The following is a 144,179-nucleotide window of genomic DNA, read 5'->3' as shown; positions in this document are numbered from 1 at the left end:
TACCTAATATTTATACAAATGAGTCAATATTAAATCAAATCACAATTGAATTGAATTGAAATAATAAAAAAGCGTAGCTTACCAGAAATTATAAACATTGTAACATGTCACTAAACCTAATAAAATTCAGTTTAATTACAAAAATGTTAGTGACAATCACAATACACTTATTGTGATGCAATTTTTGTTTTTACAGCTAAAGGTACATGCAGTGGGAGATAAACGATAACACAAGTAGCCTACAGTGCAGGCTACACAGTCCCTCCAGTTTTCCGCGATTCCGTGATCGCTGAATTCAACGCATAATCAAAAAAAAAAAAAAAAAAACTTTTACTTTTACTTCAATTACTTAAGTACATTAAATATCAGAAAATTACTTTTGATACTTAAGTACAGTATATATCAGATACTTTAAGACTTTTACTTAAGTAATATTCTAAAAGGTAACTTTCACTTCTACCAAAGTCTTTTTCTAGTACAATACTTGTACTTTTACTCAAGTATTGCTTTCTAGTACTTTATACAACACTGGTTTGGTGTACATAGGCTGAGATGTTTGTACTGGAGAATGACAAAAAACTCATTTTGAGAAAACGGCAGTTAAAGAGTTAAATAGCTCTAAATGAGAAATCGTCGTTAGCTTTAAATCCCCCTTTGGACATTCACAACTGGTTACTGATAGAAAGGAAATGCCCATATTTGGGTTACATAGCGTTGTGCAGGAGACTCAGAGCTTTACAACGATACCGGTCATGACAGACTTCAGTGAACAGACGGATCTCGGCGTGTCGCGTTGGAATGCAAACTTCTTGGTAAATTCGGGAGAAACTTACTGCCGCAAGTAAACAAAATGTAATAAAATAAACATCTTAATGTATATTTTCAACGTTTTCTTTATAGCAGCTTGAAAGAACACATATTGAAGGAGTAAACTAGCCCAAAATCTCAAAACTGACCAATGCATGAAAAATCAATGTTTTTGCCTGCCGTGTCTCGCCTTAAATGGAAATTGCAATAGTCTTTTCTTCCCTGCTGAGACATATATCTGAGTGAAATGGCTTCTGGAAGAAGAGAAAACATGGGCGGGCAGTTAATTTCTGTGACTGTTTGTTTGGGACTGTTTTACAGCTTTTATCTTGGCTTCACTGAATCCTGCAAAGGGTCCTCCTTTTTGTTGCTATAGTAATGGCCACCCTAGTCACACTAAGTGACCCAAAACTGGAAAAACTCCCCACAGTGTGTATTCAGCTTTATGCTGTGTGTTTGCTTGGTTTAAATTCCATTTCACCAGTTTTTTTTGTGTGGATTAGATCTGTTTATTTTAATTTATTACATCGACACCCCAAAGCCACATTCACTTTACCTCCGCCCCTAAGATGATTTATAATGTGCATGATTGTAAACATTTTCTTTGAGGATAATGACCATTTAATCTCCAGATACTGTGCAAATATTCTGTTAAAGTGGGCTAAGTTTATGTGGTGTGTTAAGCATAAATGTGGTTAGCCAGTCATAATAAATCTAGCGCCCAGAGCAGAAAGTAAGGCCCGTCACCAGGATCTCCAGCTTGGCCTTTGTGCTTCCATTCAGAGAGAGTCTCAAACACACCCAGAACTTCACGCTTCTGCATTCCAGCCCACAGACACACAGCAACACTGTGTTCCAGGAGTCCGTCTGTTTCACTTTACAGTGCTCAGCATGGACGGTCACATGGCTCTAGGTATCAAAGGAGTCCTGAAGATTTTGAAAAACATTTTGAGGTTGTTGAGGGGAAACCGCACTGAAAGTATTTAATAGTAGCCTTCTGGAAATCATCTACTGCTGAGCTCCAGTAAAATGTTTTGCTTTTTAAAGGCCTGTTGACACTAAGAATGGAATGAATCACAAATTAAAGATCTATTTACCAAGAGATACTAGAACAACTGGAAAGTACAAATTTCACTTACTTCAATGGCTCCTGTCATGTTTTTTATTTTATTTTACCTTTCCTTTAATGTGTAATAAAGCTGTTTGTGCATGTAATCAATCTGTTACAAAGCCAAAGGGAGTGAATTACTCCAACAGAAAACCCTTGCCTGAAACGCCTCATTTGTAGTCCCGCTGTTATTTCCATGCCACGTCATTTAAGTCCCCATGAAATCAAAATTGACCCTATTTACTTTGTTAGCGCATATTACTAGTCTTGTGGTGAACAATTAATCCATGCAAGTAAATATATAAAAAACAAATTTTTTACCATGGTAATCTTTAATCAAAGTCTGAAAAGTTACTTCCGGGTCTGGAATGGCGTCCACTCCCCTCAAACCGTTAGTCTGCTATGAGCGAGAGATGGAGAGGAGGAGCGCTAGAGTAAAACCCTGCCCTCTGTTCAATATTCCGTTTCACTTGGAAATACGTCATAACACTGGAGAAAAGTCGTTTGCAACTTCCGGTTCACGGGGACTTTAAGATTAGGTTTTGCTTGAACTTTAGTCATTCTGATTCCAATTCTGATTCTCATCGATTCCCAGTTTTGATTCCAATATGGTGGTAAAAAAAGTCAAACATTTAGATATCAAATACATTTATTTTGTCATTTTGCGAAGCATTCTGTTGCAGCTGAATACCATGAACAAAAATCAGCAGCATAAAGAACAATCAGCTAATAAACTAGACTAGCTAATATAAATTCAAACATTATTAAAGACAAGTTAACATTCAATAATACAATAAGAACAAATTAGCAATAGCAAAAATAAATGGAACTGAGCAAAGTTCAGAAATTGAAATCAAATGTAAAATAACACTATTTCACAGTTTTCTTTTTATAAATAAAATATAGATTAATCGTTATTAAAGTTTCAAAAGATTTTCAGTCAAGATCAATAAGTGATTTTTCTTTGTCTTTTGTGGTTTGATTAACAGTAAGGATACAGATGGTAGCAGGTATATACAGGTGAGACTTGAAGAATTAGAATATTGTGCAAAAATAATTGTAATTTTGATGATTATGGCTTACAGCTTATGAAAACCCCAAATTCAAAATCTCAGAAAATTTGAATATTACATGAAATCAATAAAAAAAAGGATTTTAAATACAGAAATGTCGGCCCCCTGAAAAGTATAATCATGCATATGTATATAGTTATATACAAAATATATTAGTTTCACCTTTTAAGTTGAATTACTGAAATACACAAACTTTTGCACGATATTAAAATTTTGAGTTTCACCTGTATTAGGCTGCCGTCCCTTTAAGAGCTAATGCACAGATCCAATATACTGATACACATGCATTTTCTTTCTGAATTGTTTGTTCACATAAGACATAACTGACTGTTAACGAGGATACAGTTAACTCGACAATACAGGCGTTTCAAGCGCAAGAAGACGTGAAAGAGTTCAATTTCGTGCGCTGTCTGAGACGCGGACTAAACGCTACTACAGTTAGCCATCTCATTCCAAGATCTTTTTGTGTGAAGTGAACAAATTCCTCACACTCAATTTTTCATAACTCGCCTGTTTGTACTTAATAAACCAATAAAAACATTTGGCGCGAGGTCACAGCGTTTGGGTTCGCGCGCTCACAAGGTTTGCGAAAAGTAAATGCTACAGGCTAAAACACTCGAGGTTAGAGCCAGGGCAGATGACAGGAATCATCATCTTTATTATTGTTAGAACTACCTCAAACTAAAGCGCCGTCTCTTCGGAGCTGTCATTTTCTTAAATGAGCCGCGGCAATGTTTCAAATGAGCTTCTAACGCTAAGCAAACGCCTTTATTTTCGCGGTCACCTTGTACACAAACCATTTTGAAACTAAGGAGCCATTTGTCCTCCGATTTGTCCGCCGCGTTTGCGTGACTCATGTTTAAAAAAAGTGACGTGAGTGGAAGGGCGACGCCGCGGCAGTGTGTGAGCGGGAGGCAGAGCGGCAGAGACATGCGACAGAGTTGCGAAATTGCAGGCGCGGCTCAAAATGGCTGTTATTTCAAATAGCGTAGCATATTTTAAACTAATCGGTTAACCGGTTTCAACCAGCTAATGAGGCTCGGTGGTCGGTCCAAATTTTTTTTAGTTTTCACCATCCCTAGTACTCCATAGTAAACAGAGGCGTGTTGTCTGTCGGATTTTTTCCGGGAGTTCTGTTGGAATTTTCCCGCACGTTAATTCTGACCAATCGAATTGCAGTTATGGAAGTGCGTTCAAGACAAATCTGGCCAGCGAGTGATGTGGATGTTGTCACGTGACTGCATTTTGGGTCGTTTTATCAACCATAAACTGATCGGACCAGAGCGATCAGTGTGGTGTGAAAAGGAACCAAAACGCCTGAAAAATGCTACAAAGTATAATTTTTCGCCCTTGGTCCGGACTAAATGAACCGAACTACAGATGTGAAAGCACCCTTAAACTTTCGCTTTCGTGGCGATGCAGCAGTAGCCCGTCAACTGTCCCAAGCGTTGTTCACGTTCATGTTCTAGCAACCATGCATAAAAATATTATCGCTAACTGGCAATTGACTTGTTTCATATAATCGTCAACACTGATTTTTACTTTTGTGTGTGTGTGTGTGTATGTATGTGTGTGTATGTATGTATGTATATGAATAAAGATATATACATATACAGTAATATATTTATGTATATGTATGATGTATGTATCTGATTCCGTTCCTCATGAGCAATGGCCTCCAGTTCAGTAATATTCTAGGGTTTGTGTAATGCAGCCGCCACTTTCAAATCCCTCCAGAGATTTTCTATGGGTTTCAAATCAGGGGACTGTGATGGTCACTGTAGACTCTTTCAGGTTTCTTCTGAAACCAAGCCTTGCTGGAATTTGAGGTATGCTAGGGATCATTGTCCTGTTTGAAGGTCCGATGACACCCAAACTTCAGCTTTCTCACTGACGGCATGTTATATGCTTCACTCTTCTTCCTCCAGACATACCGCTGATCTATAGGGCTGAAAAGTTCCAGTTTTTTTATTTCATCACTGTATAGAACAGAATCCCAAAATTTCTGTGGCGTATTTATATGATTTTGAGCAAATTGGAGCCAAATTTTATTGTGCTTCTGGTTCAGTAGTTGTGTAGTCTTGTAGTTCTGGCATGGAAACCGCACGCGTTTAGTGCACGCCGTACTGTGCAGCTGAAACCTTAGTGCCTGTTGCCACTAAGTCTTGCTGCAGGTCTTTTGCAGTCTGTCGAGGGTTTTTCTGGTTTTTCTCAGAAATCTGGTTGCAGCCGCTGATATCTTCCTTTTTCTGCCCCGTCCAGGTAGAGTAACCACTGTTCCTTTAACTTTGAACTTGCAAACTGTGCTTCCAACAGTGTCTCTAGGAACATTTAGTGCCTTCGCTATCTTTTTGTATCCTGTTCCTTGTTTGTGAATGGCGATGATATCTTCTCGTAACTAGGGATCAACCGATATGCATTTTTTAGGGCCGATACCGATTATTACAGATAAAGTGGACCGATAACCGATATTTTGAACCGATATGTGTCTTGTGTAAAAATGAAAATTAATGTCAAAATTAAGAATAAAAAGGCCTCTGACAAAGACTCTCTTTAAATTATTTTAACATATCTTTAATTCTGAGAACTGTTCATAATAACTACATTAATATTAATAATAACAACAAACATAAAAAGTGCTGGGAGCATCCAAATAATAGAGGTGACTATTCAATTAATAGTCTAATGCACATCAATAGATTAACTAAAAAAGCACACACACATATGTATACATACACAGACACACATATACAGTACATATATATGTATGTATGTGTATGTATGTATATGTATATATATATATATATATATATATATATATATATATATATATATATATATATATATATATATATATATATATATATATATATAGTGCTATGCATAAGTTTAGACACCCATGCTAAAGTTGACTAAAAAGAGGAATAAAAAATCATATTTTGGAAATTGAACTTAATGCCTTAATTTAAAAAATTAGGAAAAATCCAACCTTTAAGGACACCAATTTTCTTTGTGAATGAATAATGTATCGTAAATAAATAAATGTTCTTCCTTAAAATACAGGGTGCATAAGTTTGGACACCCCTATGATAAATTCCCATAGAGGCAGGCAGATTTTTATTTTTAAGTATGTGTGTGTGTATATATATATATATATATATATATATATGTATGTGTATATTTAGCATTTTATTTGCAGCTAATCGCTACACCTGCTTTTGCATGCACAATGTGAACATTATTCATATGAATATACCCAGAATTGCATTTAAAATCACGCACAAACCATATTGTAATAGTGTGGGGGTTTTTTTCTTTATTTTTGATGTGTGAAATGTTTGTTTGACTGTTTATCACGGCGATACAAACTAGGAAGTATACAGGACAGCGTCATCCAGAAACGTGCAATGTGAGATGATTGACAACTAACGTTATTCGTCAAATGAGAGAGCGCGGAGTCGGAGATAATCAGGAATAGGGAGCTTGCGTCAGGGCGTCAGAGCTCGTGCTTGATGCCCTTTCAGCTCTTCAAAATTGCATAATGGTAATTCTGAATCTGTGACAAATTATTTTGCTATCATGTGAGAATAAAGCAATATTTATCCAAATATGCGCATTTTTTTTGACTAAGAGCCCTAATGGAACGGACACTGCTGTTCAGTGAAGCGATGTGAACAACACAAAAACCGCAGCAGACGTGAGTGAATTCATTCGTGCTGATAATCTATTCACAATATAACGTTAAGTTGGCCGAATGGTGAGAGAAGTAGGTTTTAGTTTCACTAGCACTGATGTGAAGCTCCGTTAAAGCATATCACTGCAATGACGGACACTGACCGGGAATTCACAGTATAATAACTGTGAACGGGGCTTGTCATCATAAATTGATTATATTTAGGTGTTTTGCAACTTCAGTGTAGTGATTTAATGCAACTTCAGGAATGTTTACTGCTTTCTTACCTTCGAGAGATAACTGATGTGTGATGATCACTGAAGCAGCTCCTGTTAGCAAGTGCTTTCGGTGTGAGAGCGGAACATTTTCCAGCCGCGCCAGCCGTATTGACTGGCCGGACTAGTGACTCAAACAAATCAGATGGTCGATGGGCAGGGCTTAGTCAAGGCCACAGAGCGGTGCGCTCTGACTGAGGTGGCTGGATCAGTGCCAGATCGTGCATTTCAAAATAAAATTGTTTTATCGGCAAATCGGTTTTGAAAATGGCCGATACCGATGATAACACGTCGATAAACGGTCGACCCCTACTCGTAACTTTTTGGACCATTCTTTTGACCATATTTCTAACATGCAGTCAAATGTGACACTCAACAAACTTACCCAGTTCAGTTTATCATGTGTTCTAGCTCAAGCACACCTGGTTCAACTAATGAAGCCCTTGATTAGTTACATCAGGTGTGCTTGAGACAACACCTGTTTTGCAGATTTGTGCTGTTGTGAGGGATTCTATTCAGGGGGGTGAATAATTTTGAGAATGCAGAAGTCATTAAAAGATGCATTTTCAGTTGAATTTGGGGAAACATTTGTTGTGTTGAGCTATTTCAATTACTTTTGTTTGATTTGTTCATTGCAAACAGCTGAACGTCTATAATTGTTGCCAATAACCCTGATTTGCAATGGGGGTTGAATAATTTTGATATATATATTGGTAACACTTTTTATTTTGATAGTCCCCTTTGAAGTAACATTACACCTGTAACGTTACTTACAATAAGTAACGTTGCAAGGTATAGAGTTTGTGTAGATTTACTCAGAAAATAAATTTAGTTGATGATGTGCATGGCTCTTTTAAAATGTTAGGTTACTAAACATTATTGCACAATAGATTTGTCAAGATATTGAGTGTTGAGATGGCTGAGGAATATTCCTACAGACACACACCCCTGAGCTACTGTGCAGTGTTCAGTTTCATGAAGAAGAGTCTGGAGTCTCCTAGGACTGCACAAATGTTGGAGTTGATAGCTGGGCCGATGGATCAGAGATGACCCTGACATGAGTAGCCTTGCACTGATGGAGGGAATGAGAGGGAGGAAAAGGGAGTGTTGTACACAGAGGCCTGAACAAACAGTTGAGGATCAGAAATTCCTCAAACAGTACGCCTTGGGCCGGATGTTCTCGCTCCAGCAGAACCGGGTGTGGTGGGATCTGTAAACACTGCTCTTTGATATGGAAAAGAGTGCTAGAGAGCCAGCTAATTTTTCCACAAATTGTGTTTCTCCGTATTATATGTAATTCAGATCTCTTAGTACTGTTTGTTTCTGTATTATGTCAAAAAATCTGAATGTACTGTGTGTATGCTTCCAATTAAAAGTTTGTGTGAAAAGATTTTGGTTTTGGTTTTTGAAAGTCTCTTCTGCTTGTGTGATCAAAGCTGAATGTTCAGCATCATTACTCCAGTCTTCAGTGTCACATGATCCTTCAGGATTATTCTATTATGCTCATTTGCTGCTCAGTTATTATTAATTATTATTGGTGCTCAATTGTTGATAATGGTTCTTATTATCAGTGTTTATTTTTCTGCATAATATTTTCTGTGCTACATATTTTCAGGATACTTTAATGAATAGATATTTCAAAAGAACAGCATTTATTTGACATAGAAATCTTTTGTAACATAAATATATTTACTGTCACTTTCCATTAATTTAATGCATCCTTTCTGAATTACAATATTTATTATTATGATTATTATTATTATTATCTACCACCATTCAACATTGATAATAATAAAATGTTTCTTGGGCATCAAATCATCATATTAGAGTGATTTCTGAAGGATCATGTGACACTGAAGACTGGAGTAAGGATGCTGAAAATTCAGCATCAATTTTTTTTCCAAATTTTAATCACAGGAATAAATTACATTTTATATTTACATTACACACAATACATTTTAAATATTCAAATAATATTAATAGAGTTTTTACTCTATTCTTGATCAAATAATATTGCCTTGGTGAGCTGAAGAGACTTCTTTTATAATTATTATTCCAAACTATTGACCAGCAGTGTGTGTTCATTTTCGTTTCAGTTACCAATAAGAAACCAGCACAAGTTTTCCTCACAAAAGTGAAGCAGTTTGAGGGCTCTTCATCTTTTGTTAGGAGAACACAGTGGACCATCAGTCAGCTGCGGCAGGTGAACTGCGTCGACCCCATGCGAGTGAGTAGATCGGCCTCTTTCTCCATTTCCATCTTTCTGAGATGGCTGTTGGGTGTTTTGATGGTAATGATCTTTGACTGCTTCTCTTCATCCAAAAATGTTTAGGATTGCGCTGAGTTTGACCTGATTTTTGAGAATGGATCTGACCAGTGGATAGCGGGTTCAGCTGGAGAGAAGAGCATGTTTGTCCAGATCCTCCATCACACATGTCAGCGGTTCATCCCCGAAAGAAAACCTGATTTTATCAACTGCCACTCCAAACTGGTGGGAGGTGAGACGCCCCATTCAAACATACTGTACACCAGGGCTATTCAATTAGTTTCATTCGAGGGCCGCATTATCAAATCGAAAAGTTGAGGTGGGCCGGTGGGTTGGTTTGGGGGTTTATCTTATTTATTGAAACATAACAGTTTCAATAAATAAGCTAAAGTAACCCTAAAGAAGTGTGGTATTTACTTGGAAATGTGGTACCCAACAGTATGCAAATATATAAAACCATAATAAATAAAAACTTGATAATTTACAGCTGTGTACAACTATTTTCCTTGGAACAAATAAATTATTTATACAAACGTATAGCTGTTGGGGAGAAATAATAATTATTTTATTAATAATAGTTATGCTTAAATGAAAATATTCTGACAGTGAGACTTGTTAACAGGCTCCCACTGTATAAAAAAATGCCTAAACACAAGTTAAAAACTATACGCACCTTTACAAAGAAACTGACATAATTTCATAACAAGCATTAAATATATATTCCTCTGCCCACCTAATAAAACTAATGCAATTTAAATCACTATATTTACTATTAAACTATATAATATTATAGTATATATTTACTATATTTATTTATTACTACATAGTATTCAATATAAATATTGCACATTTCTGCCCAACCATGGTAAATTACTACAGTAAATGTGGTAAATGTTTGTAAGGGTGATTAGGGGATTTAAAGTCTTCTAATTTCGTTCATGCCACAATGTTTCTCCTGCTTTCCTCATCAGTCTTGTTGGGAATGTTGAGGCTGTTTCATCCGATTTAATACTAATTAAATCATCGAGTGATTTGTGGTTTGTAACAGAAATGTTTCTGTCGAACTGAAACGCTTCCACTGGTTGTCGCAACGCTGTTTAATATTAGTGTGTCCGGAACCGGGAGTAAACGCAACTCCGTGCTGGGCCGTGTTTAAACAACTAGTGAAACAACTGAAAACATCGCTATTTGTTGTAACTGTACTGAACGAGAAACCGCTTCAGATGATTCAGTGACGGAGCGGTCCGAGTGAATCCGAATAGTTTTAGACCGTTATGCAAGCGCGTTTAGAAAGAATCGAACCAAAAGAATGATTCATTCACGAAGGATTGGTAGCCTATCGCTGGTTCAGTCGACATAAATTCGGGACACATATAATAACTGCTGAAATATTCACACGTAAAACGTTTCTCAGGTCGATCGGAGCGAAAAGAGGAGGAGGGAGGTTGGTGCCGTCGGGCCGCATGGAGATGATTGGCGGGCCGCATGTGGCCCGCGGGCCGCCAATTGAATAGCCCTGCTGTACACTCTCTCCTTCTGCTGTGTTTGTGTGTTTTTTGCTTTGTTTTCTGCTGCTGTAGTCCATCTTCTTCCCGTTTCAGCATTGTGTGCGTTCAGATATGCTCTTCTGCAGACCTCGGTTGTAACAATTTGAGTTACTGTTGCCTTTCTATCAGCTGGAGCAATTCTCCTCTGACCTCTGGCATCAACAAGGCATTTTCGCCCACAGAACTGCCACTTACTGGATATTTTCTCTTTTTCGGGCCGTTCTCGGTAAACCCTAGAGATGGTTGTGTGTGAAAATCCCAGTAGATCAGCAGTTTCTGAAATACTCAGATCAGCCCAACAACCATGCCACGTTCAAGGCCACATAAATCACGTTTCGTCTTCATTCTGATGCTCAGACTGAACGTCAGCAGATCATCTTGACCATGTCTACATTAGTGTTGTTAAAAGTACTGACTTCTGTACCAAGTCAGTAGTGAAATTAAAAAAATTTGACTATACCAGCATTTCCCTGGTATAACATTTTGAGCGCTGTTGAACGGATTCTTAAACACCTCTGGTTGTCCATTGTGTTCATGGCCATAAATGTTTTTAATATTTTTTGTTAATTATAATAACTTGTTTATTTATTTATTTATTTATTTATTTATTTATTTATTTATTTATTTATTTATTTATTTATTTATTTATTTATTTATTTATGTGTTTGATTTATTGACTGTTGCGCACGTTCCTTTACGCCAATGGGTGGCGACAAACTACCATCTTTATGAGCGAGTCATTAAATCATTCATTCAACAGAATTGTTCACAAACATTTTGGAACTAAGTGTCCTTATGAGTGACTCAATGAGTCATTCATTCAACCGATTTGTTCAAAAACACTTGATTCGGCGACACGCAACGGCCCTGTTCCTGTTTGGCTGGATTCATTTGGAAGTAGTTTTGTTGGCGAAGCAGATATAGACAAACTAACTTGAACTATATGTGTCTAAAATGTAAGTTACTCAATATGAACTTCTTGTTTACTGAGTTGTTAGCCTGTTGGCCCACTTGTACCTCATTAACTTGCTGAATTTGAGGTATCAACAGTTGTCGTTTGTTTTATTTTGCGTGTGGAAGCGTGCCATCCCAACAAGAGACTAATAATGAACTTACATGTTTTATTAATGATGTTTTAACACGATAACCTGTCTGTAATATGAGTAAGTTACATGGCTGTTGCCATGACGCACAGCAACGTTCAGGTACAGAGACATTTCACAGCAACATCTTTAATAATGTACGGAGTCAGTTATTGTACACATCATAGACCGTTTAGTTCATATTATAGGCTGGATTGGGAGCACTCCCTTTTGTAAATGACAAGGCTATTCTGCATAGACCAGATAGAGGAGACTGAGCTGGTTGTTACACAGTCTATTAAATGTTTTAATTTGGTATTCAAACAGCTTCTCAACATGGACAATACGAACCAAACTCTTCCAATCTCAGCTACATCTACAGTGTTTGAGGGCGGGGCAAAGTAAATATTGTTTGCGGACAGCCAATGAAAACCATAGCCTGGTATTATGCAAATTAGTTACAAACCTACGCAGGTTCGAGCGGAAAATAAGATTGGAATTACTGACGACTCGTTTCAGGAAGTTCGGAATCGATTCTTTCATTTGGGAGGCAATAATGCCATTCATCTACAATTTGATGTTTGAAACTTTGCAGACCTTTAACTTTCACGGACAGTTATATCACACAGTACCAAAACTAAAGCTCAGACAGTTTACATTTGTATGCTACAATTAAAGTGTTCTTCTGTCGAGGAGGGTGCTGATGCTATTTTAACTGTGTCTCGGGGAAGCACTCTTCCTTCTCTTCCCTGCCAGTTATTCCTCCCACTTAATAAATAGCAGCTTTTAGTGTCGCTTCTTGTCTTTATTCTTTTAGTCGCGGTCTGACTCACGGAGAGGATGGACTGTGTTATTGTGGGAAAGAGTCGCGGTGGCTGTGGGTTCAGAGGCCTGTATTCTGTTGCCTGGCAGGGTTCACTGATCCATTTAAAGCTGAGCAAACATCAACACACCTGATTGTGAGCTGAAAGTCACATTTATAATTCCTGTTAATGTTTATTTATGATAACTCGAGCTGAAATGTCATTTTAAAGTTCAAGTTATTTGTCACATGATACTACAACACATTATATGGAAGCTTGTTTCCGCCACAGAATAAAAAATAAAAAAGGTAATTGCGACTTTCTATCTCACAATTCTGACTTTTTATCTCAGAATTGCATGATATAAAGTTGCAGTTGCGTGTTATAGTCAGAATTGAGTGATATAAACTCACAATTGCTTGTTTTTAAGTCAGAATTGCAAGATTTTTTCTCACAATTGTGACTATAACACGCAATTGCGACTTTATATCAAAGTTGTAGTCAGAATTGCGAGATATAAACTAATTTCTGACTACAACTTTGATATAAAGTCGCAATTGCGTGTTATTAGTCAGAATTGCGAGATATAAACACAATTGAGAGAAATAAACTTGCAATTCTGATTTAAAAACACCCAATTATGACTTTATATCTCAAAATTCTGACTTTTTATCTCAGAATTGCATTATATAAAGTCGCAATTGCGTGTTATAGTCAGAATTGAGTGATATAAACTCACAATTGCGTGTTTTTAAGTAAGAATTGCAAGTCTATTTCTTGCAATTGTGAGTTTATATTTTGCAATTCTGACTATAACACGAAATTGCAACTTTATATCAAAGTTGTAGTCAGAAATGAGTTTATTTCTCGCAATTGTGAGTTTATATCTTGCAATTCTGACTACAACTTTGATATAAAGTCGCAATTGCGAGTTATAGTCTTGCAAATAAACTTGCAATTCTGACTTAAAAACATGCAATTGTGAGTTTATATCACTCAATTCTGACTATAACACGCAATTGCGACTATATCACGCAATTCTGACTTTATATCTCGCAATTCTGAGAAATAAAGTCAGAATTGCGAGATGTAAACCGTTTTATTCTGTGGCGGAAACAAGCTACCATACTTTAATACATGGCATATAGCAGCAGTTTACATATAGTGTTGAAAGCAACATTGTCAGTCTGTACTGGCTAATGATTTCAAGTCAAGTCATCTTCATTTATATAGCGCTTTTAACAATGTAGATTGTTTCAAAGCAGCTTTACAGAGATAAACATATCGTTTAAGGTAACAGAGATTGTTTTGGTTTTATAGCGGTTCTTTAATAAAGTTATTTTCCAGCTAAAGTTAGTTTTGACTGATTCGCTTCCTTCACAAAGATCATTTGTTATTAAATTTGGGGCCGCTAAGACGACACAATTCTCTCTACACAGACTTTAAACGCGAACCTGTGAGAAACGCTGATGGTGTTCACATGCGCATTAAGAATGGGTTCTATAGTTATGTGCGTTTGAATATATGTGCGCAGGTTTGTAATTCCCTACAAACCAAGCCTAAACAAAGTACTGGTCTTTCCTTAAAAATTTTGATACAGAATTTAATTTTGTCACTTCGGGGTAGGAACGCGAAACGAATTTTCCCGACAGTGCTTTATCTGTAGAGTTGTAAACGGATCCTCCATAGGGAGAGTCTAGTTGGCACTTCAGCACTGCGTTGGATTGGGTCCAGGCGCAGGTCCTTCGTCAGATCTGGATACGGCCTGGATCCGGCAGGCTGCGGGAAAACCTCGGGATAAACAAAGACACTAAAATTAGCGTAGATACCATTCTTCTTATGATGTAACGAGAACATCAGGATTTATGGGAAGTGGTTAATAAGGTTAATGATACAATCATGCGAGCTGAGAGATCAGTCATGCGAGCTGAAGACGACCGAGCCCTCCTGGCCCCTCCGGTCTAAGTCTCACACCAGTGCAAAACGAATACGGTGAAGCTGCTCAGGTGTGGGACGAAAACCGTGGGGATGTCAGATGTCACTACAGGACCAGTTTAATCCTCAACTCCATGGATAGATACTGGAATAAATGACATGTTGTGGTCAAACTGGCTTTTATAATGCTGGAAACATTTCATGAACATGATGTTACTTATGCACATCTTATTATGGACACTTACATCATTATGTTTTAATAATCTTTTATGCCTATAAGTACACTTATCTTGATGTGTTAACATGCTAAAGTAAATGTAAAGTACTTGATTATGAACTGTAGTGTTATAAGTATTTTAAAGTTTGACTTCCCTGAGTTTCAACCCACTTTGTATTCTTACAGTGTTGGTAGGATATGTAAATGAACAATGTTTGCTCGTTCTCCGTATTACCTGGAATTATCCTGATTTGCACAGGCAGTCGGATTGACAGAAGGTTATTAACAGAACAGCTGTTGTAAGAGTAGGTTTATCTCTGGTCATTGTATCACAATTTATCTACTCTTTAAACAGCATTATGATGATAAATACTATGGCAACAGCTTTCTCTCCTGTATGCGATAGGGTTTTGCTTGGGGCAGAACTGATTTCAGTTTTTCCCTCCATTTGCCCTGAAACACTGTGTTCATTGTCATCCACTTTGAAATGTTGACCACAATCACTGAGGGTTTTCAGATTTTCCGTTGCAACGTTAATCTCTTGGATCCTTCACTGGAAGACCAAAGTAACTCACTCCCGCCAAACTCGATGAAATCTTGCAACAATACAAGTTGACACCATTATGACTAAAAGTTTGCTAAGACGTTTTTCCTACTAAAGCAAGGTAACATTTGACTCTGGCAGTCTTGCCAGATTGGGTCGGCAATTTCCAGCCATAATGATGACAAAATAAAATTATAAAAATGAATCTGCCAGGAGAACAATACATCAGGAAAGCGGATCAAACAAAGCAAACAATAAAAGAAAATGAGCAAATATGTCAAAAATATTTCTACCCAAACAGGTATAAACTATTAAAGTATATCAAATATTTGTAAATTACAGTAAAAAAAAATTAACAGACTTTAACCCAGCATAAAAGCAAAAATGTGTCATTCGTGTTTAAAAAATGAACGACAATAATAATGCACTTAATTTTGTGATTAAACTTCAAACAGAACTACAGTACGTCTTTCTTGAAGTACACATTGTAGAACATAACGCAGAGCTTAGCACAGTCAAAACTGCTTTCAGCGGCTGTCGGGGACGAGTAGAGTGCAGATCCAGGCGGTTTAAAAGTTGAATATACAGCTACAATTTCAAAATCTTATCGTGCTAAAAGCCCATCACTCATGAATCATCATGTCTGCCTGATATCACTCTTGATTGGCTAAAAAATGCTGCTCGTCGGCGACACCAGCTCCAGCCGACTCCGCATTGGGCGTGTGTTTTGTACACCTGCCCAAACTGGGCAATTTTGAATTTGATTGTGTGGGTAAAAATATTTACCCAAAATAAACAAGCTACCATACTTTAATACATGGCATATAGCAGCAGTTTCAGAATCAAAAGGATTCAGTGATGGAAACAGAGTTGGATTGGGCTGTCCAGCTGCTCTAAAAGAAAACAGTGTCATTGTTCGGCTGAAGTCAGCTCAGTGTTGATTCAGTCCCGTTGTAAAGATCATCAATTATTAAACTAGTTCATTTCGTCTATAAAGCAGTTCTGCAGAAAACGTCCTGCTCAGTTCAGTCCTCATACAACAGCATCAGTACTCATCAAACTTCAGATTAATAACATTGTTGAATATTAAGTGTCCCCAACTAAGCAAGCCAGAGGCGACAGTGGAAATTAACCCAAACTCCATCAGGTGACAGAGTGGAGAAAAAACAACGAACGAACACCGTGTCATTATGATTCATCACACCAGTATGGAGCCGAAGCTGGTCAAAGGGTCTGTGTGGAGGACCAGTCTGGTTCTTTTGGTCTTTGTTGAGGATCAGTGCCGATGGCAGTCATGTCGACGAGGTCTTCACAGGGAGAGTCTAGTTGAGGGTCTGTTGGCACTTCAGGGCTGCGTTGTAGTCGTGTCTAGGCACAAGTCCACATCTGATCTTGATACGGCCCAGATCCGGCTGACTACATCATGCATTGTGGTCGTGTCTAGGCGCAGATCCACATCTGATCTGGATATGGCCCGGATCCGGCTGACTACATCATGTGTTGTGGTCGTGTCTAAGCACAGGTCCTCCATCTGATCTGGATACGGCCCAGATCCGGCTGACTACATCATGCATTGTGGTCGTGTCTAGGCGCAGATCCACATCTGATCTGGATACGGTCCGGATCCGGCTGACTACATCATGCGTTGTGGTCGTGTCTAGGCACAAGTCCACATCTGATCTGGATCCGGCTGACTACATCGTGTGTTGTAGTCGTGTCTAGGCGCAGGTCCACATCTGATCTGGATATGGCCCGGATCCGGCTGACTACATTGTGTGTTGTAGTCGTGTCTAGGCGCAGGTCCACATCTGATCTCGATACGGTCTGGATCCGGCTGACTACATCGTATGTTGTGGTCGTGTCTAGGCACAGGTCCACATCTGATCTGGATATGGCCCGAATCCGGCTGACTACATTGTGTGTTGTAGTCGTGTCTAAGCACAGGTCCACATCTGATCTCGATACGGTCCGGATCCGGCTGACTACATCGTGTGTTGTGGTCGTGTCTAGGCGCAGGTCCACATCTGATCTGGATATGGCTCGAATCCGGCTGACTACATTGTGTGTTGTAGTCGTGTCAAGGCACAAGTCCACATCTGATCTGGATACGGTCCGGATCCGGCTGACTACATCGTGTGTTGTGGTCGTGTCTAGGCGCAGGTCCACATCTGATCTGGATACGGTCCGGATCCGGCTGACTACATCGTGTGTTGTGGTCATGTCTAGGCACAAGTCCACATCTGATCTCGATACGGTCTGGATCCGGCTGACTACATCGTGTGTTGTGGTCGTGTCAAGGCACAGGTCCACATCTGATCTCGATACGGTCCGGATCCGGCTGACTACATTGTGTGTTGTGGTCATGTCTAGGCACAAGTCCACATCTGATCTGGATACGGTCCGGATCCGGCTGACTACATCGTGTGTTGTGGTCATGTCTAGGCACAAGTCCACATCTGATCTGGATACGGTCCGGATCCGGCTGACTACATCATGTGTTGTGGTCATGTCTAGGCACAAGTCCACATCTGATCTCGATACGGTCTGGATCCGGCTGACTACATCATGTGTTGTGGTCGTGTCTAGGCACAAGTCCACATCTGATCTGGATACGGTCCGGATCCGGCTGACTACATCATGTGTTGTGGTCATGTCTAGGCACAAGTCCACATCTGATCTCGATACGGTCTGGATCCGGCTGACTACATCATGTGTTGTGGTCGTGTCTAGGCACAAGTCCACATCTGATCTGGATACGGTCCGGATCCGGCTGACTACATCATGTGTTGTGGTCATGTCTAGGCACAAGTCCACATCTGATCTCGATACGGTCCGGATCCGGCTGACTACATCATGTGTTGTGGTCATGTCTAGGCACAAGTCCACATCTGATCTGGATACGGTCCGGATCCGGCTGACTACATCATGTGTTGTGGTCGTGTCTAGGCACAAGTCCACATCTGATCTGGATACGGCCCGGATCCGGCTGACTACATCGTGTGTTGTAGTCGTTAACTTTAGTAATTCCAAATGGATCTGTGTACTGTATTAGGCATATAATGCAGTCAGGTCAAGGCGGTTAGTTTTTTTTTTTTTTTTTTTCTTCATCTCAGTGTGGTAAAGATGATTGCTGTGACGTACAAGAGTCGTACAGTTAACAAAAGGGTGTGATTTAATTGTGAACAAAGTTTTTTATCTATTGACTGCCCTAAATTAAATATCTGACATTTGCATAAATGCATTCAGCAGAACATTTTAAGCTGAATGTACAGTACTTCAAATTTCAAAGAAAATAGAAGTAATTATTAAATTGCTTATAAATATGCACTTAAGTCTTACTTAACAGAGTCAAAAATCCATTTTCATTTAATTGTATGTAACATGCAATTAAATGTCTGAAAATATTACATTTAATCATCACACTTAAAGGGTCATGAAATCCCCCTCTTTCAGCTCAAGTCTAGCTCACAATCTTTTTGAAAAATGCAACTTAAATGGGCGTGGTGGCTGTGAGAAGAAGGGAGGGGGAGTGGGTGTGGTATGGCACGGCAGGGGGGAGTGGGGGACTGTCATCGCCAGTGGCCCATGCATATCGACTGTCACTAAAAATCAGTGGTAAAATGTGAGGAAATGCTAGATTTTTTTTATAGCTGGCAAAGTTAAAGTCTAATGAAATACACGGACACCTTATTTTTGTCTTTCAAAAGTAACTGAATGCTCTGCTACATATATTAGCCTACAGTAATCATAATTGTGTTTAAAACATATAAATGTACATGCATATGTATAATTATGTCATTATAAAATATATATTTGTTTTATATACACACTATAAATGCATATATGTGACCCTGGACCACAAAACCAGTCTTATGGGTAATTTTTTTTAAATTGAGATTTATACATCATCTGAAAGCTGATCTTTAATTATATAATTAATAAACATAATCTTTCCATTGATGTATGGTTTGTTAGGATTGGACAATATTTGGCCGAGATAAAACTATTGAAAATCTGGAATGTGAGGGTACAGAAAAATCGAAATATTGAGAAAATCGCCTTTAAAGTTGTCCATTTCTATTGGCGATAGTGCTGCATCCATTCACAAAAATAAATGTTTTATATATTTAAGGTGGGAAATTTACAAAATATCTTCATGGAACATGATCTTTACTTAATATCCTAATGATTTTTGGCATAAAAGAAAAATCTATAATTTTGACCCATACAATGTTTTGCTGGCTATTGCCACAAATATACCCGTGCAACATAAGACTGGTTTTGTGATCCAGGGTCACATATTAGAAAATAATAAATGTTCCACTTAAAAAAAAAAAAGTTCAGTAAGTTACTTAGCCTAGATCTACACGCCCCCTGAACCCCATAATAAAGATGGACAGTGACATAGAAATTTGCACAAATTAAGCATACGTTCCATACAATTGAGGTATTATCGAAATAGCTAAATTTTAATAAAGAGTGATTATTTAACAAAAGGCAAGTAAAACGGTCAGGGTTACGTTTTAGACACACACACACACACACACACACACACACACACACAGACACACACACACACACACACACACACACCTCTGAAGCGATAGAAAAAAAAGTCCTCGGGACCGCATCACTCGCAAGACGAAACCTGCATTGGTGTACAAGGCCGAAGTCCACCATTCTCCAGTTGAGTGGTTGCTACACACACATAGTTTAGATGTGTCCGTGGTTGATGGCCGGAGTCAAGCCCGGGCAGCATCACAGGGAAGGATCCACAGGAACTTTTGCACCACAAAAACAAACACGCATCCCATCATTGCCTCTCTCATCTACTACGCGATATCACAGTTTGACATGTCTGTTATTGGAAAGTTCCACATGGTGTCATGAATAATTAAGAGAAAGTGTCTTCTCATTGGATAAGAAAACTCAGTCTCATGAATAATTATGAGACACCGATGAGTCATCAAAGTACTATAGTGCTCTGCCACGTCACAGCCTGTGATGTGGACACGATGAAGATTTAGAAACCCGGAAGATGAAAATAGCGCAAAAAAACTAAAATTTAACCATTTTCCCCTTACTATTAAATGTAACAGATGCTAACATTGTCTTCAATGGTCTTCAACACACATACCTCTGTTAAAATCTCAGAAAATGTATGACCCTTTAAGTTCAATTTCATGTTTATTTGTATAGCGCTTTTCACAATACACATAGTTTCAAAGCAGCTTGTCCACATTACAATTTGAGTGATCTGCTATCAGAGGGAACAGTCTAAGTTATGTACCTCAGAAATGTACATATACAAATCACAGTTAGCTAAAAATGTTTTAATTTAATCAATGTAATAATTAAGGCAGAAACAATGAGCTCATTGAAGTAATGAATGCATGTTTGATAACAAGTAAGTATGTTCTTTTAAAGTAAATTATTATTTTAGAGTGATTTATTTGTATTGTTTAGAAGTGTGCTGAAGTGTACTTCTTTTTCTCAAGGATTATGGTGTCACTACGACCGTAAGTTGTCACTGTCTTTTCTCTCAGCTGGTTTCTCTTGATCTGTGCAGGGACCAGCATCCTCCACGAGGCAGCAGACAGCGTCACCAGTGCAGTGCAGAAGGCCAGTCAGGCTCTGAACGAGCGCGGCGAGAGGCTGGGACGAGTCGAGGAGAAGACCAGCGACATGAAGAACAGCGCACAGCATTTCGCTGACACTGCACACAAGGTAATGCGCCACGTGTTTGTTTACTCGTAGACATTTTGCCCAGTTCAAGGAGGTTTTCCAAAACTTAATCAAGTGAAAAACTATGTTGCTTTGCTGCCTTCATGTGGCGACTGCTGTCATACACACACACACACACATGCTACTGTTCAAATGTTTGGGGTCGGGAAGATTTGTTCATGTTTTTGAAAGTTCGCTAAGCAGAAAATACAGCAATATTGTAAAATATTATTACAATTTGCAATAACTGCTTTCTATTGGAATATATTGTAAAGTGTAATTTATTCCTGAGATCAAATCTGAATTTTCAGCATCATAACTCCAGTCATCAGTGTCACATGATCCTTCAGAATCACTCTAATATGAGGATTTGATGCTCAAGAAACATTTATGATTATTAATGTTGAAAACAGCTTTTCTGGATTCTTTGATGAATAGAACAGCATTTATTTGAAATCAAAACCTTTTGTAACATTATCAATGTCTTTACTTGTCACTTTTGATCAAATTAATGCATATTTGCTGTATCAAAATAATAATTCTTATTTAAAAAACAACAACTTTTGAACAGTAGTGTATGGAAATGCATTTTACTCTTAATGTATTATCAAATTAACCAACATATTTATTAAAGCATGCAAGGGATTTTGGACCATTATGAATGAGCTCACTGACATCAATTAGACATTTTGTACTGTAACTCTACAGTAAATTTACTATCTCTCTCTCTCTCTCTCTCTCTCTCTCTCTCTCTCTCTAGCTTGCCATGAAGCACAAGTGTTAATCCTTTTGCCGTATTTTTGGAGAATCTGGTACAAATTCCTCACCCCTGCGATCAGAGACTGTTGTGGGATGCGCATGAAGTATCATATGACGACATCAACATCATGGCTGTAGCCTTAAGCATCGTGCATCCTCTAACCATAGATGGGATTTCCAGTCCTTGCAAGCTTAATCAAAGCCTTATTCCCGTGTTCCCGCTGTATGACAGATCCTTATTATCATTTTAAAAGATTCCCACAGAAAGGTTCAGATTCCTGCTGATATATGATATCCTTTTGATATTGTTTGATAAGTGCCATCATGAAAGAATTTTAGTGTGTGAAAGTATTAGAAATATATATTTTTGTAAAAATCCTTCTAAGGATTTTGTAAAAAAAGAAAAAAAAATCTGAACTTCATCATTTTGTTTCTTCAATTGTCACATGCCATAAAACATATTTTACTGATTTATTTTAATATTAAAATAAAGTTCTCAGAGACAAATTTTAATGGTGTAGTCGGCCCACATTTTAATAATATAGTGCGTCTGAAGTGTTGAAATATCTACAGACGTGGATGTTAACTTCACACACAGTGAGAACGAGAGATGATGCAGATGATCAGTTCAGCAGTGTGCCAGTGAAAGATATGATTATACTTTTAGTTTAGTTATAGTTTAATTTTATTCTATTCCACAAATGTCTGTGTAACTTCAGACATGTGACTTCTGAGGATCTTAACGCTTTTCAGATTCCCCTCACCATACAGATCTGGGATCAGCGAGAGCGACTGCATAAACACATGCACTCAGGCTACAAATATGTATAACACAAACTCTCAGTGTTTAGTCTACTAGGGAATACTGAGCTCTCTGAGGAGCATGGCTCTACCTTTTTACTTTCTGCCTTGAATTGGTTTGCATTTTACGTTGCCTTTTGGCTTTTTATAAGAATATTTGGTGTAACATGAATTGTTTACACATAACTAACATAATGTATTGAAGTATTAGAATTGATCACAGCCTGAATGACCTGCGTGAGGCATTTTAAACAGGTTTTCTCTTGAGGAACCTCTGACATAAAAGCAAATGGCTTATACTTCTTTGTTGTACTTTACAATGTTATTTTCCCATTTGATTGTTTGCTAATGGATTACAAAAAGTGACCAAAGTCTGTAGTGCTCAGTTTTATGTGTTGCATTTAATGCAGTCAGTTGAAATAAAACAAAATAAAAAGATAAATATACAATTATTTCTGTGCTACAAACCCTGCCTTAACATTGCAGACAGCGTTCAGAACACTGTTTAACGTCTGTCATGTGTAACGTAATGGTCACGTCGAGTGCCATCAGCCGTCATGTGGTTTGCTTTAAGGATGCTGAGAACATCTCTGATGCACTGATGTCTGTTTCTTGCTGTCTGCCTTCAAGGCCTGGAGACACTGCCAGACAATGTCATCATCACTAGAGAAAAACATGTGAATTATGAAACTCTCATGTGCATCCCAGGCCTAAACGTTCATGTTTTTAATGTCACATGCTTTCATGATGTTTAGAGTGATCTAACCACATTTTTGAGTGTGTAGAGTAGCGATATGCTTGCAAGTCAAAATCTTTTTTGTTTAAAGGGAACATTAAGATATTGTTGAACCTTTTTTAAATGTGCCTGTGCTACTGTGTGGTCAATGGAATAATGACTGGTAATAAATGACGATGATACATCTCTTTGCTCTCATAAGTACATTTGAAACACTCGTTCTAGAGCAAGAAGGCATATTCAGAATCATAGTAAAATCAGCTTTCGATGCTATAATATGTGGTCTTTTCCCCAGAAGCTCCTTTATTTCTTTCATTTTTATTACTTTCATTTATAATTATCCCTCAATAGACAGACAAATGGGGATTGGGGATGGGGATGAGGATGGGATGATGGGGATTGGGGATGATGGGGGATGGGGATGGGGGGGATGGGGATTGGGGATGAGGATGGGATGATGGGGATTGGGGATGGGGATGGGGATGATGGGGATTGGGGATGGGGGGGATGGGGATGATGGGGTTTGGGGATTGGGGATGGGGGGGATGGGGATGATGGGGATTGGGGATGGGGATTGGGGATGAGGATGGGATGATGGGGATGATGGGGATTGGGGATGAGGATGGGGATGAGGATGGGATGATGGGGATTGGGGATGGGGATGGGGGGGATGGGGATGATGGGGTTTGGGGATTGGGGATGGGGGGGATGGGGATGATGGGGATTGGGGATGGGGATTGGGGATGAGGATGGGATGATGGGGATGATGGGGATTGGGGATGGGGATGGGGATGAGGATGGGATGATGGGGATTGGGGATGGGGATGATGGGGATTGGGGATGGGGATGATGGGGATTGGGGATGAGGATGAGGATGAGGATGATGGGGATTGGGGATGGGGATGATGGGGATTGGGGATGGGGATGATGGGGATTGGGGATGAGGATGGGGATGAGGATGGGATGATGGGGATTGGGGATGAGGATGAGGATGGGGATGAGGATGGGATGATGGGGATTGGGGATGAGGATGGGATGATGGGGGTTGGGGATTGGAATGATGGGAGGGATGGGGATTGGGGATGGGGATGAGGATGGGATGATGGGGGTTGGGGATGGGGATGATGGGGATGAGGATGGGATGGTGGGGGGATGGGGATTGGGGATGAGGATGGGATGATGGGGATTGGGGATGATGGGGTTTGGGGATTGGGGATGGGGGGGATGGGGATGATGGGGATTGGGGATGGGGATTGGGGATGGGGGGGATGGGGATGATGGGGTTTGGGGATTGGGGATGGGGGGGATGGGGATGATGGGGATTGGGGATGGGGATTGGGGATGAGGATGGGATGATGGGGATGATGGGGATGATGGGGATTGGGGATGAGGATGGGGATGAGGATGGGATGATGGGGATTGGGGATGGGGATGATGGGGATTGGGGATGAGGATGGGGATGAGGATGGGATGATGGGGATTGGGGATGAGGATGAGGATGGGGATGAGGATGGGATGATGGGGATTGGGGATGGGGATGAGGATGGGATGATGGGGGTTGGGGATTGGAATGATGGGAGGGATGGGGATTGGGGATGGGGATGAGGATGGGATGATGGGGGTTGGGGATGGGGATGATGGGGATGAGGATGGGATGGTGGGGGGTGGGGATGGGGATTGGGGATGGGGATGAGGATGGGATGATGGGGATTGGGGATGGGGATGAGGATGGGATGATGGGGGTTGGGGATTGGAATGATGGGAGGGATGGGGATTGGGGATGAGGAGGGGATGAGGATGGGATGATGGGGGTTGGGGATGGGGATGATGGGGATGAGGATGGGATGGTGGGGGGTGGGGATGGGGGGTATTATATTGTAATGCTTTGCATTCTCTTGCAAAACTCGTGTTTCCCAGATAAACCATGCATTTGCTAGTAAAACTTTTGTGATGGAAATAATATGAGTGGATATGGGATGAAAAACTTGCATAAAGAAACCAGAGCGGCTGGGAAAAGATGTGCAACTGTGAGCTTTATTTGTTCATTTGTTTATGAGCTAACAATATAAAACGTATTTACTTTATAAAAATCAGTGCAGATTTCACAGCAAAAAGACCGGTAATCCACGAGCTGAAGGAGGACGTTTTTACAATAGTACTAAAAGGCCTTTTACTTTCTAAAAAAGTATAAATGATCAGTCAGACGACAAAAGGCATATAGTAGATTGTGCAACAGACAACAGAGTTTTGATCTTGTTAATAATTTACAGGCTTGCATGTCAAATATGTTACAGTAGGCTTTATAGGGTAGGGTTAGTCGTGTGTTGTCAGCACTTGTTCACGTGTGCATTGAGGACGGGCCTCTGCTGGTCTTTGAGCTCTACCCTGACGGATTTGGCAGATGTGAGATGAGACGCAGCCGAGAGCATCTGCCGTCTCTATATCTGGATCAGATCCGCTCGTGCCTTAGGGATCCTGTCGAGAGCAATGGCAGCCATGCTGGAGTAATCATTAATCCAGTGTACACAACACACACCACTGCTGTCTGTCCAGTGCAAACATGCTCCCTCTGTGTGTGTGTGTGCGTGTGTGTGTGAGAGAGAGATACAAGCAAGCATCCCTGCTGGAAGAACAAACAGTTTAGATGTGGCCTGTTACATGAAGTTTGTAGAACAAACCAAAATCTTTTTTAAAGTTTCTATTTTGCTGCTGTGTACGTCCTGCTTTACACATCTGAGCAATGGCATCAATCAGTCCCACATGCTTCTTGCTTTATAAAAAGACTCGGCAGTCTTTTTTTATCTGCAGATTGAAAAAAAACATTTCAGCTCTCTAAACAAAACCAAATAAGTGGTTTTTAGTGATGTTTCAGGCATTATGGGACGGCATTTTGATGACTGTAACCCAACATACCAATCCTTAGCTTATAAACTCTGTTTGTCCTTTATATTAGAGCACTGTAAAAAAAAAAAGTTGGGTCAACTTAAAAAAATTAGGCAACATATCGCAAGCTCTTTTTTGAGTAAACTCCAGGAACAGGGACTGAAGTCCACGCAACTCAAAAGATTAAGTTAAAATCATAAGTTGCCACAACATAAACAGTCATGTTTAGCTAATGAATAACAGAACAAAGTATTTTTAGTCGGCTGAACACAAATGGGCCTTTTATCTATAGGCCTATTGATTTGTTATATATTATTTAAATAGTTTAAGACCATAACACGAGTCAGATAACTTTTTTATTTTTATTTAAACACTTTGTGTCCGATGCACAACAATGACATTATAGTTGCAAGTCCTGAATGTAACTTACCAATGCACGTTAAAGAACATTAGCCTGAAGGTTTAGTTCACCCAAAAATGAAAAGGGACAACAGATGCAAATTAGCTGTTAGCTAACTCTGGTGCAATTGTTTAAATTGTGCGTTGTCCCTGTCAAATAAACAGTAAAAAAAAAAAAAAAGTCAGTCATCATTGATTTACCCTTAGATTGAAATTGAAATTAAAAAGAAGATATTCTGAAGAATGCTGGTAACTAAACCTTACAATACTGCAGCTATGTCAAATGTTTGATAGTAACATTCTTCACAATATCATCTTTTGTGTTCAGCAGAAGAGAGAAACTCATACAGGTTTCGAACAACATGAGGGTGAGTAAATGCTGACAGAATTTTCATCTTTGGATGAACTATCCCTTTAAAGCTAAGGTTGAAACCAATTAATACTTAACAACATTAATCAATACATTGACTGTGGAAGCTTGTTTCTGCCACAGAGTGAAAAATAAAAAAGGTATTGCTACTTTTTAATCTCACAATTCTGACTTTTTTTCTCAGAATTACGTGATATAAAGTCGGAATTATGAGATATAAACTCGCAATTGTGAGAAAAATATTTGAAATACTGTCTTAATTTTTTTTTTTTAGAATTGCATGTTTATATCTCACAATTCTGACTTTATAATATGCAATTGCGAGATATAAAGTCAGAATTGCATGATATAAAGTCCAACTGCGAGAGAAAAAGTCAGAATTCTGACTTAAGATGCAATTGCGACTTCATTTCACGTAATTCTGACTTTATATCTCGCAATTCTGAGAAATAAAGTCAGAATTGCGAGATGTAAACTCGCAATTGTGAGATAAAAATTCTCAATCATCTTTTACAAAGTTTTATTCTGTGGCGGAAGCAAGCTTAGAGTATTTTTTTTTTTTTTTTTTTTTTTTTTGTCATTAACTATTAAATATAAAAGAAACAGTGTCCAGTGGAGGAATGGCACTCAAATGTTGCCATGACATTTACAAAATGGATTTTTCCATTTAGCTCAATTTAAACTTCAGTGACTGCACTCTTGCAGAGAAGGTTTCTCCAAGATCCATGAAAATCTTCTGAATTACTTTGAAAGTCTACTTCAGTTCTTTTGGATACTCCATATTCAGTGCATTCATGAGTCTGAAACAAGTAAGCGCATGCTGCTGGTAGATCTGTGATGTCCTCAAGAACAATGGCCTCTTCCAGTGTTAGTTGGTCAGAGTTGGAAGTGATGTAACAGCGGCATCTTCGGCCACAGTAAGGACTCCGATCTCTACATCTCTGGTGCCGTGGTCTGGATCAGTATCCTGGGAGAATAATGCATGGGATAGGGGTATTAATGGAAGTGTAAATTAAAAAATAATAACAACAACATTATTACTATTGATGTTGTTGTGTAAATATCCTGAACACATGTCAAACATACATAGCTTAAAAAATGACCAAGAAATGAAAATGGTAATTTACCAGACGCATCCTGAGTAAACTTGTAGAGTTTTCATGCTGGAAAAGTGGCAGTCCCTCAAGATCTGTTGTTTTCTGACGTGTGGTAATGTCACTCCCCTAAAAAGAAAAGGAAAATATATATATATATAATTTTTTTTTTTTTTAAATCTGCAGATGCACTATGACCTTAACTCTTAATAATTTAATATAGGGATCTCGACTGCTTTGGGAGTTAAAGGTACAGCACATCCAAAAATGATAATTCTGTCATATTTTACTCTTCCTCGTGTAATTCCACATCCATATGACTTGGTCCATAACAAAGAGTTTTTTAAAGAACATATTTTTACATACAGTGGCATCAAAAAATATTTAAAAAATATTTTAATAACCTGTTTGGTTTACCTGTTTACACGTTCATAACGTTAGCCAGGCTACTACTGCTGTCATTTTTTTTTGATAATTAGTCTTCAAATATGAATAATAGAGTCTGAAAGCTTTTAAATTATATGTAGTTTTTCAAGATTACTTTAGGTTTAGACTAAGATATTATTGTTATAAATGTAGAATGGCAAGTGTCCCACGGGTGTCAGGGAGGAGCAGTCTTAAAAATAACATTTTTATTAATCATAAAATAGCAGAGCATTTAAATAGCAGATCACACGTTTCCATGGCCACAAAGCGCACATTAAAGGAGAACTCCGGTCAATTTTAACATTGAGCTCATTTTTTTGTAAATTTGGAGTGCTGTCAGTACAGAGAACAACGACATAAATCGGTGTTGCCTACACCATGTTATCCTCTTTTTAAAATTTACACCCTGTTGACTTCAATGGGGCAATATTTAAACCTGCTTTTAGTCTCTTAACATCCTTGATGTGTCATTACAAGTGCACAGAAAATGTGAGTGATTCCTTCGGAGTGATCACGGGTGAATCTGACTGCAGTAGATGTGAAAGATATGAATAAAAATGATGTTATTTAAGCCAGCGCACATACCTGTGTTTACATCCTGTTTTCGGTCGAAGTCCAAAGTAGTCGATTGTCGAGTTCACGCGCGTGATCATAGGTAACTAAACCTATGCGTTTTAAGCCTGCAAAACTCTGTTTTCAGAGTTTCAAAACTTTTTTTCACACATTCGCACACCAGTTTTCAGATCACCATTTACAAGGTTTCAACCCTGGAAAACAAACTAATACAGTGGGAGAACACTGACAAATTTGAAACTCTGAAAAATTGTTTGCGCAACATCGTAATTTTTTTTTTGCAGTTCTGAAGAAGGAAATCTCAAAAACAACATAATGTTTGCAGAGATATTTAAAAATTTTTTTACATTTTGCAAGCTTGTAAATCTTATTTTTCGATCTTGCAAAACTGTTTTTAGTAAGGTTTTGAGTTTTCGAACACATAGTTTCAACCTTTCAGAACTTTATTTTCAGTTTTGAATCATGGCAGGATATTAATCCCATACAATTTTAGCATCGTATTTATATTACAGATAAATTAGGAATGCTTAGCACTGACAAGTATGTTAAACTTAATATTGTTTGTGTTTTATGTTTTATTGTACAGCACTTGTAGTGCAAATCTGTTGCTTTTAAATGTGTTATAGAAATACATTTTGACTTGACTTTGACTTTTTTTTGTGTAATTAATTAATTTTAGATGCCCACGAACAGAGAGAGTCGAAAGGCACTGTAAAAAGTAAATAATTACAATATTGCTTTACTCCCTTAAAAAGTAACTAATTGCGTTACTTAGTTACTTTTTTAGAAAAATACTGTGTTACATTACTTTTGCATTGCTTTTTTTTCACCTGGGCTGGGCTTGATTTTTAATAACAAAAAGTTATATTTTAGGGCAAATATAAAGACCCTTTCACATCAAAAGTGAAATAATAATCCTCATGCAGAAGGAAATGCAGATTCTGTACAGTAGAGTCTCAAACCCTTCAGCTGTTATTCTGGAGAACAGAAGAATAGATGCAGGAGAAGAGAGTTTAACACTATCTTTACCAATAAAAACTAAAAAATCTATGGTCGTTTTTGCTAATGGTTTAACTGAATCATCAGAAGCAAGTGAGATTAAATGCATAAAAACGTATGTTTTATTTAACATATTTAGTTATTGGAGGTTTGCATATTCTGATTCTGCACTTCACTGATTTTATTCATTTTGAGGAATATTGAATTTGTGCAAGTGAGATGAGTAAATGCACGCTCACATTTAGTCTAGAACTACAATAACCATCATGTTCACACACAACGCCTCTGCACTTCGATTTATCTCAACACGGGGACAGGAGAGCTGTCAGTCAATACATGGGAGAACAAAGTAACTTGCGTCTCTTATTTGAAAAAGTAACTCAGATATTTTGTTATAAATTTAAAAAGTAATGATTTACTAGTTACTTGAAAAAGTAATCTGATACGTAACTCAAGTTACTTGAAATGAGTTACCCCCAATACTGCTGACTACCATACACTATACTTATTTTAACGAAAATACGCGATGTTGCGTGAAACATTTACAGTGACCCACATTTATTTAGGCGGCCATTCACAAAATGCTTCAGAAGTTTACAATTTTTTTAAAGTCACCTTTATTTATTTAGCACTTTATACAGATTGTTTCAAAGCAGCTTTACAGTGATCAACAGGAAAATAATGAAAACAATTCAAAGAAAATAGGCTATTTATCTGTATAATCCTAAAACATGAGTTTTTAAAAAACAAACAAACAAACAAACAAACAAACAAACAAACAAACAAACAAACAAACGTATAGCCTATGTGTGTAGTTTTTTTAGGCATTGTGATTCTGTTGACAATTACCTGTCTGTATTATGTTTCTGCTCAGCTGTTTTTGGACTGGTAATTCCCAAGACAAATTAATGCTGTACAGTTTCATTATCCAAGCCATGTAGTTCCTGTGTGGATAAACAACCATGCATTTCAGGTTGTGTCTTACAGAGTTGAATCTTTGCCGGACACTTGCTTGGCATTTCTCCTACTCTATTCTTTGCTAAAATCACTCATCATGAAATGAAAGCTGAAAAGGCCTGACTATTTCAGCGATATTGTCACAGGTCTATTCTTTTTTATTTTCTATATTATATTTGCTACTAAGTTCACAAATAAAACAATGATTTATTAATCCTCCACCGAACATTGTTCTTTTCTGCATAAATACATAAGTCTCCTGACAATTCTCTGGTTCCATTGTTGTAATACTGGTTCAACATTCTCATAATTGGTTGATCAAAAATCGCCTATAACTTGCACATTTTATGTGTTCTATATGCACCAAAAGTACTGGAACCCTTTTGTATGTTTCACCAATTATTCTTTTTCTGCCCAAAAGTGTCAGGAGACCGTAAATCACAGAGGCTGGCTGATGGTCCCAAACATGCACAACTGCTCAATGAAATGCTTATAGATCATTAAATGTTAATTTAACTTTACAAATCCCAATATTGAAAACGTATTTGTCAAGTTGCCAGTCATGATTAAATTTATATCACTGTCCATTTAAAAGGACAGAGGAACTTAATAGTATAATTGATAATAGTATAATATAATAGTAAATATATAATAAATAGTATTATATATAAGACACACTTATTTAGTGTTGTTGTATGAATGATAAAACAAACCCGTTTGTTAAAACAGGACATCAGTAATCACCGACAGCAGATTCTCATATAACCGACACCCGCCTGAAATTTAATTATATTGATTTTAATTATTTTAATAACTTATTTTAATGTGCCTATATTGATAATCCCTTTTTCTGAAAAAAAGAAAGAAAAAAGAAAAAGAAAAAATATAGAGCTGAGAACGGCTGATATAATAAGACTTTTATTTTGGAAGGAAACTCCAAAAAGCGGAAGTTGTCATTAGCCGCGACTTTCATACTTTCACATGTTAGCATACGGCTAAAGCTAGTAACGTATTCATGACGTCTCTGTTATAAACAAAGTTTGCATTGATTATCAGTATTGGTTAAGTTCACATTCCAGCGCATATTTTATCTCGTAGGTGTTCAGCAGTGAATGCTGAAAGAAGTGAATGAACCTTTCAGCCGTTACACTGATATACAGTAACGTTAGCCTGAACTAATCAGGAAGACAGATGATTATTTGATTCGATTTCTCATCATTATTAACGATCAGTGATCGAAACATGCAGAAGGACTCGAGACTGATAAAGACCTCCGCGCCTTCAGTGGCTCAGATTAACGCGGAATATGTCACTCAGGTGAGTTATGATTACTTTATGAAGTCAAACACACTCGGTTTATTTGTGTACATCTGCTTACATTTGCCGTGTTGTGTTTTTGTTCTCTCAAGCTTTCGAACAAATACTGGGCGCCTCATGTCAAGAATAAATTACCATTTGATTCTCAGGTAAGATGACAAACTTTGTGCTTTAATTCTCCTCTTTAACTTCAGTCTGTAGGAGTTTACAGAATATAGTATATTCATTTGCATACTATAAATAACTAACGTTACTTTATACTAACACATCCGTTTTTTTTAAATCAGTGTCAGTGAGTTATCAACAAACCTAAAGTCTGGCTTTAAAGAGGATGTGACTTATGAATATTTTCTATTTTCAGGTCATTGAAGACATTTATCAGAATGAGATTCTTAAATCAAAGTAAGAATATTCATGTACAGTTCTTGGGATGTAAAGTGCACTTATACAAAATTCACAAATGATATGCTATTATTATAACTATTATTGTTGTTATTATTATTATGCTAACCCCCAGTTTCACAGACAAGATTTAAACCTAGTCTCAGACTAAAATGCATATTTGAGCTGTTTTAACCGTAAGCAACTTGCACTGACAAATCATAAGTGCCATTGTTTTTTTCTCAAGAATCACACCAGTAATGTTTTTTTAATGCACGCTTATAAAAGCTAATTGAACTAAGACCTAATCCTGACTTAATCTAAGTTCTGTCTGTGAAACCAGGCCTGTGTTTAGCTTTAACTACAGAAATACCAGCTGTTTTTGTAATGTGTGTGTACTGTCCATTGAACACAAAATAAAGAATTGTGACTTTTTATCTTTCAATTCTGACTTTTTTTCATCTTAAAATTCTTAATTGCAAGATAGTATAGCAAAATAGTCACCATTACCTTTTATTTATTTTTTAATACATTGTGGAAACAAGCTTCCATTGTATTCAGTTATTTAAGTTCCATATAAAGCGCTATAAATGATCAATTTGACCGGTTTGGTGTGTGTATTGACTTTGGTCTTCTCTTTTCAGATTTGCCGTCAGAAAGATTATGTTGTTGGAGTTCAGGTTGGTGTTTTGTGTCAGCAGTGTGTGTGTGTGTGTGTGTGTGTGTGTTACACATAGTTGTCTGATGTGCTTGTCTGTTCTTCAGCCAGTATCTGGAGAGTTACCTGTGGGTGAACTACACACCTGAAGTCTCCACCAACAGCTACCTGATGTCCATCTGCTGCATCGTCAACGAGAAGTTTCGGGAAAACGTTCCTGCCTGGGAGGTTTGTCTTCAACTCTGACTTTAAACACTCAGATGAAAAGTCAAATAAATGATACTAATGTAGATGAACGACATTTACAAGATACTTCGGTCACACTTTATATTAGGTGTTTTAACCACTATGTACCGTAAAACTTCAAATAATAGCCCGGGCTTTTATTTTCCCAAATCGCCGAACTGCACCGGCTTGTATTTGAGACAGGCGTCTATAAGAGACAGGCCTTTAATTCAGTGTTGATGTTGTTCATTGAGTGTAGCACATCCATAGAATTTAGGCTGACAGACAGAAAGCATGACAGTAAGAGTTTACCACATTATATTACGTTTTATTTATAATTCAAATGTGTTTAACAAATCAGTTAATGAAAGAATTACATTATATTGCGTCGTGTCACGTCTAGGACAACTCGAGGTAACGATATCACACACCGGTCGCGCACTTGCTCAGTTTATGGCCAGCAATATTTTTATGTTTAAGGACATTATAGAGTTAATATAATGTCTGTACTGTACTATGTTATGATTGTACTGTACAATTAAATACAATCGTTGCTAAGTCTGCAGTCTGAACACTTTACCTCAGAGCGTCCGTTAACTGAATGAATAGATAATATCATAATACCTCGAGTTGTCATTGACGCAGCGTGGCGCTTCTCGTCTTGTGTGCGAGATTATTGGCAGCATAAAAAAAACATTCATTACTATCAGCTTCACCGCGATACACCTCAACTACAAGTTCATTGGCGAATTCCTCCTCGTCGCTCCCGTCCACTTCTCCCTCTCCGCCTTGCTTGCACTAACAGCTCCCGCCCAGATGCGCACGGCTCTCTTGCGTGTGCAATCTGCACCATAGAACTGGTTTAAAAAGATGATCTGTTTATTTGTTAACTGTGAAGCGGTCAAAGGCGATTCTAAACGAGTCAAAAAGTCGAGACAGGACCCATCGTCAACATTTACGTGTCCACCACTCTAGTTCATCCAAAACAAACCAGAAAAGAGACTCAAAGTGCTAAATACCGGAATTATCCTTTAATGAAATCTGCAGTTTTACAGTAAATTTAAGGTCAGTCTGTAAAACTTAAAATGTTTTTTGTATTGTGAAGATCTGGCAACCACAGCTGCTGATTTTACTGTAAATGTCCAGGATGTGTGTTTCCAGACCCATCTGATCAGATATGATGTATGATGTCACACATGTTGTTTCTCTCTCTGGTCAGGTGTTCAAGCGCGCGCCCACACACTTCCCTCACTTCTTCAGGTGTGTGATGGAGTCGTGTCTGTCGGGCGAGCAGCTCGGCCTGTCGCTGAAGGAGCAGACGGTGCTCCTCCTCTTCCTCGATCACTGCTTCAACAGTCTGGTTCGTTCACATGCTTCTCATTTACTGAATCATGTTGTTTTCCTCATCACTTGGTGGCACTGTTGCTTTGGGTTTAACCGCTCTCTAAACTCAGGGCTTCGTGTGAAAAACGACAGCTTCAGTTCAAGGCTGTTCATCTATTTTTGGCTCGCTGCTAATTTAAGGCATGGTGTCCCGTCCCTTCAGATGGCCCATTTGCATTGTTGATGTGATTTCATTGTCTAGTGTTCGTATTAACATGCTAATAATGTAAGACTATAGGCTTGGGTGGCGATTAAAAATGTCTATGGTGAGCCTGAGTAAATGCACATCTGTAATGTGTGTGATGTACAGATGCTGTACGGAGAGGTGTCAGCGCAGAACATTGCACCTAAAGTAAAAGTTTCACACACTCTATTTTCAGTCTGTTAGCTGATATGTGTGAAGTAGCACGAGTAAGTGGCAGGAGCGCAGGGACTGTGTTTGTTTTTAACTGTATCTTGCTTTAATCTTGGAGTCCTTGAAAGTGCTTGAATTTAATTTGTGCAAGAAGTTTTCTGGAAAAAAAATCCATATTATTCCCTCCGGTCCGCTAATGTGTTATTTCGCCTACACTTCGTGGCCTATGCGCACTAGCTTGCTTGATTTACGTTAGTTACGCGCATTTACGCGTTACGTTAAAGGTGTAGTTCATTTTAAAATGAAAGTTAGCCCATGATTTACTCCCCTCAAGCCGTCCTAGTCTTTATATAGGGAGCTATACAGTGGGTTACAGGACATTACACAAGTAAAAAAAATTAACACCTCCAGATGGCACTTTTCTCACTTACATTTTTTTTATTTTAAAGGCCTCCACTCTATTTTAATGTGAAATATTGCATTTATATTTTATTTCTAATGGAAATAAATAGCTCATAAAATTTGTATAAATATTTCATAGTATCATTAAATCCCTTCAAAATTCATAATAATCTTACAAAAATATTATTGACCAAATATATTACATTGGTTTTCCTGGAAAAAAAAAAAGAAGTTACATTTCAAGGCTTCAGACCGCGACGGAGCCAAGTGTGACCCCTAAATGAAGAGGACCAGAGGGTTAGGCCCTTGAATCTGAGGGTATTGGACCTGGAAAGTCCTTGAAAGGTCCTTGAATTTGAGGTTAACCGAGCTGTGGGAACCCTGTTTATTTGTGATGTTGTTCACTGCAGGAAGTGGACTTGATCCGTGAGCAGGTGCAGAAGCTGGTCTCTCTGCCCATGTGGATGTGTCTGCTGCCGGTGAGTACTACTGCATCACACACACACACACGTTTCATGCTCCATATGAACTCTACTAGTGATGTTCCTGAAGCCTAAAGGTCAGAGTCCGACATTTTTGTATGCGTTTTTTCGTATTCATCATTTGGTGGCTCTGAATATTCAAAACACCTCGCAAAATACTTGCTGTGTATGTGAAAAACAGATTTTTTTATGACGGACGAAAGTCGTGATTGACACAACGTGAGGTCGTATTTATTTTTTAACGTGCAAAAATTTCGGACGAGAATTTCGGACTCGGTGTGCAAGGACCTTTAGTTCGAATTTGGAAAGGCACAGAAAAAGAATAACGCATTCTATGGAGTCCCTAAAGGGACATGGTTAGGTTATTACAGTACATCAGATGTCTCTGATCATGTGAAGATGATGGAGAGATGACTGACGGGAGGATTTGGTCTGCAACAGATCCTGAGCATCACTGACAAAAAATGTGTGGTCAGTACCGCCGCTCCCTATACACAGGGAAGCCGTGATCGTGAATTGGAAAGTGAAAATGAAAAGCGCACATTCAGAAGCAATTTCAATACCCCGTATATTGATAGCTTCTCCCTGATGCCCGAAAATTAGGTCCAGTATCATTGCGAGAGAACTCAAAAGGATTGAAATATGTTTTCCAATCACCGTGTCCCTCACACTGTGTCCTAACCAGACGCAATGCGATAAGATTTTAGCGACAAATAATTTGCGCTGCAAAACACGCGACTGCGAGATCAAAATCAATCAAAACCCACAGCCAATCTGCGGAGTCTGCCAATCAGAACAGTGTGTGGGCGGAGTCTGCCAATCAGAACAGTGTGTGGGCGGAGTCTGCCAATCAGAACAGTGTGTGGGCGGAGTCTGCCAATCAGAACAGTGTGTGGGCGGAGTCTGCCAATCAGAACAGTGTGTGGGCGGAGTCAGTCCATCAGAACAGCGTGTGGGCGGAGTCCACAGCACCATCTTGACGGCACTCGCAAGAAAATGGATAAGCACATAATCAAATTCGCAAATATTACACCATTTAAACATTATTAAAAATACATAGGCTACTGAGTTACTAAAACCATCTTTGTCAAAGAATACACTTGTTTGTTCAAAGTTTGAACTTTCTTGTTTCCTTTTGTTTAATTTCAAGATCTGAGTTGCCTTTACAGCTACAAAGCTGGAGCACTAAATGATATTCAGAGTCACATGACACGCTTTTAACATTAAATAAAGCACATAAACAGTTCCTGAGATTATCATCGCCACACTTTGTGTTTGTTGTTCCAGCGCGACGTCGCAGAAAAATAGAAACCGTTTCTAAACTAGAATCTTCGCGTGTCGCCGTCGCGGCTGGTTAGGACAAACACTCTGATCAACATGGAAAAGACCTTTTATCGCGCGTCACGCCGTGTGTAGTTAGGACACGGTGTCAGGGCCTCCGTAGAATTAGGCATTTCCTTCCCGAACATCGTATCCGGCTTCAGGCACATCCCTAATCTCTACATCATGCTGTATGTGCACGTGTGTCTCACAGCATTTGGGATTCCATTCGATTTTTTCCCAAATTATGTATTTTCCATTTCCATTTTACTGAATTGAATTTTAATAATCAAAAATGATGTCTAATTAATTGAATTTATAAAACATGAATACATTTAATGCTTTATTAAAATGTTAACAATTATAGTGATGAATGTCGCATATACTATATATCATGCATTGACAAGACTCCAGTCTGTTGTGTCCACTGTTTCAGATGTTGGAAACTGACCCCAGGTTCTGTAATTATTTAGATGCGACTGCAGCAGGAATTGAAGAAGGTCCCAAAACTGCAGAAATTCTGGAACCTCATTAAAAAGAACTATGAGAAGATGGACTCTCAGGATATGGAGCAGTAAGACCCCCTCTCACCCCTCAAACCTGAAACACGTCGAAACAACGTCCCGTGTGTCTCATGAACTGTGTTTCCACAGAGCCAAGAAGGAGCGCACCTTCCTCGCTGCGCTCATAAAGAAGTTCCTGCTGGTTCTCATGTCCATCCCTGCGTCAGGTAAAGCTTTTCATTCAGTTGAACACCTCTATATCCACACTCAGAGGTGTAAAGTCCAGGGGTCAGAAAGGAAAACTTTATTCCACCCATGAACCCATTTCACTAATTAGTTAATCTCCTGGCCGAAGAACTGCTAATTAGCAAATCAGGTGATTCTGAACCTGGACTTTACACCTCTGCATACACTAATGTACACTCGTGTTGGGCTGGTTTGGGCTCGGTACGATTTTTTTCGAAGTAAAAATGTTTAGAAGAAGTCTCGTGCTCATTAAGGCTGCATTTATTTGATGAAAAAACACATTGAGAACACTCATATTGTGAAATATTGTTACAATTTACAATAATTGTTTTCTATTTTCACACTGTAAAACCTGACAAAATAATCCTCAAATAATTGAACGGTTTATCAAACCTTTAGACAGAATGTAAGAAATCTAAAAAAAAAAGTTTACATATTTGTGTTTTTGTTGAATATCATATTTGATACATCAGGATTTTATGGCTCATATCGAACAGTGAGAATATGAAGCTCATACTTGAAAAGGAATAAAAACACCTCAGTTTTATTCAGAGCCCCGAACTGAGCAAAAATATGCAATTTGGTGCAGTTGCTGATATTTATATGGTCAAAAAGATTAACTTCTGATGCTTGTAATGTAAATCAATGAGATCTTTATAACGGTATAAAATATACTTGCATAAAATGATATAAATGTCTGTCGTCACTCTATGTCTATATCTTAGTTAGATGGTATTTAAATGCTTGATGATCAAAGCTCTGTAGTTTTAAAACACAATGCATGCAATACAATGATGATTGAGAGACGAACAAATAAACCTTCCTCGAAAGCCTGATGGTCATATTTGAGATTCACATCTGCACATGATTTTTATAAAAAATGATCTATGGATAATCAAGTAAACCTAAAATGCTTCAGGCATGAACCACGATCTGAAGGGAGACGTTTTTACAATTATATTAAAAGGCCTTTTAATTGCTAAATGCTTGTCACTGACACCGAAAAACCCATTTTGCAGGATGTATGTAGTGCTATTTCTATTACCCATGAGGCCTCAGTGTTCCTGCCGCCCTTCAGGCTGTGACTTTATTTCTGCTTTGAGTATCTCTCTGTGTTTTCACCATCGTGTGCCGTGACCCAGCTTCGCTCCCTCCTCCCATCATCCACCTGTTCGGGTCACACAAGAGGCCAGCGCGCCCTGTTTATGAGACGCCACGCTCTCTCTTCACGGAAGAACGCCCTGTCTGTGTGAAATGAGGTGTGTCGTCAGTGGTCTAATGTGTGTGTTCTGGTTCGTGTTGCTCTAGGCTCCGTCTCCATGGAGAAGGTTCACTACTGTGAGAGATTCATCGAGTTCATGATTGACCTGGAGGTACGTTTTCATGCCAGCATTTGTTGTGCTGCTTATTTCTATTTCTTAAAAGATATCAAAGTTGGCATGAAATGAAAATTCACTGTTCATCATTTTCTAAATGTAGTTTACTTGTGGATATGTATCATTTTTAAAAATTGTTTTGACCTTGTAAAAATGTTTTGCAAGTTTTTTTAGTGAAAAGTGAAAGACAACTTTTGGAACATGGATAGATAGATAGATAGATAGATAGACAGACAGACAGACAGACAGACAGACAGACAGACAGATAGATAGATAGATAGATAGATAGATAGATAGATAGATACAGATAGATAGATACAGATAGATAGATACAGATAGATACAGATAGATAAATACAGATAGATAGATACAGATAGATAGATACAGATAGATACAGATAGATACAGATAGATAGATAGATACAGATAGATACAGATAGATAGATAGATATAGAGATAGATAGATAGATAGATATAGAGATAGATAGATAGATAGATAGATAGATAGATAGATAGATAGATAGATAGATAGATAGATAGATACAGATACAGATGGATGGATGGATGGATGATGAATGGTTGGAGATAGATACAGATAGATAGATAGAGATGGATGGATGGATGGATGGATGGATACAGATGGATGGATAGATACGGATGGATGGATGGATGGATGGATGGCTAGATACGGATGGATGGATGGATAGATACGGATGGATGGATGGGTGGATAGATAAGGATGGATGGATGGATGGATAGATAGATACGGATGGATGGATGGATGGATAGATACGGATGGATGGATGGATGGATGGATGGATAGATACGGATGGATGGATGGATAGATACGGATGGATGGATGGATGGATGGATGGATGGATGGATAGATACGGATGGATGGATGGATGGATGGATAGATACGGATGGATGGATGGATAGATAGATACGGATGGATGGATGGATAGATAGATAGATACGGATGGATGGATGGATAGATACGGATGGATGGATGGATGGATAGATACGGATGGATGGATGGATAGATACGGATGGATGGATGGATAGATACGGATGGATGGATGGATAGATACGGATGGATAGATACGGATGGATGGATGGATGGATAGATGGATGGATGGATGGATGGATGGATGGATGGATGGATGGATGGATGGATACGGATGGATGGATGGATAGATACGGATGGATGGATGGATAGATACGGATGGATGGATGGATAGATAGATACGGTGGATAGATAGATACGGATGGATGGATGGATGGATACGGATGGATGGATAGATACGGATGGATGGATGGATGATAGATGGATGGATGGATAGATACGGATGGATAGATGGATGGATAGATACGGATGGATGGATGGATACGGATGGATGGATAGATACGGATGGATGGATGGATGATAGATGGATGGATGGATAGATACGGATGGATAGATGGATGGATAGATACGGATGGATGGATGGATACGGATGGATGGATAGATACGGATGGATGGATGGATGATAGATAGATGGATGGATAGATACGGATGGATTGATGGATGGATAGATAGATATGGATGGATAGATGGATAGATGGATGGATAGATATGGATGGATGGATGGATGAATGGACTACATTTTTTCTTTTTCATTAAACCTTTACACACGGGTGCGTCACAATCCGAAAGAATAGATCTGTCACTCCTTCCGTTGATGAGGACTGAACTGTGACTTCAGATGTGTGTGTGTGTGTGTGTTTCTGTCAGGCTCTCCTCCCGACCCGGCGCTGGTTCAACACACTCCTGGACGACGCTCATCTGGTGGTGAACTGCCAGCTGTCGCACCTCACGGACCGGGAGCAGGAGGGACACCTCTTCTGCCAGGTACAGCTCAGGGCAACGACACGATTCATCCAGATAACACCACACTCGTCAGACGGCCAGCGCTCATTTCATCATAGAAATATGTGTTTACAGGGTCACATGAACATCTGATTCTGCTCTGAGTTTCAGTCGCTTTAACAAACATTCAACAAACATCTTCACATACTTGAGAAACGCTTATCTTTTTGCGTCAAAACAAACATTGCTAATTTTGAAGAAATTAAGACAGCCATAGGTATCAGTTTTGTAATTTTACATTTGTAATGTATCATAAATTGTTATATTATTTTTCTTATTTTTTTTACAGTGAAATATTACAATATGATTATTTGTCTTATTTTATTTATTATTATTATTATTATTATTATTACTTTATAGTCATATTGATATATAATCAAACAAGCACAGCAAACCTGAAGGATTAATGTAGTAATAATAATGTAATAATTTGCAGTGATATTGAAATCGTAGCCAATATGGATAACCAATAATAATGTAGTGGAAAATGTTTTAGTCTATAAAAAAAAACAACTGCAGAAAACAATCTTTTCTGTCCCACAATCATTTAACAAATGAGCCAAAAATGAAACAAAAGAATAAAAAAATTATACATGCCAATGTGCAACAAAAATTAATATAACAAAGAATAAAGAAACAACATGCCTGAGCTGTAGACTAAAACAAATCTTACGTACTCGAGAGTAAACGTTTCTTTTACTTTAGTGTGTTTAAATATAGGTATGCTGACTGGAAATAATGATCATGTGGCTGTAATGTGTCCGCTTACACTGATCAGGCTGGTTTGATGATGTTAAAAAGTCATAGTTGTCCGCTGATGTATTGATATGACTGTTTCTGTTCTACGTAAATAACCTTTTTAAACACAAACAACGTTTGTGAGGCTTTTTGAACGGTTTATTCTACTTGACGATTATAACTGTTGTGTTGTTGTGTGAAGCTGCTGGACATGCTGAAGTTCTACGCTGGCTTTGAGATCAGTGATCAGACGGGAAACGCCCTCACACAGAAAGAGATGACCACACTGCACTACGACAGGATCACCTCTCTCCAGGTAAACGTCGCTTTACTCATGGAAAACCTGCCAATATGAGGGGATTTTAACATGGCAAGTCCCAGGCCTGGAAAAGTCATGGGAATTTATACAACCTTGGAAAAATCCAAGGAAAAACATGCTTTTTTTTTACGGCTTTCCCTTTAATAGTCGACTAAACATTGGACAAAATTTTAGTCAGTTAGTCACGGAAAAAAAACTGGCCCAGATAAACACCGGAATTGGTGAAGTCACAGTGCCAGATCGTTAACACGGCTGATCCATGTGGAAACGTTGTGCAGAAAATCCAAAGTCTGGGAACATTTCGAGAGGGTCAAGAATGACCACAAAACAGGCAACCTCAAACATGATTTCTCATTTAAAGCATGAGAGTCGTAGCCTGAAGGCCCTTTCTCACTGAAAGCGACGCAATAAAGCGAGGCTAATCGCTGACAAATGCGAAATGATAGATGTCCTTCTGCTAATTCAGGCCTGCACGCTAGGTGGCGCTGACTGACAGTGCATTTTTCCTCATGAATGTATCTCGTAGGTTTTTCTTTTTGCCTTTAACGTCGTCTGTGGCACAACATGCAGCATTAAATTAGTATGAAGTTTGGTACTACACCAGAAACACAAAATATGTATAATGCTTACGAGAATACATCATAAAAAAAATAACAGTGCTCTTCAGAACGCATAAATCAGTGGAAAATGAAGAGAAGTGGTGTTCTGTATGTAGAAATATTCAAGTAAACGTGAGAATAAATCTCTTCTCAGACACCAATGATAACAAGAACTCAACATCCATTCTCTTCTCTCTTCCGGAATAGTTTCCTTCGGTGTTTACACAGGTTTTCTAAACAGCGCCACCTTCCTCACACTTTTGTGCAACAGTAGCGGTTCGGGTAAGCTTAAATCTTAATTGGACGGCTCGTTTCATCGCGGGGCAACAGGGACAAAAAAGCAACACACTGGTTGTAAACAAAAAAATCTCACCACGATTGATGGGGGGCGATCAATGATTTTTTTTTTTCAGGGCAACCGTAAAAAAAACAAAAACATGTTTTTCCTTGAATTTTTCGAAGATTGTATAAATTCCCATGACTTTTCCCAGGTGTGAATTTCTGCAATTATCGTAGCAACTTTTTAAAAACAAATTGCAGTGCATATTTATGGCAAAAAAAAAAAACGAAAAACACAAGTCAACACTACTGAGGGTTGGATGTTTTCATGTGAGCTATATTTAAACAAATGTGACTTTTAAAAAAGTGTGTTCCTATCACACTGTGATTTCTGTGCCATTTTCATAATAAAACGTTAAATGCTAGGCCATGGGAAAGAGTGGAACCCTGATTTGTACTATTATTATAATGTTCGTTGTATTTGACCTGTAAAAAATATGTAGTATTCTCCTTTCCCTCGTTTTTTTGATGCATTGAAACAACATTTAATGCATTGTTTGTGCCATTTTTAAATGCATCGAACCCATGAAACCCATCAAGTCCAGCGGTCTGCTGTTGGCTGCAGTGCTCAGTTTCAGTAAGGAAAGTTAGAAATGCAGTTCAAACGGTTCCCATATCAGCGTTGGTGGGGTATCGGCCGTCACCAGAGAGGCTGGTGTCTGTTCTGTAACACTCATCTGGTCCGTGACGATTCATTGGTTGGTTATGATGAAATCTGTCAGATGCTTCTGAAACTTGAAGGTGTCTGTTTGTATTTCAGAGAGCAGCGTTTGCTCATTTCCCTGAGCTCAATGATTTTGCCCTGTCTAATGTGGCCGCCGTGGACACGCGAGAGTCCCTCACCAAACACTTCGGCCACCTCAGGTAAGAGACACGAGGAGGCTGCAAGTCCCCCTGTAGTCAATCATTTTATCACTTAAAACTCATCTTTGATTACTAAAATAACATTTAAACATTTTTACTTGAAAAATGTCTTGTCTTAAAGGAGTAGTTCACTTAAAAAGGAAAATTAGCCCATGATTTACTCACCCTCAAGTCATCCTAGGTGTATATGACTTTCTTTTTTCAGACGAATACAGTCGGAGTTATATTAATAAATATCCTGGCTCTTCCGAGCTTTATAATGCAGTGGATTGCAACCAGCAGATTGAAGCTCAAAAAAGTGCATCCATCCATGATAAAAGTGTTCCAGACCTTTAATAAAAGCCTTCTGAAGCAAAGCCATGAGTTTGTGTAAGAAAAATATTCATGTTTAACATGTAATGAAGTAAAATTCTACATACGCAGTCCACTTACGCCTAAAGCACAACTTGCGCAACTAGTGACGTCAGAAGTAGCGTAGTGCGTCATGGCCTAGCGTAAATATCAGCAGTACGTCACATTACTTGCAGAAGTTGTGCTTTACACTTAAGTCAGATCCGTATGTTCGTTTGGCCGGAAGCTAGTTATTTTACTTTATAAAGTTTTAAATGTTAATATTTTTCTTATACAAACTCATCGCTTTGCTTCAGAAGGCCTATATTAACCCCCTGGAGACGCGTAGAGTTCTTATATCATGGATGGATGCAATTTTTTGAGCTTCAATCTGATGGTTGCAATCCACTGCCATTATAAAGCTTGGAAGAGCCGGGACATTTATTAGTATAACTCCAAGTCATAAACACTTAGGATGGCTTGAGGGTGAGTAAATCATGGGGTAATTGTAATTTTAATTTTAAAGTGAACTACTCCTTTAAAATATCTTGAATGTAACTCTACACCCTTGCCTCATTTAGTATACGCGGTATGAATATGCAAATGAGCCCCGCCTCCACTCACTCCCTCAGCTCAGAGATCCACTGGTTGACGATCACACGTTGATCTGATTGGTTACAAGGTAGTTTGTGACGTCAGAAACACCAGCGATTTCAAAGCGTGTTTTTGAGACTGTCTTTGGTTAACTGCAGTTTTAAGGAGGAAATACTCAGCAATGCTGTCGACTTATGAATTTACACATGGTTTGTAAAAACTGCACAGACATATAAACAACATTAAAAGCTTGATTTTCACCACAGGGGGACTTTAAATGTGATATTATCTTTATGGAGAGAGTGAGATACGGCCCATTACATTAATGGCTTTTGTCATTGATGGTAAAGTGTCTTTAACTGCTGACACGGTTCCTGCCATCATGGAGAACACAGAAATGTATGGGAGTTTTAGAACTGCATTTGTCAATTATTTTTTTGATTAAATAAAAACATATTAATTATTAAAAAACAGTGTTAATTAAAAAAAAAAAAATCATGTAAAATGCATTATATATTATGTAATACATTTTAGACCATTATTTATAAAGAAATTACATATCCTGCCCAATGTTGTCCTCCAAACTTGTAGTGAATATATCTATGTCTATGTTGGCTATGCTGAAGAGCTGCACGATTAATCACTTGAGTGAGTGGAGGCGGGGCTAATTTGCATATTCATAGAACCGCGTATACTAAATGACTACGATTCAGCTATTTCTATTAAACTTTTGAAAAGTACGGTCACAGCGAACATTCAGTTGTCATGTATAGATATGAAACCGCTGCACAGTCTTTTCAGCCACACAGACTTATTTCTCTCTTACAATCATTCAAATTATCACAGAAGTTAAAAGTTTATAGTTCGGATATAAACACTGATGTCTACAGTAGGGAACAAATACAGTAAAGCACCCTTTGAAAGTAACTTGACACTTCAAAAGTTTCAATTACATCGTTACACCAGTTGGTGGTGACAAAGTGACTAGAGTAAGGTATAATTGATGACAGGCCGTTGAATTACTCCGTTACACTTCGGTTGTGCATTTGTTTTCAATAATTCAATATTTTCGGCTGTTTTTCTTTTGGCCAAAAAACGAAAATGGCATTTTCACCCGATAATTGTCAACGGCCGAAACTCGGTGCATCCCTACTATCTAGATTTAGCAAGGCAGCACACAGATTCACTCTAGAGAAAGTGCAAGGCAGAGTGCAAGTGAATGTGGAAAGACCGCTGAATCTTGAGACAGGCTCTTTTAAAGGGGCGCTATAATGCCCTTTTCACGAGATGTAAAATACATCTCTGATGTCCCCAGAGTGTGTATGTGAAGTTTTAGCTCAAAATACCCCACAGATATTTTTATATAGCATGTTAAAGTTGTCACTTTTTGAGGGTGTGCAAAAACGCCCACCGCAGAAGTAGCAGTGCTTCGCCTTCTGGGAATATAGTTCCCAGTATGTATTCGGTGAGAAGATGGCCGTGTCTCATGTGACCTTGTTATTTGTACACGCTGTGACTATACAAATCACAACATGTAAATAGGAAAATGTTGGCGTTATTTTGTCACTTATTGGGAGCAGTATGCTAGCTGGAGCCGTTTACCTCCAGTCTTTGTGCTAAGCTAGGCTAGCGGTGGGTGCGTCAGACAGAGTTACGGCACGCACGGAGATGAGAAGGGTATGTAAGGACTTATATAACTCTGGGGGATACGGTGAAGAAGCTAAAGTCCCAAAAAGTCGGCATGTTCCTTTAAGAAATTCACCAGAATCTGACTTTATAATTTATATTCATAGATTTATTATATTATAGATATAGATTTGTCATTTCTGAACTGCTCGAAAGTGTAAGCATTCGCACTGCAAAAAGATGCTGTACTTTTCCAGAAGATGCGTAACAGCGCCCCCTACGGAAAGTCCGAAAAAATCGTCAATGGAGTCAACTCGTCAAAATACGTTCTCAGAATACCCAGTTTTATCCCTCTTTTCTTGTTTACATCTGTCCAAATATTTTATAAAACAGGCTACTAAAAATATTATAATGACATTAGTGGCGGATGGAGGATGTCATGATATCTTATATAATCAGAAGTGCAAATGTAGTGTGACAATTTGCTTATTTGATAGATTTAGAAAAACTCAAATGCTTTTGGTTTTGCAAATGACAAATTGTGAATTGGTTGTGTTTGCCAGTTATTGATTTAAAATGATGATGACTTTTGTTCAAGTAGTGTACAATATTTATAACGTGTGAATGAATGCCTGTTATTAAGGCAAACTTCTTTAGCTTGTTTCTGAAACCACACTGTCCGCTTCTGTTCATCTTTGACCCACTTTTCCCTCTTCATCTCTCTGCCTGTAGTCCCAATACCCTCCACCGGGTGTCGGCATACCTGTGTCTCCTGCCGGAGCTTCCTGAGGGAGAAGAAACTTCCTACGAGAAAGAGTTCCTCCTGGAACTGCTGGTAGGCACATCTTGAAATAAGGTTATTTAAGAAATGCTTGTTTCTAAGCCTGCACTCAGTGGAAAAATGAGGAGAAATGAAGATAGCAAATGTTTTGTTCAGTACTGGCAAGTCATAAAAAAAATAGGTCCATCTAATAGAACATAAACAAACGGGTACATTTTTGTGTTGTACACCCTTGCCTCATTTAGTATACGTGGTTCTATGAATATGCAAATGAGCCCCGCCTCCACTCACTCACACAGCTCAGAGATCCACTGGTTGATGATCACACGTTGATCTGATTGGTTACAAGGTAGACTGTCTTTGGTTCACTGCAGTCTTAAAGGGGTCATATAATGGCATTTTTGTACAAGCTAATATGATTCTTTAGGGTCTAAATGAAAAGTTTGTAATATACTTTAATTAAAAATTCTCATTAGTATTGTAAGAAAACACTCATTTTACCTGGTCAAAAACAGCTCTGTTTTCAGCACGCTGTTCAAGTGCATGTGTCTTTAAATGATAATGAGCTTTGCTCACCCCGCCCCTCTGTTCTGTGCGTACACAGTTTGAAACACAATAACCATAACGCGTTGTTGATTATGAAAGTGGGATTATTAATTATATTGAGAACGTCGTACATAGAAAACATGCTGTAATGTACCCTGAGTGTAAACTGCCGCATTCATCGTGAAGCATGCTAGCGATTTGCAAAGATTAATATAAAGGTTAATAAAACGTTACACTCACTCACTTCTTCTTCTGGAGGTGCAGCAGGAACACGAATAGTTGGTACCGATCCTTTTTTCAGGAGCAGCTTTTTAGCAAAACCAGCTTTATACTGACCCTCGTTTGTAAAGCAGTCTGGTGAAATGATTCGCACAAACATGAAAGCATTGCTGTTGATCGTGGGGAATATTCCCTTCGAAAACAAAACTCAGCCACTGCGTCTTCAGCGGTTCGGATTTAGGAACATCAAAATGATGCTGTGTTCGTTATTGCACCCAAGAACAGAACACCACAATCGCTTAGACGCCATTCTGCTCAGAGACAGTGCTCCAGCGTTTCAACAATGCGGACTATGATGACAGCTCGCTCAGGGCGGGTCTGTGTTGAAACGCTGCTGTCAATCAACATGCACTTTTACTATATATTAGGGGTGTAACGATGCCCTAGTGTCCCGATTCGATACATAACACAATACTGAACTCACGATACCATATTATTGCGATACTACAAGATATTTGGTAAAAGGTTAACAAAAAATTAACTATTAATTATATTCAACATTATATATAGTAGTTTAATGTAGTACTGACAATAAAACTCGAAACCTAGAATTTTTTTCTCACACAGTAATTTTTATTTTGGGTGAACTATCCATGATACATGTTGCATTTTTGTATTGCGATATATTGTTACACCCCTACTACATATACAGTTTCACCAGTAGTTTACCAGTGTTTATTTTTTATTTGAGTTACAGTATTTATTTGCACATTAGGGTTTGAGTGACGTGTAGTTTGTCTCTGTTCAGCTCACTGTAGTTTAGTGTCGGGGGACAAACACGTTTAAAAGGTTTTGCACAAAATGACTGGAGCTGCTAATTTTGATTCTGATTGCAGATTAGATTATACTTGTAACATTATCAATTTCTAAGTTCTGTTAGTGTTTGACTGCTTTAATGGTCACTGTTATAGATGTTTAGACCCATTGGTGGTCCTGCTTCGGCATGTTTTAATTACTCGCTCCAAATCTCATCAAGAACTGGAGCATTTCCTCTTTAATGCTGAAATCTGGTTATATTCATGCGCTGCGGCCCACAACAGAGTCAGAGCAGGTCACAAACCTGATAAAACACTTCATTAAGCTTCAACAGGATAAGCTGCCCCAACACTCCTGATTAATTCATTTGATTTTCTCAAAGCGCCGTCCCACGAGCCGCCCGACTCATTCTCTCATTGCAACTGTTTAATGTTTTCTCAGCAGAGTTGTCTCGCAGCGTTTGCTCATTTGATAGAATGGCTTTATAGTGATCAGAAAGTACAGGAAACTTTTAAAAGTGTATTGCGTATAACAGATTCTTTTAAGAAAGGCTTTGAGACTGGGATTTGCACTGCACAGTTTACGATATATTACGCAAACACACAAGAACAACATTTTGATTTGTATACAAAACCTGTACGCAGGATTGCGTGCTGGAAAACATGTTTACATTTGTACTGGTTTCAAAACACACAGCTTTTGATGATGCTGTATTCATTTTTTTCAATTCACGTTTATTTGTATAGCGCTTTTCACAATACGTATATTGCAATACATACATATTGTTTCAAAGCAACTTTACAGAGATAACAGGAAAATAATTCAACAAAGTTTGTTTCCGGAAGAAAATAGTGTCATAGTCCATCTTAAGTAAGTTCAGTGATGGTTCACTTTTGTTGTAAAAAAGTTATTAATTTAGTTCATTTATATATACAGCCGCTCTGGAGAAAACCGTGATGTCATCGTCCAGCTCTGGACAATGCAGGCAGATCACTAATATTGTTCAATATTAAATTAAACGTTCAATTTAATACATATACAAATCACACAGTTAACTAATAATGTATTCATTTATTGAATTTAATGCAGAAACAATGAGCTCATTGAAGTAATGAATACAGGTGCTGGTCATAAAATTAGAATATCATCAAAAATTTGATTCATTTCAAGAATTCAACTTAACAGGTGAAACTAATATATTATATTGACTCATTACATGCAAACTGAGATATTTCGAGCCTTTATTTGTTATAATTTTGATGATTATGGCTTACAGCTTATGAAACCCACGAAATCAAAATCCCAGAAAATTAGAATATTACATGAAATCACACAGTAATTACACAGTGATGCCATGGTCATTGAACCAGGTTTTGGTTCTTTTGGCAGTGTGGGCCGGTGCAAATCCTGCTGGAGAATGAAGGAAGCATGAAGTGCTCTGAACATGTCCTGGTAGACGGCTGCGTTGACTCTGGATTTAATAAAGCACAGTGGACCAAAGTCCTCTTTTCTGATGAGAGCACATTTTGCATCTCATTTGGAAACCAAGGTCCCAGAGTCTGGAGGAAGAATGGAGAGGCACACAATCCAAGATGCTTGAAGTCCAGTGTGAAGTTTCCACAGTCTGTGTTGGTTTGGGGAGCCATGTCATCGGCTGGTGTTGGTCCACTGTGTCAACCAGGACATGTTCAGAGCACTTCATGCTTCCTTCAGCAGACAAGCTTTATGGAGATGCTGACTTCATTTCCCAGCAGGATTTGCACCTGCCCACACTGCCAAAAGAACCAAAACCTGGTTCGTATCACTGTGTGATTACTGTGTAATTTCATGTAATATTCTAATTTCCTGGGATTTTGATTTTGTGGGTTTCCTAAGCTGTAAGCCATAATCATCAAAATTATAACAAATAAAGGCTTGAAATCTCACTTTGCATGTATTGAGTCTATATAATATATTAGTTTCACCTGTTAAGTTGAATTCTTGAAATAAATCAACTTTTTGATGATATTCTAATTTTATGACCAGCACATGTACATGTATGGCTCTTCAAATGTTCATGGGATGCGATTGGCCCAGTTTGCGCTGTGATGCGTGTATAGCCTACATTTGGCCATCTGATGTGTTTGAAGGGTAAACCATGATAGCACAGCGTGATTCGTCCAGCGGGCAGATGATTTGGTGGTTCATGGAGGACAAACAAACCTCATGAAACCGTTCTCACTTCTGTTCAGGTGTCCCACCACGAGAGACGGATCTCCCAGATTGAACAGCTCAACCAGATGCCTCTGTATCCCACCGAGAAGATCATCTGGGACGAGAACATCGTTCCCACAGAGTACTATTCAGGAGAAGGTGGGCAGCTTTGATCACTGCATATCACTATACTGATATTACCATATACAGTCAAGCTCAAAATATATTCAGACACCTTCAACATGTCTCACATTATCACGGTTTATTCGCTGTAGTTTAGAAAATGGTAATAAAATATGAGCAGAACTCAGTTGATATTTGACTGGTTTTGTCCGTCCTTCTGTTAGACTGTCTCACACATGAATTATGTTGAATATCTGTCAGCTGTTAAATTTAACTACACAATTAGATAAAACCAGTTTAGCTCAACCAATCACCAAGCAATGCTTCATTTTGTTCAGTCTGTGTGTAAAAAGAGCATTAGCAATTAAAGAAAAAACACTTTAGCAAAACATGATCAGGTCAAACTTGTCTGAATAATTTTTGGTCCCAATTTTTTTATACATGTTTCTGGTAGTCACTGTATGATGAATATTTGGGTATAATATGTCACAGTTTAATTCAAACAGCTCTTTTCCAAACAACAACAGTTCATAGTGACCATGTATTTCAAACACAAAAGATACATAAAAATATCATAACAGTCGCCCATATGAATAAAATATATTTGTTGTGTATGGGAGTAACATCCACATATTTAAGTCATTATTCCCTGAGAATCTTCCCCTCCACCAAAGCTCTGTTCCAAGAATGGCATCATTAATTGGTGCCAATTTGTGTAAATGATAAAAATCCCTCTTTTGTGTGTGTTTGCAGTGATGAGTACATAATGACAGAATTTTAATTTTTCATTGAACTTTTCCTGTAGTAATATCCGATTCAAAACTATTATTTTAATAGTGATGCAACCGAGAATATTCAGCCGAAAAACCATTTTTGGTTTGAAGCCGTTTTGGAGGGCTGAAATCATTGACTAACACGGTTTACATGTTTCTATTTAAAAAAAAAAAAGAAAAAAGAAAAAAAGAGTAGAAACACAATTATATAATTAAAAAAGTTGAAGTAAAAGCTGCCTTGGGTGCAAATAACATTTTATATATAAATTATATACGTATATACAAGTATTATTATTAAATTAATTTGTATTAATTGGTTATTACATACATTTTTATTTACATTTTCAGTTTAATGGAAACTTTTATTTTGGTTCAAAATTTATTTCGGTTCATCACCATATTTCAAGCTTCAAGTGTAAAAACAATATGTAACCTAAAAAACTCAGTAAAGCATCTAACTGTTTTTGTTGTCGTTTGTGAATCTGAAGGTTGTTTAGCTCTGCCGAAGCTGAACCTGCAGTTTCTGACCCTGCATGACTACCTTCTGAGAAACTTCAACCTCTTCCGACTGGAGTCCACCTATGAAATCCGGCAGGATATCGAGGACGTTGTACTACGGATGAAGCCATGGTTTGTGAAACATTTTTAGCATCTTAAAAAAAAACAAAAAAAAAACGAGTTTGCTCCAAAGCTTCTCAGAAGGGTGAAATTATTTATTTATTTGTTTATTTTTAACGAGGAGTTTTGGAATGAGGGAAGTATCTACTGCAAATGGACAAATAGTGAAAGCAGATTTAAAGAAAATTCATTGCAATTGCTTTGCTAAATTGTCATCATAAATAGAAAAATGCCCAGACATTTTCATTATACAGGGTGGGCCATTTATATGGATACACCGTAATAACATGGGAATGGTTGGTGATATTAAAGTCCTGTTTGTGGCACATTAGTATATGTGAGGGGGCAAACTCCTCAAGATGGGTGGTGACCATGGTGGCCATTTAGAAGTCGGCCATCTTGGATACAACTTTTGTTTTTTCAATAGGAAGAGGGCCATGTGACACATCAAACTTATTGGTAATGTCACAAGAAAAACAATGGTGTGCTTGGTTTCAACGTAACTTTATTCGTTCATGAGTTATTTACAAGTTTCTGACCACTTATAAAATGTGTTCAATGTGCTGCCCATTGTGTTGGATTGTCAATGCAACCCTGTTCTCCCACTCTTCACACACTGATAGCAACACCGCAGGAGAAATGCCAGCACAAGCATCCAGTATCCGTAGTTTCAGGTGCTGCACATCTCGTATCTTCACACCATAGACAATTGCCTTCAGATGACCCCAAAGATAAAAGTCTAAGGGGGTCAGATCGGGAGACCTTGGGGGCCATTCAGTGTGTGAAGAGTGGGAGAACAGGGTTGCATTGACAATCCAACTCAATGGGCAGCACATTGAACACATTTTATAAGTGGTCAGAAACTTGTAAATAACTCATGAACGAATAAAGTTACGTTGAAACCAAGCACACCATTGTTTTTCTTGTGACATTACCAATAAGTTTGATGTGTCACATGGCCCTCTTCCTATTGAAAAAACAAAAGTTGTATCCAAGATGGCCGACTTCTAAATGGCCACCATGGTCACCACCCATCTTGAGGAGTTTGCCCCCTCACATATACTAATGTGCCACAAACAGGACTTTAATATCACCAACCATTCCCATGTTATTACGGTGTATCCATATAAATGGCCCACCCTGTACTTGAGATACACACAGGATCAGTTTCTGTAAATGACAAATAAACTTGACATAAGGGGTCATGTGATGCTCTTTTAAAAGGTCATTATTTTGTTTATAGGGTGTAATAGAACAGGAATACGTTAAAAAAAATCCAAACATTTGTCACATACTGTACATTATATCAGCACCTCTATTCCCAGTCTGTCTGAAACACTCTGATTTCTACAAAGCCCCTCCTTCTGAAAACTCCAGAATGCTCTGATTGGCCAGCTGACCTAGTGCGCTGTGATTGGCCAAACACCTCAACACATGTCAGAAATGTAAAGCCGCGAGCCTCAGCTTTTAAAGCGACTCTAAACACAGAGTTAATAATGTTGTTGGGTTTACTGATCAGTTTGAGTCGGATACTGAAAATGTGGATGATCAAGCAGATCGACTGGCAACTCTCTTACCTTCCAGAGACAATGTTATTACAGTTTAATTTGGCGTCTTCACTGTAACAACCTTATGTCCTGAAGTGAAAACATGAAATACAGTTTAAAAAACAGTTTATATTTCTAATTTATTTAGGTGTGTATAGCCCATGTTGTACTTTGGTAAAATGTGCTGTACACAAGCTAACTGTTGGGTTGCCTTTGGATGGGAATTTATGCTAATATTTAGGGCCCAAGCCCTGAAAGGGCGAAGGCCCTATTGTTTCCGGTAGGATTATTATTATTATTATTATTATTAGGGCCCAAGCCCTGAAAGGGCGAAGGCCCTATTGTTTCCGGTAGGATTATTTATTATTATTATTATTATTATTATTATTATTATTATTATTTTGTCAACCTTTCGGGCACTTTTGGGGCCCTTAACATGCTCGAAAACTCTTGAAATTTTGCACACACGTCAGAACCCGCGGCCATCAGGGCCGGACTGAAGCTGGTACCCGGGCGTGGCAGGGGGGCTCGACAGCGCCCCCTGGAACGGGATCCAAACACGTGTCCATAAATCAAACACGCTTGCATGTAATAATATGAAACTCGGTACACATATAGATCTCATCCGGCCGAACAACTTTCGTGCTCTAAGTTTTACGCCAGCCAAACAGGAAGTTGGCTATTTAGCGTTGTTTGGAAACGCATGCTGTGGAATTTAATGTACTCCTCCTAGGGAATTCATCGATTCGCCTCCAAACTCGGTGTGCATGAAGTCAAGACATTGAGGATGCTAAATTGCGGACGGATTTTTGATATCTCGAACGGTTTGGCCGTGGCGAGGAAAAAAATTTATGGTGAAAAAATGAAACAGGAAGTGTGTTATAACTTCTGCATACATTAACTGATCTTGATGAAACTTCAGCAGTGTGTTCGTTGTAAGAGGCCGATCGCACAGATGTGATTATTGTGAGTCAAAGTTATAGCGCCACCAACAGGCAGCAGGAAGTACATCACTTTAAAAATGCTTTGAAGTCAGTGTCTTATTTTTACCCGATTTGCTTCAAACTTTATGTGTACAATGTAGACACACGGCAGATGTAGACCTGTGAAAGGATTATTGATATCTTAGATACTGTTGCCGTGGCAACGCATCAAACTTTAATATTCTTTTTTGATGCTTTTGAGACTCTTAACATACTTGAAATTGCATGAAACTCAACAGACACATCACATTTATTAGCCAGTAGACATGTGCAAAGTTTCAGAAACGGGCGTGGTGGAATGGCTCAGTAGCGCCACCTTTAGTCAAAAATGGGGGCTTAGTTTTTCCTAGAATCACAAAACTTGGTATGTGTATTGTTCTCATCAAGACGGACAACTTTCTAATTTACATGAACCATCTCCGACCAACAGGAAGAGAGATATTTTGGTTTGAATGTGGATTTTCTGAAGAATTTTCTCTCCCTCTCTCTGTGTCTGTGTGTGTGTGAGGGGAGGGGGGGATTTGACTATTGCTTTTATATTGTTAATCAAGGTTTCAGGGGCTTTTGGGGTCCTTAACGTGCTCAAAAACTCTTGAAACTTTGCACACAGGTCAGAACCCACGGCCATCAGGGCCGGGCTGAAGCTGGTACCCGGGCGTGGCTGGGGGGCTCAACAGCGCCCCCTTGAACAGGGTTCTAAAACTTGATCCATATATCAAACACGCTCGCATGAATTAATATGAAACTCGGTACACATATAGATCTCATCGGGCCGAACAACTTTACCCCGGTCAAGTTTTACGCCAGCCCAACAGGAAGTCGGCTATTATGGGTTGTTTGGAAAACGCTTGCTGTGGAATGTGAAATACTCCTCCTAGAAAATTCACCGTGTCCCCTTCAAACTCGGTGTGCATGTAGTCAAGACTTTGAGGATGCTAAATTGCGGACGGATTTTTGATATCTCGAACGGTTTGGCTGTGGCGAGGAATCGAATTTATGGCGAGAAAAGAGAAACACGGAAGTGGAATAACTTCTGCATACATTAACTGATCTTGATGAAACTTCAGCAGTGTGTTCGTGGTAAGAGGCCGATCAGATGGATGTAGCTATTGTGAGTCAAAGTTATAGCGCCACCAACTGGCAGCAGGAAGTGTGTCACTTTCAACATGCTTTAGACAAAAGTGGGGGGGTTAGTTTTAACTATAGTAAAGAAAAAATAGTTTGTATATTGTTCTCATCAAGCCGGACAACTTTCTAATTTACATTCAATAGCTCTGGCCATCAGGAAGTCAGATATTTTGGTCTGAATGTGAATTTTTTTTTCCAAAATCAGCCTCTGAATTTTTAGCCACTCCTCTTAAACTATTTATTTTATTCGTACCAAACTTTTTCAAAATGATGAAACTACATTAAATATGCTAAGTTGTGAATGGATAATAAATATCTCAAACGGTTTTGCTATGGCGAGGGATTTAAGTAATGTCCAAAAAGGAAACACTAAAAATCTTCTAAAAATGTAATTATATAACATTTATTTCTATATAAAATTATACAAATATCACAACTAAACCCATTTTATTCTGTTTTTGCAATTCAAGAAGAATGAAAAAGTTAAAAACAGGCTATTTAGTGCTATTTGGTTCAACAAAAAAGCAAACATAGGGCTATACTGCCCTCTTGTGTCCAAAAGGACATCAAAATAGTATATAAAACTTTTTACCAGGTAGGCCAATATTGTATTTAAATATACATTTATTAGGTATGTGTCTGAGGATATTTTTCCACCGGTTAATCGACGTGTGACACGAGTGGGTGCTTTTAAATCGCTAATATAAAAGTGAAAGTAAAAAAACGGACGTCCGCACGGACATTGATAATGGTGCACGTTGGAAAGAATGATACTTTTAAACATAACACTAAACCGCCATTAGGTGTCGCCAGGCGACCATCTTAATGAGCGAGTCATTGATTCATTCGTTCAAATGATTCGTTCCAATGACTGAGTCATTCATGATTGAGACAGATGTTTATGGATTGACCATTGAATCTTTGAGTCAAGCGATTCGTTTCAAAATGCTGAATCATTCAGTAATGAGAAAACAAGTTGCTGTGAGATGCGCAATGGTTCTGCTGTGATCTTTGTTTAACTATTTTTGCTGCTGAAACAGAACAAAAACAGTCAATATTGCATCTAAAATGTAAGTGACTTAATTGTAACTGTTTATTAACCTGTTGTATGAAATCAATGTCACAGTTTCAATCGTGATTGTATTCAGGAAATAGTTGCCTACTCGTCAAGTGAGGTTGCTTAACTCTATCATATGTTATAAAATATATAAAAACTCCATATTTGTAATTTTTATAGTCAGTATGTTGTTAACTGGGTTGCTTTTTTGTGTGCTGCGCTCATTTGTTTACAATTCTCCTGGAGAAGCAGCATGAGCCTCAGCAGTGCAACCTTGTTACCATTGATCAGTAATACATTTATTATTAACTGATGATTGCAACTTAAAATGAATGTAATGAAATTAGAATAATCTCTCGTTTTAGTGATTCCCAAGTTATTTTTTTGTTATTGACGTTCTAATCAGGCTATACTCTGGTCGGGCAAGTAAAATTCTCTTTCAGGTAGGCCTATTGTATTTATATATAAATATATTAGGGATGTGACTGTGATAACATTTTCCCACCGGTTAATCGACGTGTGACACCACTGAGCGCTTTTAAATCGCTAACTATAGTATACTATATACTAGTAAAATACAGACGTCCGCACAGACATTGATAATGGTGCGGAGTAGAGCGAGCATTTTCAATTTATTCCTATGGATGTAGGAATTAACTAAAACATTTTATTTATGTTTTTGTGTCCACTGTTCAACCGCAACCGCGTCACACACACACACACACATTCCAGAATTGCAATCTTGACATCGCAGCCTGTTCATTATAGCCCTAATACAATATAATAATAAAAATAGTCAACCTAACATAAACGAATTACACTGCTCTGTTTAAATAGTCAGTAGTACAATCTGTACCATTCACAGTAAGCAGAGCTCCACTGTGATGTTTCCAAGAACATTTTTGCGCGTGTGAAGAGGATGATTTTTTCCATCGATATTGGAACACGAGTGAAGTACAAAGCCTATAATAAAGAATAGTTTAGCATCCAAATACATCGCAAAAAAAATATATAAATATACATCGCAAAATAAAATATATATATGTGTGTGTGTGTGTGTATATATATATATATATATATATATATATATATATATATATATATATATATATATATATATATATATATATATATATATATATATATATATATATATATATATATATATATATATATATATATATATATATATATATAGCTGCGAGCAGCGATGGAGGGCCAAAGCCGGTGGCACCGCCATCCCCGGTGCCTTTAGGTAACTAAAGGCACCGGGGTGGCGGTGCCACCGGCTTGGGCCCGCAATCGCTGCTCGCAGCTATATTTATTATTATTATTATTATTTTGTCAACCTTTCGGGCACTTTTGGGGCCCTTAACATGCTCGAAAACTCTTGAAATTTTGCACACACGTCAGAACCCGCGGCCATCAGGCCCGGACTGAAGCTGGTACCCGGGCGTGGCAGGGGGGCTCGACAGCGCCCCCTGGAACGGGATCCAAACACGTGTCCATAAATCAAACACGCTTGCATGTAATAATATGAAACTCGGTACACATATAGATCTCATCGGGCCGAACAACTTTCGTGCTCTAAGTTTTACGCCAGCCAAACAGGAAGTTGGCTATTTAGCGTTGTTTGGAAACGCATGCTGTGGAATTTAATGTACTCCTCCTAGGGAATTCATCGATTCGCCTCCAAACTCGGTGTGCATGAAGTCAAGACATTGAGGATGCTAAATTGCGGACGGATTTTTGATATCTCGAACGGTTTGGCCGTGGCGAGGAAACAAATTTATGGCGAAAAAATGAAACAGGAAGTGTGTTATAACTTCTGCATACATTAACTGATCTTGATGAAACTTCAGCAGTGTGTTCGTTGTAAGAGGCCGATCACATGGATGTGACTATTGTGAGTCAAAGTTATAGCACCACCAACAGGCAGCAGGAAGTACATCACTTTCAAAATGCTTTGAAATCAGTGTCTTATTTTTACCCGATTTGCTTCAAACTTTATGTGTACAATGTAGACACACGGCAGATGTAGACCTGTGAAAGGATTATTGATATCTTAGATACTGTTGCCGTGGCAACGCATCAAACTTTAATATTATTTTTTGATGCTTTTGAGACTCTTAACTTACTTGAAATTGCATGAAACTCAACAGACACATCACATTTATTAGCCCGTAGACATGTGCAAAGTTTCAGAAACGGGCGTGGTGGAATGGCTCAGTAGCGCCACCTTTAGTCAAAAATGGGGGCTTAGTTTTTCCTAGAATCACAAAACTTGGTATGTGTATTGTTCTCATCAAGACGGACAACTTTCTAATTTACATGAACCATCTCCGACCAACAGGAAGAGAGATATTTTGGTTTGAATGTGGATTTTCTGAAGAATTTTCTCTCCCTCTCTCTGTGTCTGTGTGTGTGTGAGGGGAGGGGGGGATTTGACTATTGCTTTTATATTGTTAATCAAGGTTTCAGGGGCTTTTGGGGTCCTTAACGTGCTCAAAAACTCTTGAAACTTTGCACACAGGTCAGAACCCACGGCCATCAGGGCCGGGCTGAAGCTGGTACCCGGGCGTGGCTGGGGGGCTCAACAGCGCCCCCTTGAACGGGGTTCTAAAACTTGATCCATATATCAAACACGCTCGCATGAATTAATATGAAACTCGGTACACATATACAGGGTACCCGCGGGGTCTTAAAAGCATTGAAAAAGTCTTAAATTTGATAATCTCAAATTAAGGCCTTAAAAGCCTTGAATTTGGTATACAAAGTCTTGGATTTCGTTACAAAGGTCTTAATTTTTTTTTGCCTTTTCTATGAATAAATTCATACCGTAACAAAATTAACTGTTACTAATGTAGACTAATTAAAAATTAGTCGTGTAACGTTAAGTGCACCTCGCGCTTCACGTCATAGAAGAACGCGCGAAAGCGTGCGCACCCGTTACTATGGTTACTAATCAGAGCTTTTCTGTTAAAAGAACATGTTTTCTACCCCGTCTTTTCAGTAGTATCTGGCCACAGCCATCCACGCGCGCGCTCTCTACATTGTTGAAGAAGCGCGGATGATCTGAAAACACAGACAAGCTGGAGTTCAGCGATCTTCATTTGAGAAGATCTGTCACGAGCCGCTTGCGCTGTTTGTGCGACTAAATCTGCGATCAAAATGCAGGCTGATATACAGCAGTGTTTTTAATGTTGATCATTATGCGAGCAAGAATGCAATGTTTCCCGACTATCCACACGATTTCAAATGTGACATTGATTTTATACAACAGTATAAAAAAAAAAGAAAAAAAAAAAAAAAAAAAAAGGGTAACATTAAGTGATGTACTACATTTTAAACAGTATTGTCAGGCTTAATGCTCTATTTTGCAACAAAATCTGTGGCTTTGACAAAGACAATAAGTTACCGCCACCTACTGGCGATTTTAATATCATATTTTTATTAATATTAAACGTTTTTTTAACATTGAATATTTATTGAACATTGTTTTATTTAAAGCATTATTTATTTTTTTAAAGGTATTATAAAGGTGAAAAATGAAATGGAAAAATCGATTAAATGGGGCAAATATTGTCCCTTAATGGAAAGATGTGACTGCAGTCTAAGTGGAAGAGAGGGGGTACGGTACTCTACAAAAATTGGAGAACTAAGGAAAAGGGATATGTAGAATTGCACAAGTGCTACTGCTATAGAGTGCAGTGTCAATACAGCCTGTTAGCTTAATTTTAATTTCTCATAAGCTTAATCGAATTGGCCTAGAGAGAATAATTATGACATTTTCTGTCTAAAGACTACATATAAAATAGCTACCAAAATTAAAGTAACTGCAGTTTGACTAAAAGTAATGACTAAAAGTTGACAAAAAATGCAAACACATTTCGTCAACTAACACTATGAAAGGCAGAATGACTCAAATGTGACTAAGACCGATAAGCATTTTCGTCTGAAGATGAAGAAAAAGACTAAATCAAAAATGGCTGCCAAAATTAACATTGGCCTACACACGTGCACGCTACAACGCTGCTGCGTATATATTTTATATGACTGATAATTTACATAAAATGTATTATTTAATTCAAGTAGTCTACTTGTACATAATTATTTTTTAGGGTTTAAAATGTATACAGATTTGACATTTTCCCCTTATACTTCTGTCGGAATTGGTACGAAGTTGGCATTGAATTTCATTTGAAATGGTATTAAAAAGGTCTTAAAAAGCCTTGAATTTAAGTTGGAGGAACCTGGGGGTACCCTGATATAGATCTCATCGGGCCGAACAACTTTCCCCCGGTCAAGTTTTACGCCAGCCCAACAGGAAGTCGGCTATTATGGGTTGTTTGGAAAACGCTTCCTGTGGAATGCGAAGTACTCCTCCTAGAAAATTCACCGTGTCCCCTCCAAACTCGGTGTGCATGTAGTCAAGACTTTGAGGATGCTAAATTGCGGACGGATTTTTGATATCTCGAACGGTTTGGCCGTGGCGAGGAATCGAATTTATGGCGAGAAAAGAGAAACACGAAGTGGAATAACTTCTGCATACATTAACTGATCTTGATGAAACTTCAGCAGTGTGTTCGTGGTAAGAGGCCGATCAGATGGATGTAACTATTGTGATTCAAAGTTATAGCACCACCAACTGGCAGCAGGAAGTGTATCACTTTCAACATGCTTTTGACAAAAGTGGGGGGGTTAGTTTTAAATACAGTAAAAAAAACTCAGTTCATATATTGATCTCATCGACCCGGATAACTTTCTAATTTAAAGTCATTAGCTCTGACCATCAGGAAGTCAGATATTTTGGTCTGAATGTGGATTTTTTTGCAAAATCAGCCTCTGAATTTTTAGCCACCTTTATCTAAGTGGTTATTTTATTCCCACCAAACTTTTTCAACATGATAAAAATATATTAATGATGCTAAATTGTGAACGGATAATAAATATCTCAAACGGTCTTGCTATGGCGAGGGATTAAAGTAATGTCAAAAAAGGAACCACTAAAAGGCTCATATATTCTAAAAATGTAATTATACACCATTTATTACTATATAAAAGTATACAAATATCAGAACTTAACTCATTTTATTCTTTTTTTCAATTTAAGAATGAAGTTTAAGTTTAAAAACTGCCAGAATGGTTGTTTAGTCTAAACAATAAATAAATAGTCAAACATAGTGCTATACTGCCCTCTTGTGTTCAAAATCAGGTAGGCCTATTATATCTATATAAAAATATACTAGGTATGTGACGGTGAGAATATTTTACCACCGGTTAACTGACGTGTGACACTGCTGGGGGCTTTTTAATCGCTAACTTAAAAACGAAAGTAAAATATGTTCGTCCGCACGGACATTGATAATGGTGCGGAGCAGAGCGAGCGTTTTCAATAAATTCCTATGGAAGGAGGAATGACCTAAGAAACGTTGACTCTGTTCTGCTCGTTCCTCGCTGAGGACGCGCACCATTATGAATGCCTGTGCAGCCGTGAGCATTTTAGTTTCATTTTCGGGGCGGATTGCTTGAATGTATTTTAAAAAAGCACAATGTTGTGTTTTATTGCTACTGTACAAAAATATAAGTTAACACTTTGCAGTTTGAATGATGTTCTGAACAAAATGACAGAGTATGTTTTTATGTGTCCACTGTTCAATCGCGCCCTCGTTTTAGTGATTCCCAAGTTATTTTTTCATTTAAGTTTTTTTCATTGTTCTAATCAGGTCAGGCAAGTAAAATTATCTGTGTCTTATCCCTTACATTTTTATATAATTATATAAATATATAATACACTACTGTTCAAAAATTTGGCGTCAGTAAGATTTTTAAGCTAAGTTTCTTCTGCTCACCAAGGCTGCATTTGTTTGATTAAAAATACAAACAAAAACAGTAATATAGTAAAATATTATTCCAATTTAAAACAGCTGCTTTCTATTTTAATATATTTTAAACTGTTATTTATTCCTGTGATCAAAGCTGAGTTTTCAGCATCATTACTCCAGTCGTCACTGTCACATGATCCTTCAGAAATTATTCTAATAAGATGATTGATGCTCAAGAAACATTCATTATTATTTTAAATGTCGAAAACAGTTGTGTACAGTCTTTGATGAATAGAAAGTTCAAAAGAACAGCATTTATCTGAAATCTAAAGCTTTTGTAACATTAAACACTACCACTCAAAAGATTGGGGTCAGTAATCATTTTAATTTTATTTTTGGAGGAAAGAAATCAAATAAATCAATACTTTTATTCATCGAGAATGAGTTAAACTGATCAAAAGTTACAGTACAGACATTTATAATGTTAAAAAAAATTATATTTGAAATAAATGCTGTTCTTTTGAACTTTACATTCATCAACGCATTTTGAAAAAAAATCTTTACACAACTGTTTTCACCATTGAAAATAATAATTAATATTTATTGACCATCAATCATCATATTAGAATGATTTCTGAAGGATCATGTGACACTGAAGACGGGAGTAATGATGCTGAAAACTCAGCTTTGATCAGATAAATTAATTACAGTGTAAAATATTTTAAAATAGAAAACAGCTGTTTTAAATTGGAATAATATTTCACAATATTACTGTTTTTGTTTGTATTTTTAATCAAATAAATGCAGCCTTGGTGAGCAGAAGAGACTTCTCCTAAAAACATTAAAAATCTTCCTAACCCCAAACTTTTGAACGGTATATATATATATATATATATATATATATATATATATATATATATATATATATATATATATATATATATATATATATATATATATATATATATATGCACACATATATAAATACATATATATATATATATATATATGTTTGTATATATGAATATATATATATATATATATATATATATATATGTTTGTATATATGAATGTATGTATATATATATATATATATATATATATATATATATATATATATATATATATATATATATATATATATATATATATATATATATATATATATATAAATATAGCTGCGAGCAGCGATGGAGGGCCAAAGCCGGGGTACCGCCACCCTGGTGCCTTTAGGTAACTAAAGGCACCGGGGTTGCGGTGCCACCGGCTTGGGCCCGTAATCGCTGCTCGCAGCTATATTTCACATTGTGATGTAGACATTCCCGAAAGTATTATCTGGACTTCAATCGATGCGTTTTCGTAAGGTCTGCAGCTGTTCTCTGTTAGACCGAATAAATCCCTTTGTGGGAGAATATGAGCTTTGTAACTCAGATAAATTACAAAAGGAAAACATGAAAAAGCTTAATATAACCCCTTTAATGCAGTAGCTTGACTCATCACTTAATAGCATAGCAGGGCTCTTAGACTAAGATGGTAGCAAATACATCATTTAACAGAAATGAGATCATCATCATCTCAAGGGTCCCTTCATGCAGCAACACGTTGAATGAACGTTGAAAGTCCTAGTTATTTTCATTTACTCACTTTCATGCTCCAAACCTGCATGATCTGCTGTGGAACACACAACCAGATGTTTAGCAGAATTTGGATATTTCATAAAACATGAATCACTGTCAAACTTCAGGAATGATGAGAAGCACAATAAAAAGTCCATTTGATGTGTGTGCTGTTTCTGCAGTTATATGATAGTTGTGACGAGGTTATTCGCTGATAAAAATCTCCATCGCTGTAAATGTATGTGTTCAGATGTGGTGTCATCATGTCAGGTTTGCTGAGAGACACTGCAGAGATTGACACTGAATATCCTCCATATTCTCATTTCTGAAGACTTGAGATGGTGTTATTTATTTATTTTTATCATTTCTGGAGCTTGACAGCTCCTGGTCAGCATTGACTTGACTGTAATGATCAGAACAGCGTGAACATGCTCATTTGTGATGAGTTGCTAACGTTGAGGGCTCTGTCACCAGGCAGTCGGAGTATGGAGGAGTGGTGTTTGGAGGATGGGCTCGAATGGCTCAGACCATACTGTCCTTCTCTATCGTGGAGGTGGCCAAGCCCAACATCGGGGAGAACTGGCCTGCCCGAGTCCGTGCCGACGTCACCCTCAACCTCAACATCCGAGATCACATCAAGAACGAATGGGAGGGTAAACAGCTCTTTCTCTGTCTCTGCAAACACTGGCAACACGTTTAAAAAACCACACTTGCAAACTCCTAGCAAAGCCTGAGCTGAACTGAAGTAATATCTGGGCAAGGCAACCTTTTCGTTTAGATTAAGTTGAAGTACTAAAACTTAATGGTAACACTTTAATTAATGTTAACTAATGAACTTTATTGTAATGTAATAACTAACATGAACTAACAATGAGCAATACATTTGTTACTGTATTAGTTAATCTTTGTTAATGTTAGTTAATAAAAATACAGCCGTTCAAAGTTTGTTCATGTTCGTTCACAGTGCTTTAACTAATGTTAACAAGTACAACCTTTTTAATAACATTAGTAAATGTTGAAATTAACATTAACATAGATTAACAAAGTATTGTTCATTCTTAGTTCGTTAACTAATGTAGTTTACTAATGTTAACTGATGAACCTAATTGTAAAGTGTTACCAACTAAATAAACTAAAAACATAGTAAAGACTATATATACATTTTAAAAAAATTACAGTGTAATTAACAAAATGTAATAAAATTAATACAAATTACAAAAGCACAACAAAAGTACAAAAAATCTTAATGCCACATAAAATAAAGTATATTAATTTATAAATGTATAAAATGAAAACGGAAAATAAAATCTATTTAAAAATATTAACTAAAAAACGGCACTCACAATTTCTTCAGCACGTTAAAATGATTATGCTCACTTCATCCTTCAGTCTCTTCACATCACGGTTCGTTGTTCCAGGTCTGCGGAAACACGACGTTTGCTTCCTGATCACAGTGCGGCCCAACCTGCCGTACGGCACACGCTTCGATCGCCGGCAGCCGTTCGTGGATCAGGCCGGGCTGGTGTACGTGAGAGGCTGTGAGGTGCAGGGCATGCTGGACGATAAGGGCCGCGTCATCGAGGAGGGTAAGAGTGTTTACTGAGCTCACTGAACCTTATGAGCAGTTTTCTGTCGCCGTTTAGTCAGCGCACAGACTCTCATGAGTTTCCTGAGCTAAAGTCATAATGGGGTTTGTTGGAAACCTTTGAAAAATGCTCGGATTTTGAATAAAGTGCTTGAAATTGCTTGAATTATAATTGGCTGTGATCGTCCGACTTGATCCAGGATGGGTTTAAAATAAACCATCCTCTCGTTCCTGACGCTGGGATCCTTCTGAAGTCTCTACAGAGAAGCAAACCTTAAGAAAAAAAAAGAAAAAAGCTCAACTTCCATAGGAATGAATGGAAAATGCACTAGTGGACACACACCGGTATTTTAACCCTCTCATTCATTAACATTGCTACCCATGTTAATGAATAAGAGGGTCAGCTGTCACGCTTCTAATGTGAATGCTCTCGTTCATTGATATGGCAGCGAGTAAACGTGCTGCTCAATTCTGCTTGTGATGTGAAACTGTTTAAACCAAAGGCTTTATGAACGAGTACGATCATCACATTCAAATCTGCGTTAGACTGGAGAGAGCAGCTGGCTTGCAAATGTACAGTTTGAAGCAGCTTTTCAACCACACGTCATCGTTATTTGTTACAAACATTTAAATAACAGTAAAAAAAGTGTACTGTAAAGTTTACAGTTTGTGTATAAACGCCAATGTCTACAGTAGTGATCGAAATAACACATGTATGTATTGTATTGCTTATTGTTACACCAGGAGTGAGTGTTTGTCATTGAATCATTAATTTAACAGATTTATTCACAATTTATCCGATAACTAAACATGCTTTTATGAATAAGATGCTCCTTTCAAATTATCTATTTTAACGATTTTGTTCAAATTTATCCCTCTGGGGTCTGGGCTGTTTTTGAGGCCCTTGAGATGTTCTGACATGCCCTGACATTTGTGCTTTTTTCAGTTGCTTATAAACATATTAATGGCAAAGGTGTAAATTCACTCTATAAAGCACAAACAGGGCTACCATAATATGTGAGCCATGTGTATGTACATGTTTTCATTTTTGAGAGAATAATGTTTATGTGTGGTTATTGAAAAAAATAAAAAATAAAAATTCTGAAATAAGGCCACAAAACACATAGTAAATATGTGTCAATAAGACTTTTGACAAATGGATGTCCTTGCCTAGTGTTTTTTCTTCAAAATTATGTGAAAATAGTCTTGCTTTATCGTTCACATAAAACCATACATTGATTTAAATTGATGTAAAACAGGTTTTGCTTGGAAAGCCAATATGCGAGGGGGAGGAGTAGTTTACACCTTAGATTACAGTGTCCCACCCACTTTGCATAATGATGAGCCATTCACTCAGGTGTGAAACTGACTGAGCCACAATACAAGGACAAAAGATATATTTAGAAGACTTATATTGACCATTTAAGATTTTGCTTACATCTATCTTGTAAATATGTTTTGCTATTTTATTAAAAAGGTTACAATTACAACAATAATTACAATTTCAACAATATTTCAAGTGTACTCTTTCTTTGTAAAAAAAAAAAAAAGATTATAGGCCTACATTTTATCTATGTATTCATATTTCAGTCGATTTTTACTCATCTCAGTAGCAATTCAGTTTGCTAAAACATCATCATTCATTCACACACGCGATTTAAATTTAACTTCTGGCAAAGATGAAGTTGACGATAGGCTATTGACTCGCGATCTTCGCAGTAGGCTAGTGTTTTGGATGGTTTGTTTAGAACCAGCTTTCTGTAAATATATTTCACATTTTTTAGACATGTGAGGCGAGTAGGCTACGGTCTGGTTCATGATGATCTCCAGTTCAAGCACCTTATGTTGTGATTGCTAGCCTATATTTACTTTAAATCCAGGAAATTTGTTAATGAAAAAATTATTAAAATTAAGATACAATTGATACAAAACGAAATTCGTTTTAAAGAAAGGATTTGTACTTTCTGTTTTGAGGTCTCTGTGAAAGTTTGAAAGTCTTTTAGTGCTTTTTTTAGAGCGCTCGCGTCCATAATGGAGAACTGTCACGTAATATTGTTTTTTCCTCATAAATGCGAACACGAAAAATAAAAGACAAAAGACTTTTAAGTAAAACTTACTCTGAAATTGTGTTCTCGGCGGAATTCGCTCTTCAAAATGCTGCCGTTCGTCCTCTGAGGAAATGGTGCATTCTTCCTCGCTCTCCAGAATCATCTGAAGGGAGTCTTTATTACCGGAGAAGCGTGTCATACTCAAAACGCGATGAACTATCAGCCTGAAGTCTGATGAACAAACTGTGTTTTTATGGCATTGATCGGGGGGCGTATGCGATGCATACTAGATCAGGTAAACTATTTACATGTGAATCGCGCCAGGGGCGGGGCGGCTGCAGCTCATTTAGAGATAATGAAGGGAGAAGGAAAAACGGTACCTCTCCTTGCTTTCAAAGGGATTACATGAGTTAAAAACATTTGTTTTTTATATAAATTACTTCATTTAAAAGAGGAGATTTCAAGCTTCATAAAGACATATCTCACGTGCCTGTGTGAGAAGTATTCGCTGAGTTATGATTCATTTTCGGACGCGTTTCAGAATGGACTACACGGACAGAGAGAAGGCAGAACTCGCTTTGTGATTATTTTTCTTTATTTGGCAAAAAGCACAACATTTTGTTTTTATTGTGAGTATACACAAAAATAATACACATTTAACAGAATCGATTGATGTATGAAACTTGTTTTATAAAATCAAAGTCAAAAGAGTATTTGGGGTCTCAATTCAACTCATAAGGAAAAAAGCGAGCAGATCACGCCGGCGTGATCTCCGACCTCTGAGGGTTATATATATTTTTTTTTAAATAGCAATGAACATTTTGTCAGAACCTCTAGTTTGCATGTTATTTTGTTTAGTTGTCTAATGTTGTTGTTTTTTTGTTCAAAATTGTGGGAGAATCACAATCTCCATTTTACATAAAAAAAAGTGTGATTTTCAATGTATCCAGAATCGTGCAGCTCCACTGTAAACTGTATCAGTGTAGACAGCGTCGGTGATGATAATGGCCTCTGTTTGCTTTCGACGTGACACTCACATCCGGTGTAGGCAAATGTTATCCGCTAAATGATAACTATTCGTCGATGTCTTGCTCTGGAGGCAGTCAATAACTAAATGAGCTGTTTTTGGAGCTTGATTTAATAAATGCTTTGTTTATTATGAGAAGGACATTTTTCGCTCTGATAGGAGAGTGATGGATCCCCACGGCCCATGAACACGGCTCTGACCCGATAAGCGGAGCGATAAATCCATTCACTGGCCCAAATCTCTCTCTCGCATTGACCCCTGGCCCTCCTTATTGCTGGACCTTGGGAATGTGGTCTAGAATCACTGGTTCAGCGATTTCAGTGTCAATTTACTTGACAAATGATCCCCAATTTAGACGGATTACTGAATATTTATTTCCTTCATTACAATTACATTTATTCATTTAGCAGAGGCTTTTATCCAAAGCGACATTCGATGACATTGTTACTCTGATTTATGGTTTATTATAGTCAAACAGATTACTTTAAAGAGCTTTGTATTGTTACAAGATTGAATGTGCGGTTCACTTGACTTTCAGGAAGTTTGTTTTTATTTATATATCTTTATTGATTATTGTGTTCTGATGCTTGCACCAGGTCCTGATCCGAAGCCCAAACTAAGAGGAGACACCAGGACGTTTCGGGTTTGGCTCGACGCTAACCAGTACCAGCAGGACATGACCAACAGCATCCAGAACGGGGCAGAAGACCCCTATGAGACCTTCAATATCATCATGAGACGCAAACCCAAAGAGAACAACTTCAAGGTCAGACGATTCCTCCTGTATATTCCTGCCACTAGACTCACACAACCAGACCGTTGACCACTCTTGTTATCAATAACTCAAACTAAAAGTATAAACAACGGGTTTGTTAATTAAAGAAATATTAACTGAAATAAAATACATTCTTGGTGTTAATTTTTTATTTTATTTAACTTTTATTTCAATTAACAAAAATGTTTTTTATATGTATTTTTTTGTTTAGTTAGTTGCCAAAGCAACTAATTTTAAAAGTTCAAAAGGTTAGTTCATCCAAAAATTTAAATTGTCATAATTTTCTTATTCTCTTGTAGACTTTTGTTCATCTTTGAAACCCAAATGAAGACATTTTTGATGAAATCTAAGTGATTTCTGTCCGTCCATTGAAAGTCTATTGACCCGAAACTCTGACACTTCAAAACGTTGATAAAGAGGTCGTAAATTCTTATGAATCAAGTGTTTTAATCCAAGTCTTCTGAAGAGACATGATCACCTTACACGATGAACAAATTTAATGTAGGCTTTTATTCACATATAAACATTATTCTGCGAACATAAACTGAAGCTCAATCGTACTTGCTTGATGCGAGAACACACAAACCTCACTGGTTCTTGCAGAAGCTCAAACGTGCTGCGTAACACACACCTCACTGGTTGCCATGCTTCAGCTTCTGTGATCCAATTTAAATGCTTTAAACTTTGTTTGACGCTGATCAGTGTTTATATGTGAATAAAAGCCTAAGTTTAATCTCTCAATTTCATTTACAATATCTTCATCTGTGTTCCGAAGATGAACGAAAGTGGTGAGTGAATAACGACAGAATTTATTTTTTGGTGAACTATCCCTTTAAGTACTCAATTTACTGAAATAAAAAAGTATAAAAACTACACAGACATTTTATTTAAACAATCTAATAAAATGACAAAACACAAGTACTTAAACATTAACCAACATTAAAATGGGAAATATAAAACAAGAACCACCCAATCAGACAGGAATTATATATTCCAGTTTAAACAGGTACATCCACAATTATCCTAAAATAATTCCTTGTTTTGCTTGCAGGCTGTGCTCGAGACCATTCGTAACCTCATGAACACAGAGTGTGTGGTTCCCGACTGGCTTCACGACATCATTCTGGGTTATGGAGACCCTGGTAGTGCCCATTACTCAAAGATGCCCAATCAGATCTCCTCGCTGGACTTCAACGACACCTTCCTGTCCATCGAGCACCTGAAGTCCTGTTTCCCCAATCACACGGTGAAGGTGTCAGAGGAAGATCCCGCTCGTCAGGTCCCGCCTTTTAGGTCAGAAACTGCCATTATTGCATAAATGCTAATTATATATTAGGGATGGGCATTCGATTAAATTTTCTTAGTCGATCGTCGGGAGAATTAACGATCGACTATCGATTAATCATTAATATTTTTATATTGAAATTCATTATTTCTTCAACTTTTTATAAATTAAAAATGCAATGAAAATACAAAAATACAGTTTGTTTGTCCTCGATGAGATCTTTATTACAAGAAGATCAACTTGTGGCAGTGAAACTGCACGTTCGGTAACGTTAGACTTGAAGATGCCCTGCAGTGCTCTAAAACAGCGGAACAGCGAGCCGGCGTTCTTAAACAGAGACCCATGGCCACTTCATCCGTTTTCTGTGATCGGATAACTATCCGATCGTGAAAAGACCAGGTGTAAATGCCCTCCGAAACGCATCCGAGACGGATTAAAACCCGATCGCTCAAACCACTTCAGGAGGAGATCTGAGACGCATTCCAGACGAAACTGGACAAGAGTAAATGCATCTGGTTGTTGAAACTACATATGTAAATTTGACTTATCCCAAAAATGCTAAGAAATAAACATGTGAGAGCGTTTTATAGGCCTAGGCTATATGTCATGTTATAGCCAGATATGACGGCGTTACTGGAACACGCATCACCACAGATGAGCATCTATTCATCAAGCCAACGTGCAAACTATCGCAAATCAAAGTGAAAGTCATTCGTCAAAACACAATCATCTTCATTAAAAGTAAAGAACCGAAATGATCTTACCAGGGCTGTTGCCGCAATATCGTTGCGGTCTTTGATTTAGAAATTTTCGCTGATGATCAATAAAATGCAGCTCATATCAGTTGCTTTGGACGTGCAACAATTTAAATATGCATATCGCGGGAATTCAAGATCGGATTTATATCCGTTTTGCAAAAACACATTTATGTGACCAGGTGTAAATGGAATCGTTTTGATAAATCAGATAGCTATCCGATCTGAGAAAACGCATGAAGTTCCCATAGAACTTCTGCACCAGTCCACTGATTTCTGTTGAGAAAGGTAAGCATGTTGACATGATCTGGGATCAGATGCGACCGCAACCTGGTGACAGCCAGTCAGCCGCTGAAAACACCCGCTGTGAGGGGACTGAGGTTGCCGGGATGCACAGGTACCTCCGCGCTAAAATTAATTCCATTGCTTCAAGACTCACACTACGCAACGCAACCTGCATTAGATTAATCGATAACAAATAAACGTGATCGACGAAATTCTTAACGATCGATTATCGATTGTCGATTAATTATGCCCATCCCTATTATATATATATATTGTTTTTTAACTAGTGGGTGTAGGACACTGTAGTTCATTTATGTAAGTGAGGAGAGCAAAATAAAGTAAACTGTGACATATACCCAAATATTCTTCATACAGTGACTACCAGTAACATGTATAAAAATTTGGGACCAAAATTATTCAGACACTTTGACAGACACACAAAATTAAGCATTTCTTCAGAGCTAAACTGGTATTATCTAATTGTGTAGTTAAATTTAACAGCTGACAGATATTCAACATAATTCATGTGTGTAATTCATAATTCATTCTGCTCATATTTTATGAAGGTGTCTGAATAAATTTTGTTTTTTATATATATATATATATATATATATATTAATTTACCTCCTATATATATATATATATGTGTGTATATGTAGATATATAGATATATTCTCATAGAAAACACTTATTTTGAAATTGTAATAATATTTCACCATATTACTTTTGAACGGTAGTGCATGTGGACTATTTGTGCAAGGTTTATTGAAATTGTGACTCTCTTCTCCACCAGAATCCGATTCCCTGTGCAGAATGTGAAGGCTAAGAAGCGTAAAGCAAATGAGGAAGAGAGACGTGATGAGGAAGATCAGACGCTGGTGGTGGAGCCGCATGTGATTCCCAACAGGGGCCCGTATCCCTACAACCAGCCTAAGCGGTGCGTGGAGGACCCAATCTCTCCAGCAACGGGACAGTGAAATAACTGCCTGGATTCAGAATGCATGTCTGTGTAAACATAATGCCTGTTCTGCAAAGACTGACGTTCTTGTCCACTTCAACAGAAACACCATCCAGTTTACACCCACCCAGATTGAAGCCATTCGTGCAGGGATGCAGCCAGGCCTTACTATGGTAAGAAATCACTTACTACACTTTGTATTTATATTTCTTTTTTCTTCTTGTTCTTTTAATTTACCTCCTTCTGAATTACAGTACCGGTCAAAAAATTGCAATAATTAAGGTTTTTAATAGTGTTGTCATAATACTGGAATTTCTAACTTCGATATGATGCCTTTAAAAGTATGGATATTTGATACCATTGGGAAAAACTGCTGTTTATAATATGTGACCCGTCCTGGCAAAATGAGTCGGAATGCGCACGGCTAATTTCGATCTGCAGACAAAACAAGTGAAACTTTTTGGTCGATTTTTTTTTAGGTTTTCACAAAAATGAGTTCATTAAGCCCTCGTCTAGCGATCCCAATGCTCCAAATAGCAATTAAACATCTAAAACTATCTTTATTTGTGCATTTTCTGAGAGAAGTACCTTTCCTTTGCTGTTGAACGGTAGTATATCATGGTTTCCACAAAAAAATTATATATATACATTGATAATCATAAATGTTTCTTGAGCATCAAATCATCATATTAGAATGATTTCTGAATCATGTGACCCTGAAGACTGGAGTAATGATGATGAAAATTCAGCTTTGATCTTAGAAATAAATTATGTTCTACAATATATTCACATAGAAAACAGCTATTTTAAATTGTAATAATATTTCACAATATTACTGTTTTAACTGTATTTTTAATCAAATTAATGCAGCCTAAATGCAGAGACTTCTTTAAAAAACATGAAAAAATCGTAATTTTTCCAAACTTTTGACGGGGACTGTACAGTGTTATCCTCCCAGAAAGATATGAGTCTCTCACTGTGGTTACTCATATCTATCAGCTGGTTTTGAATCTGTAATTTAAATATCTGTCAATCTCTCCCTGTGTGTTTATGTAATAGTAGTAGACAAACCTCCACATGTGCTGAAGAACTGTCCGCTCTGACAGGGAAACACCAATCGTGAGCATCACTTTTTAAAATCTAAATGTTCTTTCCCTCGGCTGTAGGTTGTTGGTCCTCCCGGCACAGGAAAAACAGACGTGGCTGTTCAGATCATCTCCAACCTGTACCACAACTTCCCCGAGCAGAGAACGCTTATCGTCACACACTCCAATCAGGTGCGAGACCGACACTGTGACACTCTCTGTCAAAGCTTAGCATTCAACTAAAATTAGGGTTTCCTAACTCTCAACATCTACCTGAAATTGTAGTTACATCTGAGTTAAAACTATTTATATGTATTTATTTTCTGGATATGTGTGTGTTTATTGTTCAGGCTCTGAACCAGCTGTTTGAGAAGATTATGGCGTTAGACATCGATGAACGTCACCTTCTGCGTATGGGCCATGGAGAAGAAGAACTAGAGACTGAGAAAGATTTCAGCCGGTACACACACACACACACTCTTAACAGTTGTGTTGGCCAAATCAATTCTGATTTACTGTAGTCTTATCTTGAGGAAGCAGTTTTCCCTGATGTTTTGAACCATTTATATGAAAAGTCAAAAGGTCCTTTCTAATCCAAAAAGAGCTTTTAATTGCAAAAATCCTCTATTGACATCAAATAACACTCCCATTTGACCTATGACCTGCCTAGTTTCTGGGGTAATAAGGAAAAAGCAGAATAATTATTCCTAAACGGCAAAATAACGATCGATTAAAAGCAAAAAGTGTGTGAAAATATGTGCTTTGAAGATAATGAAGAATCCTAATGTTAGAAACTGTGGCTCGGGTTTAATTTTTCAGCATGCTTTGGTGAACCTGGGAGCTTAGTCAATAAGAAAAATGAAAATGCCTGTGCAATACTGTACGTCACATCACTGTCACAACATCCTTTGGATTTCACAACAACAAGGATTTTACTCAACAAACATGCAGCACGATTCCTGTAGTTGAATTCCTGATTGAATATCTCCAGTGAATCAGTCAAAAAAGACGATTTCTGAACAAAACAAGAGGAAACCTGACGTACGCAAACCAAAAGAGGCGACGAGGTGCTGTTTTCTGGTGCTAATGTTTGAACAGTAGATATGGTCTGTTTGTGTGTGCTGGTGTCCACCTTACACCGATGTGCAGTACAGACTCTTGTCCTCTTATATCCCCCAGAATTCATTTCTGTATGTACAAAAACTTGACAGTATGAACGTTTACACTTGCATTTACGACTAAAAATAGACGTGCAAGTAAAAGGTATTTTAGAGCATGTTTGCGATAAAGTAAAAACATTTTTTTTATTAATTTAGAACATTTAAAAGTGCAGTGTGTAATATTTAGGAGGATCTGTTGACAGAAATGCAATATCATATACATAACTATGTACTACGTTATGTTTTATTACCTTAGAATGAGCCATTTCTATCTACACACACCGCCGGTCCGCTTACATCGACATGTTTCTACAGTGGCCCTGAACGGACAAACGCGTTTTATCACTATGTCGGTCTTCGTGCAAAAGAAGCTAGCTAAAGTCTGCAAATAAAACAATGATGAACAAGTAACAATAATATTGTTTTACTGAATAATTACGTAAACCTAATTTCTTCATTTATCTTTGTAAAGAAACCTCATTGGTTAACTGGCTACTCTCTGCTGTCTCAGACGACGACATCACTTCCTGTCGTCCCCTGTAACTTCTGTTGGTTGCAATTACACGGTGCACCTTTAAAAGCTCATAAATCATCCTAAATATCTTAAATGGTAAAATAAGTCTTGATTTAATTTGTGTTTGGAACAAGATGTCGGGTGTATTTCGGGCTTGTTTATAATTAAAAGTTTCACGACCGACACATTATATACTATGTTTATGTTGTTTCTTATTATTGGTATTTTGGTTACACAACTGTATCTGGCATTTAATTCAGTGTAAACCGTAGCTCCTGTCTGGCCTGTCCTCAATATATACATTCTACTAATATTATATGGCACATTAATCTTTTTATTACAGTTAATTGTGCATTACTGTAAACAGTGTAGAGTAGTTCTATAAATAATTACATAATTATTAGATTCTGTTTAAAATTTTTTAAAAAACCTAGTGTACTTTATGTATACTAATAAATAAATACTTTTGCTTGCAAATGTCTTGTTTGCAAAAAACATTATTCGATACTAAGGGTGTTATATCAAGATATCGCGATATATATATATATATATATATATATATATATATATATATATATATATATATATTGTTGATTTAAACGATATGATTCGCGATATAGAGTTAGTTTTATCCATGACTCAGATTATTGTATTTTTGAGGTTTAATTCACACAAATTTGTAAATTCTGTCATCATGAATTCACCCTCATGTCGTTTCAAACCTGTAATATTTTAGTTCAACTGAAGATATTTTTTATGAAACCTGAGAGATTTCTGTCCTTTTCATTTAAAATCCATTCCTCTAAAATTTAAAAGATCCAAAAAAGTCATAAAGGCATCATGAAAATAATCTAAATCTAGGTCTTCTGAAGAGACACGATGGCTTAATATGATGAACAGATTCACAACGTTAAGATTCACAAGTTATACCGTGGTAAAAACGGACGTTCAAATGCGTAAACAACATAAGAGAGTGAGTAAATGCAGAAGTTACATTTTTGGATGAACTAACCATTTACAGTTTATGAATAGTAATTTGATGAGAGTCTGTGCGAAGAGATCCAACCAACGCCTCGCGTGAGAAAAAAAAATAATGCTTACAGAGTTTCAGTGACATTACTACATTAAACTACTATATATAATGTTGAATATAATGTATAATAATGCAATGGGGAATATTGGTGGTTCCTGAAAATAATAAAAGCTGATTTATTCAACTCACGGGGAGAAGAGTGAGCGTCAAGCCCTGTTGTGGACAGCATGGTTTAGTTGAGTTGAGTGCTAACGGTCCTGTCCTCTGTCAGGTATGGACGAGTGAACTATGTGCTGTCCCGGCGTCTGGAGCTCCTGCGAGAGGTGGCCCGTCTGCAGGACAGTCTCGGTGTGCCCGGGGACGTCTCCTACACATGTGAGACCGCTGGACACTTCTACCTCTACCAGGTACCCTTCCGCTTCCACTTAAAACTAGCATAGCACTGAAAGTAATAGTAGTAGTGTTAGTTGTGCAGCCATCATTTTGACAGTCTGTTTAATTAATATTCTGCTTTTTTTTAAGAGAGGTGATTTTAACTCTCAACTCTTAACTTTAATGGCCAAAAATGTGGTATTTAGCTGTCTCACATATCAACCTCAACACTGTTACCAAATTATTTGCTCCCTGCAAGTAAAAGAGTAAAAAAAGCAACATTACATAAAATGGTGACAAACAGGAAGTGAAAAATGAATGAAATGAGAGATTTGAATTGGGATCTTGAGAGAGAGAGGATCAGCTCAGCTCTCAAGACGTAAAATCATTTAAAATAAGACAAAACAAGCATTATAATAAGCTAATGTAAGATTAGTGGTCGACTAAAAGTGATTTTTTGATGTCCGATGCTGATATCTTAGAGAGCAGGGCGGCTGATACGGTTGTGGCAGCCAAGGAAAATTGACATCATCACCCTCTATTGAAATATTACCGAACATTTGTTAAAAAAAAATTAAGCATATTGTGTAGTTGTGCTTTTTGTCAATTATTTTATTTGTGATAACGCAATGAAACATGCCAAATTGTGCACATTTTTGGCAAGGCTTTCATATAAAAAAATATATATAAACACATGCTAATATGAAAACGCTGCAAAAGAGAACCAATGAAGTATTAATGAGTAATTAAATTCAGTAAAGGAATTTTCCTTAGAGACATCCCTCCAGACATCACTTTTGGCCACTACTGTACGTCACATCACACTGTTAGTAAAATCTCATGTGTTACATTTGCTGAAATTAAATTTATTTTAATTTTAAATAATGTTTACTAAAATAGAAATTAATAATAATTAGAAAATTAAATATATTAAGTGTGGATCGCCTGTGACTAAATGTATTTGTCGTGCACCGAACCATGACGTCCGTACCGTACGGTTCGGGACAAATACGTGTACTGTTACATCCCTACTGGACATATTTCTCCTGGTGTTTTTCATAAGTAATAGAAAAGGTTCTTTAGTGTCCTAAGTTATTGTAACTGTGACCTTAATTGTCTATTCCCTTTTAACTGTTAGTGTCTTAAGGACTGTTCCACGTGTGCACGTGCAAAAATTATGGTTCACTGACCAGTCATGAAAAACTTTGCTTAAACACCGTCCAATAAAGATCTGTGAAGCTTATTTTGATTTACAGTATCCTGAAAAAGGGACGTTTCTTTTTTTCCTGAGTTTGTCTGTATTATGTAACATATGTTGCCTTAATCAAAAATGTTCAGTAACTTGAGCATTGAATGATAGTATTCAATGTGCTCGCCATTATTTTAACAGATAATAAATATTGTATTTACCTGCTTTAGAAGCCTTCCAGTAAATGCTGCTAACGGGGATTAGAAGTGAAAAGGCTATTACATTTTAAAGCATCCGTGTGAAAACAAACCTGGAAAGAGACACCAGGATTTGGGGAGAAAAACAAGAGATTCTTAGTGCGTTCCAGTGAATTATTAATGGGATATATCGTCAATTAAATCTGTGAGCAGACCACAAATGCTGTCCTTTTTTCACACTGTTAAGGCAGAATACATAGGGAAAAAAGAAAATAATCAGGAGGAAAAGAATGAGCAATGCAGCGACTGAAAGAGCTCTAGCCATAGATGTTCTTGTTAAACCACGGCACATTAAAATACCAAGCGTTGTTATTCTTGAAAATAGGAAATGAAGGAGATTTTACAGCTCATTCAGTCAAACTGACAGATAAGGATTGTTGATAGCACAACCATATGATATGAAATGATTTGTTTCAGTCTTAATCTGAACACAGTAAGCTCTTTAGGGAAAAAGATGGATAAGATAGATCAGATACTGTAGATAAGATGAGATCAGACAGATATTCACCCCCTCAACAACTGTCTTTCATTGAAGAACCAGGATTCCTAGAGTCGTTCCAAACCCGTAAGACTTTCGTTCATCTTCAGAAAATTTGGACTAAACCGCTCAATTCATACGGATTAGTTTTACGATCTCTTTATGAACTTTTGAAGTGGTAGTTGCGTAGCTGTCAATGGAGGGTCAGAAATCTCTCAGAATTTATTCAAAATATCTTCATTTGTGTTCAGAAGATGAACGAAAGTCTGACGGGTTTGGAACGACTTGACGGTGAGGAATTAATGACAGAGTTTTCACTTTTTTGGGTGAATTAACCTTTAAGTTTTGAACACAAAACTAGGGTTTGGGGGCCTTCAAATATTGTTGTGAACGGTGTGCGACCCCCTTTAGAGTCAGGAAGGTTGAGAAGCGCTGGTCTGGAGTGCAGGACTGATCTGTGAATCTAGGCAGCGGTTTCACACGGGTTGCTTTCATTTGTGTTCATCTTATCGCTCTCTGTGGTTCGATACATCACGCTGTGGTCTGTAGATTCATATCAGCGCCTCGGGGGGGATCCTTACGGGCCATTAACTCCGATCACAGAGATTACAGTGAAACGCGTGTTGTACTAATTAAGTGTGGATTGCGACAAGGCTGTTTGTCCATTGATGCGCTGTTAATGAGTTCTGCCCATGAAATCCTCAGGCGCTGATCTTATCTGTCTGTCTGTCTCTCGTGCCGTAGGTAATCTCTCGGTGGGAGGAATACATGAGTAAAGTGAAGCCAAAGCCCAGCCGAGAGGTGCCGGTGGAGGACGTGGCGTCACACTTCCCCTTCCACAAGTACTTCTCCAATGCTCCTCAGCCAGTGTTCAAAGGCCAGTCGTACCAGGAGGACATGGACATCGCTGAGGGCTGCTACCGCCACATACGCAAGATCTTCACACAGCTAGAGGTACGGCTGGACCAGAGCTAAAATTACATTATTAATTATGTCTATGTACTTTTTTAGCTTTTTATCCTACACTGCACATAGAGGTGTGAGTCTTCTCTTGCCCCAAGATTAGATTCGATACGATCCAGAGGGTAATGATTCGATTATAAAACGATTCTTAATGCATCTTTTCCTCCAAATATTTTATTAATAATGGACAATAATAATTATTTTGGTAATTATAACCCTATTATTAAAACAGTAGAACAAATACAATATGAGAAAGAAATTAACTTTTTTTCATTTTTCTATTTAACTGAAGCATTCAAGTAAGAAATAATACAGAAATGGAATAATCAAATGTAAAAAATAATTACTAATCAATAAAAACTCACTAATCACACTCTAAATAGATGGGAAAAGTCAGTTTTTTGGGGTAAGGGACAGTTTATCTTAAATAAAGATTTATAATAGAACAATATAAAAACAGTGGGGGGTAAATCATTTAATTTATAAATCATAATGTAGTTGCAAGCGGGAATTACAGGGCAAAGCACAACAGCAGAAGGTCTGTTACATGTACATTTAATACATGTCGTCCCTGACGATAATTTGACCCAAAACAATGGAATTGAAAAAATATAATGTAATTCCTCATTACTTTTGACCAATAGGTGTCGCTGTCACCAAATTGATATGGTATTGTCAGAGAATGGTTACATGCAAAGTTTAATGTAATTATGCCAAAGCGAGATCCTTTTTTTAGTGACTTGTCAGATTTGACGAGTATTCAATTATAAATAGCCAATGCCCAATACGACTGCCATTAAAGAGGACCTATTGAGTCTTGATGTTGTTCTAGTGGCTCCACTAGTATAGGGTTTCATGCTTGAATGTTACCAAAAAAAACATAATTTTCCCACATTTGTTGCCACTCCTCTCTTCCCATTCTGTCAGTGACGTTCCTTCTGAAAAGCACACTGTGCTCTGATTGGTCGACTGGATCAGTGTGTTGTGATGGGTCGAGCGCTTCGAGTGTGTTTGGGAAATGTCCCCTCCGTTACCATAACCGCCAGTTTAACACACTACTAACTAACTCAACCAGGCCCCGGCCCTTTATTCTGTGTATGAATAATTGAAATGAGGAATATTGAGACGTTTTCGTTCCCGGAAGAAACTAAAGACTACAATGGAGGCGTTTCAGGGAGTTCAGAAACACTGACACTGATATAGAGAATAACTCCCTTTGAAGAGCTTTTTCATGCTCAAACAGCAACATTACACACTAAAAAAAGATGAACATGGACAAAAGCCTAATAGGTCATCTTTAAATACATAGTTTGCCCATGTCTGCTTTGAACAGAGCATGGTCTAAGCCTAATGTTTGTTCATTCATGAAGATAAATCCATCAATAATTATCTCCCTCCCCTCCTTTAAGGCCTGTTATTCTGGGATGCCCTCTTCTTTGATGTTGATTTCTCATCCTTTCATCCTTTGTGTTGATCTGCTGACAACAAAGACACGTTCCTGTAATAAAGTTGTGCGTCATCATTGCAGCCACAATACTGCTGTGCCATGTGTGTGTTTGAGTCTGTCTGAGCATCACTGTCCCTCAACCGTCACTGCTGAAGACTCAGGGTTAAAAAAAACTGCCTCATCAATATTGAATGCTTTGATGGGTTTAATATTAATGCAGAAGCGCATCAAATATTCATTTCCCAATGGACACAGTCCTGAAAATATCCAGCTGGGTTAACCTCTCTTCACTGCACAGATCCGAGCCACTATCGAACAGAAACAGATACTTAGTGTGCCGCCCATCTCGAGAAGAAACCAAAGATGCTGTTTCTAACAAATGACAGGAAGTAGAAAGAAACACAATCGCCTCTAATGGATGTTCTGACACCAACCTTATCTTGTGAAATTTAGTCATTCAAAATATTGTGGTGACTTACATTTTAAAGGGGTGGTATAATGCCCTTTTCACAAGATGTAAATAAATCTCTGATGTCCCCAGAGTGTGTGTGTAAAGTTTTAGCTCAAAATACCCCACAGATATTTTTATTTAACATGTTAAAATTGTCACTTTTTGAGGGTGAGCAGAAACGCGCTGTTTTTTGTGTCTGTCCCTTTAAATGCAAATGAGCAGCTGCTCCCGGCACAGGGGGCGGAGCTTCAAGAGCTCGTGTCCTTTTACCTCACACAGACATGCACAAAATTTCAGACAATGTCAGACAATGATGGAGAGACTCAAGAAATGACATGTAGAAGCAACAGGACATTTCTGAATGGTTAGTTGATGAATTTATGTAGCTCATGAGTTTTCATCTTCTAGTCATTGATTAGCATATTCTGTCATGATAATCTATAAATCGTGTTCAGGGGGCGGGGTTTATGTAAATTTTAGGGTTAGTGATGTCACTAACCCGGGAGGAATGTGGTGTAGTCTCTACCAGCCGTTTGTTGTAGTCCTTAAAAAGCGATTTCTGTAAAAGAAAATATCTTCCTTTGCTTTGAACTTTGAGCGTTGTAACTTTGCAGATGTTGTTTATGCTCAAACAGCAACATTACACACTAACTAAAGTTAGAAAAGTGAAATCATAATCAACCACCCCTTTAACCTGATAACGCCTGCTGTGTTATATTGGATATGCACATTTCTAATACATCTAAATTATAAATGTAATCAAAATTAGCTGAAAAAAATGTTTTTACAGATTTTCTTTAGTATATGTAAAAGTAAGTTGTATGTTGTTTGTAATATTTCATTATGAACTCTTACTGAACTAAAGCAACTTAGGTTTACTTGATTATCCATACACCTTTTTTTTTTAATTGTTCAAATGTGAGTATCAAATATGATCATCAGGCTTTTGAGGAAGGTTTATTTGTTCATCTCTCAATCATCATTGTATTGCATTGCATTATGTTTCAAACTACAAGCTTTGATAATAAAACTAAGCATTTAAATATAATTTTACTCTTAAGTAAGGAATATTATTGGCAGGTATAGCGACGACAACTGATATTTATATAATTGTATGCAAGTATCTGCTGTACTGTTATAAAGATCTCATTGAATTACATTCCAAGCATCAGAATTTTATCTTACGTTTTGTCTATATTAATATCAGAATCTGCACCAAATTGCATATTTTTGCTCATTCGAGCCTCAAAATATAATTGAGGTGTTTTTTCCTCTAGTATGAGCTTCATTTTCTCACTATATCAGACTACATGAGCCATAAAACCCTGATGTATCAAATATGATACTCAACAAAAAACACATGCAAACTTTATTTTATATTTTATCAAAAGGTCAGTCATTGCATGCTGTTTTTACCTGGCGTATTGGGGGATTTTTGAGTGATTTGAGTCAAATGAGCAATGGGTTTTGAGCGTGTTAGTGTGTGTTTTTAGCACTGATGTGTTCATAAAGGCTGCTGCTTCTCTCCTGCAGGAGTTCAGGGCTTTTGAGCTGTTGCGCAGCGGGCTGGATCGATCCAAATACCTGCTGGTGAAAGAGGCCAAGATCATCGCCATGACCTGCACACACGCCGCACTCAAACGCCACGACCTGGTGGAGCTCGGCTTCAAGGTATCAGTGTCATGTGACTCATGAACACATCGTCCTCTTCAACCATTTTTTTCAACCAGGTTTAAGACGTTTCAAGCCATTTTTGATAGGGATGCTCCGATACCAGTTTTTTCAGAACCGATCCGATACCAAAAATTCTGAGTATCGTCCGATACCAATACCGATCCGATACCAGTGCAGGTTTTTTTTTTAAATCAAGTAGAATTTCTGTAACTCTGTGTGTTGAACTGATAATCACTATTTTGTGTTAAACACAATCTACTTAATACAGACTAAACAATTTAGTTATAAATAAAAAAAAATAAAAAAAATGTATGATCATAATCTATGACAAACATGCTATTATAAACTAGATTAGTGGATAATTCATCAGTAAAATTTATTCTAGAAAAATCACAAGTGTAGTAATAAATCTGGTAAAACTTTAGACATTGCAATTTGTATTGTTGTAAAATACATTCATGAAAAACAAGATCAAAAAGATTTAAAAAATGTAGGCTAGCCTACTATAAAATTAAGAATATATTTTTTTATAGCGCAGCTGAAGCAGCAACATATGAAAGATAGGGCAGAACAAGAAAGTCTATTAATAATCTTTCATTGCGCAAAAGTATTATAATACGAAAGGCTCCAATACAGTGCGGCACAAAGCGCTTATGCACAACCCGTGTGCAGGAATGATGCGCTCGAAGCAACACGAGTCACAGCGCGCAGCGCGTCGAGTCCACATTAAACACAGTTCAAAGCACTGAGGAAATACATATTGATGCGTAGTGTATTATACGGTATCTATCTTTGCAATAGTTTATTCAGCCTTTTCTTTTAACAGTTTTAAATTTCAGTTACAGTGTGAAGAACAGTCATAGTGCTCTACTCCATTGAGATCCAAGACACCCGGTAGAAAGTAACATGATTAAGGTACAGCAATACAGACCAGCAAGATAAAGTCATTTTATGCGAAACCATAGAACTTTATCTACAGATCAAGTACAATAATATTAACATTGAATCATCTTGTTGAGAGTTTCATCGCGTAGACTGACGTAACCGAACGCGCTGTTTGAATACTGGAGTATGATTGACAGCTGCAGCGGAGGAAAGAGTTTACGTGAACTTGAATTTAATGACTTAAATATTAATTTCTACCTCATATTAGACTATTAAATGGCTTCTGAACACTTATAATATAGTGCACGAAAACTTTATAGTGCTTTATAATACATTTGTGCCTTTTGTGGGGCCTAACAATGACAGAATAGTAATACGCACAATATCGGATTTGGATCGGCTTCGTCTGATCGATACCCGATCTGGCCAAAATGGCAGTATCGGAGCCGATACCGATACTGAATATCGGATCGGCGCATCCCTAATTTTTGATTGGGTGACATGTTGGAATCATAAACAATGCTGCATTTGACAAAGACAAGATCAATAAAATAAACCGAATCAGCAGACAACCACAAATGTACACCGAGAGTCTGGATTTGTAATTCCAAACATTTGACTTGGTGTATGTGTCTCTAAAACCGGTTCCTTAATATGATCCGAATTACAGGGTTCTTATGCAATTTGGAAAAGTATGGAATTTGATTTGAGAAATTTCCAGGTCTGGAAAAGTTTGGAAAAAAGAAAGCATAGTATGGAAAAATATTTGCATTTCCAGACTATTGCACCCATTTAGTTTTCTACAATAGAAAATTAAGAATTAAAAAAAATAATGACAAAAGGACCTTTGAAGAAATAAAAAAATATACAGACTTCCGTGTGCACACGAGAAACCATTAACACTATGCACACTGAGCCACCTATTGCACCATCAGCCCATTTCACGGTGTGGTTTCTTGGCCGCCACAGAGTGTGTGTTAAAGCAGACCTAAAGCCTTGAAATATGACATACTGCCCTAACCAAACCCAAATATTGAACACTTTTCCACAGTACCAGTCTTTTTTTATAGACCCTTAAACTTGGTAAATAGGACACTGGCGTATTGTGCCATCAGCTCATTTCGTGGCATGGTTTCTCCGCCGCCACAGAGGGTGTGTAAAATAGGACATTGAGCCTTGTATTAGAGGTACTACCCTAAGGAAGGCCAAATTTTGAGCAAAGAGTCCTTGCTCTCGTTTTCTTCATAGCAAAATGGCAGTGACACACAAAGGAAATAAGATATAGTATATATAAATCTAGAAACTGTAACGAGTAAGCACGCAAACAATTCCAGTGCGCAAGTGAATAGTTTCTTGAGGGCATGAAAAAGTTTCTCGTGTGCATGCAGAAGTCTGTTTAAAATAATTATAATACTAATTTTAGGGGCTTTATTTGTTTGAGAAAATCAATTAAAAAAAATATTTACAGATGACTGTGCCAAATATAAAGCTGATAATAGTGCTGTATGAACCATTTATGTTAAATATTGTCTGAAAATCTACAGAGAAGTTTGGAAATTTGAGTCTGGAATGTTGAAATGGAAAATGTGTAGGAACCCTGGAATTAACTGATTTTACTATAGTAAATGTGCAAGTCTACACTTCACATGAATGTCTGCTGCCTTAATACTGACTCGCGTGATCTTTCTCCAGTACGATAACATCCTGATGGAGGAGGCAGCTCAGATCCTGGAGATCGAGACCTTCATCCCTCTACTGCTACAGGTACCACACTGTTTGTTTGTGTTTATTATTATTATATAGTTATATAATGTTCAGATTAGAGGAACCTTCATTTCAACCACACAGCCATCGCATCAAATTAAATTCTAAATGATTAATGCAAAAGTTATGCAACCGAAAATGTTTGTTTGAAGATTCTGTATCTCTAAGCTTCTCCTTTCCGAGAGCCTGCTGTGCTCTGATTGGTCAGTTGGCTCAGTCTGTTGTGATTGGTCTACTCTCCTCTGATTGGTCAGATGGTCCAGTCTGTTGTGATTGGTCTACTCTGCTCTGATTGGTCAGATGACCCAGTCTGTTGTGATTGGTCTGCTCTACTCTGATTGGTCAGATGGCTCAGTCTGTTGTGATTGGTCTACTCTGCTCTGATTGGTCAGTTGACCCAGTCTGTTGTGATTGGTCTACTCTGCTCTGATTGGTCAGATGACCCAGTCTGTAGTGATTGGTCTACTCTGCTCTGATTGGTCAGATGACCCAGTCTGTTGTGATTGGTCTACTCTGCTCTGATTGGTCAGATGACCCAGTCTGTTGTGATTGGTCTACTCTGCTCTGATTGGTCAGATGACCCAGTCTGTTGTGATTGGTCTACTCTGCTCTGATTGGTCAGTTGACCCAGTCTGTTGTGATTGGTCTACTCTGCTCTGATTGGTCAGATGACCCAGTCTGTTGTGATTGGTCTACTCTGCTCTGATTGGTCAGATGACCCAGTCTGTTGTGATTGGTCTACTCTGCTCTGATTGGTCAGATGACCCAGTCTGTTGTGATTGGTCTACTCTGCTCTGATTGGTCAGAAGGCCCGCAGGCAGCCAATGAAGACTCCAGGCTGGCATTGTGCATAATATGTTAAATTGTTACAAAGATAAATAACAGGCAGTTCAGAATTGCTTCTTTCTTTTAGGAGACCATTTTTTTTATTTGTAGTGCACTTTGATCTTTAAAACTTTGCAGACCTTTTACATTTACAAACTGTTATATTTACGCACTACATGAAAGGTTATATTCACAAAAGCATTATGGGGGCACTTTATTGCAAAAATAAGATATAGTAAGCATCTAGTTAGAAGTAATCATGTTTTCCACACTAAATTTCACAAATGTTCTGCCCTTGTGTCACACAGAACCCAGAGGACGGCTACAGTCGACTCAAGCGCTGGATTATGATTGGTGATCATCATCAGTTGCCTCCTGTCATCAAGAACATGGCCTTTCAGAAATATTCCAACATGGAGCAGTCGCTTTTCACCCGGTTCGTGCGTCTGGGTGTGCCCACCGTAGACCTGGACGCCCAGGGCAGAGCGCGGGCCAGGTCAGTCCGACGGGTTCCTGAATCTCTCCACCAAACAATCACTCATGTTGTTATTGTGTTAACTAGGGGTTTCACAGCTACTGATTTTTGCTAGTCGACTAGTTTTGCATAACAGTGGACGACTAGTCGACTAGTTGTTAAATTATTTATTCATTAAATTGACGCATTGAGCATTAAGGAGGACACAGAGGAAGGAGTTCTGGTGAATCATTGGAAATGTATTTTTGAAATTCAGAAATAACATAATAAATAAATTCATCAGTTATTCTTTTCATCAACATGTGTTAATACAAAAACAGCAGCATTCATTTAAAACATTCTTGTAATTAAAACATTCTTGTTATGAACCGCGCCACACCACGCGCATCAGCGAACGTTGCAGATAAACATTGCCACATGGCTAGCCTCAGACAATAACATTGTCAACATCACAACTCTGAGTTTTGCATATAGTTTTAACTACATTTTTCATTGCATCTTTAAGCAAATATCATTTAAACATGTATAGGCCAATATTTTCCCGAACGTAACCTCGGTTCTCTCTAGAAGAGGGAACGAGTATTGCGTAACCTGGAGTGCTCGCGCCCTGCGCCCCGAGCTGGTCTTGCTTCAGTCGATGAAAACCAGCGTCATTGCCACGAATGGTTGCTGTTGGCAGTGGGTGTTTCATCCTAAGATGATTATCCATTGCAGACGTATTGCTATTGTATTTTAGCACTGCTTTACATAACTTACAGGTAACGGTGGATGTGTCTACATTTTCTGTGAAGTATTTCCACACATAGGATGACCTTGACCGTTTTGGACGCATAGGTACCTCAACGCCTGACGCCATTTTGTTTCCGACTAGTCGATTAGGGCCGACAGCGCCGACTAGTGGTTGTGACAGTCGACTAGTCAACTAGTCGACTAGTTGATGAAACCCCTAGTGTTAACCAATACTATTAAAAATAATTTTCTCTAATTGAAATAAAGCTGAAATAAAATATAAATATTAAATGAAAAGTTTAAACTTTGAAATGTTGCCTTGCCAAGTAACTGAAGCAAAATAAGCTGAAGTACTAAAATGACTAAAACTAACGCTTTATTACTTTATTATTCAACATATTGATAAATATAAATAATAGTACACAGATATAATATATTGAATAAATATAAATAAAACTGACTAATAATAGTATATAAATAATATTAAAATAACTTGAAAATGTTTCTTCTTGTAGACCACATTCTAATGAGCAGCAACACACAGAAAATACACATATTTGGTAAAATAGCAAATTTGGTACATTTTTTATTATTATATTAAACTATTTCTTATTATTACTAGTAGGATTTTGATAAAATTTTCTGTTCACATTAATTTCTCTCAACTTGTCCGCCATTTTGATGTTTTCTTTTTACACTGCACTGCAGATGATCCTGATTTATTTATTTTTCTTTTGTTGTTGCTCATTTTAACTTGGAATCCAATGCACATTATCTTAGAAGGCAACATGATGCTGTCTTCCTTTCTGGTGTGCAACTACGATGCCTTATGCTATTTAGTTAGACGTTAACATGCTGTTTAGTTAGACGTTAACATGCTGTTTAGTGAACATGTTAACATGCTGTTTAGTTAGACGTTAACATGTCAACATGCTGTTTAGTTTGACGCTCACTAGGGTTCAGAGCGCCTGTGTCCTCAGATCCACTTGTTCATCTATTTTGCCTCTCTCTCTCTGGCAGTCTGTGTAACCTGTATAACTGGCGCTATAAGCAGCTGGGGAACCTCCCTCATGTTCAGCTCCAGCCCGAGTTCCAGTCACCCAACCCCGGATTCACATACGACTTCCAGCTCGTGAACGTGGAGGACTTCAACGGCGTGGGGGAATCAGAACCCAACCCATACTTTTATCAGGTGAGCGTGTTATATGACACACACATGGATCACAAGAGCCTTTCTTTCTCCCCTGAACCATCATAAACCAGTCGTTTCCAGCACGTCTCAAAAATCATCCTTCATTCTATGAAGGAAGTGAACATTTTTATCTTAAAAACAAATAAGTAGTAATTTCACACTTTTTCATCATTTGTAAATGACAGAAAAAAAAGTTATCTTAGTATAATTTTATTTAATATATTTTATTAGAGATTTTAATACTTTAATTTATAATGCATAACAAAATTATTATTTTTATGCTTTGTAATGCACCATGTATGATCTCTTAAATAATTGTAACCACTGTTATAATGCATTATAATACTTTAGAAAGTATAATACATTAAAATGCATGACAAACAACCAATTTCAGATGTAAAAATCTATATTTTCAAATATTCAAATTTCAAATATTGTAATGTAGTTTAACTTTAGTTACAATTATTTATGAAAAGATATAATGCGATATTATGTACATTATGAATACATTTATCAGACATTATACATAAAGGGTTTAAGTGAAGTGCTGCCAATATTTCTTTGACGTTTAATTAAACTCGCGGTGGCGTGTTTTGACAGTCAGTGTCGGTTTCGTGAACAAAGTTGATCAGCTACAACAGGTAAACCTGTCAGCCCAGCTGACAATATTGATTTCTCGATTTTAATCTATCTTGATTTTGATGAACCGAGATCTTTTAGCCTATGCTGTTTTCAGTTGACGCGTGAATAAAACTGAAGATTATTTGTAGCGCTCCTGTCATTCAATAATGACTTTGTTCCATATCATATGTAACAAAGCACCAGCTTTCAAATTAAAAATAAATTATACTGTATTACATATTTTTTGCTAATCTTCATTATTTAATGAAGAATAAATCTCATGAAGACACATTATTGTTACAATTAAGTGCTAATTAAATAAATCAGTTTAATTGATTATTAAATCAGCTAAATGAAAACTTTAGTGTAGGTAAAAAAAATTTTTTCTATGCATCATTAGTTTCTCTCTAAAAATGTAACAATTTCTGAAAAATAAAATTGATATTCACCCCATAAATAGCTAAATGGTTTGTTTTAACTCTTTTTGTTTAGATCATTAGATTATTGAATAATGTAACATTTTTATGGTAGATTTTCTCAATGTACAATTGACAGTTTGGGTTTGGAACAAGACAAAAAAAAAATATATATGTAGATTAAAGGCAAAAACAGCAAAAGTTTATTTGAAGGCATGGAATAAAGTTTCAATTAAAAAAAGGCATGTAGTTAAAGAAACTCCCACATTTGGGAATGTGCAAGTTGTAAAAAGGGCTAGGCATGACTTTCACGACATGGATTTTTTTGTGAATCCTGGCAGATTTATGTTGAAGCTCATTGTTCCTAAGTGACGAGCGTACGGCATGCGGTGTGTGTGTGTGTCACATGAGTCCGGCTATGTGCCCCTGCTACTGTTTACTAGGATCCTGGAGAGAATTGTCCTCATTACAGTATCCATGCCAACACACACACACACACACACTCGCATCTAATGGGCCGTATGAATTAGCCTCTCACAGAGCAATAAGAAAGCCATTGTTTGCGCAGTCAGTGCTTGCTGCCGCTGAAGGAGCATCTCTTATTAGTAAGCTTGTTCCCTTATTAGTGTCCTACTGGAGCTGTTGCCTTCTCAGCAGTGGCCTTTTAAAGTTCAGAGCTCTTCCACCTACTAGACACTGATGTGCATGTACTCGTAAATATGATTGTAATGTATAAAAAAAATAATCAGGACAAATTTGAACAATACTGAATGTTCAAACATTTTTGATAGTCAAATTAGGTCAAGAGAATAGTTAAATTTAATGTCATTCACTTTATTTTTAGGGTTATTGGTAATACTTCATGAGTGGTAATGTTTTTTGATAATTTAAATAATAAAAATAAAACATTATGACGTTAAACACATGACATTATATAATGATCAACAGATTATTAGTTAACCTAGAAAGGAATATGTTTACATATGTTCCTGGTTGGGTTTTCCAGTTTTAGTATTTAGTATTCACTTGTGCCGTTCATGTGTTTCTAGAAAATACTCAAACTTAGGCACTTCAACTTAAGAAAGTATAACTAATTATAAAAAATAAATTGAATAGGATGTAAATAAAGAGCTAAAACTTGTCCTCATTTACTGCACGTGATCTGGTGAGCTTTATGTAATGTTTATAATGTAATATAGTCATTTAAATCTTTTCAAACAAAAAAAGATGTTATTGTATATAAGATTTAAGACTTTGTATCTGAATGTTCACTAGTGTGCACATGCTGAACATGCATGTTCTCCCGTGTTAATTCAAGTACTAATCGGATGTCCAATTACCCATCAGCCACTGGGTTCAACCACTCATGGTTATTGTGTGTCTTTACACTGCAGTGGAATGAGCTCAGGCTGTGTTTCCTCATGCTCCAGGCATCTTTAATTGGTTTATGGTGCAACATTGACCTGCTGTCCTTTAAAAGAGCATGTGATTCCTGAAGCAGCTCACTCCGATAATCAATGATGTTAACCATGATCAGTCAGTCTTGTCTGTTAACGTTCTTGCTTTCTCTTTTTGTGTGTGTGAAATAACGCCCAGATCAACTCTAAACCTATTCTGTCGTCATTTGCTCACACCCTGATTTGTCAACGTTATAAACAAATCAAATAAAACATTTATTGAAAACATTGTAAATGTTAAATCTTAACCCTTGTAAAGCCTGACATGTTAAATAATTTTATATTTTTTAACCAGTCTGGCACTTCTCCTTTGACCTCTGGCATCAACAAAACATTTCCCCCCACAGAACTGCCACTTACTGGATATCTTCTGGATCTGTTTCGGGCCGTTCTCTGTAAACCCTAGAGATGGTTGTGTGTGAAAATCACAGTAGATCAGCAGTTTCTGAAATAAGCCTGGCACCAACAACCAAGTCACTTATATCACCTTTCTTCCTCATTCTGATGCTCAGTTTGCCATGTGATTGGCTGATTAGATATTTGTGTTAAAGTGCATATGAACTAGCCTGGAAATCCAGACCCAAATCTGGAAGATTAAGAGTCTGGCATCGACTAATGACAATCGGGGGCGGCACCAAGCATGCATTTGAAAATCTCACTGCACGCGATTGGATAACACTACGACCAATCACAACAAGAAGCCCCATACGCTTAGCTACCAGCGGAGCTAACTGGGAGATTAGACTCTTGCCGTATCCGGTCGGCAAAACAGCAAAAACGCCCTTCTTGCAAAGGAATGATTCGAGCGCCGTCTTCTGTTCCTCTTTTAGATAAAAAGCCAAGTCTCACTCATTCATTGTAGCGGCCAAAGCCGTTTCAAACAACTGGTGTTCATCCATAGCCATCTTGCAATGTTTACTAATGACTTCGACGTCACAGCGCTGTCGTCATCTCGCCTCTGGCCCACCTATATCAGATAACCCGCTGTGATTGGTGCAGCTCAGATACAAGGGCATATTTAATGAGCATCATTACTCGACGCCAGAGTTCCAAATTCAACTTGTGCTCTCGCGAGATCTCTGGATTTCCAGGGTACATATGAACAGGTGTATCTAATAAAGTTGCTTGTGAATGTAATCTGATATAGTGAGAATATAGAGCTCAAACTCCAGGGGGAAAAAAGCACAGTTTTGTGCAAAAACTGAGCAAAAATATGGAGTTTGGTGCAGATGCTGATATTTAAATGGCCAAAAAGTAAGAGGAAATTCTGATGCTTGTAATATAAATCAATGAGATCCTTATAACTGTATAAAATATACTTGCATAAAATGATGTAAATATCAGTCGTCAGTCAGAGACAGCAGGACTGTATTAGATTGAGTGCGACAGGTTTTCAGCAAAGTTTTGATCATGTTGGTAATTTGCGTTTCAAGTATGATCTATAAGGCTTTATAAGGTTGAGATGGTCAGCAGTGACATTATTAACTGTATAGTGAGAGATGTTGAATCCATGTAACCTGTGTGAATGTGTTTGTCTTTGTAGAATCTGGCAGAGGCCGAGTATTCAGTGGCGCTGTTCATGTACATGCGTTTGCTGGGATATCCTGCTGAACGCATCAGTATACTGACCACCTACAACGGCCAGAAGCATCTGATACGAGACGTCATCAACCAGAGATGTGCCAACAACTCATTCTTCGGGCAGCCCAATAAAGTAAGACCAACTGATATGAGGATTTCCTTCATGTTTTACCTTCAGAAGTGTGTGTTTCACCTTCGAGACATCATACGGGTAGAAGCTTCTGTGTGTCCAAGTGAACTGCAGTGGGAATTGCTGCATTTGATTAATGTGTGTGAACAGCTTGTCCTGTATCACGCTGTCCTGTGCTCTAAATGACTTTTTTTCTGCCCTGTATTCACTATTTTCCCTCTTTTGCAGTCGTGGACAGGTTTGCTTTAGCTTATTCTTCATTGTGATTGGCAGACAGACTCACTAAAGCGTGTCCTGCTGGCTGGTGTTTGGTCGAAGTGTTGCTAACAGTCTGTCAGAATTGTACAACAGTGCAAATTGATCCTGCAGTGGTTTCTATCAGCCGTTTCATTAAAGACACGAGTGAGCACAAACCAAATAAATAAACCAGTGCAGTTTGCACAGACATTTCGTTTATGAGCTTTCAAGACCGCAGAAGAATCTCATTGCCTTTGGGAGACATAGTAGAAAATTCAATTTAAAGGAAAGTCATCATTTACTCACCCGTATGACCTTCTTATGTGGAACACGAAGGGAGAAATTTAAAGGCAGAAAATATCCAAATTAACACTAGCACAGTGTTTTTGTTCAGTTGTGTGCTTACATTGTCCCAATTTTAGCCGCTGTAACGGACCGTGTCATTGCTTCGCCTGTCAGTGACGTCATTATCGCGTTACCCTAGATTTCCAGTTTTACTTCTTACTTCCTAAAATGAACTGCATGCCATTTAGCAACACAAGCCATCCAGCATTTATTAATATGATATAGTAATATCGATCTAGCTTTACTGCAGTGTGCAACAAGTGTCTCATAGCAGTAACGGTTTAACATAACTTTAAACACACATTAAAATGTACCTTTTATGATTGTTTTGACCATGTAAAACATTGCTGCGTTACTCCACAATTTAAATTCGTCAGATAAAGTGACCTGTGCTGAGTAGTAATTCAGCACTCACGGCTATTTCATTAGAAAATATATTTATTTTAAATCAATATAAGTGATTAAACGTAACTGTAACAAAACAAAGTTCAGGGAAGGAGGAGGTGGAACCCGGCAAATGTTACTTTAATTGTAATAGATATAAACAATAATAAAAAAAAATTGATTTCTCGATTTTAATCAATTCTCATTTTTACGAACCGATATCGATTCTTAAATCCCAAGAATCGATTAGTCATCCTGTGTTCAGTTGATGAATTAATGGAATTTTTACCTGCAATTACCATTACTTGATTAATATACTTCGTGGACCACTAGTAGTGACACATGAGAGTGAGAAAATGAAGCCAGAATTTTCTTATTTGTCTATCCCTCTAAGATGTGTTTTGATAATCAGCAGCAGCAGACTCAGTCTGATAGCAAGTGTGTAAAGGACTGTATTTGCATGCAGGGGTTATCTGGACGCTCTGGGTGCGGATGAGATCAGCCCAGTCCCTCATTAGCATTTAACATTTCTTCAGTACAGAAATGGGCCACTCTCGCTTGAGTATGCACATCATGTATTGAGCGGGCAAAGAGCACGTGGCCACGTTCCCCGAGACTCGCTGATAAATTTCACATTGGACACCATCTGCTGAGAGGCAGCGCTCTAGCAGCCGAGACCGAGGAGAGCAGAATTATAATGAGACACCAGCCTAATTTAACACTCAGCCACAGGAAATGAAATACAACACTTGTCACTGCTATCAGATGTCATGACCAGACCCAGATTTGGTTCACATCTCAACTGCCTGATTCTGAGTTAATTTCTATACGTAAATACATTTGTCTTGACTTGATTTTTCCAACTTTAAGATACAAGTGAAAATTTGCAGTGTAACATATTGAAAAATGTAATAGAAATATTATCATGGGAATTACTCTCTTACTCTTGTGTTCTCCGAAGTGTCGTCCTGCTGATTTGATCACTTTCTGAGATACACACACACACATTCTCTCCTTTGACGCGTCATGGTTCCCGGTCTGTGTGCATCCCCGAACCGTCCCACTGCAGGAAAGGTGGTTCAGGACCGAAAGGTTCAGTTCAACTCCGGCCCTAAAATGTGCTGGTCTCAAACAGAACGTGATGGAGAAATGCTGCCATTGAGCAATCTAATAACATTGCACCATATTGCTCTTTATATCTAAATATATAAAACTATGCATGCGAGAGAGAGAATCAACGCTTACAGTTTCAATTTGTCTCAGAAAAAGACAGATAATAGTACCGGCAGTTTAGTTCGCTAGAATCACTCCCAGTTAGTCTCTGTTCATCCCGAGGTTTACCGCCGGATCCAGGCCGTATCCAAATCTGATGAAGGACCTGCGCCTGAACACGGCGAAAACGCAGGCCTGAAGTGTCAGCTAGTCTCTCCCCTTCCCTTTACCTCTGTACAGATGTCAAAATGATTCCAGTTCACATGGAAATGCGGAAACGACTAAAAGTTCTGTATTATGCTGCCGGACAAGTAATTTGGCGATGTCAATTTGTAAAGAAAGATAATTCGCCTGCGCACCTATGTATTCAAACACGCATACCTATGAACACGTGATACGCATGTGCACGCCGTCAGCATTTTCATGGATTCGCGTTTTTGAAGTTTACACGGAGATAATAACGTTTTTCAAAAGTTTTCAAAACTTGCACCTTGGAATCTGTCTCAAAGTTTTTTGTTCTCGAGCCGCAAACACTGTTGTCGTGCAAATGAACGGCCAGAACACATTAAAAGTTTTCTGTTTTCAGTTAAAACGGTGTCGTCTTAGCGGCCCCTGTTAATAACTAATGATCTTTGCAATGGAAGTTAATCAATCAGAACTAACTTTAGCTGGATAATAACTTTATCCTAGAGCTGCTGTAAAGCCAGAACAATCTCTGTTACTTTAATGTCATATTATCACTGTAAAGCTGCTTTCAAACAATCTATATTGTTAAAAGCGCTGTATAAATGAAGGTGACTTGACTTGAACAGTAATGCACTGCCGCACTGCCAGCACAAACACCGGTGGTTTATTTAGACTTGCTAAAGTCACGTAAACGACACATAGCAGTGTCATGTCAGTGTTTGTTCCTCACGTCTGTGGAAACACACGGCTGGTTTGCGACAGGCTCCAGTTCGCCTGGCCGAGAACAGGCTCTGGCTCCAGAACGCGAACCGTTCTAGTGGAAAAGGGCTATCAGATGTGTGTGAGAGTTTCAATCTGATTTGCACTTCTACCGGATGAGTTGACAGTCCATGACTTCAGGAATCTGGTCACACAGCTGTGTGCAAACCTTCATTAAGTGCCAGTCCTGATGTCTGCCAACCAGGACATCGTCTTCAATTCAAATAAACCCTCATTAAACTGGAGAAAGAGACACTCAGGGTTCCCATGGGTCCTTGAAATCCTTGAAAGTTGGTGAATCTGAAAAAAAAATTCAAGGCCCTGGAAAGTTTTTGGAAACAAACATAATAGATACAAGTCCTTGAAAGTGCTTGCTTAATTTGTGCAAGACGTTTTCTGGAAAAAAATCCATATTATTCCCTCCGGTCCGCTAATGTGTTATTTCGCCTACACTTCGTGGCCTATGCGCACTAGCTTGCTTGATTTACATTAGTTACGCGCATTTACGCGTTACGTTAAAGGGGTAGTTCACTTTAAAATGAAAGTTAGCCCATGATTTACTCCCCTCAAGCCGTCCTAGTCTTTATATAGGGAGCTATACAGTGGGTTACGTAAGGGTTAATGCCCGACGAGGTGTCCATTATCAGGTATTAATGGACGACGGCGAGGTGCGTCGGACGGTTGCCTCCGCCGAAGTCCATTAATACCTGACAATGGACACCTCGAAGGGCATTAACCCACTTATACCATGGTCACTTGCCAAATAACACATTTTTAAAACATTAGTTTATATTTTAATTAGTTTTACAATCGAAATCTAAAGTTACAAGTTACAAACAATAACTTCGTTTCCTTGGTTACGCCTGACGGTTTATTTAGGTGTACATTATCACTTTTTAACGGACACCCTGCAGCCAATCAGAATCGAGTATTCACCCAGACCATGGTATAAAGGACATTACAAGTTTAAATTTTTTTAACACCTCCAGATGGCACTTTCTCACTTAAAAAAAATTGATTTTAAAGGCCTTCACTCTATTTTAATGTGAAATATTGCATTATAATATATATATATATATATATATATATATATATATATATATATATATATATATATATATATATATATATATAATATTGCATAGTATCATAAAATCCCTTCAAAATTCTAAATAATAATCCAAAAATATTATTGAACAAAAATATATTACATTGGTTTTCCTGGAAAAAAAAAAGAAGTTACATTTCAAGGATTCAGACCGCGACGGAGCCAAGTGTGACCCCTAAATGAAGAGGACCAGAGGGTTAGGCCCTTGAATCTGAGGGTATTGGACCTGGAAAGTCCTTGAAAGGTCCTTGAATTTGAGGTTAACTGAGGTGTGGGTACCCTGGATACTGAGATGACCTGTTTTTAAAACTGTCTGATGTGTTGTAGGTGACAACGGTGGACAGGTTTCAGGGTCAACAGAACGATTACATCATTCTCTCACTGGTCCGCACTAAAGCCGTAGGACATTTGAGGTGAGCACAAACTCCAACTATTTCATGCATGTTTAATGGTGTAGTTTTAAAGTAACAATGAATCGCTTTAAAATGACAGAAAATACAATGTTTTAAATGTAGTTGTAATGTTACAAAACAAATCACTTTTTAAACAGACCAAGACATATTCAAAACCATTTTTTATATTTAAATTATTAGCTACACTAACAATGTAATTACACATTAATTCCCATTTCCTAAATGCAACTATTAAATTTGAGGAAAAATAGTGATTTTATTTGTAAGTTGTACTCTAGCTCTCTATATGAGAGATCTGTACCTGACCCAACCTGACCCGTATCACTTCTTACCCGTACCCGGCGTGCATTAATATTATTTTATATTACCGAGACAGGCCCGCTAAAATTAGACCCAAGTCCGACCTGACGGCAATTTTTTCCAAACCCGAGCCGAATATAAACAGCCTGGAGACAGATCTGGTCTACTGCTCCGTTCATTTACATTATTTATTAATACTTAATATTATTGCCTGCCATGTGATTTCTGAATTCAGCTTTCAACTGTGAGCAGTGGATTGGAAAAATAAGCTTGATAAGAATTAAGATTAAAAATGTAACCTAAAGCCTAATAAATCATGGATCTGCTAGTGTTGACTGCAACGCTATATAACCGGCTTCTGCGCGCAAAATAAAACATAACGCAGTGACCTGTGGTGTTTCTGTGTGTAAGGTTACAAACGTTTATTCCTTTTCTATGCGTTCTTTACATGCATGTGCAAGTATATGCCGATGTGCTTGAGTCGCTGTCTGTTCATTAAGTGCTAAAATGTCAATCACTCACCACTGTAACCTCATTACATCCTATAACTTTTTGACCTCTGACCTCGGGTTTGGATCCAAGTGGACCCGTGAAGACCTCTAGTCTGTATCGTAGCAGTGACCCCAAACCCTTCCTAATGATGGATCTACAGCAGGGTTATTATCGTTAACTAAAACCATAAAAGTAACATTTTCTTTACTGTAATTTAGGGCTGTCAAACGCATTAATGCATGCAATTTTTTACAATTATTATTTTATTATTATAAATTATTATTTTAGCGCGTTAAAAATATTTTATGCAATTAACGCAACTTCCGTTTATTCCGTCATCCTTTGTCTTCGCTGCAGTAGATGATCACGCTATCATTCATTCAACTGCTATTAAACTTTATTTTTTTATATAAATCTGTACTGGCGCGCGGTCTTAAATTAGTTAAAGTCTTAAATGAACGTAAAGAGTTGTGAGTACCTCGGATATGTGTCAGATCTGCGTCATGTGCTTCAGGTCTTAAAGTGACAGCATCCTAATAAACCTGCTGCTATCTGTCATTAATGTTAATCAAAAAAACAAAATAAAAACAGTATCACTCTTTGCTCTCGACTGAATAAGTTGTGTTGCTTTAATAAGGATGAACCTATATTACATTTATAACATAAGCAGTGAGGACTGTGATATGTGTTTCTGTATATATTCTACATGTTAGATCAAATATTTAAAATAACTATCTTTGTAATTTGGAGATTAACTGTGAAATTATTACAATATAAAAATATATAAAAAAAAACCTTTAATGTTACAGTAGGTATGATTACAGAAAAATGTGATTTAATTAATTTTTTTAATTGATTGACAGCACTAATTTAAATCAAATAAAAGTTAACTGAAAAAAAAATACTTATTTCAGCTAGTTGCCAAGGCAACATCTAATTTTTTTACTATCTTTTACATCTAATTATTTTTTTATCTTGAAGCATTATATAAGCTAAAACTAATGAATGACAATTTATTATCTTGACATGTAAAAAACGAATAAAAACAACATAAAATCCAATTAAAAATGTTCAGCAATAGTATACGAGTGACACTAAAGACTGACGGCCATATTTGGGAGGCGAGGAGTTAACGCATGTTCCCTCTCTCTCCGCAGAGACGTGCGGCGTCTGGTCGTGGCCATGTCTCGTGCGAGACTCGGCCTCTACATATTCGCCCGGGTGTCTCTGTTCCAGAACTGCTATGAGCTGACGCCAGCCTTCAGCCAGCTGACCTCTCGACCCCTGCAGCTGCACATCCGGCCCCGGGAATACTACAGCTCTGTGAGGACACACGCCACTGCACCGCTCCACACTGACGACTGTAGCATTTTTGGAGATAGTTTAATAAATGAGTGCTTTACCTCTTTGTTAAAGCGTTGTAAGCCATGAACCAAACCAACCAGCTATGAGTTACTGACATTTATTTGATGCAAAAAAATAACAATTATTTGGAACTCAGATAAAATGACAAAGGTACAAAACTGCACTTAACCGCTTTAGTGAGGGAATGAAGCCTTGCACATGACGTAATCAAATTAAAAACAATGGAGAAAAATAAAACTATTTATTTGAAGATTCATTCCATGATCTATAGAAACAAATGCATGTTTGCTTAGTCAGAAGAGAGGCGTCCAGATATATGCGAGGATCCAGGTTTTTTCCAGGTTTGTTTTGTAAAGTGCAGTGAATGATCATATTGAGGCCACGTTCAGCCGCTGTGAACATCGTGTGCTCCACTGCAGCTTCATCACACGAGTAGCTGAGTCCACATGTGGAGACACATTTATTTCAGTCTTTGTATCATCACATCTATGTCACTAGGTTTGAATTATATCAGTCAGTTTTCTCTCTCTGTCACTGTCTCTCTCTCTCAGGGAATATATATATATATATATATATATATTTATTTGTTGGTGGATTGTTTGTAATTTCAGCCTCGTGACTGAGGAAAAGAGAATTTTACTTTCCTGGAATAATGTGCTGAAGTCTCTCTCTCTCTCCCTCTCCCTCTCCCTCTCTCTCTCTCTCTCTCTCTCTCTCTCTCTCTCTCTCTCTCTCTCTCTCTCTCTCTCTCTCTCTTTCTCTCTCCCTCTCTCTCTCTCTATCTCTCCCTCTCTCTCTCTCTCTCTCTCCCTCTCCCTCTCCCTCTCTCTCTCTCTCTCTCTCTCTCTCTCTCTCTCTCTCTCTCTCTCTCTCTCTCTCTCTCTCTCTCTCCCTCTCTCTCTCCCTCTCTCTCTCTCTCTCTCTCTCTCTCTCTCCCTCTCTCTCTCTCTCTCTCTCTCCCTCTCTCTCTCTCCCTCTCTCTCTCTCTATCTCTCCCTCTCTCTCCCTCTCTCTCTCTCTCTCTCCCTCTCTCCCTCCTTCTCCCTCTCCCTCTCTCTCCCTCTCTCTCCATCTCTCCTCTGATTTCCATCTAGACGGAGGAGCGTTCGTCTCAGCCTGATCAGGTGGTCAAGGATATGCCAGAGATGGCTAACCTGGTTTACAACATGTACATGCACATGATTCAGAGCACGCAGCAGCACAGACAAGTGAGTGAAGTACTTACAGAGATATTTCTCATGTGTAAAACAGACCTGGCGTTTCCATGAATAGTGCACAAATTGACTTTTTTTTAAGCGATAAAGACACAACTGACTTGCCACCCAACCGGAGTCTGATGGGACCCAACACTCAGTTGGGTTTCGGCCCTGTTGGATCAGTTTTGATGGGACCCAACACTCGACTGATTTGTGTAAAAGGGTAAATCACTGTCAGAGATTTGCGTTTTCATTTATCCCAACCGCCTTTGTGTAACGACCATTGTATAACATACTAATAATATAATAATAAACGTTATTCAGGGTGTCCGCGGGGTTGTAAAAAGTATTAAAAGGTAGTAAATGAAATTAGCCAAAATTAAGGCCATTAAAAAGTATTAAAAAGTAATAAACGTCATCTGACGAGGTATTACATTTCCGAACCCCCATCCAACTAGGCCTATGAGTTTCAATTTGTGTTAAGTGCAGGCCTTTCTTCTGAAATTCCAAAAATTCGCGTGGATTTATTTATGTTGCGAGTAGGACCTGAGCGAAATCATGTGACTTGGTGCTCGTTTGTGCGCAGTGAGCGCCGAAACAAACTGGGTACCCGGCTGGTTTGCTGCCAAACCTGTTTGCGAGTTCGCTTCTATTTCACTCATTTAAGAGACATCAGGGTTTTTCCTGCATTTAAATTTTTTTTTTGCCGGCCGCCAAAGCCTTATTTGATCGGTGAGTAGCCTAATGTAGATCATGACTGCTGCGCTTGTGACAGGGTGCATGTTAACTGAAAGAACGAGCAGAGAGAGAGAGACCGAGAGACCGACCCGGTCGCGTGAGCGCACTCTCTCTCCACTCTTGCTCTCTCTCATCCTCGCTATATTAATCAAAATCTATTGACACGATGGTAAAAGATCGGAAGCCCGAAGTTTCACGTGTCGCATTCGGAGATTTATTTCTTGAATTACCGCTGGGTGTGTATTGTGCTAAAATACACTGCCTTGTCTTCTCTGAAAAGCGTTCCGCATATTTAGCTGACATAAACCACATTTTCAATAAACAAACAAAAACCCTATCCAGTGATGAAATGTTTTCTGTGTTGACACAAATCTTGTGCGATGTCCTAAACTTATGGAATAATCACACAATGCGTACACGTCCGCTAATGACACATCGCATAATTCGTGAACTAATGACTCCTTTGAACTGATTCACTTTAATGAATGGTTAAAATAACTGATCTGCCCGACACTGAACTCACGAGACGTCTGAATCGGTGTGTAACAGATCGGTAACACTTTACAATATGATTCCATTTATTAAACTCAAGTCAACTCTATTAATTAACATTAACTATTAATAAACTGCACTTCTACAGCATTAATTAATCTTTCTCAATGTTAATTTCACCATTTACTGAAATCAAAAGTTGTATTTGTTAACATTAGTTAATGCACTGTTGAAGTAACATGAACAAACAATTCATGTATGTAAACTACATAGTATTTTCAGGTTATGTTATAATGTGTAGAATCAAAAAAAAAAAAAAATAATTTAGTTTAGACTGGAGTGAGGTGAAACCAGAAAAAAAGTGCAAAGCAAGTTATTGTTATCTAGCAGCTAATTTTATTCAATTGTTCAGTATATGGTAGAAAATTAAACTATTAATTAAAATAAACTTTTTAATGCTACTTTTTTTATTCTATTTTTTGATATTGATATGATTATAGACCAAAATAATTATCAGGTCTAGCAAGAAGGATTTTATCTTACAAAGCTATGAAATCAAGTGGTAAAATCACAGCTTAAAAAACTTTTCTTTTCACTTTACACCTCTACAGTTGCAGCTTGAAGTCGTGCTGGTATTAAAAAATATGGTGAAGGTATTAAAAAAGTTAAAGTTATTAAATTCAACTTAAGAATTTCTGTATGTACCCTGTTATTTTATATAGCACCTTTAATTGTTACTGCTCAAAGCACTTTACACAGACAAGGTAACAAGTAAATGCATACATGATCATTTATTAGGTTTATCATGTCACAAAACTGTATATGTTTTGTCAAAACGTCTATTATTTGAATCATAGTTTTACAGCCATTTTACAGTTTAGTTTGTTACCATTGACACAGATTTTGTTTCTAAAGAGCAGTTTCCCGAAACAATTTCAACTTCTGATTCTAAGAATTGTTTGACTTTTTCAGAGTTTGCAGTGATTATCATGTTAATGACCAATTCATGACAAATGTGCACCAATGTATTGTGAACTGTAAGGCCAAGAGCATGTGATAAATAAGTGTCAGTTTTGATATCTTGTTGAGTAATGCTCCAGCTAACCTCTAACCAGGAACTGACACACAAAATCACTGTTAGGATTACATTTATTTTATGAATCACTAATAATTCACTTTATTAATAGGAAAAAACAACAGAATTTGTCATATTAAGTCAAAGAGTTGCTGAACATTTAAGATGTATTGAAAATCATTTTCGTGAGGTGTCCAAATGCTCTAAAGGCCCTTGATATAATTCAAGCAAAATCGAACAACTATATGTGATGTCATTTCGAACGAAATCAGACCAAAACAAAGATCGTTTGGAGTTTGTTTCGGGAGTTTGAATCAGCTTGCCAAGGCTTTCTGGAAAAGTTCGCTCAGGCTGGTAAACACCTTTTAACTACCATTGGTCTTTGACAGTGATGTCATCGGTGGGTGTGGCTCTGAGGCTCCGCCTTCTTTTATGTGGAAATCTGCGCGAGTAAAAACATGAACACACTGGAGATCCGCTTCGAAAGGGGCTTTTGCACGGAGGAACCTTTTCATAGTTCCTAGAATATTGGTGGAAGTTCCCGGATTTTAGCGTTAGTGTACGCTGATTGGCCGAACGCACGTGAAACACCAGCACCCGCCATTTTTAAAAGAGCTGTGTAAACACACAGATTATAGCCTATATATTTACTCCAGAAACTAACTCCATGAGCATGTAAAACAGTGATAGATGGACTTCTCTACCTTTACTCTGAGGAGAAAATCCAACACAACTTTGAGGAGACCAAGCCAAACATAATTATGTACTTCTGCTCAGCGACACTGGACGTCAACCACACGGCATACGCTAATACCTTTTCATTACTGTACACTCTCTATGTATGATAGTTCTATCTAATAATGTATTAGACAGGACTGTTAGACAGATCGTAAACTAATGAACCCGGTGAATGTGAGCACTGTTTGTTTGCTCAGGCTCTGGCGTTCTCAGCGCCGTCAAAATAAAAGTCCCAACAAGCGTGTCTTACGTCGCTTCAGATTTCCTACTGACGGTGCGAATGCAACCAGGAAAACGTTCCTATGGGAACCATTAGTTCTCGGGGAACCATCCTGGTGGCTCGTTCCTCTAACTAAGTTCCTAGAACTATCCGGTGCGAAAACCCCTATAGTAGAAACTGAAGTTATAATTTCAATAGATAGAGACACTGACACTGAATTTTTAATTAATTAATTAATTTTCCCCCCCCCCCCCCATTTTTAATACTGTAAAGCTGCTGCTGACATGACGTGACTGGAGTGCCGAATATATGCACACGCATCCACACCCCTATGATCAGATGCTTTCTTAACTGCTGTTTTCTCACCATATTCGCTGTGTTTATTTGCTCCTCTAATCGCCACTGCCAGTGGGATGTTCACCAACAGGAAACTTTAACCCCTAAAATACGGTTTGCTTGATCTTCCCGTCTCTGTTTCTGCAGCAACACATTCTGGATCCTCCTCGTCAGGTGCAGAAAGCAGAGCCGGCCGTGAAGAGCGATGAAGAGCGTCCTGAGACTGCGCCTGCCACTGAGGAAGAGGAGCAGACGAAGGCCGAGGAGCGCACGGATGAGGAAGATCACGCGAAGATGCCCGAACACCCAGGCAGAGACAGCGACAGCGGGGACAGCGACGAGGACCAGGAGGCCTAGAGAGCCTTTCTGATGCTGTCGAGGAAGGATTGTGGAAATGTTAGGTGACCTTTTATAAGAGGAGTTTTTTAATAAAATTGAATTATTATTAAAACTCATGCTTTTCATTCATTTTTCTTACACACCGTCTTTTTTCCTTTACTATAAATCTGATTGTGTTTTATCCCAGTGGCCAGTTTTCCATTAGACGCTGTCACTATCCTGTAACACTGTTATTTTAGTATCGGTGATATAGCTTGTTCATATTTTGAATTAGAGTTTGTCATATTTTCTGTTTTCCTTTAAAGTTTAGTTTTAGATTAAGTTTTGGTACTTCAAAATAAACTAAATGAAAATGAGAAATATTTTGTTTTCATTTAAAGTTTTTGTAATTTTATTATTTTTTAATGTCTAGTTTTTAAATTTTAGTTTATTTTAGTACTTAAAAATAACAAAATTACTAAAACTAAAAAATAAATAAAAAATATTGTACTTAAATACAAACTAAAGATGAAAACTTAAACTATAGACAAAAAAAAACTACTAAATAAAAACATTTCTTATTTTTGATTTTAAGTTGAAGTACTAAAATAACTGAAAACTATAGACATAAAAAAACTAATAAAAGTGACCAAAACAAAACAAAACCACTAACTTTATAGGAAAACAAAATATTTCATGTTTGTCTGTAGTTTTTTTTATTAACTTTTAAGTTTGAGTTATATTAGTACTTTTCAGTTTTTTGTTTCATTTCATATGTGTTATGTTTTTAATATCTATAGTTTTGAAGTTTTAATTCGTTTAGTACTTAAACTAAACAAAAGATTTAGTTTTTTTATTAGTTCGTTTTAATGTCTATAGTTTTTAATTAACTTTGTTTTAGTTTAGTTGTAAGTTATTTTAGTACTTTTCAAAGTGTTTTTTATATTTGATTTGATTTGAGTTAATGTTTATTTGAAATAAAGAACACTTTTTATGGTTTTAGTTCGCACTGATAAGCCTGTGGTGTAAAGGAGGAACTCCAGCACATATCTGGTGGATCACATGAATGAGTGTGTTGTGTAACTGGTGAAAGGCGTCCATTCTCAGGACGAGTGTGTGGTGCGGTGTCTTACTGCTTCTTCATCAGGGTCTCTGGCGTCTGCAACAGGAACCGGCTGCTTCGGATGTCGAGGAAACATTAACAGACTTTTCAAGGACCATTTTTTTACGCAACTCAAGAGACACTCCCAGTAAGTTCTTTCATTTTTAAGCGTTCAAGACTAGCAGTTTTTGGTCAGTAGCACAACAGGATGAGCCAAGTCCAACTTTAAATGCAGATTTGAAATGTGTTTTCTATGTCCTGTGTTTCATCAGCTTGCAGAAAGTTTATTATAACTCAGTGGCCTAATGATCAGCTGGACGTTTAAAGCACACGAGACTGTGCCACTCCAAAGCAGAACGAGACAGAGAAGCATGAGACTGATGGTGTGATTTCCTGAAACTGGAGGAAAATGATTTCCTCACACTGATCACATGCTTTCAGATTTGCTTTAAGTATATTCTTAGTTTTCTTTTATTTTTTTACATCATTTTAGTGCGTTAGTCAATATAAAACTATTTTACAATTATGACTTTCGCTGTCAAAATTGTTTCTATACCAAACCTTTAATCGTATAATGGTTCTTTATTGGAATCTGTGGTTCCATGAAGAACCTTTAACATCCGTGGAACATTTTCCATTGCACAGAATTCTTTATATAAAAAAAAAAATGGTCGTTAAGTGTAGATTAATATAATGTTCTTCACGCTAAGGGAAATAAAGGTTCTTTTGAGAAGTTTTTTGGGGAAGCCAAAATGGTTTTTCTGTGCCATTGCTGTGAAAACCACTTTTTGTATCCTTTACATCTCACTACCGCATGATTACTATCAGTTAAATATCAAGATGAGGGGGGTGGGGTAAGATGTGCCACTCTTCATTATGTCATTAAGGCAAAGAGAAATCACATGAGGGTGAAGCTGATGCGCCTCATTATTTCAGCCTCAAACCTTCTAGCACATTCATCACATTTTTATTAATCAGATATATGTATCAAAATATTAATTTCTGATATTAATCAGAAATACAGATTTAATGAGGACATCAATGTACTGCTAGAATTTTAATTTTTCTCCAAAAAATGAACGAAAATAACATTTTCCTTTCATAACAAACTAAGGCAATACTGGAAACACAAATAAGGATTAACTTAGTTTAACACTAACTAACAGTGATCAAAACTTCTGCACAGTTTCAAACTAATGTTAATTTCAACATTTACGAATACATTTTTAAAATGCATAGTTGAGATCCTTTAACTGGTTCTGTCTCTAGTAGTGAATGTTTTTTTGAGCAGTAGGTGAAGCATATTCAGCAGGACCGAAGCACAACCAAAACTATGGGTGTTTCTCAATATGCGTTCTTCAGCGATCTTGCGTCCTTGTGTTCTCGTTTTACGTCATCATAACCGTCGAAGTTCAGACCCAATTCTCAAGAACGCAAGTACAGAGGACGCATGAAAGAACCCGGATGTGTTCTTGATACCGAGGATGCATCGAATGCAGACTTCAGCTAGTACTCGCCTGGTGTCCCAGAAGTCATTGCGGCCGGTTCCGAGTTCGTTCTTCCAAGGAAGCTTGGCAAGACCGGTCTCCACGAGAACACAAGTCCGTTCTCTGCGTTCTTGGAATTGAGAAACAGTGAATGTTCTTCAGCAAAATGCATGCAGTTTTGTTTTTAACCGCTAGAGGGTTAAAAGTTACACAGTGTGCCTTTAACATTGACAGATTAATAATTGGGTTACGCTCAAATCAAGGCTCTAGGAAATGTCGCTCCTGTTTGCGGCTCCTCAGGCTTTGTGAAGCTGGCGTAGTTCCTGATCTTTTTCTTTGAAAGCTTGTTTCTCCTGCCAGCGCTCCTTCGGTTCCTCTGAAGAAGTCTGGCCACGACTTCAAGTTTTCCAGTGAGATCAGTGTGACGGTGAGCTTTGGATTCAAACCCAGGAAAGGCTTTCAGATGGATGAGCCACTGAAGCACCTGAAACTGGCAGATCTCATCTCATCAGGGTTATTATAGTAAACTAAAAATATAGAAAGCATTTTTTTTTTACTTGAAATAAAATAAACTTTATCTGAAATAAAAATAAACATGTTTACAAAATTAAACATTAAACAAAATTTAATTTCAGCTAGTTGCACAGGCAAGATTTCTCATTTTCATTTAATTTAATGGCTCAGGCTGATGGGTCCTTAACTCATTTGGTAGTGATTGCATCATTATCTTCATGGCACAGCTGATTGGTTGTTGTTGGATCAGCGGCCAATGAGCCGCAGTTTAACATTCAAATACCGGTAGTGTTGCTGTTATCAGTCTGCAGCGCTTTCATAAACCCTCCTCTTCCCCAGCTCCACCTGTATATATCTTCCCCAGCTCCACCTGTATAGATCTTCCCCAGCTCCACCTGTATAGATCTTCCCCAGCTCCACCTGTATAGATCTTCCCCAGCTCCACCTGTATAGCTCTTCCCCAGCTCCACCTGTATAGATCTTCCCCAGCTCCACCTGTATAGATCTTCCCCAGCTCCACCTGTATAGATCTTCCCCAGCTCCACCTGTATAGATCTTCCCCAGCTCCACCTGTATAGATCTTCCCCAGCTCCACCTGTATAGATCTTCCCCAGCTCCACCTGTATAGATCTTCCCCAGCTCCACCTGTATAGCTCTTCCCCAGCTCCACCTGTATAGATCTTCCCCAGCTCCACCTGTATAGATCTTCCCCAGCTCCACCTGTATAGCTCTTCCCCAGCTCCACCTGTATAGCTCTTCCCCAGCTCCACCTGTATAGATCTTCCCCAGCTCCACCTGTATAGATCTTCCCCAGCTCCACCTGTATAGATCTTCCCCAGCTCCACCTGTATAGATCTTCCCCAGCTCCACCTGTATAGATCTTCCCCAGCTCCACCTGTATAGCTCTTCCCCAGCTCCACCTGTATATATCTTCCCCAGCTCCACCTGTATAGATCTTCCCCAGCTCCACCTGTATAGATCTTCCCCAGCTCCACCTGTATAGATCTTCCCCAGCTCCACCTGTATAGCTCTTCCCCAGCTCCACCTGTATAGATCTTCCCCAGCTCCACCTGTATAGATCTTCCCCAGCTCCACCTGTATAGATCTTCCCCAGCTCCACCTGTATAGATCTTCCCCAGCTCCACCTGTATAGATCTTCCCCAGCTCCACCTGTATAGATCTTCCCCAGCTCCACCTGTATAGATCTTCCCCAGCTCCACATGTATAGATCTTCCCCAGCTCCACCTGTATAGATCTTCCCCAGCTCCACCTGTATAGATCTTCCCCAGCTCCACCTGTATAGATCTTCCCCAGCTCCACCTGTATAGATCTTCCCCAGCTCCACCTGTATAGATCTTCCCCAGCTCCACCTGTATAGATCTTCCCCAGCTCCACCTGTATAGATCTTCCCCAGCTCCACCTGTATAGATCTTCCCCAGCTCCACCTGTATAGATCTTCCCCAGCTCCACCTGTATAGATCTTCCCCAGCTCCACCTGTATAGATCTTCCCCAGCTCCACCTGTATAGATCTTCCCCAGCTCCACCTGTATAGATCTTCCCCAGCTCCACCTGTATAGCTCTTCCCCAGCTCCACCTGTATAGCTCTTCCCCAGCTCCACCTGTATAGATCTTCCCCAGCTCCACCTGTATAGATCTTCCCCAGCTCCACCTGTATAGCTCTTCCCCAGCTCCACCTGTATAGCTCTTCCCCAGCTCCACCTGTATAGCTCTTCCCCAGCTCCACCTGTATAGCTCTTCCCCAGCTCCACCTGTATAGATCTTCCCCAGCTCCACCTGTATAGATCTTCCCCAGCTCCACCTGTATAGCTCTTCCCCAGCTCCACCTGTATAGCTCTTCCCCAGCTCCACCTGTATAGATCTTCCCCAGCTCCACCTGTATAGATCTTCCCCAGCTCCACCTGTATAGCTCTTCCCCAGCTCCACCTGTATAGATCTTCCCCAGCTCCACCTGTATAGATCTTCCCCAGCTCCACCTGTATAGCTCTTCCCCAGCTCCACCTGTATAGATCTTCCCCAGCTCCACCTGTATAGCTCTTCCCCAGCTCCACCTGTATAGATCTGCTACGGGGGTTTAATCATGTGTGTTACATGTGCAGCAGCAGAAGCTTGTCTTCCTTGCTCACAGCAGTGTCTGTGAATGTATTGGCCTTTAGAAAGTCTCTGTACTTGCTCTGCAGTGTAGCAGATCAATTCTGCCAAGACCAAATACAGTAACATTGCCATATTCATTACAATGCCAATCTCTATTACCATATCAATCTCTCAAGAGTTGTCATGGCAGAACTGTAGAAATATAAAAAATATAAAAAATTCAGTTTGAAATCTTGAGACTTTGAGATCCTTCTATATATTGTTTTGGTCATAGTTGTACTTTATTTTCTTGTCATAGTATTTTTTATTTTTTTATTTTTTTTACTTAGTCTTATGATGATGGGCGGATCTTGGGCTTTGTTGTAAATAGTTATACACATATAATGTTTAATAAATAATCACAAAAAATGACAAACACAACAAAATGACCCTAACCCAAAATGAAAACTGATATATTATGATAGAATCTCAGTGACAGTACAGTAACGCTGCATCTCTCTCTCCCATAATCGCTGCTCTCATTAGCACTGATTTCAGAGATGTATTAATATTCTGAAGGCAGGATTGTGTTTGCACTAATTAAAAGCACATTCTTTCTCAGGAGAACAGTGTTGCTTGGTGGAGATTATGGAGTGGCTTTGATAAATACATTTTTTTCTCCCTGCAGCTGAAGATGTCGTGTGGCTCGTGTTTCTGGGCCGTCGTTTGGCTGCTGGTGCTGCTGGTTCTGGGATGGCCCTTGAGCATTATGCTGGGGGGTCTTTACGGCCTCATCGCCCCGCTCACCGTGTGTGTCGGCCTGGACCGGCTGGCAGACCTGCTGATGGAGGGAGCGAACCTGGGCCGGAAGTGTGCTCAGAACATGAGGCACGGCAAACCACTGTGCTGAGACCACCAGAAGATTCCTCAGTTACACATCTTTTCATTTCAGCTGTATTAATCCATGAGATTTACTGTCATTTACTGTGCGCTTGGTTCTCTGTGTGACTGACTCATCCTCAAAGCCTTAGTGACACTTTCCTGCTTCCTCTCTGCATCTGTGGCTCTCAGGCCGTTTGAATATGAAAAATTAAAATATTCTGAGAGTATTCTGGTACTGATGTCTGAGTTCATGATGTTGATGAGTGAGTGTACTGCAATTACTTCTTTATTTTATTTTATTTTTCTGTGGCGGAAACAAGCTTCCATTCCATCACTGATTGTCAATATGTGGGACAAAACAAATATGGTGTAAATTTCAGGCCATGAAACTGTAGAAGCAGGACATCACTAGGCTTTTTTAGGCGGCTTTAAAGGGACGGTTCGGAGTAAAATCAACCTAGGGTCCTTTGCACCATGACCTCGAGCCAAACACCCCCCAGAAGCCTTCTTTCCCTTGGTCGAACATTATTAAAGTTAGAGCTTATTTAGAGATATCAGCCGGATGGCTTAGTGCAGCGCTAATGGATCCAAGGCTGTATCTGGTAAATTACCGCACTAATAATGCCCAGAATGGCACCAAACTTCTACAGTAGTACAAATAGGTTCTGTACTCATAAAACGAGGCATTGTAAAGTTTGTAAGTACATCAGGAGTTTATTTAAATAACACTTGCCTGACGGCTCATGCTACCACTAACCCGGGCGGCGACGTCACTTCCGTGATTTTGGAAAAGCACATAAAAGTCCTGGCAGAAAGCGATGCGTAAGGATGTAGTGTAACGACGAATGATAATTTTTTCCGAAGTGTTGACAGCTTAGTGTTAACTAATAATTGTTGCAAACTGGTATTACCAACAAAATATTAGTGCATTCCTGGAACTGGGTGTCGTTACACATACTTTTACGAGCTTTTCCCAAATAACGGAAGTGACCTCAACGTCCGGGTTAGCAGTAGCATTAGCCGTCAGGCAAGTGTTATTTAAATAAACTCCTGATGTACTTACAAACTTTCCAATGCCTCATTTTATGAGTACAGAACCTATTTGTACTATACTGTAGAAGTTTGGTATCATTCAGGCCATTTTTAGTGGGGTAATTTAAGCCATTCGGATTTGAATTTACTAAAACCTAAATAAATAAAACCGATTTGGGCAAATTTTGTTTGTGTAGGCCTGCTAAGTAATTTCGTGAGGTCAATTTGTAAAGAAAGACGTAAAAAGTAAGCGCCTGTGCACATACATATATATATATATATATATGTATATGTTTAGATATGTATATGTATAGATATATTTTGACTGCATTATTGACTGCAGAATATGATCAAGATTGCGTAGGTGGATGTGTTCAGGGAATATATGTTGTTAAAAGTATAACATTTAAAACCCCTTAAATAAACAAAACGACTCGAAAAAAGATCCGTTCATTTTGATGAACGAGATCGAACAAGAGAGTCAGTAAAATGATCCAAACAAAAGTAATCCAGGTAACAAACGGTTTCTCTCCGTGAGAAAAACAGAGAACACATAGGACAACTCCAGACAAAGAACATGAGAAACACTGGGGTATTTATACACACAAGGCGAGATTGGCAAACAAGACACACCTGGGAACAATCAGGAACTAATCAACAAGAAAAACTACAAAGGACTACAAAACATGGTGCAAACTAGGAAATAACATGACTGTCCACACATGACTGGGGAACACAGTCAGGAACCCCTTTAAAGAGCATTTCCAAACACAACACTGAATTCAATTTAATTCACATTTATTTGTAGAACGCTTTTTGCAATATTTATGCATTTTCTGTAAAGCTGCTTTGAAATGATGAGTCTACATTACAATACGATATATTGTTATGTATTTCAAAAATGTACATATACAAATCACACAGTTAGCAAACAATGTATTAAACAATGTAATAATTTAAGGTAGAAACAATGAGCTCATTAATGAATACATGTTTGTTAACAAATGATTATGACAGAAAAATGTAGCATTGGTGTATTCTGATTCAGAGTTGGCTTCATCTGAAGTCCTGTCAGGAGTTGGCGCTGTCTCTTCACAGGTGTTGGGCATCTGAAGTCTTCATAAGAGGCTGGATCCAAACTGGAGCTGACGTACTCTCTAGTTACCTCAGGATGGGCATACCAAGAAAAAACAGAAAAGCAAATGGAAAATAATTAGCGTAGCTGCTGTTCATCATGTCAAGTCGTCACCTTTATTTATATAGCGCTTTTTACAATACAGATTGTATTAAAGCAGCTTCATAGTAATAACATGAAAATAATACAACAGAGTTTGTTTCTAGAAGAAAAATTCTTCTTATGATGTAACAAGTACATCGGGCCACGGGTGTTATAGGAAGTGTTCCCACTTCCGGCTGACCTGATCTATGCAGCCAAATAATCATTTAACTGATTTGAATAATAGAAATGTATAATGTTCTATATGAATGCCAGGTAAAAGAGATGCATTTTTAGTCTAGATTTAAACTGACAGAGTGTTTCTGCTTTCCAGAGTTTTGGTGCTAAATAAGAAAAGGATCCACCACCAGCAGTCAATTTTGATATTCTAGATATTATCAACTGGCCAGAATTTTGAGATCGCAATAGACGTGAAGGACTATAATGCGTTGAGAGCTCGCTCAAGTACTGCGGAGCTAAACCATTTAGTGCTTTGTAAGTGATCAGCAATATTTTAAAATTGATGCGATGTTTAATAGGGAGCCAATGCAGTTTTGACAGAACTGGGCTAATATGGTCATACTTCCTGGTTCTGGTAAGAACTCGAGCTGCTGCGTTTTGAACTAGCTGTAGTGGCATGCGTCGCGTCTGAGCGCGTTGTTGTCTTTGGAGCTCCATCGATTGATTTATAATTCTTGTTTTCTCTTTAAACTCACTTACAACGAACATTTTCTACTTTTCCTCACCTCATAGTTATAACGCGGATTGTTGAGCAGACGCGTCTCAAGCCTTGTGATCCAACGCTGGATACTCTTATAGGTTACGTCCGTGGATCACGGCTGAACGCGTCTTCTCCGCACTCATTTAAGTTACAAACAAACATTTTTCACCTATCGTGCGTCTACTCTACACCCGTACCACTGAAAAGACGGATTATATCCAAGACTTAAGCCATAAATTAGTATTAATATTGATAGCACCACTGGTAGCGTCGTTGTAACTTACTGTCCATCTGTTAAAATGGCGAATATATCAAATGTAAGTAGTCTACCTTTTGGTGCAGGTGAGGACACATTTGAGCTGCACGCGGTGCAGTCTGAGCTGGAAGCTGTTGAGAAACAGATCCACGACCTTTTAGTAAGAAAAGCCGAGCTGATAGACCGGCGTTTGGCTCTCGAAACATCGCGCGCCGAGGCACACAAATCAGAGATTAATGTTACTAACCCGCTGACTCCGACCTCGTCTACTCCGTGCGTTCCTCAACATCGGTCCCGAACGTCGAGGTCGCGATCAGCCATGGTCTCGTTCACTCCGGCTCCAACATGCCATCACGAAGCCTGGATTTTTCCGCAGCGGAAGTCGCGAGTCAGGTCTAGACCAAGAAAACTCTCTCCGACCCTCCCGGTTTTCGAGATATCCACACAAAACCGCTTCTCCCCTCTTCGCGAAACAGAACGCGATGCTGTGATCATCGGCGATTCCATCGTTCGACACGTACACGTTACGTTAAATAAAAGTAAGGTGCATAGTCACTGCTTTCCTGGTGCTCGTGTTTCTGAAGTCGCTGCTCACGTTCCCGAGATTCTGAACGAGCGCGTCGGAACCGTTGTCCTGCACGCGGGAGGGGCCGACATCAGACTGCGCCAGACGGAAGTTCTGAAGAAAGACTTCAGGAATCTGATCGATACGGTACGCAGCACATCGCCTGATATAACGATTATTGTGTCAGGACCGCTTCCCACGTACCGACTAGGTCATGAAAAGTTTAGTAGATTATTTGCGCTTAATGAATGGTTAATGTCATGGTGCAATGAGCAGAAACTTCTCTTTGTAAATAATTGGAATCTGTTTTGGGAGCGTCCTAGGCTTTACCGTGCTGATGGCTTACACCCAAACAGATTCGGATCGGATCTTCTGTCAGATAACATCTCCAAAATGTTAAATACCTTTTGACTAGTAACCAAAAGTCCAAATCATAGTCTCTGCTGCACCAATTTAACTGATATAAATAGTGTAGAACATTGCATAGAAACTGTGTCTATTCCTCGTTTAGTGAGATCAAATCATAAATCTACTGCAGGATCTAGAAAAAAATCTAATTGTTATTAAACCAGAAAATGTTGCTATTGGTAATCAAAAACAATTTTTAAAGCTAGGTCTTCTAAACATTAGATCACTCACACATAAGGCAGTTATTGTAAATGAAATAGTCACAGATAATAGCTTCGATGTACTTTGCCTTACTGAAACCTGGCTTAAACCAAATGATTATTTTGGTTTAAATGAGTCTACTCCTCCTGGATACTTCTATAAGCATGAGCCCCGTCTGAATGGTCGTGGCGGCGGTGTTGCAACAATCTATAGAGATTTTCTCAATGATACTCAGAAAACGGGTTATAAGTTTATTTCATTTGAAGTACTTGTACTAAATGTTACGCTCTTAGATGATAGAAAAACATCCCTATTATCTCTAGCCTTGGCTACCGTATATAGACCGCCTGGGCCTTACGCTGATTTCCTAAAAGAGTTTGCAGATTTTCTCTCAGACCTATTAGTTAACTTCGATAAAGCATTAATTGTTGGAGACTTTAATATCCATGTAGATAATCAAAATGATGCGTTAGGGGCTGCGTTTACTGATTTATTAAACTCCTTTGGGGTCAAGCAAAACATTACCGGACCGACTCATCGATTTAATCATACACTCGATTTAATTATATCACATGGAACCGATCCAACCGATATAGATATCATTCCACAAAGTGACGATGTCACTGACCATTACATGGTAACTTGCATATTACGTACTCCTGTAATATATCATGCTGCGCCGCGTTATCGATTAGGCAGAACAATCCTTCCATCCACCATAGATAATTTTTCAAACAGCTTATCGGATCTGTCTCAGCTGCTCAGTGAACCCAAACAAACAGATGAACTTGAGGAATTAACTAGCACTATGAGCACCATTCTCTCTGGATCATTGGATATTGTTGCGCCCATTAGATTAAAAAAGGTCAGAGAGAAAAGTAAAGCACCATGGTACAACAGTACTACGCGTGTTCTAAAGAGAGAAACCCGTAATTTAGAGCGTAAATGGAAACAAACCAACTTAGAGGTCTTTAGAATCGCATGGAAAGACAGTATGTCACGTTATAAAAAGGCCCTAAAAGCGGCCAGGGCTGAGCATCTACGCAAACTAATAGAAAACAACCATAACAATCCTAAGTTCTTATTTAACACCGTGGCGAGACTAACAAATAAACAGATGTCTCCTGAACAAAGTATTCCATTACAGTTTAGTAGTAATGATTTCATGAAGTTCTTCACTGAGAAAATAGAAAACATCAGAACCACAATTGTAAACGTTCAATCCTCAATCGCGCCTTATAATTCAGCCTCAATTATCACGCCGCAAGAACAATTACAGTGCTTTTCAACTATAGAACAAAAAGAGTTAAATAAATTTATCATTTCCTCTAAAACAACAACATGTTTATTAGATCCCATACCAACTAAACTATTGAAAGAAGTGTTACCTGTAGTGGAAGAGCCTCTCCTCAATATTATTAACTCGTCTTTATCTTTAGGTCATGTTCCAAGAACATTTAAATTGGCAGTTATAAAACCTCTCATTAAGAAACCACAATTAGATCCGAATAATCTAGTAAATTATAGACCCATTTCAAATCTACCTTTTATGTCTAAAATACTAGAAAAAGTTGTGTCCGCTCAACTGGGCTCTTTCTTACAAGAAAATGACACCTATGAAAAGTTTCAGTCTGGATTCAGGCCGCATCATAGCACTGAAACTGCGCTCGTTAAAATCACAAATGATTTACTTTTAGCTTCTGACCAAGGCTGTATCTCAATATTAGTTTTACTTGATCTTAGTGCTGCGTTCGATACTATAGATCATACAATACTCTTAGATCGACTACAAAATTATACTGGTGTTCAAGGACAAGCATTAAGCTGGTTTAGATCGTATTTATCTGACCGCTACCATTTTGTTTATTTAAATGGAGAAAAATCTATCATAACTCCAGTAAACTATGGAGTGCCGCAGGGATCTGTGTTAGGCCCTCTATTATTCTCAATATATATGCTGCCACTTGGAAATATTATAAGGAAACATGGAATTAGTTTCCATTGTTATGCTGATGACACTCAAATCTATATTTCATCACGGCCAGATGAAAACGCTAAATTATCCAAATTGACAGAGTGTGTTAAAGATATAAAAGATTGGATGACGCATAATTTTCTTTTATTAAATCCAGACAAGACAGAGGTACTACTTATCGGTTCAAAAAACCACCCACAAAACCTCTCACAATACAACTTTAACATAGTAGGATGTCCTGTTACTTCATCCTCTACAGTAAAAGACCTGGGTGTTATATTAGACTGCAACCTGTCTTTTGAAAATCATATTTCATATGTTACAAGAACAGCCTTTTTCCACCTTAGAAACATTGCTAAGCTACGTAATATGCTATCAGTTTCTGACGCAGAAAAGTTAGTTCATGCATTCATGACCTCGAGACTAGATTACTGTAATGCGTTATTAGCCGGTTGTCCTGCATCCTTAATAAACAAGCTACAGTTAGTCCAAAATGCCGCCGCTAGAGTTCTAACTAGATCAAGAAAATATGATCATATAACACCGATTTTATCATCCCTACATTGGTTACCTATAAAGTCCCGTATTAATTACAAGGTATTGCTACTGACTTATAAAGCCCTAAACGGCTTAGCTCCAGTCTATTTAACCGATCTTCTATCGCCCTATAATCCATCGCGCTCTTTAAGATCACTAAATTCGAGGCTTTTGGTCATACCTAGGATATCCAGATCCACCAAAGGAGGGAGAGCATTTTCACATTTAGCACCAAAACTCTGGAATAGTCTTCCGGATACTGTTCGTTGCTCAGACTCACTCTCCCAGTTTAAAACTAGATTAAAGACGCATCTCTTCAGCCAGGCATTCATATAATACTTTTAATCCTACAGTTAAATCCGACCTCTAGTTCATAAACGCCAGAGGAGAACTGGCCCCCGACTGAGCCCGGGTTCTCCCAAGGTTTTTTTTTCTCCATTAGGTCACCTGATGGAGTTTTTCGGTTCCTTGCCACTGTTGCCTTTGGCTTGCTCAGTTGGGGATATTTGGGGATATTTAATTGAATTAATCAATCAACGATACTATTGATCAGCATTACCGAACGTAGACGTTCCACTAGAAACAAACATTGATGTATTGTTCTAATTTATTACTGTGAAGCTGCTTTGATACAACCTGTGTTGTGAAAAGCGCTATATAAATAAACTTGACTTGACTTGACTTGACTAGTTTGTTTATTAAGCGTGCAGGGCAACCACCCAGTAGAGCATTACAATAATCTAGCCTTGAGGTCATGAACGCATGAACTAATTGTTTCATTGAAAGCATATGTCGTAATTTAGATATATTTTTAAGATGGAAGAATGCAGTTTTACAGATGCTAGAAACGTGAGCACACGTTGGTATCAAAGAGCACACACACACACACACACACACACCCAGGTTCCTAACCGACGACGAAGACTTAACAGAGCAGCCATCAAGTGTTAGACAGTATTCAAGGTTATTACGTGAGGACGTTTTTTGTCCAATAATTAGAATCTCTGTTTTTTCATAATTAAGTAGTAGGAAATTACTAGTCATCCAGTTTTTTATATCAGAATTGGTAAGTTTCGTCTGGGCGTGAAGAAATATACAGCCGAGTATCATCGGCATAACAGTGAAAACTAATTCCATGCTTCCTAATGATATCTCCCAAGGGTAGATCACTAGGATGTTCGTAACATTAAGCATATAATCATGTGCATTTGATCTGATATAACTGTATAAGGTTATGAGATGCATAATGTGAATGCTTGACTAAAGAGATGTGTCTTTAATCTAGATTTAAACTGGGAGACTGAGTCTCGAACATTATCAAGAAGGCTATTCCAGAGTTAAGGAGCCAAATGTGAAAACGCTCTCCCTCCTTTAGTGGATTTAGATATCCTACCAGAAGCCCAGAGTTGTGTGACCTTAAAGAGCGTGATGAACTATAAAGCAAAAGAAGATCAGTTAAATACACAGGAGCTAAATCATTTATGGCCTTATAGGTCAGTAGCAATACTTTGTGATTGATACAGAACTTAATATGTAACTAGTGTAGAGATGATAAAATGGGTGTTATATGATCATATTTTCTTGACCTTGAACTCTAGCGGCGGCATTTTGGACTAATTGAGGATGAAGGATAACCAGATAGTAATGCATTACAGTAATCTAGTCTAGAGGTCATGAATGCATGAACTAACTTTTCTGCATCAGAAACTGATAGCATGTTACGTCAAGTCAAGTCATCTTCATTAATATAACGCTTTTAACAATGTAGATTGTTTCAAAGCAGGTTTACAGAGATAAACGTATAATTTAAGGTAACAGAGATTGTTTTGGTTTTATAGCGGTTCTTTAATAAAGTTATTTCCCAGCTAAAGTTAGTTTTGATTGATTCGCTTCCGTCACAACGATCATTTGTTATTAAATTAGGGGCCGCTAAGACGACACCATTCTCTCTACACAGACTTTAAACGCGAACCTGTGAGAAACGCTGATGGCGTTCACATAAGAATGGGTTCTATAGTTATGTGCGTTTGAAAATACGTGCGCAGGTTTGTAATTCCCTACAAGCCAAGCAAAGTACTTGTCTTTCCTTATAAATTTTGATAAACAAATTTTATTTTATTTTGTTGCTTCGGGGTAGGTACGCGAAACGAATTTTCCCGACAACGCCTTATCTGTAGAGTGGTAAAGGGATCTTCCATAAGGAGAGACTAGTTGGCACTTCAGCACTGCGTTGTCATCGGTCCAGGCGAAGGTTACGTAGCTTAGCATTGTTTTTGAGGTGCCAGAGAAGACAGGTCTGGTGGTCCACGGCAGAGCTGAAGAATGCCGAAGTGTAGCTGAGGACCACCACTGTGGAGCAGAAGACCACGAGGGCAGATCAGATGGGTCTGAAGGTCCCCACTGTGGATCAGGCAGAACTGAAGCAAGGAACACAAAGAGGTTCGTAAGGCTAGCCATGTCAGAACAGGCAGAAAGTTCAGCAATGGCCATATTCAGGAGTAATGTCTGTGGCAAGGCAATCAGAGTCTTTAATCTTGGCCTCCTTGGCCGAGACTCAGGAATTTAGAACGGTCTCTCTGTCCGAGATGAAACAGGCAGCCAGTTCAATACTGGCCTCCCTGGCCTCAGTGGTTTTGTAAGGGCCGTCAGGAAACACGGGGACGACCTCAGAGGTCGTATCAGGGCATAAACGGAAATTCGGGGACAACCTCTGTGGTCGTGTCGAGGGCAAACAGGAAGTTCATGGATGACCTCCGAGGCCGTATCGAGGGAGCTTGGATCGGCCACTGTCGCTGGGGACGGGTAGATCTGACGCTGGAGTGGAGTGGAGTTATGCTTAGAATCTTTAAAAAAAAGGCAGGTATGGAAGCTTTAGGGTTTTTAGGGGTTTGTTTATATAGACTTTCTATTTATTTCATAGTTGTTTTGTTGGCCTATGACCAGCAGATCAGACAATATTTAAAATGAGGGATAATCTTGCATTCATATATACATTCATATGAATGATGCATTCATATACATCATAGCAGGACTAAGACTCAATGAATTTCTAATAAATCTAAAATTACTTGAACTAAACCTTACTCGTTGGAATATTTTTTTCTTACATGTGTTCCAAAAGAAAGATTAGAGTCTATCCAAACACCCAGATATTTAAACTCTTGGACAATTTGTAACTTTTGCCCAGATTACACAATATCGGGCTCTGAAGTTCTACATGTCCGTTTTAAGGGAAAACATCCCAACAGTTTTATTAACATTTATCATAAGACATGATTGATATGACCATTTAGTAACATGACTCATTGCTCTGGTGAGTTTGGAAGCAACATTTTCACCAGAGCAACCATGCACATATATCACAGCATCATCTTCATATAGCTGGAACTCTATCAGGACAAACTGAGGAAAAACACTGATGTACAAACTAAATAACAATGGTCCAAGTATAGATCCCTGTGGAACACCAGTAGTAGTGTCAGAAACAGAGGAATTGTGTTAAATTAAATTTCACATATACCACCCCTGTCCAAAGATCCCTCGTTTGAGTTTGATACTAAAATTCTGAGAATAATTAAAGACCAGATAACTTTGAATACACGTTCCACTGACGTTACTGGAAAAACATTTGCTCATACGTTTCAGAGAACCTTGGCAGAATGTTAGATAAGCATCCAACTAAAACATTTCAGAATTGTTTTTTCCATGAACACTGTATAAATAATGTTCGTGTGCTACATTTTGAGAACATTTATTAAGGTTTAGATAACTTTGAACGAACATTCAATTAAGGTTACTGGAAGAACGTTCGTTCATAACGTTAAGAGAACCTTGCCAGAACGTTAGCCAAAGTTCTAAAAATGTTCCCTGTTAGCTGGGTACGTAGTTCATCCATTTTTGTTTCTTTTGTTGGTGTTGATGTATGGGGAGTTTAATTTCTTTGTTTGGATAAAAACAATAAATATAAGACATGTGCGTTTAGCCAACCTTGACCAAAAATAACATACTTTGAACATTACCTGAGGCTGAGCTGTTCTGCCCAATGAGTGAAGAGTTTCGGAAAAGTGAGAAATTGGTCAGCAAGTTATTGTGGATTTTTTTTCTTTTTTCTTTTATTTAAACCTCCTCACATGTAAAATTAAAGTTAATCCCTTATTGAGATTTAAATCAAATGTATGAAGTTATGGAGCAACAGGATTAAAATTAATCTATCTTAAATAATTTAAAACCAGGGATCCAAATGATGGTTTAAATGTAAGCCTGATTATGTATAAACCAGGCTTAATGTTTAAAACAACAGGGTTATTATATAAACCTTGATTTAATCTAGATTTAAACTTAATCCTTATTGGTGCAACCCACCCTAACATTCACATTATTCACATAGTTAAACTGATTCAAAGAAACTGATTTCCAGCTCCATCTTCTGCAGGGCTGTTATCATTAACTTAAACTGACACTATAACAAATGTGGTACTTGAAATAAAATAAATATTAACTGAAAATGAGATATAAAATCAATTATCAGAGCCTGTGTGATTTTATTGAATTCATAACAGGAAAGAGCAATCTGGAAAGAGGATCTTCAGGATGAAGACTGACTTTAATACTGCCTGATTTTAATAAGGATTCAGTAAATATCTGATGACAATGATTCAAGCTGTGAAACCTTGTAGAAAGAGAGAAAAACAGTGCATTAATTTTATTTACATTTGTTTTTTCTTGTACAGTTCACTGTTTTTGAAGTATTGAGTGATGTTGTGATGTTTTCGGAGGGCTCATTCTAGTGATCCTCTCTGATGAATATTAAAGTGGAAATGTTGCTATTTTAAAAACGAATGTCAGGTGATGGGACATGTTTTGTCTGAAGGATCAGAGCTGTCTTTCGTCTCGAGGTGCAGTATGTGAGAGGGAATCTGAGATTCTGCTGAGTTTGAATGGAGGCAGTAACTGGAGACTGGACTGTGGTGTCGTGTAAGTGGGACTTCCGTGAGGAACTGCAAAGCCATGCAGAGAAACATGAGAAGCTTCAGAGAGACAGCAGGTCATTCAGTGCTGCCCTCTGTAGGAGGAGGACGACACATCTATCTATCTATCTATCTATCTATCTATCTATCTATCTATCTATCTATCTATCTATCTATCTATCTATCTATCTATCTATCTATCTATCTATCTATCTATCTATCTATCTATCTATCTGTCTGTCTGTCTGTCTGTCTGTCTATCTATCTATCTATCTATCTATCTATCTATCTATCTATCTATCTATCTATCTATCTATCTATCTATCTGTCTATCTATCTGTCTATCTGTCTGTCTGTCTGTCTGTCTGTCTGTCTATCTATCTGTTCATAAACCATGAATAAAAACCTATTTTTAAAGATTAATAATGTGTTGACCGCTCAAGACCCACTTTACACGGCCTGTCCTCAACCTCTCTCTCCCTCAGTGTCTTTTTCTCTCTCTCTCTTTCTCCCTCTCTCTCTCTCTCCCTCCCAGCCGTCCTGAGGGGAACCTTCACCAGCCAAAATTGCCTGGTTTTAATTTGGAGTTTGGTGTGTACACACAGGGCATCTCTCAGCATGTGGCGGAGGAGCGCGTTTGACAGCCGCTGTGGTTGGACTCGGGCTGTAAATATTTCATTTGTGTGCGAGATCAAGAATGGAAAAAGGCCTGAATGCCTCGCTGTGCTTCTGCCATATGTGAGGAAATCTGAGCATCTGATGAACCCCACACTGCGTTTCTCATTTAACCCTGGCACACACAGAACAGCCCTCTTCAGTGTGTGTGTGTGTGTGTGTGTGTGCATGGATTCTCATATCCATTCTCTTAAACATGTCTTAAAAATCAATATTTGAAACTTTATTACTGCATTTGTATTATTCAGCAGTGCATTTTGGTGTATTTATTGTATGTTGTACTACATTGACATATGAGCAAAGCACATCTGTACATGAACAGTCCAGTCAATGTCAGCATTAAGCTCTGAACACCTGATAAAAAATTGAGGGAAAATCAATGTAATATATATTTTTGTTAGTAGCATATTGATCTAGTTTGTGAGGATTTTTTTATGCGCAGTCAGATGACAGATTCGTGAAGTGAGCGGCCTGTTCTCTCTCTTGCTGAGCTGTTCATCTCTCCTTCTTCCTGATGACAGAATGGGACTGGTATTGAAGCCTGACATTTTTATTTTAGTAAGGAAGAATTTAACCTCAAGTCTGAGCTCGTCTGGCAACATTGCTGGCTTTGTACATTCATTTTCTTTATGCATCCGCATTATTGACACTGACCATGTATAGCTCCATTACAAATAACTGCGTTTCATTGAGTTTTAATATAATTTAACATAAACATCAGTAGAGTGACCTTGACCCTGTTTGAGTGCTCCTACATGTCAACTACTGAGTTAAATAAACCTGTTTGGTGTCATGTGTACCACAGACTTCACTTGAACCTGGTTCACTGAGGCCAGCGTAACATGAGGTCTGCGTAATCTTTCCTAATCACTCAATGAGTTCATTAAATATTACATTTCAGTGGAAGGTCATTCTCCATCTCGAAAGCCACAGATGCAAACTTTGATCAAACCTTTTTAGCAGATGCTATCACCAAGATTACTGTATAAAATTTGTATTTATATATTTTCGATTAATCAAATAACTTTTAACTAACCCCAGATAATTAAATTAGCAGATATACTGTCTTCAGAAAGTATCATATCAAAGCAAGTGGCATTCATTTGACAGATCTCAAGCATTCTTTCCAGGCTTGATATAGGTTTTTGGATAACACTTTAGTTTAGAGTTCAATTCTCCCTATTAACTAGTTGCATATTCTACTAGGATATAGGCTGTTTATTATTACAGTAACACTTTACAATAAGGTTCATTAGTTAGTGTTAACTAACATGAACTAACAATGAGCAATACATTTGTTACAGTATTTATTGATCTTTGTTTGTTCATGTTAGTTCACAGTGCATTAACTAATGTTAACAAATACAACCTTTGATTTTATTAACAGATTAGTAAATATTAATATTAACTAAGATTAATAAATGCTGAAGAAGTATTGTTCATAGTTCGTGTTAACTAATGAACCTTATTGTAAAGTGTTACCATTATTACATATAAAGCACATCGTAATGCCTTATTCTGCATGACTATATTCTACATCCCTTAATCCTTCCCAATGCCTAAACTTAACAACTACCTTACTAACTATTAATAAGCAGCAATTAGGAGTTAATTGAGTCACAAGTCATAGTTAATAGTTAGTTAATTGTGAGAATTGGACCCTAATTTAAAGTGTAACCAGGTTTGATCTTATTTAGTTTAGCTTTTTGTCGTTTGTTAGAGATAAAAAACAGAAAATAGCGTTATTTTTTATCAAAGTGAACAAACACTTTTTGGGGCCACTGTAGCCTCTTAAAATAGTCAAATTGCAAGGAAGCTGGTTTGGCGGAACTGCGCATGTCTACGGGCGTTCGGTGGGCGGGGCCAAAGGTGTCTTTACTTAAACCGAGAATCAGCTGACACTTTCACCTCACTGTATCCAGAGCACGAGCAATGCTTCATGTGAACAGGGCGGAGCTGAAGGTCCTCACTGTACTCAAGGACATTTGCTCTCCAACAGCTGTGTCGTCTTTCAAAATACACAGCAACAAGTAGGCTATATGAGACTTAAGCCCCCCAAATAATAAAAAAAGGAGCTCTCCCCATCATGACAGAGTGCAGAGTTCACCATCACCGGACCGAATCCTGCTTCATTCCCTGCTAATGAACATCACACATATGAAATCCGCAGCTCGAGATAAAGCCCATATGACGCAGCAGGGCTCTCCACGGCACTGATGCCATATTAAACCCGCCGCCCTCCACCCACACCATCAATCTGATGTGGAGATCGAAGATAGGAGGGCTCACATGACTCCACTCCAGACTGGAAGGCGAGGAGAAGTGTGGCATCTTCCAGCATCAGCACTGCCACAGCTGGCGCAGCTCATCCATGCGTTCTCCCGATAACCGCGCACAATAGGAGGAAATATCCACGCTTTTCCCTGGATTTGGATCAGAGTCTGCGGATGAGCAGCGATGGGGGAATGGACCATACTAGAGAGGCTCTTGGAGGCTGCTGTCCAGCAGCACTCCACTATGATCGGGAGGTAAGGGCTAATGTCAGTGTATCTGTGGGGTTGACGCCGAGATTTCATGTTTGGAGGAAAAAATGACGTTTTTTATACGTGCAAACGGGCGTAATCGCCTGTTTCGCTGATAAAATACAGTATTAAATAAGATGAGAAACAAACAAATATTTGCGTAATATGGAAAAGCAAGTGAATCCAATCGACTGGTTTCAGCACTGGACAGCTCCTTTAGTTTCAACGACACTGAACCGGGATTAAATCCACACCGTTATATTGCTTTTATTATGTGTTTTTGCTTCGTTTAAAGCCATGTCTGACCGAAATGTGGTGCTTATTGCCAGGTGTGCACAAACAAGGCGTCACCGCTGATTTCTCTTATTACAATACCGTTGAAAATCAAATCAAATGAAACGCATGTGTAAAATATCCCCTTATTGAACGACAGTGAAATGTAGCAGAATGCATCATTCCGTGGTTGTGAACGCGCCTCTCTTAATAGTACCCACACTGATTAGTAGATAGATTAATTAATTCATAATAGATGGCTTTGTTTAAAGCCACCTTTTTGCCAACTCATTAATATAGGCTACAGTAAATGAAGGGAAACATATGTGCATAATGCAATATGCAAATTATAAAGGAACATTTTTGAACTGACACTAAAATAAAAAAGAGAATGCACCACATTTCCAGCACCCTTTACTTCAGTGAACCTGTTTATTTGTGCCGATTTTGGGTGGTGTGATGTTCTGTGCCCAGATTCCCCAAAATTCACGATCAAAGTGACACCTGCATGATCCGTATGCTGCATATATGATGCTCCAGTGAAGGTTGATGCTGGAATAAAGCGCTGAGGTTTCAGCTCCCTACAGCTCAAGCGCTCATATGTATTGACACATTTATGTTTCTGTGTGCTTGTTCTTTAGGATCCTACTAACTGTGGTGGTGATCTTCCGGATCCTAATCGTAGCTATAGTGGGAGAGACAGTGTACGACGACGAGCAAACCATGTTCGTATGTAACGCCTTACAGCCGGGCTGCAACCAGGCGTGTTACGACAAAGCGTTCCCTATATCGCACATCAGATATTGGGTCTTTCAGATCATAATGGTCTGCACGCCGAGCCTGTGCTTCATCACGTACTCGGTCCACCAGTCGGCCAAGCAAAAGGAGCGACGCTATTCCACCGCCACCGTCTTCCTCACGCTGGATAACAAGGAGCAGGATTCCCTGAAACGAGAGGAGGCCAAGAACCAAAAGATCAAGAACACCATCGTGAACGGAGTACTTCAGAACTCGGAGAACTCCACCAAGGACCCCGAGCCCGACTGCATGGAGGAGAAGGAGCTGACCAGTTCGGGCAAGAAACCGGGCAAGTCCAAAATGAGGCGTCAGGAGGGCATCTCGAGGTTTTACATCATCCAGGTGGTGTTCAGAAACGCTCTGGAAATCGGCTTCCTGGTGGGCCAGTATTTCTTGTACGGATTCAACGTGCCGGCCGTGTACGAGTGCGATCGGTACCCGTGCATCAAGGAGGTGGAGTGTTACGTGTCCAGGCCCACGGAGAAAACCGTGTTCCTCGTCTTCATGTTCGCGGTCAGCGGCTTTTGCGTGGTTCTCAATCTGGCCGAGCTCAATCACTTGGGCTGGAGGAAGATCAAAACGGCCGTGAGGGGCGTGAGGGCCCGCAGAAAGTCCATCTACGAGATCCGGAACAAGGATTTGCCCCGGATGAGTATGCCCAACTTCGGCCGCACTCAGTCCAGTGACTCCGCCTACGTTTAAGCGCGCGAACGAGAAACCCAAGCCTGCGCGCCGCGAGATCGAGAGCGTGGACGAGTGCCGTCGTCGCCACGTAAGGTTCATGAATTGCAAGAACACGGGGTAGGACTTTTTTGTTACTGTTTTAAAGACTTCCTTGACAACTGTGGACGACAAACACGTTTGTAAAGCAGTTCACTACTGTACAATGCAACTTTTTAGCAACGTTTGTACTCTGAGACGTACACAAAGAGCAAACACTGATAGCTGACTGCGTATTGCCTCTCTGTAAGCTGCGGCGACACTTCACATGGCGCTGTCCGTGTCGCGCGCAATGCATGCTATACGATTCCTAACAATAAACCACGAGCAACGACTGATGCGACGTGGACACTGACATGTGAAGTGTGGCCGAAGAAGCTGCTCTACTGTACTTGAAGGGAGTAAATACGTCTTGCACTAAAAAGTTAGCGTGATGCTGACATACTATCACATCGGGAGAGTCTTGACACACCGTTCATATATCAAACGCTATGATTTCTTTCTTTTTGGTTGCCTGTACTGCACCATTGACCTTAACGTAGACCTTAATGTGATTAACTCCATTGCAGATTTGCTGTGTGTGTGCGTGTGTGTGTGTGTGTGTGTGTGTGTGTGTGCGTGAGCAGGTGTGAATCTGATGCAAATGCTTAACGTCTGTGATCTCCTTAATTTCAACACCAAAGCGCCCTCTGCTTTCATTGGTGACGTGTTTTTTCGCGCTTAAGTGTAATCAAGTGCCATACTTGTATATAAATATATGCATATATACATATAAAATCTATTCTGAAGAATATAACCATATCCATAAAGCAGATTTATTGCTTGAATTATGCTTACTGCGTCCAGACTTGCTTTAGCTGTATTCGTTGTAAATGAACTGAAAATAGAGTAATGCATTCTTCCTTCTCTATCGTTTGGGAGCCGGCCGGATGGGAATAAAGCGCCGACCTGTTCCTACACGGGACGCTCCTCAGCAGTGTTCTCTGCTCTGGTGCTGGTTTTTCACCGAACAGTTCCAGCGATATTTGAATGGACAGTTTTTTGGGATTGGGATTGGGATTGACGTAGCATTGGAAAGCCCACGCCTGCTGAATCTCTTCCACCCTCCGTGACAACGCGAGCGTGTGCTTTCCCTGGGAACTGCTTCAAGGCCTTGTTCAGAAACAAAATCCGGTGCAATACTTTAAGATGTCATTTTCTTTCTCCTGTTTCCATTTGAATGATTCCTTATGATTATGCCACCATATATTTATGACGAGCAAAATGCGTGCACAGAGAGGAGACCGTTCTCTGCATTTCTGAGCTTGAAGGGAAAGCATTGCATGTTTTAAGAACTTATATTCAAAAGAATCTGGACAATTTGAGCTCGGGGATGAAATCTATGCGGCGTTTGCTGGAGTATTGATACGCGCCGATGCCTCCCGACGCTTGAGAACTGACACGAGTCTGGAAGGTCGCCGAGGACAAAGGACAGTTTCGGGAGGACGGCCATTTCGGTGTCGTGCGGTGCAATCTTCCCTTTTCTCTCAGTTAGCCCTCTCTCCTCTTGGATAAGCATTCCAGGACTCCTCTGAGATTTGTACAACTTTGTGGAGAAACGAAAGACCGGACTGTGCTGGACCTGAAAGAGCAAAGCTTTAATAAAACATGAACTGGTATCTCTCTTGCCTTATATGTACTGCAGTCTCCCTCCCTCCCCATCTCTCATCCCCCCCGTGCATTTTCTGCAAGAGCCGACGTGGTGTTTTTACAGCTCCTCCTAAATGACAAAATGATTGGGTTATGTATGAATGTAATTCTGCATGCTGTGATGTGTCATACATCATGAGGCTCGGTCGACCGACAGACAGAAGGACACTTGAGATGCACTGCGCACGCTGAGATCTGCTGCCTTTTGCTGAGTTACAACCAACAAAAAAATGTCTTGTTCATTTATCAGGCCTGAGATGACTGACAAAAAAAAACAACAAAAAAAAAAACCTTAGCATGGGATGCCATTACTTCAGGTACACAAACCAAGAGAAATCCAGCAGTTTGTAAGGGTGTTATTTGGATTCTTCTTTTTTTTTAGGAGCCGTCGTCTGAACGATTCTCCCTGGAGCTTTCGCCACCCGAAAGCCGACGACGCTACGAGCGTGTAATGTCACATATAAAGTCTCATTGTAATTTTATCTTGGTCGATTTGCATATTGATAAAAAGGGCCTTGCATGCAGTGAACGCTGAAAACGCCAGGCTGTTCCGTTCTAAGCCTCCAGTCCTTGTGGTTTTGAGGATGTGTAAAACTGAATGAAATGAAGATGGATGATATACTGTGAATTAAATCCACTTCTTTACAAAGATGGTGATATAAATAATGGGCCTGATCTTTTGTTTTCTTGCCGCACACACACCCACACACGCACACACACACACACACACACACACACACACACTGAAGCCGCCCCTCTGAGATCTCACTGAACTGCAGTGTCCTGGAAGGGCTGCGCAGAAACTCTGCAATGCACAACTGCTCTCACCTGCACATCTCTGAACACGGCCATGGGGAATCTCTTCCGTGTGTGTGTGTGCGTGTGTGTGCGTGTGTGTGTGGATACAGAAGAGTAGCACAACTGTCAAAAAAATGATCTTATCTAACGACTGTTAAATGGGGCGATGGGGTCCATATATCAGAAGTGTATAATAGTGTTTGTCATTAAAGTATTGTGTAATTCATTTGATGTTGATAGATTTCTAAAGTAAACACAAAGAGCTATCAATAAAAACAAATTTATCATTTAAAATACATGACCGTCATTCGTTAATTAATGAAAAACATTTTCTGTTTTTGTGATTATCATTGGGACAAGTACAATGCACGACTAGTATTTTTACTAGCATTTTATTTCCTGCACATCTGCATTTCTCTGTTGATTATGAGAGATTATGAATTCATTTTGCATGTATAAACACAAACTGCAGTTATTGTACATTATAACATGAACATGTAATCAAATATTACAATGTACTTTTGTTTATGTTCCTTCTTAAATGTTATTGTTATTATTTAAACTTTTCCTCCCACACTTAAAAATAAAGTTTATTTATTGGCAACAATGGTTCAATGAAGAACCTTTAATATTTATGGAACCTTTAAAATGGACAAAAGATTCTGTACAGCAGAAAAAGGTTCTTTAGATCATTAAAATATTCTTCACACTATCTATAAAAACAAAGGTTCCGAAATGGGTTTTTCATAGTGATGCCATTAGAAGAACCATTTTTGGTTCCCCAACGAACCGTTCTTAAAGAAACATTTTTTCTTAGTGTGAAGAACACTTTAAAAATCTAAAGAACCTTTTTCTGCAATAAAGAACCATTTGTGCAATAAAAGGTTCCATGGATGTTAAAGGTTCTTCATGGAACCGTTGATCCAGATAAAGAACTTTTATTTTTAAGAGTTAAAGAGTTAAGAACTGAAGGGATCTTTAAGGGACCGAAAGTGGTTCTTCTGTGGCATGCCTGTGAACAAAACCCTTTTGGAACCTTTCCATTGCTCAAATTCTGTAGATTTTTTCACTACTAAGAAAAAAAAAAATTTCTTTTAAGAACTAATCACTGAAAAGTTCTTTTGGAAATGGAAAATTGCAGTTCTTCTGTGGCATTGCCCCGAAATGGAACCACTGGCATCACCGGAACCTTTATTTGTAAGAGTGCACTCACTGGTTTTAATGGGAAAAGGTTTTGTAAAAATACCCGGAAATGACTGACACATAGTATGATAGCTCTATAATCCAAATAAGCCAAAGGCCACAAAATATATACAACACAAAGCTGTTTAGTTGATGTTTTATCCTTGTCAGAACACGATGAACACACAGTTTCATTATGAATCAGTCCTGGATCAGAGCGTCATGGCTTAACCTGGCCACATGTGACTCTAGTGCGATGAAAGCAATTATTATGAGAGCTTACACACACACACACACACACACACACACAGTGAAAACTGTAGGTTATTTATAGGTTAGCAGCAGATCTATGGACTGTTGTGGTTCTTTATTGCTAAAGCAGAGCGGTATCTTCATCTGAGGAATGAAATCCCATAATGCACATAATGACTGCTAAAAGATGCACACTAATGCTGTAATTAACACGTAATACTGGGAATTAAGCTGATTCCTATTAGAGTTTCTTATTAAAGACAAATGAATTGACAAATCAATAAATTCCTTTGATGTTATATGTAATTTGTTGTCCACCAGAGCAATCTCTCTCTCTCTCTCTCTCTCTCTCTCTCTCTCTCTCTCTATTATCCCTGCTGACAGGTGAGGTAGCAGCCCTCGTAGCCAGACCAATTGTTCCTGATAAATGTATACGATACGCACCATTTGCCAGCCAATAAAATTCACTGGATGACCAACCCTAATCACTAAAAAAGCTGTTCTCTGTCTAACAAGATTAGAGCCGGCCAAACAGCCTGAGCATGTGGAAAAAAAGAAAGTGCTAATGGCAAATGGAAAAGAAAATGGCTAAAGATGTAAAGAAATAAGAAGTATAAGAGTTTATGTTGTGCCGCACCCGAGAGAAGACGCCTGGTATTTTGTCATCTTTATGATTGGTTAAGAGTGGCATTTGTGATAAAAGTCTGTTTTGGTGTGGATTAGAGGCTGGGTTGGTTGGTTCATTTATGGTTCATTATATGCTGTCACAAAAATGCAACATGAATGTTTGTCCTGTTGACCTCGAGACATTAAAAGACTACAAATTGTAGTGGTTGTAAACTTTTAATGTCAAAATATGATGCCCCTAAAAACCACTGGCTGTCATCTGTAATAATGTCGAGAGAGATATTTAAATAAATTAATGTAAGTTAGTTATATGAACAGGGTGGAGAACTGTACGAAAAACAGTATGAACTGTCAGAGATATCTCAGCTAAACTAAATAGTTATTGTTATACAACAGTTCATTCTGGTTCTCGAATCTGATTGGCCGAGAGCCTTTTCCAGCCATGCGACATTCTACTAATATGACACAGAAACCGTGTCATATTTATTTTTATATAAATAAAAAACTTTTATATGTCAACCTGCATATGCAATGGACATTGATTATGCTCATATTCGGTAGCTCGTTTAAAGGCATATTGAGTAAAGCGTCGCATGTACAGAAGACTTGAACCAGAAGCGATTCAACCTGTTTTACAGAGAACAACACTTTGTTGCGCATAACCCGTATTGCATACAGAGGCTCTGTCTGAAGCAATGGCACAGTTTTCAACCTTCAATGGTTTTTTGAGATTAACATCTATTCTATACAGTCAAATCAAAATTTATTCAGACACCTTCAACATTTCTCACATTATCACAGTTTATTCGTTATAGTGCAGAAAATGGTAATAAAATATGAGCAGAACTCAGTTATCAAATCACAGATTTGACAGATGAATTATGTTGAATATCTGTCAGCTGTTAAATTTAACTACACAATTAGATAATACCAGTTTAGCTCAACCAATGACCAAGCAATGCTTCATTGTGTTCAGTCTGTGTGTAAAAAGGTCGCATTAGCAATTAAAGGAAAAACACTTAAGAAAACATGATCAGGTCAAAGTGTCTGAATAATTTGTGGTCCCAAATTTGTATAAATGTTACTGGTAGTCACTGTATGAAGAATTTTTGGGTATAATATGTCACAGTTTACTTTATTTTGCTCTCCTCACTTACATAAATGAACTATAGTGTCCTGCACACACTAGTAAAAAAATATCAAAAATGATATCTGGTATCTGAATAATTTTTGGTTTGGTTGTATATGAAATGTCTGCCTTAAAGGGCCAAAAATTCTGAGATCATTTCAACTGGAGAAGATTCACATTTGTAAGACATACTCCAATATTCTTTAATCGAGGTCCTCATATCAGAATTACCTAAAGGAGCCAATAGGTCTTCATAAATTCATCTTGACCTCTGTCACTGCTTCACAAAGGTTGTGGTGTTTTGATGCACTGAGCTCTGTGTGTCTCAACTGGCTGCAAGCTGGTCTCTCTCTCTCTCTCTCTCTCTCTCTCTCTCTCTCTCTCTCTCCCCCTCTCTCTCAGTCACATGACAGCGAGGAACATCTGCAGCGGGAGTGGGGATGTCCTCTGCAGCGCTGCAGGGGTGTGAGAGGAGACTCTAGGTGTGACTCCATGCATCAGTGAAGGATGCGTTTGTGTGTAAAATGTGCTGCTACTAAATGTGCACCATGCAGTCGAGATTTGCCTTTTATTAAGATTCTGAAAACTGCAAATTGAAAATACACAGCAACCATTTGATGTTACTCTTAAAATTTGATTCACTTATGAATTCACCTATATTGATTCAAAATAAATTATGTTTTTTAGCTTTAATACAACAATGTTGCATGCATATTTTTACATTTCCTGGCAAAACATTTTAGTAGCAATTTTACCCCTGGATTCACAGACAAGGCTTAAGTCTAGACCCTGACTAAAATGCATGTTTGAGCTGTTTTAAAATATGTCAGAGTCATTGTTTTGTCTCAACACACACACACACACACACACACACACACACACACACACACACACACACACACACACACACACACACACACACACACAAAATGCTGCCTTAAATTTTTAAGAACAAATTTGGGTGTCATTTAAAATTAAATTACATTAAACTGATTTGAGTCACAAAAAATTAGTTGAATCTTGTATAACTTATATAATAAATTTGGATAATTCAGTGTAAAAACATATATTGTCATAACTTTTTTACGCATTTTTACAGTGAAGATGCACACCAGTAATGTTTTTTTTTTTTCTAAGACACTTTTATAAAAGCTTCTTAAATGTCCTAATTAAACTAAGGTCTAATCCTGGCTTAATCTAAGCCCTGTCTTTGAACCCAGGCCTAAGGGTTTAAGGGTGGGTTAAGGTTAATATAAAGTGGGATCACATGAACTAACATGGAAAAATACAGTAACACTTTACAATAAGGTTCATTAGTTAAAATTAGTTCCCTTTCATGGTCACTACGAGTTACGTTGTGACGACGAATGGGGTTTCGCTTAGAAAGCCTCTCACCTTCGAGAATACAGAACGAGCCAATGGCAAGAAAATGCCATGGGTCTGCGGAATTTGCACAGCGTAACTCCACCCCACCTCGTGGGTATATAAAGAAGTACGCTGGCAACATGCAGTTATGTTTTCGCTTTGGAGCCAAGAGTTTTCTTCACTCCCACAAGCCATTCAGAATTATCTTCACTCTATGAGACGAGCGGCTCTCCAGTGTGTTGGCTCTCCGTTTGGGTAGAGTCTTCTCTGCCACACCCCAATCTATCTCTTCCTCGAGAGGGGATACTTTGGCTGGTGGCCAGGGTGATCTGAGGGTTATGGTGAGGCACAATAACCAACGAGTCATTCCTTGGGCCACGCCCCCCTCCACATCGCAAACCGTGGAGCTTCCGTGTGTGCCTGGTTCCTCTCGAGGACCCAGTGTTTTCATTCGGGGCTCCAGCGAATGGTGTCATGTCACTCAAAGCATCACAAGGTGAGCTTGATTCCTCTGGAAATGATGATTCGGCTGCGTTGTCCGAGTCAGACCCAGAGCTGACGGCCATGCTTTCCCAGGCAGCTGAAAGCATCGGTTGGAGTGGCGCAGCCCTCCCCCGAGTGCTGTAGGCTGGACGATTGGTCCTGCTTATCGCGGCCTGTGGGCGTCCTCCACCAGTGCTGTGTGTCATATTTGCCGTGGAGGCAGTGCTGACCCGGGAGTTCTGTCAGACCAGGCCGCCGTGGAACGCTGGTCCTTTCCTGGCCAAAACTGACAGAATGCGGAAACTCAACCATGCTCCCATGCAGGGATGCTATGCCTCCCATGTCCGGGCTGGATGATCCGCCATGCACTGTATTGACTTCACTCACTATGGTGGGTGGCAATGCCCCTGTCATGTGTGCGGAGGTCGCTACCTTACTGGCGAAAGGTGCGATCGAGATTGTCCCTCCAGCGGAATTGTAGTCTGGGTTCCACAGACCCTACTTCATTGTACTGAAGAAGACCGGTGGGTTACGGCCAATCCTGGACCTGTGCGTCTTGAACCGATCCCTTCACAGGCTTCCGTTCAAGATGCTCACGGCCAAATGCATTTTCGAATGTGTGCGGCCGCAGGATGGGTTTGCAGTGATCGACCTGAAGGATGCATACTTTCATGTCTCCATTCTTCCTCAACACAGACCGTTTCTACGGTTTGCTTTTGAGGAGCGGGGATATCAGTACGCGGTTCACGAAAGTCGTCATGTCAGAAAGACCAAGGAGATGATCGTGGACTACAGGAAGTCACAGAGAGAGAGAGTCACGCTCTTATTCACATCAATGGAGAGATAGTAGAGACAGTTAAGAGCTACAAGTTCCTTGGCATTCATACAGTATCTCTGAGGATCTTTCTCTACTTCCTGCGGAGACTAAAAAGGTTTGGCATCTCCTCAAACATCATGTCAAATTTCTACCGCTGCACTATAGAGAGCATTCTGACCGGCTGCATCATGGTATGGTGAGATTTCAGCGAGTGGTGAGAACAGCAGAGCTCATCATTGGACATAAACTCTCATCCTTACAGGACATCTATCAAACTCGCTGCTTGAGAAAGGTTCGCAGCATCATCAAGGACTGCACTCACCCTGCTCATCACCTGTTTGCCATACTGCCATCTGGCAGACGCTTACGATCCATTCGATCACGGACAACTAGATTGAAGAACAGTTTCTATCTTCAAGCCATCAGACTGCTTAACAACCAACCATCCTTCATCTAAAACTGGAATACATGATGCTCTTACTTTTACTTTATTGTACTTGCACTTTTATTGTACTTGCACTTGCACTCAAAAATCTCTGTGCTATCCACGTAAGTCTATGTCTTTTATGTCTTGCTATTGTCACTATATGTATGAGCCTCGTCACAAGCATTTCAATGCACAGTTCTTCCCTAGTGTTAACTATGCAAATGACAAATAAATGCTTCTTGAATCTTGAATCTCTTGTCAAGGCAGCCCTTGTACCACTACGGCAACACGGGGTTCGCATCCTGAACTATCTCGACAACTGGCTGATCCTAGCTCACTCTCGAGACCAGGTTTGCGAACACAGGGCTCTTGTGCTCCGCCCTAGCTCCTGGGGCATATGGCATCTGCAGCTGCAGCAACGCTGCTCGGATTGCTTCATATGAGACCGCTTCAGCTCTGGCTTTGCGATCGAGTCCCGAGGTGGGTATGGCAACAAGGCACGCTCCGAGTACTAGTTACTCCGACCTACCATCAGACCTTCACCCCGTGGACGAACCTCAGTTTTCTACGGGTCAGAGTGCTCTTAGAACGAGTTTCCAGGCATGTTGTTGTCTCAACAGATGCCTCCACCACGGGCTGGGGTGCCATGTGCAGTGGACATGCTGCCGTGGGCTTTGGCGTGCCTTTGGCATGTCAATTGCCTCGAGTTGCTGGTGGTACATCTGGCTCTGCACCGCTTCCATGCGCTGCTCAAGAACCAGCATGTACTAGTCCGATCAGACAATACCGCGACAGTAGCGTACATCAACCGACAAGGTGGTCTATGCTCCCGCCGTGTGTCGCAACTCGCCCGCCACCTCCTTTTATGGAGTCAGAAGCATCTGAGGTCACTTCGAGACATTTTTATCCCGGGAGACCTGAATTGTGCAGCCGACGAGCTCTCACGGCTTCAGCCTCTTCTTGGAGAATGGAGACTCCATCCCCAGTCCGTTCAGCTGATTTGGGAACAGTTCGGGGATGCACAGGTAGATCTGTTTGCCTCCCACGACTCTTCCCATTGCAGCCTGTTTTACTCCCTGACTGAGGACACGCTCGGCACGGACGCACTGGCACACAGCTGGCCGCGGGGCCTCCGCAAGTATGCATTTCCCCCAGTGAGCCAGGGTCTGTGCAAGATCAGGGAGGACGAGGAGCAGGTCATATTGGTTGCGCCTCATTGGCCCACCCGGACCTGGTTCTCCGAACTAGTACTCCTCGCGACAGCACCTCCCTGGCCAATTCCTCTGAGAAAGGACTTCCTTTCTCAGAGACGGGGCACCCTATGGCACCCTCGTCCCGATCTTTGGAACCTCCACGTGTGGCTCCTGGATGGGACGAGGCAGGGTTGATTACCCTACCACCAGCAGTGGTGGCTACCTTCACTTCCGCTAGAGCATTGTCCACGAGACATGCCTACGCGTTGAAGTGGAACCTCTTTGTCACCTGGTGCTCTTCTCGCTGAGAAGACCCCAGAAAATGCCAGATCAGTGTTGTGCTTTCCTTCCTGAAAGAAGGGCTGGAGTGAAGGCTGTCTCCCTCCACCCTGAAAGTGTATGTTGCCGCTATCACCGCACATCACGACGCAGTCGAGAGTAAGTCCGTGGGAAAGCACAACCTGGTCATCAGGTTCCTGAGAGGAGCGAGGAGACTCAATCTTCCTCGCCCTCCTCTCGTACCCTCTTGGGACCTCTCAGTGGTTGTAACTGCCCTGCAGAGTGCTCCCTTCGAGCCTCTGCAATCAGTGGAGCTTAAGTTCTTGTCAATGAAGACAGCGCTCCTGGTTGCATTGGCCTCCATCAAGAGGGTTGGGGACCTGCAGGCATTTTCGGTTGACGAAGCGTGCCTGGAATTCGGGCCGGCCTACTCTCACGTGATCCTGAGACCCCGGCCTGGATACGTGCCCAAAGTTCCCACCACTCCCTTTCGAGACCAGGTGGTGAACCTGCAAGCGCTGTCCTTGGAGGAATCAGACCCAGCCTTGGCACTGCTCTGTCCAGTACGCGCCCTCCGTGCTTACGTAGACAGAACGCAGTGTTTCAGGACCTCAGACCAGCTCTTTGTCTGTTATGGTGGGAAGCTGAAGGGAAAGGCTCTCTCCAAGCAAGCTTGTCTCACTGGATAGTGGACGCCATTGCTTTGGCATACCAGCAGCAAGGTCGACCGTGCCCCCTTGGTGTGAAGGCACACTCCACTGGCATGTGGCTTCCTCTTGGGCTCTAGCGCATGGCTAACAGACATCTGCAGAGCTGCAGGCTGGGCTACACCTAATCAATCTCCGAGTGGAGCCAGTTTCCTCTCATGTATTCGCCTCAACCAGCCGGTACTAGGATCTGCTCAGGTGTCTTCGCTTAGTCCCCCCCCTTCGGGCAAGCAATAATTGCATATTTCCACTGAGATATGCTTCCCAGTGTACCTTGGTATCCCTGTGTTAAGTAGCAGTCCTTTGTCCGTGCCAGTATCAAGACAGGGAGCTCAGACTTAAACAGGGCACTGGAAGACAGCCGAGGTGGTGTGATTAGACTGGGGACCCCATTCGTCATCACGACGTAACTCATAGTGACCACGAAAGGGAACGTCTCGGTTACGTATGTAACCCTCGTTCCCTGAGTAGGGAACGGAGACATTACGTCTCCCTGCCACTTCCGCTAGAACCTCTCGGCCACTACCTCTCGGCTCCTCAGCGAGAAAACATAACTGCATGTTGCCAGCGTACTTCCTTATATACCCACGAGGTGGGGCTGAGTTACGCTATGCAAATTCTGCAGACCCATGGCATTTTCTTGCCATTGGCTTGTTTTGTATTCTCGAAGGTGAGAGGCTTTCTAAGCGAAACCCCATTCGTCATCTTGACATAACGTCTCCGTTCCCTACTCAGGGAACGAGGGTTACATACGTAACCGAGACGTTAACTACCTTAGTTAACATGAACTAAGAATGAACAATATTTCTTCAGCATTTATTAATCTTAGTTAATATTAAAATTAACTAATACATTATTAAAATCAAAGATTGCATTTTCTTAACATTAGTTAATGCACTGTGAACTAACATGAGCTAACAATGAACAGCTGTATTTTTATTAACTTACATTAACAAAGATTAATAAATACTGCAACAAATGTATTTCTCATGATTAGTTCATGTTAGTTAATACATTAACTAATGTTAACTAATGAACCTTATTTTAAAGTGTTACCAAAAATACTTCTAAAGCAATCATTTATTATAGTTAATGTTAATTTGATCATTTACTAATGCGTTTTTAAAATCAAAAGTTGTATTTGTTAATGGAGCTGAGATAATTCAAGACATGATCAGAGCCGGATGAATTGTTTCCTCAGATGAACACTAATTGGTGTCCAGTTTGGCACGGCAGTTTATGGCGCTGAACACAGTTCCCTCCTCTGGTATTGGATTGTGTTTTATGATGTGATTCATTTCCCATCAGGCCTTCCTCCTCCCCGACACTTCAGGCGAGAATTTATTCAGGCAGGGCAGAGCAATCAATCTCCTGCATCAGTACAAGAGTTCAGCGCCACGGTAAAACAACACGCTAACCCTCTGAACGCCTTTCACACAGTCCCTTCTTTTTATACATATATCCTTTTATCCACATGAATATTTACATGCCTGGATTTCCCTCGAGGACGCTGCACACATCTGATCCACAACTGCTGTGAATATTTTAGAGAAAATTTCCTTTTGTAATTTTCATTGCTTCCCTTTGAAAAATTATAATGATCTTGATGCAAATGTTAAAAATGTACAAATATCATATACCTTAATTTGAAATGGAATACATGAATAAAAATGAAAGATTCAGAGTATTTTTCTATGACCACACTTGAAAACAGCCACAGAAATCATGTTTCCTTCCTGTTTGTCTCTATAAAGCAGGAAACGTTGACTCATCTACACTTGTCCACATAACATATGCTTTTACATTATTAAACAAACAAACTGACTATAACTTGAGAGTTTTATGACATTGGTAAACATGTTAGAAAGAGCCAAGTATGAAAGAGACCGTGAAATCACTGATGAAACATTTATGACTCTGAATAAACTAAAGAAACAGAGAAGGGAAAAACATAAAAAACCTCCGGTAACACTTTATTTTACAGTGTCCATGTTACATATATTACATGTACTACCATAGTAATAACAGTAAATTATGCATAATTACATGCAACTAACCCACAACCAAATCCTAATCCTACCCTAACCCTATAGTAAGTACTTGCTGTTAATTAATATCATTCAGTACTTAAATGTATAATTATACTGTAACAATGACAACTTAAAAATAAAGTGTAACCAAAGCTCCCTTTCGCTTAGTAAAAGAATTTGGTAACACTTTACAATAAGGTTCATTAGTTAACATTAATTAACAACCTAGTTAACATGAACTAAGAATGAACAATACTTCTTTAGCATTTATTAGTTAATAATCATTTCAACATTAACTAATACGTTATTTAAATCAAAGGTTGTATTTGTTAACATTAGTTAATGCACTGTGAACTAACATGAACAAACAAAGAACAGCTGTATTTTTTATTAACTTAAATTAACAAAGATGAATAAATACAAATGTAACAAATGTATTGCTCATTGTAATTCATGTTAGTTTATACATGAACTAATGTTAACCAATTAACCTTATTGTATTATTTTACTATGCAAAAAGGAGCTTTGGTTACACTTTATTTTTAAGGTGTCATTGTTACAGTGTAATTTCATAAGTCAATATTTAATATACGCATTTATTTATTTGGTAAGCATGTAATAAGCAGGATAAAGTCAGTCAGTCTAGTTTATTTTGCAATAATGATGGCTCACTGTACTTCCAGTCTTATAATTTCTACATTAAAATGACATTATGATGAAGGGTGAAATGAGAGGACAGGAGTAGTTAGTAAAAGTAATATTTGACAGGAAAATGTGCTTAAAAGTCATGAAACTTATAGATCAATAATGTAATGTCTCTGAAGGATCTTAATTTAGGGACTCTTCTAAGCAAATATTCCTATAGTGATTTATTTGATCATTATTTAATTGATGGGACACTTTGTTCTTGACAGGTTTTTTTTGTGAGACTGAGATACTAAAACATACTTCTAAGTTGCCTCTTGCTTCACTTTCTTTCTTTCATGTCCTAACCATAAAAAATTATGCTTTTAGAGGCCTGATCACTTCCCCATAATGCAGCATGTCAGTGTCTGTATTTCCTTGACTCATCCCTTCTGTGAAGCTGCTGAGTCATGCGCTCGTCTCGCCGCGCGCTCACATAAACTCCACAGCTCAGGCTGACAGTCCCAAAAAACACAGATTACTGAACGTACATCTAAGCTGCAGTCTCTCACCAGCTCACCGTTAGCAGTGATGCTATTCAGAGAACAACATTGTGCTGTTCTGCCTTTATACATTTATACGCATATCTCTGGTGAACAGACCACTTCATTTCCTGACAGACATTTTCTGAGTCAAATCCAACTGAATGCATCAGCATTAAAAACTGAAAGCGTCAGGAAATATTAGTTGAGCATGAGCAATGAATAAAGTATATTTCAAAAATGCATACAGTAATTGAGGTCCAGTTATGCTTGACGTCAAATGCTGTATGATGTGGAGTGGCTGAATTGAACGCAAAGGCAAATAAGATTTGACCTGCACAAAGATATTGTACAGTGAAGTTGTGTGGACTTTTATTTATTTTTGGAGTTTGACAGCCTTTATTTCATATTGAAAATAAATAGGCTAGCTTGGAAGTAATACAGAAGCTCTGTAGTAATACAGAGTTTGGAAAGACAAGGCAAATGACGACAGAATTGTAACTATATGTGAATTGTTCATTA

The 144,179-nt window shown here is 38.6% G+C and overlaps 3 protein-coding genes across 5 annotated transcripts in view; all 3 read left to right on the top strand.

Annotated features, from left to right (window-relative positions):
- The window catches only part of stxbp6 (syntaxin binding protein 6 (amisyn)), a 62,443-nt gene extending 38,907 nt beyond the window's left edge, over positions 1 to 23,536 (top strand). For 2 of the 3 annotated variants that reach the window (XM_081394356.1, XM_081394357.1), the window contains exons 3-6: positions 9,033 to 9,163; positions 9,269 to 9,434; positions 20,900 to 21,057; positions 21,815 to 23,536. In XM_081394356.1, the coding sequence (XP_081250482.1) occupies positions 9,033 to 9,163; positions 9,269 to 9,434; positions 20,900 to 21,057; positions 21,815 to 21,838 (479 nt within the window). In that variant the 3' untranslated portion in view covers positions 21,839 to 23,536. The remainder of the gene's footprint in view (positions 1 to 9,032; positions 9,164 to 9,268; positions 9,435 to 20,899; positions 21,058 to 21,814) is intronic. The other variant, XM_081394358.1, reaches the window with a different exon arrangement.
- An 8,428-nt stretch (positions 23,537 to 31,964) lies between these two features.
- On the top strand, positions 31,965 to 106,707 carry aqr (aquarius intron-binding spliceosomal factor). Its single transcript, XM_081394336.1, has 35 exons — positions 31,965 to 32,368; positions 32,461 to 32,517; positions 32,730 to 32,770; positions 33,394 to 33,429; positions 33,515 to 33,635; positions 34,852 to 34,992; positions 36,183 to 36,251; positions 38,048 to 38,148; positions 38,228 to 38,304; positions 39,632 to 39,696; positions 41,473 to 41,589; positions 42,548 to 42,661; positions 44,363 to 44,466; positions 47,749 to 47,851; positions 51,610 to 51,730; positions 52,956 to 53,097; positions 65,716 to 65,894; positions 66,660 to 66,827; positions 70,498 to 70,667; positions 71,728 to 71,969; positions 73,795 to 73,938; positions 74,063 to 74,132; positions 75,126 to 75,236; positions 75,395 to 75,504; positions 78,023 to 78,158; positions 80,792 to 81,001; positions 84,442 to 84,579; positions 87,160 to 87,231; positions 88,365 to 88,552; positions 90,281 to 90,452; positions 94,490 to 94,660; positions 99,216 to 99,301; positions 101,251 to 101,416; positions 102,553 to 102,666; positions 106,401 to 106,707. Exons 1-35 carry the CDS (start codon positions 32,294 to 32,296, stop codon positions 106,608 to 106,610), a joined length of 4,341 nt encoding a protein of 1,446 aa, XP_081250462.1. The 5' UTR covers positions 31,965 to 32,293; the 3' UTR covers positions 106,611 to 106,707.
- A 20,950-nt stretch (positions 106,708 to 127,657) lies between these two features.
- Positions 127,658 to 129,495, top strand: LOC308707610 (gap junction delta-2 protein; the record flags this gene model as incomplete). Its single annotated transcript, XM_081394209.1, has 2 exons — positions 127,658 to 127,728; positions 128,637 to 129,495. 2 exons carry the CDS (start codon positions 127,658 to 127,660, stop codon positions 129,493 to 129,495), a joined length of 930 nt encoding a protein of 309 aa, XP_081250335.1.
- Between the last annotated feature and the right edge of the window lie 14,684 nt (positions 129,496 to 144,179).

The sequence above is a fragment of the Scardinius erythrophthalmus genome, assembly GCF_964197995.2.
Source record: "Scardinius erythrophthalmus genome assembly, chromosome: 19".
Classification (NCBI taxonomy): domain Eukaryota; kingdom Metazoa; phylum Chordata; class Actinopteri; order Cypriniformes; family Leuciscidae; genus Scardinius; species Scardinius erythrophthalmus.
Note: the sequence above shows the minus strand (reverse complement) of the source record. Positions and strands in the feature narration are given on the sequence as shown.

Bases quoted from the DNA above. Each gene is read 5' to 3' on its own strand.
- aqr (XM_081394336.1), top strand. From the start codon at position 32,294: ATGCAGAAGGACTCGAGACTGATAAAGACCTCCGCGCCTTCAGTGGCT. The intron at 41,590-42,547 runs GTACAGCTCAGG...TGTTGTGTGAAG, and splicing joins AGGGACACCTCTTCTGCCAG to CTGCTGGACATGCTGAAGTT. The intron at 90,453-94,489 runs GTGAGCGTGTTA...TTGTCTTTGTAG, and splicing joins CCAACCCATACTTTTATCAG to AATCTGGCAGAGGCCGAGTA.